The 142480-nt window shown below is 44.2% G+C and overlaps 6 protein-coding genes across 8 annotated transcripts; 5 read left to right on the top strand and 1 right to left on the bottom strand.

Moving 5' to 3' along the window:
• The first annotated feature begins 10464 nt into the window (after positions 1–10464).
• On the top strand, positions 10465–19434 carry TREM1 (triggering receptor expressed on myeloid cells 1). Its single transcript, XM_046005866.1, has 4 exons — positions 10465–10546; positions 13598–13954; positions 15335–15548; positions 19065–19434. The coding sequence occupies exons 1-4, from the start codon at positions 10498–10500 to the stop codon at positions 19168–19170; spliced, it is 726 nt and encodes a 241-aa protein (XP_045861822.1). The 5' UTR covers positions 10465–10497; the 3' UTR covers positions 19171–19434.
• Positions 19435–45056: 25622 nt separating this feature from the next.
• TREML2 (triggering receptor expressed on myeloid cells like 2) lies at positions 45057–53034 on the top strand. Its single transcript, XM_046006818.1, has 5 exons — positions 45057–45232; positions 47405–47725; positions 51009–51426; positions 52475–52581; positions 52899–53034. Exons 1-5 carry the CDS (start codon positions 45172–45174, stop codon positions 52991–52993), a joined length of 1002 nt encoding a protein of 333 aa, XP_045862774.1. The 5' UTR covers positions 45057–45171; the 3' UTR covers positions 52994–53034.
• Positions 53035–53256: 222 nt separating this feature from the next.
• LOC123942715 (trem-like transcript 4 protein) lies at positions 53257–66114 on the top strand. Of its 2 annotated transcripts, XM_046006816.1 has the most exons (7): positions 53257–53363; positions 56505–56865; positions 57029–57361; positions 58816–58891; positions 60207–60325; positions 62152–62261; positions 63380–66114. In XM_046006816.1, exons 2-7 carry the CDS (start codon positions 56808–56810, stop codon positions 63602–63604), a joined length of 921 nt encoding a protein of 306 aa, XP_045862772.1. In that variant the 5' UTR covers positions 53257–53363; positions 56505–56807; the 3' UTR covers positions 63605–66114. The 2 variants fall into 2 exon arrangements, with proteins under 2 accessions (XP_045862772.1, XP_045862773.1); XM_046006817.1 differs by lacking the exon at positions 53257–53363 and having other exon boundaries at positions 56461–56865.
• Positions 66115–74837: 8723 nt separating this feature from the next.
• On the top strand, positions 74838–79448 carry TREM2 (triggering receptor expressed on myeloid cells 2). Of its 2 annotated transcripts, none has more exons than XM_046006001.1 (5): positions 74838–75081; positions 76530–76880; positions 78262–78352; positions 79009–79202; positions 79302–79448. In XM_046006001.1, exons 1-5 carry the CDS (start codon positions 75039–75041, stop codon positions 79316–79318), a joined length of 696 nt encoding a protein of 231 aa, XP_045861957.1. In that variant the 5' UTR covers positions 74838–75038; the 3' UTR covers positions 79319–79448. The 2 variants fall into 2 exon arrangements, with proteins under 2 accessions (XP_045861957.1, XP_045861956.1); XM_046006000.1 differs by having other exon boundaries at positions 79296–79448.
• A 3865-nt stretch (positions 79449–83313) lies between these two features.
• Positions 83314–87875, top strand: TREML1 (triggering receptor expressed on myeloid cells like 1). The gene is made up of 6 exons (XM_046006353.1): positions 83314–83384; positions 83582–83914; positions 85877–85988; positions 86375–86469; positions 86983–87035; positions 87389–87875. Exons 1-6 carry the CDS (start codon positions 83342–83344, stop codon positions 87698–87700), a joined length of 948 nt encoding a protein of 315 aa, XP_045862309.1. The 5' UTR covers positions 83314–83341; the 3' UTR covers positions 87701–87875.
• Positions 87876–97429: 9554 nt separating this feature from the next.
• LOC123941698 (adenylate cyclase type 10-like) lies at positions 97430–139015 on the bottom strand. Its single transcript, XM_046005161.1, has 32 exons — positions 138855–139015; positions 137877–137981; positions 134313–134351; positions 133425–133568; positions 129980–130185; positions 129603–129693; positions 129421–129509; positions 128618–128809; positions 127796–127917; positions 122931–123007; positions 122640–122829; positions 122094–122149; positions 121211–121364; positions 120862–121051; positions 119564–119650; positions 117147–117418; positions 116477–116610; positions 115727–115855; positions 114728–115003; positions 113386–113715; positions 108995–109058; positions 107550–107769; positions 107072–107197; positions 104065–104237; positions 103205–103364; positions 101034–101238; positions 100848–100944; positions 100244–100362; positions 99862–99979; positions 99039–99237; positions 98319–98532; positions 97430–97800 (listed from the first exon to the last, which is right to left on the bottom strand). Exons 1-32 carry the CDS (start codon positions 139009–139011, stop codon positions 97736–97738), a joined length of 4800 nt encoding a protein of 1599 aa, XP_045861117.1. The 5' UTR covers positions 139012–139015; the 3' UTR covers positions 97430–97735.
• Positions 139016–142480: the final 3465 nt, after the last annotated feature.

The raw sequence follows: 142480 nt of genomic DNA, 5'->3' as shown, positions 1-142480 counted from the left end.
AGGCTCCCTGCTGAGCAGAGCCCTGATGTGGGGCTCAATCTCAGGACCGAGATCATGACCCAAGCCGAAGGCAGTGGCTTAACTCACTGAACCACCCAGATGCCCCCTTTTGGTAAAATTTTAAAAACATAATATTTCTATAATAATTCTTTATACAATTGAATTGATTGTTAATAATAATCTAGCCACATTTTATGAAATTCTTATTAAATTTTGGACTAATGCAATACTGGGAAAATGAACATTTCTATCTAAATATTTTTAAGAAAACTGAAGTTCAAAATTAAAATGGATTATGGTACAAAAATAATGCTAGTATATATTAGGGACCAAATCTAAATTAAAGATATAATATATATTATATATATGTAATACACATACTCACAGACATACACACATACATGTGCTTTTGACCAATGGAACAAAGAACTGAGATTTTGGATAAAGCTTCAAACACTTGTTCTTGTCTGTATTCTCCCTTTCTTTTATCATATGAAATTACCCCTAGAGTTATTAGATACTCTCCCTAATCTATTCCTGAAGGTAGAACAGAAGTGCTTCTTTATAGTTTACTGGTACAGCACAAAGATCATACTAAAATGGAAGATACTCTGGACAGATACCATTTGAAATAAATGCCCAGATATTTGGGCTAAGAATTAGAAAGAGTAAGTACAGTCCTCATACAGTTCCCATATGTTCTATACATATGTATATGTATGAAAATATAGAACACACTGCTTTTTCCTAAAACCCAAAATGAAAAGGGAAACAAATCTATGGTGGACATTATCCACAGTAGAGATTTGGTTGAAGAAGAGGAAATATGGTGAATTCTGTGATGACTCTTAAAAGCCTCTTTCCAATGGATATATATTTTTTGCTCATAATTCATTGGGCAAAGCAAATCACACGGCCATAATTGCTTCAAAGAGTACAGGGCACAGCAATCCCACAATGTGCCAGGAAAGAGGAGAGACAGCATTTGTGAATAGTCTTCACATTAACCTTAACTTAACATTAACAACATATGACATGTTTTAAGAATAGGAAAATGTTCCTAAAAGCAAGAAAAAGTTAATGAAAGAGGGAAACCTTATTAATATGCTTTTATATCAAGATTCAATAGAAAATGACAGAGAGTAAAGTTCAAGTTGGTTTGGATACATCTAAACACGCATTTGAAGATTATATATTCTATTTTCTGTCTTGTTTAGTTTGGTCTTTGTCATTAATTTTGGTGACAATGTGCAGTTGTGTTAGGCTTAACAGCCAATAATTTGGGAAGTTTATTTATACGTTTATATTATATTTTAATTGTATTACTAGAATTTCTATTGTTATGGGTAGTCCTTGCAAAGTGAGTCTGCTCAGTGGGGATTCGCACTTATTAACAGGTACAGAAAACCATGCACTGAGCAATTGAAGCTGACCTACTGGAGCTAAATGAAAGATTATAGACACAACTGTCACTTCTTCCCACTTGGCTCACAATCTAGACGTGGAGAGCCAATTTCACTATCCTGCCACAGCAAAATGCTAAAACAGAGTAAGCACTAGTAGGAAAAACCAAGTATAAAATGACACCTGATAGGGCACTAATACTCCTTAATGAAAATGAACAACAATGGGCATCAGAGTTTTTATAACTAAAACAGAATTGGGAATTCTTATAATTCTTAATATAATTATATGTTATTATTATAAGATACTTATAATTATCATAGTTGCACGTAATTATTACATAATTTTTACAGGCATACATGTTTTAGATTATATATTATATAGCAGAACCAGCTTGCCCTGGCTCATGGAAGCTGGTTGCAAGCATCTCTTCCCAATTCCACATTCGGTGACATCATGTTAGGAGCTTGAAATCAATCCTTATGAGAGTGTTTATACCACAGAAATTGGCTTGCTACAAATCAAACCACTTTCCAGAGAGCTGGTTATCAAATATTTACCAAGACATCCTTACCACATATAATATCCTTTATCTTTTTATATTTTGGATACTAGATCTTTATGAGATATATGATTTGCAAGTATTAGCTCCCAATCTGTGGATTGTTCTTTCAGTTTGATGATGGTGTAATTTTGCAGTACAAAAGTTTTTAATTTTGATGAAGGTAGTTTATTTTTTTCTTTGGTTGCTTGTGTTTACATGTCATATCTAAGAAATCACTGCCCAATCCAAGGTCATAAAGATCTATTCCTTTGTTTTCTTCAAGAGTTTTATAACTTTAGCTCTCACATTTGTTCCATTTTGAGTTTTGTATATGGTGTGAAGTAGAGGTTCAAATTTATTCTTTTGAATGTTGAAATAGATTTGTTACAAATCAACTATTGAAAGGCTATCCTTTCCCCCCTTTTTTTCTTTAAGATTTTATTTATTTATTTGACACAGAGAGAGAGAACACAAGCAGGAGGAGTGGGAGAGGGAGAAGCAGGCTTCCCGCTGAGCAAGAAACCCAACACGGGGTTTGATCCCAGGAACCTGGGCAGACTGAAGGCAGAACGTTTAATGACTGAGCCACCCAGGAGCCCCACATCCTTTCTCTTTTGAATTGTCTTGTCACTCTTGTTGAAAATCAGCTGATCATAGATGTCTGGGTTTACTCCTACACCATCAATTTTATTGCATTGATTTAAGTGTACATATTTATGCCCATACTTGCTGTCAGTTTCTGAAGAAAGGAAGTTGGAATTTTGACAGGGATTGCATTTAATCTGTAGATAAATTGGGGGAATATTGTCATTTAAATAATATTAAGTCTTTCAGTATATGAACAAGGATGTTCTTCCATTTACTCAGATTTAAAAAATTTTTTTCAGGGGCGCCTGGGTGGCTCAGCGGGTTAAAGCCTCTGCCTTCAGCTCAGGTCATGATCCCAGGGTCCTGGGATCGAGCCCCACGTCGGGCTCTCTGCTTGGCTGGGAGCCTGCTTCCTCCTCTCTCTCTCTCTGCCTGCCTCTCTGCCTACTTGTGATCTCTATCTGTCAAATAAATAAATCTTTAAAAAAAAAATTTTTTTTCAACAATGTTTTGTATTCAGTGTACAAGTCTTGCCTTTCTTTTGTTAAATTTATTCCCAAGTATTTATACTTTTGGATGTTATTGTAAAGGAATTGCATTCTTAATTTCATTTTCAGATTATTCATTGCTAGTTTGTAGAAATACTGCTGAGTTTTGGATAATGATCTTGTATTCTGCAGCTTTGCTGAAATCATTTATCAGTGCTGTTTTTTTGGAGGGGGGGTTCGTGTGTGTGCTTGTGTGTGTGTGTGTGTGTGTGTGTATTCCTTGGAATTCTCTGTGTAGAAGATAAATCATCTGTGAACAGAAATAGTTTTACTTCATTTTTTCTAATCTGAATGTCTTTTATTTATTTTCTTGCTAAATTGCCCTGACTAGAATCTCTAGTACAATATTAAATAGAATTGGCAAGAGAAGCATCCTTGTTTTATTCTTGACCTTGAGAAGAAATCCTCAGTCTGTCACCATTAAATATGATATTAGTCATGGGTTTTTCATAGGTGCCCTTTTTCAATCTGAGGAAATTTCTTTCTTATCCTAATTTATTGAGGGTTTCTTTTTTTTAATTATGAAAGGGTGCTGGATCTTATCAACTGTTTTTTCTGCATCTATTGAGATGACCATGTGTTTTTTTCTCCTTTATTCTATTAATATGGTATATTACATTAATTGATTTTCACATGTTGAACCAAACTTGCAATCCTGGGATAAATTCTGCTTGGTCATGTTGTATAATTCTTTTTTATATGTTAATGTATTCAGTTTGGTTGTGTTTTGTTGGGCTTTTGTGTCTATATTCATAAGAGATATTTGTCTATAGTTTTCTTGTAATGTCTTTGTCTGGTTTTGGTATCAGGGTAGTACTGGCCTCATAGAACTAGTTGAAAAGTGCCCCCTCCTCTCTATATTTTGGAAGAGTTTTTGAAAGATTGGTGTTAACTTTTCTTTAAGTGGTTAGTAGAATTCACCTGTGAAGTCATCTGGTCCAGAGATTTTCTTTATGGGAAGTTTAAAAATTATTAACCCTTATTTTTTAAAAAGTATTTTCTGGCTCTTCCTCTGAAGTGGCTTGAAGCAGTGTTACCTCAGTAATATCAATACTCATGGGCAACAACTAATGGTCCTCACTTGGTCCCAGAAATTGGTTTCCAGTGCTGTTCTCTTCAAGCCTTCTTGGCTTCTTGGAGGGTGGCTGATTTCCATGTTGGGAAGGGAGAACTTAAGATAAGCCGTGACATCCTTTTGCTGTCAAGGGAGGGCATATATGACATTCTGTGTGGTGGTGAAAGGCACAGAAGCCAGCTTAAAGGCCCCCCAGTGGCCAAACTGTCACTACATGAGGAACAAAAATGAAACAGCAGCCAGTCTATTAAGACAAATCGAGTCTCAAAAAACTATGAGTATCTTACTATATTCAAAAAGGAAAAGAAAATGTTTTTCTTTAAAAATTAGTAAGTGCTACATACAGGTTAATATTTTTTTTGCCCAGATTAAAAAAAAAGTTCACATTTAATTGTATGTATGTTTTCAGAGTGGGTGGAAGTGTTTCCATGTCCAAAGGTTGAAGTGTATTCAAAGTCACTGTTAGCAAGACACATAAAAGATTCCCATCCCATGACTAGAGCAGCCTCATTTATTGGTTTTGAGTGAGCTGGTTATCCAGCTATCATCTTTCTGATTAAACCTTTCTCTTCTCTGAAAGAGAGTTCAGGGAAGATTCCCTGAAGGGAATTCAGGGAAACTCAGTCTGAACTGAGATTCTAAAACCAGACTTCTTTGCCTGCTTGTTCCCTACTGTCCTCCGTCAATGAAGGGACTGGAGGCAGACTGGGGGCCAGTTCCTTTGAGTGTTGCACAGCAATGCATTTCATCAGGGCAAGGGTAGTGGTTTCAGCAGATGTACTTGGTGCCAGTTTAAAGTTTCTCCACCCCCAGTAAAAGCCTCATTGAACCTTCTCAGAGACAGGAGCACCAGATCTCAGAGGTCTGTGTGCTAGATCTGTGGGACCCTCTTTGGAGACAGAAAAGGAGATATTCATAACCTCAGTGTTAAAAAATGTCACACATATGTTCCACTTAAGTTAGAACAGGTACGTGTTTAACCAATCCATATTAAGAAATAAACTGCTACCTTACCCCATCATGACGATTGGGACATACTGACTTGGGCCAGTGACTTTACTGAAGGATACAAAAACCCAAAGAGAATAATATTTGTACAGGATTTCATGATAACACTGAAGATAATGTTTGACAAATAAATACAAAAAGGCTCATGATACCTTAAAAATAAACCTTCCTGTAGCAAACTCAACACCCAAAGAACAAGCAATCCAATCAAGAAATGGGCAGAGGACATGAACAGACATTTCTGCAAAGAAGACATCCAGATGGCCAACAGACACATGAAAAAGTGCTCCACATCACTCAGCTTCAGGGAAATACAAATCAAAACCACAATGAGATACCACCTCACACCAGTCAGAATGGCTAAAATTAACAAGTCAGGAAATGACAGATGCTGGTGAGGATGCAGAGAAAGGGGAACCCTCCTACACTGTTGGTGGGAATGCAAGCTGGTGCAACCACTCTGGAAAACAGCATGGAGGTTCCTCAAAATGTTGAAAATAGAACTACCCTATGACCCAGCAATTGCACTACTGGGTATTTACCCTAAAGATACAAACGTAGTGATCCGAAGGGGCACGTGCACCCGAATGTTTATAGCAGCAATGTCTACAATAGCCAAACTATGGAAAGAACCTAGATGTCCCTCAACAGATGAATGGATAAAGAAGATGTGGTATATGTACACAATGGAATACTACGCAGCCATCCAAAGAAATGAAATCTTGCCATTTGCGACACTGTGGATGGAACTAGAGGGTATCATGCTTAGTGAAATAAGTCAATCGGAGAAAGACAACTATCATATGATCTCCCTGATATGAGGATGTGGAGATGCAACATGGGGGGTTAGGGGGATAGGAGAAGAATAAATGAAACAAGATGGGATTGGGAGGGAGACAAACCATAAGTGACTCTTAATTTCACAAAACAAACTGAGGGTTGCTGGGGGGAGGGGGTTTGGGAGAGGGGGAGTGGGGTTATGGACATTGGGGAGGGTATGTGCTATGGTGAGTGCTGTGAAGTGTGTAAACCTGGCGATTCACAGACCTGTACCCCTGGAGATAAAAATACATTATATGTTTATAAAAAAATAAGAAATAAATAAAAAATTAAAAAAAATTAAACCTTCCTGGTACTCTGGCCACTAAAGGATTAAGTGTGAAAGTAGAACTTCTGACTTAGCCTCAATGAAATGAAAAGAAACCCTACTTCCCAAGACCCACAATGACTTAATGAGAAGCCTTAGGAGATAGTAGCCTGAAAATTAGTTTGAGAATTTAAGATACTGCACAGGTCATCCAACTTCTCAGAAAATTAAGGGATAAGGGAGTAGAGGAATTTACATGCTGTTTACTTTAAGTGCACAAAGCAGACAGGACAGGTGAAAAAAGACTTTATTCTCATTTTATTTAAATTTTTAAATTTTTTAAAATTAAGATTTTTTTGGCAGGGATTTTCTGCATTTATTTATTTATTTATTTTATGGTCAGTTAGCCAGTGTAGTTTTTGATAGCCATCATTAGTTTTTGATGTAGTGTTGTTTAAACACACTCAGGTGCTACCTTGGGTTAGGATGGTAGGAAGGAGGAATCCATTTCTTGTGATAGTCAGGGTTAGTTAGAAATCCTTCTCGGGCTGTTTAATTAAAAGCTTTAAAAAGGAAAACAGAAGAATGAGAAACAACAGGAAAGAAATAGAAAGCAAGTCATAACATGGTAGACCAAGCACTAACATATCAATAATTACCTTAAATTTAAATTGCTGAAATATGCCTATCAAAAGCAGAATGACAGAGTGGACAAAAGAGCGCAATATGGCTAGACACTGTCGATGAGAAACTCCCTTCAAAACCAATGATTAGGTAAATTGAAAGAAAAAGAATGGAAAAAAATATATCATTCCAACATTAAGTATTTTTTAAAAAGATTTATTTATTCGTTTGTGGGGGAAGGGGCAGAGGGAGAGGGAGGATGAGAATCCTCAACCCAACTTCCCACTGAGTGCAGAGCTGGACCAGGGGCTTGATCTTACCACCCTGAGATCACGACCTGAGCTGAAATTAAGATTAGGACGCTCAAATGACTGAGCCACCCAGGCAGACCCAACATTAAATTTTTAAAAAGCAGGAGTGGCTATATTAATAAGGTAGACTTCAGAGGAAAGAAAATATCTATAGACAGACACAATATAATGATAAAAACATCAATCCATCCAGATTTAATGATCCAAAATGTATACACGCAAAATGACAGAACCTCCAAGTACAAGAAGCAAAAATTAATACAGCGAGAAAAAAGTTCTCTCTTAATCTTCCAGGAAATTGACCCTCAAAACTAAGTATGCAAAGACATAAAATATTAGAAAGTGTTGTCTTATTCATTTAAGTCTGGAATTTGTTGTAAGAAAAGGGATTTGTTAAATGAACTGTACTAATCTGATTCATCCTTATAAAAAAACCACTTAGGCTTCTCTCTGAGTCAGAAAATTTCAAAACTTCTCTGTCTACTTTTGCCCCTTGTGGGCCGAAGGAGTAGAACAAATAGTGGGTTTGGCAGATTTCAATCCAAGCACAGTTTGAAGCCTGGATTTATAGAACATAGAAGGAACTTTAGTAAAACCTTAACTATAATCATCTCTGTTGAGTACAATAATATGATTTCAAGGTATCTACTACCATGTATATTTTAGAAATTGCTACATTCCACAGTTTCAGCTTAAAAAGTCAAAGTTTACTTTAGAATTTCTTTTTGGATTTGCAGACATAATCAAACCTCTTAGTTGTTTTCAGACTTGAATAGCGATCAGTGTGGGTGTAAAATTCTGGTCATAATGTTCTTTACACATTATTCTACTGCCTCTTAGCCTTTGTTGCTTAGAGAAAAAATGTGAATCCTACCTATTTCAATTCTTTTGAGGGAATCAAGGTGGCTTTTTTCCTGTTTGTTTATCGGTAGGAATCTTTTTAAAATTAATTAATTAATTAATTTTTCACATTTTTATTTGAATTCCAGTTAGTTAATATACAGTGTAATATTAGTTTCGGGTATAAAATTTTGTGTTTCATCACTTACATACAACACCCAGTGCTCATCACAAGTGCCCTCCTTAATCCCCCCACCCACCTCCCCCCAGCAACCCTCAGTTTGTTCCCTATAGTTAAGAGTCTGTTTTCTGGTTTGCCTCTCTCTCTCTCTCTCTTCCTCTGTGTTCATTTATTTTGTTTCTTAAATTCCACATGTAAGTGAAATTGTATGGTATTTGTCTTTCTTTGACTTGTTTTGCTTAGCATAATATGCTCTAGTTCCATCCACATCACTGCAAATGGCAAGATATCATTTTTTTAATTGCTGAGTAATATTCCATCATCTATCTATCTATCTACATATCATATACATATCACCTCTTAATCTATTCATCAGTCAATCATTTGGTGGGCATTTGGGCTCTTTCCATAATTTGGCTATTGTTGACAATGCTGGTATAAACACCAGGATGCATGTATTTCTTCGAATCAGTATTTTTGTATTCTTTGGGTAAATACCTAGTATGCAATTGTTGGATTGTAGGATAGTTGTATTTTTAACTTATTGAGGTAACTCCATACTGTTTTTCAGAGTGGCTGCACCAGTTTGCAAGAAATATTTTTATTTAAATTAAAAAAATTTCACCTGCTGGTAAATTACTGAACACTACATCTGAAACTAATGATGTACTATATCTTGGCTAATTGAATTTAAAGGAAAAAAATTTTTTCACCTGGGAACTTCCTTGGTCTCGCTTCATAAATATTTTCTTGCCCTTGTTGGGCTTTCAACCTCCAATTACAGATTTCTTTTCCGATCTAGAATGTGTTTTTCTTTTTAAAATTGAGGTATATAATATATAATATAATATAATGTTGACCTACAACATTATATTAGTTTCAGGTGTAAAACATAATAATTCAATATTTGTATTATTGCAAAATTATCACCACAGTATGTCTGGTTAACCTCTGTCACCTACATAGTTACAGAATTTTTGTGTGTGTGATGAGAAATTTTCAGATCTCTTCTCTCAGCAACTTCTAAGCATGCAATATGGTTTTCTTCAGTTGCCATACTTTACTGAACGTATTTTCTTTTTTTTTTTAAAAGATTTTTTATTTATTTATTTGACAGAGAGAGATCACAAGTAGGCAGAGAGGCAGGCAGAGAGAGAGGAGGAAGCAGGCTCCCTGTAGAGCAGAGAGCCCGATGCGGGGCTCGATCCCAGGACCCTGAGATCATGACCTGAGCCGAAGGCAGCGGCTTAATCCACTGAGCCACCCAGGCGCCCCCTGAACATATTTTCTTAAGTATACATTTTTATTCTCATTTATGATTCACTGTTCCATGTTACACTTCAAGAACATCTCTTATTTGTAGATTATTTGCCAGATCTAGGACATTCCTTGTAATGTATTTATGAGCTCTTCAAAATGTCGATATTCATTTTACATTGGGAGCATTTCTGAAGTGAATCTTTTCCATTATTGATTTTTCACATTGTTAGATCTGCCTTGTATTGTTTTTGGTATGGAAACTGCTGACTTTTTCCTTCTTTCATCACTATTCTCTCCTATATCATCCTGTTTCTAAGTCTATTCTTTTTAATAGTGGCCATGTCCTCTCAAATAGTTTGAGGGCTTCCTACACTTCTGTGAGCTCTGAGGCCAGATATGTGACCGAAAGCTGAGGCCAAGTGCAAGGTGTGGGCCATGCCGGTGAAGAGGAGACAGGCCTCAAGTCAGAAAAAGCCAAGGGGATCAGGGTGATGGTGAATAGGGACAGGATGTGGAAAAAACATGTATGTTGGGGACAGTACTGAACACTTTCCTTAGGGACCCCCATTTTGTCTTCACAATAACCCTAAAGGTGAGGCATTATTATCCCAACCCATCCCTCCACGTACCTGGCACTCTTACCTACAGTGAACTAGATGGGAATGGAGAGCTGGCCTCAGGAGAGCAAGGTGGCCCGCTAGTCCCCGGACAACAGTGATACCTTACGTTTGCTCACATAAAACTACTATCCTCACTAAAATTTTGTGAGATTGGCTGAAAAGGTAATTGTCATTATCCCCAGAGACCAGGAAACCGGAATTCAGAGAAGCCTGACACTAAAAACACTGTCTCTGGATTCCTGCGCAGTCCTTGACGTCTGGAGCCAAGACAACCAGTGACGAAAACAGAGCAGCAGCCTCAGCACCTCCCAGGAATGACTTCATATCCTGTTATGCAAGTTTCTGGAGCCTCTAGGTTAGAGTGTCCCAGTTACACCAGCGGCAGTTGGGGTTGGCGCACATGAAGGATGAGGAAGGCCAAGCTCCAGGATCTGCTCTGGATACTCTTCATCTCAGGTAAGGTGAGAAAGAGGCATGAGCAAGTGAGGCCTCTGCCCAGAACCTTGGGGATGCGCCATGAGAAAAGCTTCCCTTCTCTTTGGAAGCCCCAGGGGATGTGGCCACCCAGCATAGAGCCAGCCAGTAGACTTGCTAGACTGGGTTCCTCTATCCAAACTTAACAGCATCAGAAGACTATATAGAGCCTGAGAACAGAAATAAAATGGGTGAATTATGGAAACAGTTTATCTGTGCATTTTGATATAGGCAAAGATAAGTGCAACACTGGGTGGGAAAATGCTGGAGTAAATCTGAACTTGACAAGATCCAAAATAATTTTGCTTGAGTTTGAAGATTTGTTTTCTTATATTTCATCATGGTGCTTTTGATGTGACTGTCTATTAGCCCCCAAAGACATAATTCATTCAACAATATTTCCCAGGGACCTACTGTGGGCCAGGAAATCCGCTATTGTTGAGGAATAGCAGAACAAAAGTGAACGGAAGGGGCTTGGGGCTCACTTTTCTGGAGGCTGTGACTGCTGGCCACCATTGTCTGCTGATGTTGGAAGGTGGTTTTGCCCTCCCTGGCTTGGCAGGTCTGCCCCATCACCACAGCCTCACTTCTCTTGTTGTACAGCTCACACTTTGACTAAAGATGGAAGCATTTGGGGCTTTGGTTGTTCCTCCTCCTAATCCTTATGAATAAATTGGGAAAGTAACAAGTGAAAAGAAGGGTTTGCCTTGGAAAGACATGAAGATTACAGAGAAAGGGAACTTTCCAGGAATGCACTACTTTGAGTAAGGTCACAGATGCTCGCCTTGCAGAGCCTGCAAGCACATAGCACTTTGAGTCTGGCTGGAGCTGGGGTGATATCCCAGAAGGGCATCTAGGAGCTTGGTTCTCATTCATATGTATTGTATTCATGTCTTTCCAAAACAAAACTGGGAGAAGATGGACGGTTGATGCTTGTGTACTTGCGTGTGAGAAAGCCAGTGGTATATATTTCATTGTGTCCTGTGGGGGTGGGTTTGGGTAACCTAAAACTCCCCTCTAGCTCCTGTATTCTAAGGAACAGAATCATTATGTACCATTCAGGTGTGGGCTGGGCCTGCTCTCACCCCAACCAAATAACTGCCTTGGGCAACATGGCTCCAGGGTTTAGAGCTGAGTTTGGGGTCAGACTATCCAGACTTAAATCCTAACTTTACCACTTTCTACTGTGGAACTTTGGGTAAATCACTTAATAACCTCTGGGTTATTTAATAACCTTTCTGTGCCTCAATTTCCCTATCTCTGAAATAGGAATAATGGCAGTGTCCACCTTAGAAGTTACAGAGCTTAAATGATAAATTTAGGAAGATTGCATGTGCTAGTACTTTTAAACACTTAGCAATAAAAGGTATTTGGAATTCCTTTCTTGCAGTGGTGCAAGAAATGGTGCACACATAGCACTTTGGTGCTGAGTGCTCTCTGTCTCCTTTCACAAGAGATAAGCAAGTTTGTGCACAATTTCAGACTCCTCCTGTAACTCCCACTCTCTTTGTCTACTTGGGCTGCTATCACAAAATACCACAGACTGGGTGGCTTATAAGGAATAGGTACTTATTTTTCATAGTTCTGGAGGCTAGAAGTTCAAGATCATGCTGCCAGTTTGGTTGGGTTTTGATGAATGCCCTCTTCCAGGTTGTGGACTATGGACTTCTCACTATGTCCTCCCAGGGTGGATGGGGGTAGGGAGCTCTCTGGATCCCCTTTCATAAGGGCACTAATCCTTTTTGTGGGATCAGTCATGATCTAATCATCTCTCAAGGGCTTCACCTCCTAACACCATCACCTTAGGGTTTCGATTTCAACATATGAATTTTGTGGGGGGGGGGGGGACACACACATTCAGACTGTAGTGTCTACCTTGCCCAGGGAGTTGGCAAGTAATTTATCTATAATCTTTACATTAATGTTACAGAGGGTAGAGAGAGGAGGTGTGCCTCTTCCTCAAAGCCCAGCACAGTGCCTGACACACAGTAGGCTCTCAGCCACTGATTGATGAATGAGTGAGTGAATGAATGAGTGAGCCAAACTTGGCTTAAGACAGCCCCCAGTCTTGGCTTGCCTGTTTCTTGGAAGGGAATTCCTGACCAGAATTCAGAGGACTTTCCAAGAAGCTTGTTTTCCACATTTCCTTAGAAACTGCAGTCTGGTCCCAGAACTGGCCTGGTTTCCTTTACAAAATCCTCAGGAGTCCACAGGTGGGCTGTAGTTATAGCCCAGGGGCTCCATTGAAGGGGTAGCTGTTGGCATTTTACAATGGGCATTTTCAGAGTTACTGCCCAAGGATTAAATTGTGTGCGTGTTTGTGCAGTAGTAGTAATGTGCCATTAACAATGGCAATAGTAGTTGTCGGTAGTGGTAGCCTGACACACAGTTTGACCCAACATTACTGTCCAGCCCATTATTTGGTATTCCATAGAAGAAAGTAACTCAGGTTTGAGTGGATAAACTGTAGACACTGTGAATAAGTTATAGAATGCTTTGTGTCCAGCCAAAAATAAGATCTAGATCTTACTTCCACTCAACTTGTCCCTCCCACTTACAAAGCTCCCTTGGAACAGACCAGAATTGATCTCTTTCCCCTACTTAGATGAAGTTCCCCTAGCTGTTTGAAGGAATCACTGTCTGCTACTATCATGTCTTTACATCCACTCATCACTCTATATGTCCTTGTCTATAATCTTCCCTTCTATCATACCCTTTTCACTCATGGTGTTGGCATGTGTTCCATGTTCTGCCTCCAATCAGGAGATTTTTTTCTTCTCAAGAACATACATTTATGAAAATTTGCACAAAGCATATGAGGTCTAGCTCTTGGAGTAAAAGAAAAATTACTCACAGTTAAAAGATCTGGAATCTAGTGCTGACTTGCAGGGAAGGTTGCATTTTCTCTGAAAGCCTTGAGGATCTTGTCTGAAAAATGAGTGGTATAACAAGAAAAAGAGGTTGTTTCTCTCTTTTTTGCAAAGAGATGAAAACTATTCCTCATGGAGTCTAACTCTGATTCCCTGCTTACAGAACTCCAAGCTGCAAATGAACCACGTGAAGAGAAGTATATCTTAGCTGCGGGAGAGACCCTGAATGTACAATGTCCTTTCTCCATCCAGAAGTACGCCAATAGCCGGAAAGCTTGGCAGAAGCTGAGGGATAGAGGGGAGCCCCTGACACTGGTTTACACAAAGAGTGTTTCAGGGAATCCCAGTCAAGTCCGGATGGGCAGGTACTTTCTAGAAGACATCCCCAATGAGGCCATACTAAATGTCCAAATGACCAATCTTCAAGCAGAAGATTCAGGACTGTATCGGTGTGTGATCTACAACCCTCCCAAGGACCCTGACATCCTGTCCCCCCTCGTCCGCCTGGTTGTGATCAAGGGTGAGTGACTTGGAGGGGGGTAAGAGGATGGGGAAAGCCAGGCCAGCTGGGGTTATGGGTGGCGGTGGTAGCATGAGCAGGGCTGTGGCTCAGGATTTCTAGCAGCCTGGCCTCTCTCCGAAGCTCCTTGTCTCTCATTTGAGGTCCTTGAGAGACATTTGGTCTCAAAGAAGAAGCTACCACTTAGAGTAGCAGAGCTTAATTTGGGGTGCTATTGTTGGAAGTGGGATACTTCCTACAGTATGAAAGATGAGTGGTAGACTTGGACAATTTAGCCTCATTCTTTAGGTCTCCAAATGGAAGTCATTTCTTTGGGAAGCCTCTGTGATCCATTATTTCCTTCCCAGGGTACATTTGATGACCTTCCTCTGCGTTTCCAAAGCAGTGCTTCTCAGACTTTACTGTGGGCAGAAAACTCCTGGAGATCTTACTTCAAAAGCAACCTTTGATACAAGAGGTCTAGGGTGGGACCTAGATTCAGCATTTCTGATCTGCTTGGATGTGATGTTACTGCTGAGGCTGGTCCATGGTTCCCATTTTGGGTAGCAAAGCTCCAGAGCTCACTTTGTGTCCTCTCTCATAGATGATGCTGTCTCACTGGGTAGTAGTGGCCTGCTTATTTATTTGCCTCCCACGCTCATCTGTGAGTACATGAGAAAAGGGCCTGTGCCTTTCTCAGCTCTGTATCCCTAGCAGCTAATGTAATGCCTGGTTCCTCAGTAGATGTTAATTGGAGAAATTAAGGAAGGTTCAAGTTTCTACTAACTGGGGAATCCTAAACCTAAGGATGACAAGGCTCATATGCAATATATTAATAAAAGATAATTTGAAAAGCAGTACACTACAGGTTCAGGTGAGGGCAAGGCAGAGAATGGTACAAGGCAGAGTAATCAGGGAATTATTCTTAAAGAAGGTGGAGACATATGGACTGGTGAAGAATAGCAGGCAAATGCATTTCCAGTGACAGGAATCACTTGAAAATTCTATTCCCCCCACTCCTTACCCCTCTCTGTCCTTACCCATCTTCCTCCTCCCTTCCCTCTCTCTCTCTCCCCTTCTCTGCCTTCCTTCCCTCTTCCCTTTTTCCTTTCTCTGACCTAGGCTGACCTCACATTCATTTTTTAATCTTAGCAAAAGAAAAACTTGCTTCATGAATGGCTATGTTCATTTCCCTCCTCAGTTTCATTTACCCAGCTACCCATCCATCCATCCATCCATCCATCCATCCATCATCTACCCATCCATCCATCTTTCCTTCCATCTAACCATCCTTCCTCCATGCTTTCCTTCTATTCCTTCCAACCATCTATCCACTCATCCACTTCCCAACAAATCATCCATCAACTTATCCATCAATTTATCCATTGTGCTTTCTTGCAGATCCTTTAGACATCACTGTCTCAGACAAGAATCCTACGCAGAACTCGGCTCAGATTTCCACCTTTTCTCCTTCCACCACCAAGGCCCAGAGCACACTCCTTACCAGTCCCAGGACTGTGACCCAACTCCTACCCAAATCAACTGCTGACATTTCCTCTTCTGGCTTTGGAGTCAACATCACAAATGTGACGGATATTACCAGCTATGGTTTCAGGTCTCTGGGCCTCCTGGTTTGATTCCAAGTCCATCTGCTTATGACGTGGGGAGTGATGGATAGGGGAGTGGGCAGGGCAGAAGCAGACTTGAGTCTACTAAGTCTGGTGAAAGTTCCCTGGGGAGGAAAGGGGTGGTGCTAGAGGGGGAGGATGCTGTTGATGAGGCTTCCCATCTCCTTGGTTCACCCTGTTTTCTTGCTTACTAGAGGAGTAAGGAGAGGGAAAAGATGTCTTTGCCGAATTCCACTGGGTCTCAGCCAACCCCACCAGCCTAATGGTGTAGTGGAGTGAAGGACCCTGGATTCTAATGCCAGCCACATGGGTTGGCTGTGTGACTTTGGGTGAGTCGTGAGGGTTCTGTGGCTTGTTTCCTTATCTTTAGGGAGGCTAGAAAATGCAGAGCTGGAAGTGATAATCTAGCCCAACTGCTCTCGGCAACTGTTGTGTGTTAAGATTACCTGGAGTACTTGCTTTTGCTTTGGTTTGTGTTTAATACTGATGCATGTGCCCTCCTGTAGACCAATAGATCAGGATTTCTGGAAATGGGGTTGGTCTCAGCATTGTTGGTGAGATCTTCAGGAGATTTCTTAATGTGCAGGCAAAGCGAAGAACCATTAACTTTGCATGCATACCCTTCTTTACAGTTTATTATTAGGTGTTGATTGATCTCTGAAAGTGTTTATCATTAATATTGAATTGATAGAGAAATATGTATCCATATTGCCATTAATCTAACATGTCTGATCTCCACATTCTCTTTCAGTCTTTATTCATGTTCATACATATTTAATATAGCAGTAATTCTAATTATAAACATTGCTATTATTTTTCTATTTTAAAACTATTCTTTGGGGCGCCTGGGTGGCTCAGTGGGTTGGGCCGCTGCCTTCGGCTCAGGTCATGATCTCAGGGTCCTGGGATCAAGTCCCACATCGGGCTCTCTGCTCAGGGGTGAGCCTGCTTCCCTCTCTCTCTCTCTGCCTGCCTCTCTGTCTACTTGTGATCTCTCTCTGTCAAATAAATAAATAAAATCTTTAAAAAAAAAAAAAACAAAACAAAAAACTATTCTTTGATATTGCTATCTAGACTTCATGATTATAATTCAAACAAATGGATCCTTTTCTAGCAATGAAAAAGCCATGACTTACATCTTAACTTGCTTGTCTTTAGACACTGAGATCATTTTAATTTTTTATAGTATTGATAACTTCGAGATGAACATTTTCATAGATGTCTTTTTTCTTTTAAATTATTCATTCAAAAGAAATTCTCTTAAGAGAATGTGAACATTTATATTGCTTTGTATACATATTGCCAAATGGTCTTCAAAGGTTGCAAACAATTTGTGTTGTGATCCATAATGTAGAAGAGAAGCAGTCGTCACTGCAAGGATCTTTTGCCCACAAGGATTTAGTACTTGGGAAATATTCCTGCTAAGTTGCACATGAATTATCACGTGCTTTCATTTCTCTCCTGCTGTAGTCTAGGAGCTCCATGAGGGTAGAGGCAGAACTTCTCCACCCCACCCACTCCAAATAGTTGTTTTGCTGACCCCAGTGTCTGGTACAGAGTAGGTGCTTATTAAATCTTTGTGGACTAAATAAATGATCTGGTGAGAATCGATATTTTTCTTTTCAAGTTACTTTGATTTTTCCAGGATGTAAATTGAGAGTACCTGCTTTGGCCCACATTGCTACTAGAGGCTGCCCCTGGCTTATTAACTTTATTTATTAACGAATATGAACTATTCTATCAGTCAGAATCCAGCCAGGGAAGCAGAAGTCACTGCGCTGTTTGAAAAAGAAATGTTTTGTATGGGGAGTTATTTGCCTCCACAATGAAAGAAGTGAGCTTCCAATCTGGGGAGGGATAGGATGGGGGGGCACTTCAGAGGAAGCCACCATCACGCTGTGTTAGGGTGGGTTCCCCGGAAGCAGGCAGTAGGAAAAGTCTTGTACAAATGTAGGAAGTGATCCCAGGTAAATCCATCCAGGAAGTGAGACCAGGAGAGAAGGAAGCTTAGCAAGGGTGTCATCACCAAGCTGAGTGACACAGCAGGGAACTTTGGGGCTCAGTCCTGCAGGGGACTTCTGGGGGACCCATGGAACTTGTCTGTATCAGAGGCTAGGGAGCTGGAGTATTTATACTCCCGAATTTCCAGTTCCCTGTAAGGGGCAGCCCAGGGGCACATGAATTCCCAGGCGCTGGGGTGGTGGGGGTGGTCTGGCAGCTTGTGCTCAGCCTCTAGAGGGGTACCTGCTGGCCCTCAAGAGTGGACACACTCCAGCAGCTCAGCTCATGAAAATGTGAAAGGGTTGGGAGGACAGGGGAGACCCGAAAGTCAAGGTAGTCCAGTGGAGCTGGGGCCTTGGGACCGTGGGCTGAACGTGCGCCCCAGAGGGTGCTACTGTAACCACGAATGGCTAGGAGCTGTCAGGGGCTGAACTTGACCAGTCGGCGACAGGACATAGTTCCAGGTGATGGAGGAGATGGAAGACAGGGAGGAAGGTGTCACAAACCAGAGGAAGGGTGGGGGCTTCAGTGTAAAAGGAGCCTCTGGCACTTTCTATCGCCATTCTGTCATTTCTCTCTCTGCAACCTTGCACATTTGCTCTTAAGTTTTGTATGGGCAAATGTGTTGATTTTAAAATTATTGCTTTGCTTTATTCTTTCATATGCTTAATTCTATTTCCTGGAGACATCTCTAGTTTTTTTTTTTTTTTTCCATTTTACTTACATTTTTATTCCATCTTGGGGTGGGGGGCTGTATTTTGTTAAATGGTATAAATTGTACAAAAGATGACTTTTTCTTCATATTACCATCCAGATACCACCAGATTATTTACTAAACAATCCTTGCCTACCTCCTGGGCTGCCAGATTTCCTTAGATGTTAAATTCATACGTAACATTAGGTCAAAATCTGTGCTTCTCTGTGTTTTGCTGCCATCTTTTTTGCCCTGTGTCTTATCATGCAGATTAGTTGTGCTGTAGTCTGTTTCCATATCGCTGAGTCTAGACAGGCCATGTTTCCTCACTCATGGGTATCTCTTTCTTACGGTATCCACTGATGCTTTCTCGGGACTTTTAGAATCATTACGCTAAAATCTGTAAAAATTCATGATAGGATTTGGGCAAGGATTGGATTCTTCTGTTTATAGATGGGGAAACAAGAGGCCAGAGTGGCGAGATGTTTCTCCCAGGAAGTAGGCCATGTTGCGGGGACTAGAAACCAGGCTTCCTGGCTGCCATCCTGGTGAGGAAGAGGAGCCCAGGCAGCCTGCCCTTTCTCTCGGATGCTTCCTCTGCATATGGGCTCCATGCGCTTTACTAAATATATTTCCAGTTAGTAGTTTTAGACAATGGGACACACTAAAGGCACAGGGCTAGTCAATATGGGGACAAGAGCTAGAAGGGCCCAAGCAGATAAGAGAAGAGGCATGAAGGACTTCTGTAAACACTCAGGTGTGAGGCGCACCAGCACTAACAGCAGTTGACATCTCTTCTTTCTCCCAGGGTTCCCACGATCAACATCATCATTCTTGTGCTGTGTGGACTCCTGAGCAAGAGCTTGGTCTTCACTGTCCTTCTTGCTGTCACGCAGAGGTCATTTGGACTCTAGGCCAGTGAAACCATGAGAATGACCTCTGACCTTCAGCCACATCTCTCTGGCAGTTGTTCCAGAGGAGGGGTGTGAGGGGAAAGGCAAGGAGTATCAATGACATGAGTTGAATCTGTAACACAGATTATTTCTAAGGTTCATGTCTCACCTCAGCCCTGCCTGTTCCCCTCACTACACCAATAACCTTGGGTGTGTGTTTTGCTCCCTCCAAAGAGAAGACACAGCTGCGAACATGCCCATTCCAACAGTGGCTTGGGATTTGCCTTAAATAAAGACAGAGTCCAATGCTTTTCACTGTTGCTGTCGTGTGGTGGTTGTGAGGTACAGAGGGCACCACCGCTAATGCTGCCCTTGTACTTGGCCTGGGCCATAACATTTGGCCTGACCTGGATAGAGCTCTTGCTAAAGAGGCATCTTGTTCTCCGCATCCCTCGACCTTCCTCTCCTCTAGAATCAGATGCTTGGGTTTCTCTCTTCATCTGTGGCCATCTCCTACATTCCCAGAGAAGGGGTTTGAAAACCACAGAATGAGAAGACAAGACTGTCTCCTTTTGCTCCTCCCCCTGCTCTCTCTCTCTTTCTAAGATAAATATATAAATCTCAGAGGAAAAAAAATAATCTAACTGGTGAAACCAGGATGCAACACACAGCTGAAGCCACAGCTGAGGTCATAGCAAAAGACAGTCAAGGGGTCTGATCACCAGTTAGAATTCTGCACCCAATTCCCGTGTGTGTGTGTGAGTGTTCACGCACGTGAATGTGCCCGTGTTTTGGGAAGGGGTGGTTTTCCCATACCAACAAGCAATTCTTGGACACCAGGTAGGTGTTCTGTAATTTAACTCAATTCTAATACTATCTACCCAAAGCTGCACCAGATTCCATAGATTGGGGGCTCAGTTCCATAGACTCCCCCTCCCTATCTTTAGATGCCATTGGTGAGCACTTGTGCTTCTGACCCACCTACTCTTGGAGTTCCCAGTGATCCCCTCCTTGGGTTCCATTATTTTGTTAGAGAAACTTGCAGAACTCAGAAACATTTTACTTACCAGATTATTGGCATTTTATAAAAGCATAGTAAAGGATATGACTAGACAGTCATATGAATAAATAAATAAGGTGAGGTCCTGAACAGCAGGGTTTCTGTCCCCATGGAGTTTGGAGCCCAGCACAGTGGCACATGGAAATATTCTGGTTTCCCAGCCTGGAAACACTCTGAACTCCCTCCTTTTTTGTTTTTGTTTTAATGGAAGCTTCATTATATAGGCATGACTGATGAATTCATTGGTCATTGGTGACTGATTCAATCTCCAGCTCCTCTTTCCTCCCCAGAAATCAGGGGGTGAGGTCGAACTTTCCAACACTGTTTTCAAGGTTGGTTCCTCAGGCAACAGCCCCCATCCTTCTGGTATTTCCAAAAGTCGCCTCACAGACATAAACTTAGGTGTGGTGGTAGAAAGAGGCTTGTTAGAAACAACACACTCATGTCACATTTATGGCTCTGAAGTGCTTTTAGGAACTGAGGACAAGAAACTAAATATGACAGAAGAAGGTCTCACTGCTCCTACAGCTCAGGAAATTTTATGGATTTGGGGAGCTGTGATCCACAACTACAGATGGAGTCCAAATATATGTGAGAGATATATTTTAATTATCTGAATGACCAAACACATATTTATTATAATTCACAATATCACACAATGTAGCGATGTTGCCATTGGTGCCACTGCCCTTGGACACTTGAAGCCACCACATCCTTGGCACCATGCTATTCCCGGACTCTCAATGCTTAAATTTCTTAAGTGTCAGTCATCTCCAACTGGCCTTACACCTTGCATCACACCTTTAGGATCCTGAATCCTAGGAGGAATCTTGCATTTTCCCCAGCTTAGGTCAAGGCATATGCCTGGCACTTAGATGCAGGAGAAATATTTGCCTCCATACTCAGTAGTAGAGGAAGTAGAACTCTGCACCCTAGTGAAACCTGTACATTGAGGCATGTCCCCCAGGTGGAGAAGGTATTGGGTGCTGGAGAGCCAAAAGGTGACAAATATATCTGATCTGTCGTAGTTATTCCTAGTACCATCATGTTTGTGGTCTCCATCCTCTGCCTAGGCTGGGAGTTCAGGGAAGTACACACCTTACGTCTAGGATGAGTATCTGAGGAACCACTTTTTACAGGTATCCCCTCTGTAGACCACTTGCCTCAGAATTCCCTGGGCTGCTAGTTAAAATGCAGATTGCTGAGCTTTCCCAGACCTACCAAATCGGAACCTCTGGGGGTGCAACTCAGGCATGTAAATGCTTTCCAACTTCCTGAGTACTTTAACCACGTGCCCATACTTGAGAACCACAGTATGGAGCAAGAGTAAAGAAGGCAAGTCATCAACAAGTTTTAAGGTCTGTCTTGAAGGACAGGACAAATTTGGATGCACAGTGTCATTCCAGATGGAGGAATGGCAGGGGGGTTGCAGGAAGTAGTGGTTAGTGGTCAAGGATGGGAAAGTCCTGGTGACCTGAGGAAATAAGTGGAGCAGAGGTGGGACATCAGATGGGTGGGTCTAAATTTGCTATGGCGGAGAATGGGGAGGTCTCCAGTGTTGACCAATGGGGTTGTGACATAATGGAAGCAGGAAGGAAGATGTCACAAGGGCAGTGATCACTCTTCTCTCTTCTGCATTTTCCTGAGCTGCTCCCTCTTCACACTTCCCTTCTTAATTGCAAAGTAATAGTCAAGCCTCTCAGGGTACATGGAAAACAGTCCTGTGGGGGCAGCATCCTCCAGCATCTGGAAGAACCCTGGGACTCCCAGGACCCAGTGGATCCTGGGACCGGGTTAGGATGGAGGGGACAGGGCTATGGGGGTGGCCATGCTGCTGCTGCTGCTTTTCTGAGCCTCAGGTAAGGAGATGCAGGGGGAGGGATGCGGATGGCTGAAGGGGTACCTGTGAAGAGGGTTTTCTCTCCCTTCTTTAGAAGGGACTGGATGGGATCAGGGTGTGTGCTAGACACAGGAAAGAGACATGAAACTAATGGATACACTTGTCCCAGTAGGAACTGGGTGATGAAACAGAATATGGAGGTTCCTCTAGTGCACTGTGAAGTTGAGAAATTATGTGAAGTCATCCAAACATCCCCTCATCACTATGCTGATTCCTGGAAGATGTAAAGTGTAAGACAAAGTCTCTCCTTTAAAGAATTAGGCACTGAGGTAGAGGAGGCATGAATATAAAGGAAAGGTAAATTTAAAAAGGGGAAAGTCACGGCATGAAGACAAAAATACTGTGGAAGTCCCTCTAGCAATGCCAGAGAGGCCATGTGGAAAAGAGGTGGAAGGTTCAGGAATCAGATAGAACAAGGTTCAAATCCCAAATTCAGATAGGCTACTTCTGCATTTGTCACCTTAGGAAGCCCTCCAACCTCTCTGAGCCTCAGTGTCCAATTTGCAAATAGCACCTACTCTATATTTATTTGTACATGGTACCTACTTCAGAGGGTTGTCCTAAGAGTTAAGTAGCAGACTGATGTAAAATTCTTAGGTTCAGTATTTAGGGCATAGGGAGTGGCTTAATAAAATTTTGGTGGATGATGATGGTGGTGGTGGTGCAAGCAGGTGCAGAGTGATTAGTGGTACTGAGGGTTGAAATGTGAAAGAGATTAGTGCAGGTGGATTGTTCAGGTAGACTCTACTCTGGGACCAGAAGGGACAGATGTGGGTGGAGAGGAGTGGGGAGAGCATTCATCTGGGGGATGGCAGGGGCTAGTATGAAGTACCGTGTATTGGAAAGCAAGGGACCTGTCTGGGGAAGCACGAGTAGAATAGAATGTGGGTTGTAAAACTAATTCGGTTCTTTTTTACTTTTTCTTTTTTTACCATTTTATTAAAATTTTCCCATCTACAAAATACAGAAAGAATAGCCACCATAAACTTATTACCTAGATTTGGACATCCAACCATAATTGATATTTTGCCTTATTTGCTCCATATATATGTACATTGCTGATTTAAGTATACATATTAGTATATATTATATATTTATATATATTTATTTATAAAATTGCTGAATCATTTCAAAATAATTTACAGAAATCCTACAAAACAGGAACCAACAAATGTTGGTGAGGATGTGGAGAAAGGGGAACCCTCTTGCACTGTTGGTGGGAATGCAAGTTGATACAGTCACTGTGGAAAAGAGTGTGAAGTTTCCTCAAGAAGTTAAAAATAGAGCTATCCTATGACCCAGGGATTGCACTACTAGGTATTTACCCCAAGGATACAGATGTAGAGAAAAGAAGGGCCACATGCACCCCCAATGATCATAGCAACAATGTTCACAAGAGTCAAACTGTGGAAGAAGCCGAGATGCCCTTCAACAGAATGGGTAAAGAAGATGTGGTCCATACACACAATGGAATATTACTCAGCCATCAGAAAAGATGAATATCCACCATTTGCATCAACATGGATGGAACTCGGGAATATGTTAAGTGAAGTAAGTGAAACAGAGAAAGACAAGTATCTTATGGTTTCACTCATATGTGGAACATAAGCAATAGCACAGAGGACTACAAGGGACGGGAGGGAAATCTGAAGGGGGGAGAAATCAGAGGGAGAAGAACCATAAGAAACTATGGACCCCTGGGAAATAATCTGGGGGTTTCAGAGGGGAAGAGGTAACAGGCTGATGAGTACTAAGGAGGACAGGTGCTATCATGAGCACTGAGTATTATACCTAACTAATAAATCATTGAACACCGCATTAAAGACTAATTATGTACTATACAGTGGCTAACTGAACATAATAAAAAATAATAATTAAAAAAGAAAGAAATCCCAAATTACTCATAAATGTTTGTTGGAGTTCCTAATACTTTTGATCTATTACCTTGTATCCGCACTGGAGTCTGCAGATGTAGGATGGTGGAAGAAACATTTACTCAGTGAAGCACTTCGACTTCTCATTCCAGGATTCCAAGCTGTAGGTGAAGGGGAGAAACAAAATTGCCTGTTGGGAGGAAAGAACTGAACATCATATTCTACTCCTCCAGCCTGAAGGCCTGGCAGCAGGAAAGGAGCCAGGGCCCCCCGGAGACACTGGTGCACATGAACTCCAGGAGCAAAGACCTAAACTGGGCCCAGGCTGGAAGATACCTCTTGAAGCATTGTCCCAGGGAAGCTGTATGCAAGGCGACAGTGACAGAGCTCTGGCGGAAGGACTTGGGGCTGTACCAGTGGGTAAACAACCTCTTACCTCAGAACCCCCATGTTCTGTCCAAACAGATTCGGTTGGTAGAGTGCAAATGTGAGAAGCAGCGAGACCCAGGACAGGGAAGGGGTTTTGTGGAGGATGACCTCAACCACAGGCTGGGGCCCCATCTGCCGGGAGGGCTGCTTTGAGATGGCGCAGAGTAATGGGAAAAGCTCCAGACCCAAAATCAGTGCACCTGGGTCTTCCACACTCACATTTTGTGAGTTGGAGAAAGCTGATAGCAGCTTCATATTCCTTTTCTCTGGTAATTGGGGAAAACTCTAGGCTAATGTGGCTAAAGAAACTGAGTCTAATACAGATTGCTCCTTGCCAAAGGAAATACAAGTCTCACAGGGGAGACAAAACCTAATCTTCTGGAAAGGGTACCTGCAGTAATGACTGAGTTTGTACTGAACTCAGTCGGACTGATTTTTAGTTAGGTTAAAACAAACGAACAGAGGTTTCTTTCTGGGGTGGCCTTGGCCTCCCCAGAGATAAATGGACGTTCCCTCAGGGTATTGGGGGGAGTTCTTCTTTATTCTTCTTGACTTTATCTTCAGTGATCCAGGTGTAGAAGGGTATGGCAGTTGCTGACCACAGAAAGAAACTTAATATACTGGGGTGGGGGGGATACATGGAGGTGATGGATGTCGTCTACCCAACCCACAGTAGGAAGGAAGGCCTGAAATGAGAATTTAGGAGTATAGAAGATGGGCTGGGGCAGGGTGGGGGAGGGGAGGCGGGCAGGAGGGAGGTTCCCTGCCTCGTGGGCAAGCTCCGTGTCAGGTTGGAGGCAAGAGCAGAAGGACCCTTGTGGCAGGTGAGTGGTTCACTTGACTGTGATGGGCTGGGAGGACATGGGTGCTAAGAGCTAAAAGATTAGACCAGGCTCATTGGACGAGACTCCAGAGGCTGAGGCCAGCTGGATATCACAGAGATATATAAGCATGGAGTCAGGAAACATAGGTTCCAGTGCTTGTTTTGTCAGCTCGGTGACTTTGGGCACTCCCTGTCATCTGTTCCTTGGGGGATTGACTGGATGGTCTTGAATACTCCTTCTACCTTTGATCTTTCATGAGCCTGTGAATGTTTCTCTCTCAAATAGAGTATAGTCCCTGGCAAGGATTTTGGGTGAGGGCTGCCCAGCATGTAGAAGAAGAAAGAGGTTGCTTTCTGGTTCAGAGTAGGTCAGCTGGGTTGTGCAGACAGGCTGGCAAGCTCAGGGTTGCTGAGCCATCTTCAGCAAGCATTTCCTGGGCACCCAGTAGTAGCCTGTGTCAGTCAAGGCTCAGAAGGGCTTTTTATCTCTTTCAGAAAATGGCACTGGCCAAAAGAACCAACCAAGGCCATCTGGATCCAATGTGAGTTGTGTCCAGACAAGGGTTGTTCTGTGAAGGCCAAAGAAAAGAGGGTAAGGGCTTAGCTGAGGCCCTCAGCTCAGGGCCCACCTGTGGACTCCAGGGAGCCAGGCCAACCATACGGAAGAATTTCTTCTGCTCTAGGTGGGCCAAGGGAGTCTAGCAGGCAGAATGACCTTCGCTTTTGTTTCTATCCTGAAGCCCCAGTGCAAGGTTGAGTGTTACTACTGCAAGGCAGCAAAAGTCCCATCCACCAGCCACAGAGGAAAGGAGCTGGGAATATGCAGGCATATCATACCCCTGACAATGAGGCACCACTTAGAAAATGGGATGGAAAGTGGAAATGGAAATTTAGGAAAATGGAATCTGAGTATCAGCAGCCTCTTCCTCAGAGTTGAAAGAATGGGATCAACAGAAGTCCATCCCTACCCAGAACTGTTGGGGAGTGAGAGTCATGGATGGGTGTCGGCGAACACTACCTGGAGGCAAAGAAATGTTGAAGGCACAAGGGGGATGGCATTCCATGCCAGGAGCAAGTGGTGGGAACGCATGCACAGAGTGGGCCAGCTACAGCCGTGGACAGCTGAGCTGAGTGTCGAGGAGAGGGTAAGGATAACGCACGACCATACATTCAGATTGCAGAGACACTAGAAGGCCACGTGGTCATGTGCACTTTGTCCTGTAGGCAATGGGGAGCACGAAGGGTTTTCCTTAGAACCCCTGAGGAGAAGAGTGAAGGTCTTGGGGCAGTCACCCAGCAACTGTGCAGGAGGTTTGGAGAAGGGAGGTGTTAGGGGCAGGAGACCAGATAGATTCCTCTGGGGTGAGTGTCAGGGTTAAGGATCCTGGGAAAAGTAGAGGCCCTGTCTTCAAAGGGTGCAAAGCCCTGCTTGGCTGCTCTCATAGCCAGGAGCAGACTGAGCTTCAGAGCAGAACATCCTGCAGATATCCACCCTTTTGGATTCTGGGGGTGAGGGTCAAACCTAGGATTCCAGTGCTTGCCCTTCCCACAGGCCCGCTGCTGCTGGTGATTGTTCTGACATGTGGATCCATCCTGAACAAGGGCCTTGTGGGTTCTTGGTCTTGCTTATCTCTCTCCAGAAAGCCTGGGGCTCAGGTGAGTGGAGGCCAGGGACAGGCTTGGGTGGAAAGGAATGAGGGGACACAAGGTAGTACCTGCAGATGTGGGTTTAGAGGAACCAGCTCCCAGGGGTTCCCCAGAGCCTGTTCCCGTCTTTCCTCACTTCTGTGTTCAGAAGTCTTTGGAGAGGAGGCCCACCCCTGGGAATGATGTGAAGGGGGCTGGGCTGGCTCCTTGGGACACATGGGAGGGGCAGGATGAGGATTTTTGTTACTGGGAACGCGGTTTTTTCTTCAGAAGAGGGAGGAAGACGCAGACCTGGGCTGGCTTGGATGCGTCATTTTCAAATATCATTCATTTCTTTTCTTTTTCTTTCTTTTTTTTTTTAAAAACATTCTTTTTTTATTTTTTATTTTTAAAGATTTTATTATTTATTTATTTATTTGACAGAGAGAGAGAGACTGCAAGTAGGCAGAGAGGCAGGCAGAGAGAGAGGGGGAAAGCAGGCTCCCCGCTGAGCAGAGAGCCCTATGCGGGGCTCAATCCCAGGACCCTGGGATCATGACCTGAGCCAAAGGCAGAGGCTTTAACCCACTGAGCCACCCCAGCGCCCCAATATCATTCATTTCTGTCACTCTTCAGGTAAGGCAGGCTCCTGAGGTGTCCCCAAGGCACAGCAAACCCAGGGAAGCAGACTCAACCTTCCAGGAGCAGATGGGCATGCCTTCTTCCACTAACAAATACCACATTCCACTCTCTTCAGTGGTAAATAAGAGGTTTCCTGAACTTCTTTGTGAGATCTCTGTCTGACCCACTTCTTATCCAGAGGGAGAAGAGCAGTAACGGGAGGGGGAAGTGTAGAGGGCTGGCTGCAAAAAAAACCCATGGGGAGTCCTCAGGGCCAAGGGAACGGCAGTTGATTTCTGTGCTGGGACTCAATATTGGGACTCACAAAGTGTAGTTCAGATGAACCTTACATTCGTTCTCTTATTGCCATCTAGACTCGCTCTGCTGGGGATCTTGCTGGCCCCCAGGTAAAACGTGCAGGAAGACCCATCACACTTCAGGTCATTTTTTGAAAAACAAACTTTATTTTTGAGAGCAGTTTCAGGTACACAGCAAAACTGAGGAGACAGTATAGAGTTCCCCCGTCCCACCTGTCCCACCACATGCACGGCTTCTCCCACTATGGACAGTTCTTAGCCTGCAGTCAGACACCAGTCTGCTGCGTCTCTCAAGTGCCGAAGACATTTAAGCTCTCCAAGTTGTGACCTTGAACCCCTTTCCCTGGTCTTGAGGTAAGGAGGAGACATGCACTCCCCTCTACCTGCAGGGTCATAATATATCCAAAATGTCTCTAAAAATCTTCTCCTAATCTTCGAAATCCTCACAAATGCATAACCTTGGTGTGGGTGAGGTTTGGATACCTTTTTGCATGGGTTGCATGCTGGTGTCCCCCCTCCCTCTGGAATATGGCATCTATTTTCTTGGGACTTATGTTCGTTGCAGACAGCTAAATCCAATCTGCCTATTTTACGTAGGAAGGGATTTTTCAAAACCAGAATAGTAAGTCACTGGGAATGACTCTCACGGCTACCTTGCAGGGTGGGGATGCTAAGGGAGCCACTGTTCTTGTCACAGTCAGGACCCTGAAGGATCAAAAAACTTCCCAAGTCAGGACGCTCCAAGCCTGGCTTCCAGTTCTAGCCTCATCCCACCTCAGCCACAATTCGCGGCAGCAAAAATGGTTGCCTTTCTTCCAAACTTAAGTCTTGCACATATGCATTTGATTGGTGGGTCTAAATTATATTTGGTACCCCGGCTGTCAGAAAGTGGAGAAATAAGAGAAAGGATTGTGCAGACCTTTCATTGTACAGAAAGGTCCATGGGAAGAAGGGAGGAATGGTCCACAGCCTCTGCCTCCAAAAATCTCAGCCAAAACTGAGGTGAAAACAGTTCAAATTTGAAGTCTTTTTATTTTTTCGTCAGTGAAAGACAATTACAAACATATGTTCTTTGTTGTGTTTTGACAAAAACACCCTTTTTAAATTATAAATTTGTTATAATAAAAGTTCCTGTTTACTAAAAACAGTATATTAGACATTATTATGTGTTACGTATCGCATAAGAAGATACAAACACAGAGAATTCCTATTTTTTCCTATTCCAAAATCTATGGTACTTTTCTCAAACATCTCTGCGTGTTTAAGAAAATGACTCCTATTTCCCAGCACTCTGCTTCAGTCTACTCCTGGGATACACACATGATCATTAATTCCTCAGTGACATTTGGAAAACTCAGGTTCCATGGCAGTCACGCTCGTGAAAATAGTTCCAGGTTAGCATTTGTTTACAGCAAACTTTTCAAAACCTTGTAAAATCAGAACTGATTATGTTTGAAACCAAGGGCAGGTCTTTTGGGATAGGGGCTGATCTTTGAGGACCAGGCTCTGCTGTGGGGCTCGGAGGGAAGCCACCATTTCCTTCCACCTCCTCTGCATGGTTGTGTAGAGAATGTCACCTTTGCAGGACTAGGCTAGTCTATTGAGCAAATCTGAGCAAGTGTCCTTGCCCATCTCCTGCAGCCAGGCTCCCAGACCAGTCCTTCCTCCTTAAATATTCCCATTCCTACACACTGTGTGGTTTCGGGATAAACGAGTTCCTGTCCCAAGCTGGACCGATAACCTCTCATCTAATGTTAGGAAGTAACATCCACCTACAGGATGGGGGAGAAAGCCAATTGCAAACAGAATGCAAACGTGCTTTGTTTTTACTTTTTTTTTTTTTAATTTAAGATCTTTAAGTGCTCACAACTGAGTTGTCCTACTCCTTATCCCTTGGCACAGTCTCCTGTGGGAAGACTTTACCATTCAATTGGTTTTATGGATTTTTATTTTTCTCATCTTCACCCATACATTATGATCCCTTCCCATAGGCATCCTCTTAATATATTTAATGTATACCCTTTCAATCTACTGTCCATATGTTTATTTTTTTAAAGATTTTAAAAATTTATTTGACACAGAGAGAGATCACAAGTAAGCAGAGCAGCAGGCAGAGAGAGTGAGAGGGAAGCAGGCTCCCTGCCGAGCAGAGAGCCCGATATGGGGCTCCATCCCAGGACCCTAAGATCATGACCTGAGCCAAAGGCAGAGGCTTAATCCACTGAACCACCCAGGCACCTCTGTCCATATGTTTATTTTTATCTGTGTAGATCATTGACAACATGTAGAATTGATTTTATGTGCCTTGTTTCATACACATTTCATTTTATTGTATAAAAAATGTGCACTTGAGTGGAAAACTGCATTGTCTCCAGCACATTCTTCCTTGTGTTCTCTGATTCTGGGGGAGGTATTTTACAGTTTTGCAAGTTGCAGGTAAGTGGTAGACATGCAGATCCTGTCCTGTCTTCCTTTCCCTGCTGTGGGGGAAAATAAATCCCAGACTGGTTTGTTTTCCTATGCAATTTGTTTCAACATTCCTTTCCTCCATATAAATGTATGCTTCTTGACCTCCTTTTCTAATGGTCTTAATGTTTGCTTAGCTTATTCACTGAGTATGAATTAAAAAGAATCTTTAAGTTTTCAACTGTATGGAAGTTGCAACTTAAGCTCTTTTTTTGGAAAACTATAACTGTTTATAAATTTCATTTAATCCTTCTATTTTGCTTCTGAGACTGTCTTTGTTGCTCTATGTAAATCTAAATCTTCGATTTGTTTGCTTGCTATGTATGATTCCATGTAAGTGTTGAATTTTACTTTTCCGTTCCCCTTGTGATGGACACCTAACCTGCTTAAACAGCTGACTATAAAAATAAACAAACAAGTAAAATCCAGAAAAATGAAAAGCAGTAAACATCCTCATCATCTTCCTGGAGGACCCATGTAAGATTTTTTTCTAGCTCACATACCCAGGAGGCGTAACGCAAATAAAGCAAGGGTTCAGAAACACATCCATATGGGTATTCACCCGATTATCACACAGGTGTCCCTGGAATTTAGTGGGGAAGCTTGGTCTTCACAACAGATGTTGATGGTCTTTTGGATAGTCACCTAGGGGGAAAAAAGGCTTTTACCCTTCTCTCACACCATACACAAAATGAACTAAAATGGATCATAGACCTAAATATGAAAGGGATAAACAATAAAGCTTCCAGAAGAAAACAGAAAATATGACCTTGGAGTAGGCAAATGTTTCCTCAACAGGACTCAAAAAACAGTAACCACAATAGAGTATACAGTGAGGAGTTGGGCACTAAGTGTAGGACAGTCACACATTTATCCCACATGGTAGTTTCAGAATTTTCTCACAGTCTCACTGATACTGAATCTTATCCAACTTCCTAGTCCCTGCCAGTCTGCCCAGTACAAAGGGGGCAGCTCAGCGTTTCACAGGAGTGTTTCTCTGAGAACAAACAAGATCAAATAGCTATCCGTGGGCTTGTAGGCATTTGGATTTTTATTGAGGTGGATCTCCTGCTTCTGATCATTCTGCTATTGGACATCCTTTCTTCTGCTTGCTGATTCTCAGTAACTCCTTGGTTCCTTTAGGTATTCATCCACGGTCAGTTTTAGACACTGCAAATATCTCCCCTCTGTCTCTCATCTGCTACTTGGCAAGCACCCATGAGGCCAGGCCTCAGTGATTTGTTGCAGAAGACACAAGGAGACATTTTTAGATTCAGACAGTCTGTTACTTACATAGGTAGTAAAAGGATGGTCAGCTGAATGTTCCAGCTTCCTGGGGTCCTCGTACCATACTCAAGACAAGACAGTCCGAGAACTGCAGCCAGCTATGTGATACCCCACAGCTGAGGAGCCTATTGGCGATGGCCACTTTCAGTGGTCTTACAGTTTGTTCTGAGGGGGACATCAGAAAGACTTGTACCTCAACAAAACATGGGGGGTGACGAGTGATGAGAATCTGTCTTCCAGGAGGGGATCAGGTAGAGAGTGGCAGGTGTTCATTGCCGCTGTCTCTCATTCCAGGAAGAGCCAAGTGCATCTGTTTGACTCAGAGTCGCTGCAGTTCAAATCTTCATCGCGTGGCTCCTGTGGCTACAGGCAGGAGGGCCAGTGTCTGCGTGGAGCTCTTCTCCGGTGTTGCTTTTGTCCGTGATAGCCTTTGTTTGAAAAATAAATGTTTGTGCTGTGTGCTGAAACCATTTATAACTACATTCCATTTTGGCCACATCTTACTGCCCATGTCAACATGACTGTGCTCTTCCACAGTTCCTAAGTATTACTTGAATTTTCCAGGTGTTTTTGACCAGGCAAACGGTTTCATTGTTCATTATAGAAACTTCCTAGAAGATCCATCGACTCTCCAATGGAAAGCATCACGAGATAGTCTGTGCCCTAAGAATCTTGGAATCCCTGCCTCAAAATCCTCGCCCTGCTGGTCCTGGACCAGTGTGCAGCAATCCTTCCCCACTTCTGATGCAGCCCCTGCTATGCCAAGACCTGCCTTCAACCAAACTTCTCGATAAACTCGGACCTTGCCTTCCTCTAGGACACTCCCACAGCTCTGCCGAGGCGGTGTCCTCCCTGTTCGCCTCGAGCAATAAACTCAGCTTTCTCTTCTCCGCAAGTTTTGTTGCTGATGTTTGTGGGATGACAGCATTTGGCAAGGTAATTAATTAATCCGTTTTTCCCATTATGTATTAGATTTTGGGATCTTACTTAAGATCCCAATCTGAAGCACAGTCATATTTTGAATATTGTCTTTTAGACAATGCACCAAGATCTTTCTCATATGTGATCTTCAACTGGCTTTATAGTTTCGACGTTCACAGACACCACGCAACAAAGGAATCTGCCCCTTTGGAGGGAGGCTGGATATTGTTGAAGTTGACCTCAGTCACTTCAAGCTGTGCCAATATTCTAGCCACTAACCACACAGGGCTTTTTACATTTAAGTTAACTAAAATTCAATGAAAAATCAAAATTCAGTTCTTCAGTGGCACCTACTACATGTCAGGTGCTCAGTGACCTTACGTGACTGGTGGCTGCTATGCCCGGCAAGAAGATAGGGGACCTCTCCGCCACAGCAGGAAATTCTGCCACATAGCCCACTTTCAAGCTTTCTCTTTCAACAGAACCAGTTGGCCAAGGAAGCTTTCAGTTCCTTGTTATAAATTTAGCTTCTTATTAATACAGATTAAAACTTTTTATAGCACGTGGTACTTTTACAGCTGGGTAGTTTGATTTAGAGTTTCCATTCGATGAAAGCAGACTTTTCTCTTAAAAAAGGAATTATACTTCTGAATTTTTTAATTTTTCATTTTCAAAGAAAGGGCTCATATGAGTTTGGTGCCTAAATCCTTGCATCCATTTCCTCCCAAGTCTCTTCCAATGCTGCCATGGGTCTGTAAGAGCGAGGGCAGCCTATTTGGAGGGATGATGGGGACATACTGCTGGGAGCCGGGGTGGGTCAAGGCTGCTTAGCAGTGGGCAAACTGCTAGGGAGTGTTGGGGGACAGGGTTCAAATGCCTAGGTCAGCTGTGCAATCTCCGTGAGACCTTGAACAAGTCACTTGTCCATTGTTTTGTAGCTCAGCCTCCATGATTAGAAGCTGGAGATGAGCTCTGTGGTCCCTTCCTTGTCAGATCAAGGAGAATGCCTAGAAGATGTTGCAAGATTGAACAAGGCAGGGCTCACGGAAAGAAAAGGCTGTCTGGCCTTCAGGGGGCTCACAGTCTGTCTGGAGAGGCACAAAGAGTGTCCACAGTATGGTAGCTTAGGACACTACACAGGATAAGGTACCACTGTAAGCTGCCATTGCATACAGTTCTCTGTTCCAGCTCCTTGCAAGAGGACCCCCTTATAGCCCAACACCTGTGAGGCTAGTTGGGGAGCAACCCTGAGAGATTCAGCATGGTTTGAGGCATGACCAGCATGGCAGTTAGGACTGGGGCCTTGGGGAGATTAGACACTGGGGGCCAGAGAAAGGGGTGGGCACAGGTTATGGGGTCTTAATGCAGTCTGAGGCCTCTACCAGAGCCTAGAAATACAATTAATGTGGTAGCTGTGCCCTCGTTTTAGTTCTGTGGTGGTCACAGACAGGAAGAGACTGTAGACCCCTCCTCTATTTTGTCCCGTTTGCCCTGGACAGCCTCCTGGTGCCCAATGACAGCTTGGGCTCCAGGACCCCTGCTTATTTTCCTCAGAGACTCCAGCTTTCCACCTCCTCCCCTTTGTTGTCACCTCTCTCCATGGTCCTTCTTCCACAGAAGGACCAGGGCAGGGAGGTCCAAGATCATGAGTGGTCTTAAGCAGGCCAGAGTGTCCGCTTATTTTAGGGAGGTGAGACAATCTTGTTCCATGAAGAGAAGACTGAACACACCTAGGGGAAGCTAGACTATAACCAACTGGGAACACCAGCCATGTGAGTTCGGTGCACACTGGGCTACATACATTGGTTGGTGCGCCTTCCTTAGATATGCTAGTCCCTTACATGGTCTTGTTTGCTGTTCTTTACGCCTAATCAAATTAAGTTCTTAAAAAATACCTGTCTTTCATTTGAGAGTTGTTTGATATTTTCTCTCATGGGGTTGGGAGTTTTGGGAGGAAGACTAGAAATAAAGTGCCATTCTTATCAGATCATGTCAGGTGTACATACAATCCACACGAGTATCGTGGTCACTCTTAAACTTGGTCACGGAGCTGAGGTGGTGCTTGCCAGGTCTGTCCACTCTGAAGTTACTCTTTCCCTCTTTCCACACCATTCTCTTTGGAAGAAGTCACCACAGACAGATCACACTTAAGGGGTGAGGGTTATATGTCCCCCCTTGAGGACAGAGGATGCGTATAAATTATTTGGAGTTCTGTACAGATTTGTCTGTTCTCCCCTACTTACCTACAAATTTACTTCACCATTTACTTATATCAGTATGGAATCACGGATAGTTAATACATTACCACTTTGTTTCTCAGTTTGTTCCAATATTGGATGTCTTTTCCCTCTTTACATTTTACACACACTTTGTTAAAATGAAAGACTTTTTCATCTTTCACCCACTCGAGGATTCTTCCAACCGATGTTGATGGAGCCCCTTTAGGGAATGAGAAGAATGAGAATTGAAGACATGGAGTTAGTGCTGAGCTCTCTTCCCTGCTTCCTGTGTCCAACGGACCCATCCTTCTTGCCTTCCCTTCTGATACTCCCTGCTCAGCACCTCTTCACCATCTTCACAGTTCCTGGAATTGAAACTCACCCCCCCACTCAAAAACCTCCCAGGGTGAAAACACATCAATGACCCACCATGCCTGGGAATACAGACCCTGAGCTGCCCTTGGGACCAGAGGGACTCCACAGCCCCCCAACCACACACAGGTAGTGCATGGAGAGAGAGAATAGAAGAATGGTGGGGTGCTTATGTGGCTCAGTTGGTTGAGCATCCCACTCTTGATTTCTGTTCAGGTCATAATCTCAGGGTTGTAAGATAGAGTCCTGAATCAGGTTCCCCACTAATTGTGGAGCCTGCTTAAGATTCTCTCCCTCCCTCTTCTCCTCCTCCCTAGCCTGCTTCACTTGTGTATGTGCTCTATCTCTATCTCTTAAAAAAAAAATAGAGGAATGGCCTCTTCTTTTACCATAGATCTCTTCTTGGGCATTCTTAGAAGTTTCTGTAGCAATGGTGGAGGAGAGTGAAATGGGGAGAGGCTGGGCAAAAGTGAGAGCCTGAGGCAGGACTAAGGTTTTCAGGCCCAGAAACAGACCCTGAAGGTGGTAGACCCCCATCCAGGCCTCGCTGCTCCTTCCTCCCCACTGCCCACAGAGCCTACCTGTCAGGCTACTCACTTCCCCAATCAAGGGGTTGGCCTTTCTTAATTCTTCAGTTTCAAAATGCTGGGAAGCTGCAGTAGAATCAGGCTCACCTTTTGCTTCCCTCTCCCCAGAGCTCTCCCCTTCTCACCTCCACTGTCAGAAATAGGTTGGGAGTAACATCTTTGGGGAGCCCTATGCTTGATCCTGCCACCTGTCCTGCTGGTGCACCTGGCCTCAGGTGAGATGGGGTGGGTGAATTGGAGGGGTGGGGAAGGGAGGAGGGTGGTTCTGTGACCAGAAGGCTGGCTTTGGGGACTATACTGTGGGTGTGTGCTTCCTTTCCTATTACTCCAGCCCTGGGACAGGGGTAGCTGGAGACAGTTAGGGCCCTGACTTGAGGGCTTGTTATCCAGGTTCCTGGGGAAATAGAGTTGTGCCTGTGGAACTTTATGAGTTGGTGGGATAGGCATTCTCTGTGAAATGCCAGCACCCTCTCAAGGGAGAGCCATATGAGGAAAACCCAGTGTCAGCAGACATCTGTAAATGAGTATGCCAGGTTAGTCACAGCTCCAAGCCCCACATGACAGCTCAGAACTCTCAGCACACAATCTGGGGTGGGCTAGATGCTGGCTTTTTCATCACCATGATGTAGCTGAGGGAGGAGGACTCAGTGCTCCCTAATGGTGTGGAAGTTGCAACTCTTCCAGCAACTTGGTCACTATTCTCAGAATTATCAGCTTGATGGTATCTCCAGGTGAGCTTCCTTCTTGAGGAAATGCTCCCCTTCCTCCCAGGTCTGGGAAGAACTGTCCTTTGCCCCCTACATGTGCTATAATCACCTCAGATCCCACCAGATCTTCTGCTCTGATCCAAGGGGATTGAGGGCCCTGTCTCCAGGGAAAAGCTCTTCCCTCACGCTGATAGTCCCAGCCCCAACTGGTGGAAAGATCTGCCCAAGGCTCACTAGACAGAAACCCAGAGTGTCTCTCTATGTTTTTTTTTCCCTTACACACATACAGCGATAGCACTGTTGTGCAGAACTTAGGCACAGATCCCCCTGTCCTAACAGACCCTGAGGGACTATCTCCAGGTCCCCTATTTTCTCTCACAGCTTTGGGGCCAGACTCCATTCTGTCTTTGGGGCCTGTGGACAGTTGTGGTCTACTTTCTTTATGCTTTAGCCCCAACCACTTCTCCTGTGTGGATACCCACCTGGCTTCTACCAAGTACAGGTAGGTCTGGGGTCTCAGTGAAGTATTCGAAGAGTTACTGGGCAGCTTGGGTTACCTCAGATTTGGGGAAGGGAGCACCAAGGAGGCCTGCTTCTGTGGTTTGAGCTCCTGGATTCTGGAGCCTGGGCTGGTGGGCTACCTTCAGGGCTTGCTAGGCTTGAGACCCTGGGAGAAAAACATGCAGAATCTGACCTAAACATGAAGATAGCCATGGGTGTGCTGGGTGCCCCAGGACGCAAGCCTGTCCGGGAAGACCCTGCATCTGTGTGTCCCAGGTCTGCCCCTTGCTTCCCATTAGCTTAAGGTAAAACTCCTCCCCTTTGGGCCTACTGCCAAACTAGACTTCAGCTGATTATAAAGATCCCAGGCATCAGTTACCCCTGGCCTGAGGGATCCTAAGGAGCTGGTTCTGTCCCCTTTCTACTTCCTTTCAAGGTTCTTAGAGGCAAATCTCATTCTCAATTCTAGTTCCCTAAGCAGTCACTGTCTTCTTTTTGTCCTCCTTAGTTCTGATCACTTCTCTTGAGGGGACCTCTGGCTCTCCCTCTCTCAATGGCTCTGAGCTCAAGTAGGTCAGGTAGGTCACCAGAAGGGAGAGTCCTAGGAAGGGACAGCCAGATAGCTCATGCAGCCTCTGAGTTAGGAAGAGGGGACTTAAGGATTATTTCTATGATGGTTGAAGTATAGGGTATTATAGAGGCATCTCCAAGGCTCAGATTCAAAACTGGGGAGAGAGGAATAAGGAGGAGGATAGAGGTCATTAACTCTAGAGGAACTATATAAAAATCAGTTAGACATGGGATTTCTGGAATGAGACCAAATGGAACCAACATAATGTGGAAGCCAGTGGCTATATTGGGGTGAAAATGGTGGGTGTGAGATCACAAATGGGCAGATGGTGGCTGGAGACATAACAAAAAACAGGTGAGAGGAAACTTTTGATTTCTGCTCTTGACTCTTGCAGTTGTGAGCTTTTAGACCATTATGACCTTTCCTTCATTGCAAAAATAGGCTGCATCAGCCTAGGTCACAGGTGCTGTAGCAGACCATGCAGCCCGGCAAAAGCAATGGGTAACTGAAGAAGATAGGTGGCCAACTGCCTATGGGCATTTGTTCCCTAACCATTTCCTTCTCCCAACCCCGTGGCAGGTGGGTTACAAACTGAAGAGGATCTCCCAAAGTGTTTAAAGGTGAAACCCTGGCCAGAGAATGAGAATGACAGCAATGTGGGCACACAAGAGGGTACTCTTATGCTCTAGGTACCACTTTTAAAGTTCACGAGATAAAGGGATCTAGTCTTCCTTTCTTCCCTTATCACTAGACTGGGAATATGATTACCCTAGGGGTATCTGAATTCAGAAGCCAAAATTATTTGGTGCCTTAAGAGAACTACTACCTTAAAAGAGTAACAACATACCAAACAACAGAAACCATCTGAAGAAGAACTATGGGGACTGAAAGCACAAAAATTATAGGTAAATATTGCCAGTATGGCTAAAAGGTAAGGGTATATTCATAAACTAATGATTCAAAAGCAAGAACCATTAAAACTGTTGAATTAAAATAATACTTGTGAAAAATATTATGGTTGAAATAAAGACCACAATATATGTGATATATCAAGAATAGATATGGTAGGAGCATGAGCTAGAAGAAAAGCTCAGGAATTCTCCCTTTAGAAAGTTCCTGTAAAGCATAGGAGATTAAAAAATCAAAGACAATGGGGTGCCTGGGTGGCTCAGTACGTTAAAGCCTCTGCCTTCGACTCAGGTCATGATCCCAGGGTCCTGGGATCGAGCCCCGCATCAGGCTCTCTGCTCAGCAGGGATCCTGCTTCCTCCTCTCTCTCTGCCTGCCTCTCTGCCTACTTGTGATCTCTGTCTAACAAATAAATAAATAAAATCTTTAAAAAAAAAAAGAGTCAAAGACAAGCGAAGAGACATAGAAAAGTAAATGTACCAACCTATGGTTACAAAAATCCCTGTGAAAGAAAAAAGATGGAAGGGAAGAAATATTTGAAGAAAAAATTAATATAAATCTTAGAATTATAGAAGAAGAAAAGGTCTTGGATCATAAAGTTTCATATATTGTCAAGAAGGGAAAATAGGAAACAAACACACATGCACACACATACAGCCCTAAACCCATCATATGAAGTGTAAGAATATCAAAGACAGAGAGTAAATTCTAAAGACTTTCAGATCACCTATAGAAGACAAGAATTAGGTCTACACTAGAATTCTTAAGAGGAGCACTGGATGCCAGAAGACAGTTGAGTAATATTATTAAGGGATTGAAAAAAAGAACTTTGTACCTAGAATTTTATATCCAGCCAAACTGTCATTCAAATATGTGATCATAATACTTTGGGACTTTGAAAGCCTCAGAAAGTTTGCCACATGCAAAGATCCCCACTGAACATATACCTGGTGGAAATACTCAAAACAAATCCAGAAGATGCTGCAAGAGATGAAGAAATAGTGTGATCAAGCACCTTGGAGAGTATTTTTTCTTAAACAAAAAAACAAAAAGCAACTAGAGCCAAAATGAAGAGAAAGAGAAAACATATCCATGACAACTGAAAAGTAATATTCCAGACAACATTAACACGGAGTGAGGAGAAGAGACCAGAAGGCCATGAAAGGATAGCAAGTACTTGTCTCATGAGACAAAATATGTAGATACTGATAAGTTTAAAGGAGCAACAGGAGTAAATCAATATAAATATGGCTTTTCAGTTAAGTAACTAGAACGTATATTCTTTAGAAAGACAATTATCATATGGTTTCACTCATAGGTGGAACATAAGAAATAGCACAGAGGATCATAGGGGAAGGGAGGAAAACTGAGTGGGAAATCAGAGAGGGAGATGAACCGTGACAGACACTTGACTCTGGGAAACAAACTGAGGGATGAGGAAGGGGAGGTGGGTGGGGGAAGGTGCGTTGGGGGAAGGGGGTTCGTGGTGAGGGAGGAAGAGGACAACTGTCTAGTCAGCCAGATCAACCAAATCAATCCTGGTGATCAGCTGGGTGACATGCTGCAGCCAGATCACCCTCACATTCTAGTTAAATTTTTAAAAAACTTGATAAACTTACTATAAAATTATATGTAAGAATAAAGACACACCAACAGCTATATCAATCATGAAAACATAGAAAAATAGGACTCACCCTACCAAATGTTAAGCTATATTAGTACGAAATACAACTGACATCAGTGGTGCTGGTACAACAAGAACTGACAATGAAACAACGGTGTAGGGTAGACTTTCAGACAGTTCCATATATACACAGGAACATACTTTATCATAAGGAAACACCATGAATCAATGGGGCTAAGGGCCCATTATTTGGTAGACATCCTTGAGAAAACTGACAGAGTATATTAAAAATATCAGAAAACCCCCCAGATACTGGATCCCTGCCTAACATTAAATACAAAGTTGGACTTTATATGTCAGACAGATTCAAGACATATATGTGAAAAATAAAATCATTAAGTTAATAGAAAAAAAACCCTACACATGAATACCTAGGGATGAAGAAAGACTTCTACAAAGTTTCAAAGGTACAAATTGTAATGCAAAAAATATTTAATTTGATTACATCAAAACTGAGAATTCTATTCAATGAATAACACTATAGGAAAACTTATCAAGCAGATGATGGAAAAAAATAGCTGAAAATATCTTAAAGTAATATAGCAATACAATCTATAGTATATAAGGATCCATGCCAATCAAGAAGAAGAAGATCAGAATCCGAGTGGAAATAGGTAGAACATGTGAAAGGCAATTTCCAGTAGAGAGAATCCGGAAGGCAGGCAAACAGTATTCACACTTGTTAGTAATCTAGGAAATGTCTATTAAAACAACCATGAAATGCCACTTTACATCTTTCAACCAGCAAAATGAAGACACAGTAAAGTGCTCAGTGAGAATAGGAACACTGTGAGAGAATATACAGGCATATTATTCCTCCTTCCCTGAGAAACCTTCTGGAATTCAGAGCCTAAAGCATATCAGGGGCTATCCAAGATGTCACAGTTGAGGAAATGAGGCTCAGAGATCCCATGTGGTCGGCCAAAAACCATCACCCAGCCCTTAAGAGCACAGACAGGGCAAAAACCCAGGCTCTCTACTGATGGCTCCTGAGACCCCTCCCTGTGGCCCTCTGTGTGGCCCCCACACCTGGTCTGCCTATCTCTGATTCTGGAGCCTTCTCCCTACCATTTCCCCCATGCTCCCATCACCTCAGCAAATCTGCTCTTCTTTTCTGGCCTCAGTAGCCTCCTGTTGATGGTTCAGCCTGATGTCCCTGTCCTTTCTGACCTGGTAGGATTGTTTCTACTCCCCTGGCTCTATCCCTCCCACCCCACTGAACTCTGATCCCTACCTCTACCTGGAGCCAAGTTTTTAGGGGAAAAAAAGGGGTGCCTGGAAGTAGGCAAAAGGAAGGGAGAGGGACAGAGGGAGAGATCAGTAACAGGGATAGGTAGGAAGAAGGAGCAGGGAAAGAAGGTGAGGAAAAGATTCACCTCAATTTAGAATTTCCTCCTCATCCTCCCTCCTCAGGGTGATAAGGATATTGTAGGGACAGCAGTGATGGAAGTTTCTGATTGTGTCAGACCAGCCCGGGCCCCAGGACTCTTGGGTGCATCCTCTGTGGATCCAAGAGGCCCTATCTCCTGCCCCTTCCCAGCTATTGGAAGATCCCCCCTAACTACTCATGCCACAGTCCTGTGAAGAAAGCCTTCTTGAGAAATCCTCCATCTCCCATTCATCTGATTGAGCCTTCATCCTAGTACTGAGCACTCTGAGATCCACCTCCCCAGCCCCTAACTCCTCCAGGCTGACCATCCACGGAAGGTTTCTCTGCATCTGATCAACAACTCTGCTTCCTGGACCAGCCCCCAGGTAACACCTTCCCTCACCTCAGCCTGCTTCTTCTTTCGCTGGACTCCTGCCCTCTCTCACCATCCCTTCAGCTGGCACCTACCTCACTTCCTCACCTCTCCTCTGTTTCTCACTTCTGCACTACCTGAAAGTCCTATGTATTTTTTCTTGGGCTCAAATGCAAGCCCTTGAACTGAAATATGTAGGGGGAACTAAGCAAGATGGCACACGAGTCTCACTAGCTTTCCTCTCCTCCTAGCTTGAATATGTTAAAAGCTAAATTACTCCAAAATAAATTGTTAAATTGCAAATAAGAAAAGTAGTAATCAGCAGACCAGAAACTAAGGAATTAGTAGAAGTTAAAAAAAAAATCAGATGCAATTAACATGGCAAAAACAGATGCCTTGGCAGCCCAAAATGTGAGCAGAAGACAATTATTCCAAAATGCTTTGTCCGCAAATAAGATGTGACAGCCTGGATCCATTATTCTGTTTGCTCTACACATGAGGAGATTCATAGCCTAAGAGAAAAATCACATTGAACCAACAGGATAATTGCCTGTGAGTGAAAGATAAATGTTTCAGGGAACAGAAGATATTACATCCATAAAACAAGAAAAGCCCAGAGTCATATTCAGAACACTGATCACCTAGTAAGACCAGGGCATTGAGCTCTCAGAATCTACGTCTACCATGAACTATCTTAAGGGAAATGCAGCCAACATACAATGTATTTGCCATAAATACAATGTTAGAGATAGGTTTTTGGTAAATGTCCCTTATTAAAGCCAGGACATTCTCTTCCATAGCTTTTTTTTTTTTTTTTCCTGAGAGTTTTTAATTATGAATTGGTCGTGGTGGTGGTGGGAGTAGTGCAAGTTCTTTTTTCTGCATCTATTTGAGATAATCCCGTAATTGTCCTTTATTCTGGTGATGGGGTGAATTAGGTTGACTGATATTCAAATGTTGAACATAGGTAGCATTCCTGAGATAAACTCTACTTGGTCATATTGTTTTATGTTATTATATACATTGACGGTTTTGATTTGCTTTTGGGGGGCAGCTGGACAGCTCAGTGGGTTAAAACCTCTGCCTTCAGCTCGGGTCATGATCCCAGAGTCTTGGGATTGAGCCCCATATCACGCTCTCTGCTCAGCAGGAAGCCTGCTTTGCCCTCTCTCTCTGCCTGCCTCCCTGCCTACTTGTGATCTCTGCCTGTCAAATGATTTGCTTTTGGTTTGTTAGAAGTGTTTCTGTCTATGTGCGTAAGGCACGCACATCTGTACTTTTCTTTTCCTGTAGTGTCCTTGTCAGGTTTTTTTTTTTTTATGCTGTCATTTTAAATTTTAATAAAATAGATAATTTCCTTGTCAGGTTTTAGTGTCAAGGATATTCTGACCTTACAAGTTAAGTTGGGATATGTCTCCTTTTCTATCTTCAACGGTTTCTGTAACATTGGTGTTATTTCATCTTATGTATTGGGTACAGCTAACTGAAGAAGTTGAAGAAAATTGAATCTGGAGTTTTCTTTGTGGAAAGGGGAATTTTACTCTATGTAAATTAGACCCTAGTTTTTCATGGGAAAATAAATGTAAAGAAAAATAATCTAGTGCTATGTTAAATCATCTTGTTCATAAAAGCCTGATGGATACACATTTTTAGAGCTTTTGATAAATCCTTCCAAATTTCCCTCAAGAAACAATGAATCCAATTTATACTTCCTCTCTCAGTGGAATGAGAGTGCCGGGTTTTATCATCACAGCTATCTCTGTGATTCCAGGAAATAAGTTCCAACAAGAGGTAAATGGAACCCCCCCTCCCCGCTCCCATTCTTGAAGCCACTTAGGGCAGGGATGGAAGAAGGAAAGGAAGACACCATGCACTGGGAAGGCAAAGAGCCTTTGAACGCAGTCATCTGAACACTGGGAAGACATATTAAACAGGAAGGGTGAATGAAGAAAGTGAAACAGGTCTTCTGGGAGCTGAGAGGTCTGAAGTGACATTCCCCTACCCCATATGCTTGGCACCTCACGTGGTGCGTAAGACTGTAGAGACCAACGAATGAATGAATAGAGAGTGAGTTAAGAGACTGAAAGTTTGGAGTCAGCAGAGATCAAGCTTCCTTGGTTTGGTATTTGCGAGTTTAAGCTCAGTTGAAGACTTATTACTTGTGGGTCCTGTCTAAGGAAAAAAAAAGGCGCGTAGGGGGAAACACATAATCGTGTAGGCCCCGTCGTCCCCAGTGAGCAGATGACACAGTTCCTGGAGGTCAGAATTCTATTTTTCTGATTCTTAGAGCTCGTGACTGAGTGAAGGGTGGGGTCTTGGGCCAAATGCTGGGTTATTTCGGCTGCAGCCGGGTGGCTGGCTGGGCGAGATACGGTTGAGTGAGAGGAAGTTGAATGGGCATGCGCATGCGGCGGGGGGCCAGGCCAGGGGCCCGGGGGGGGGGGGGGGGCGTGGCTTCTGGAGAAGCGGGGGGAGGGGAGCCTGCAAGAGGGAGACGGGGGGGGGGGGGAGGGGCGGAGCTGGTGAGTGATTAGACTGGTTGGTAGGAGACTGCGAGACAGGGGTAAAGATAAGGAGACAAGTGAGTAGTCAAAAGGAAAGACAGCGTGTGTGTGTGTGTGTGTGTGTGTGTGTGTGTGTGTCCCACGTGTCACAGCGCAAGCCCAAACTATACCCTGAGCCTTAACAATTTGCATCTTTTTTCCCGTCACTCTAACCGTAGCAGAAATAAGATTGCCTGTGAGCTCGGAAGGGATTCTTTGCTAGTGTGAGCGAGGGGGACTGTTGTGACCAGCCCGGAACTTGGCAAAAGAGGGCACCAGAAGGAGCCCATCATTGAGGGCTGAGTGAAATGAATGAATGGAGTTGACAAGAAAACTCCTTGCGAATGTGTGTTGGTGAAAATCTAGGATCCGAGGTGCCCAGCTCCAGCCCCGAGCCCTACCCCTGGGTCTCTGAGCCCAGGGAATCCCAGGGAGCCTGTAGTTGAGGGTCCAGAAAACTCACTCCAGTCCCCTACACCAATCCCCTGCTTCAAGCTAGGAGGCACACCCACCGGGCAGTTTCCAGGAAAGGATTGGAAGTGTTCAGACCCTGAGAGCCCTTCGTGGGCTGCAGGGGCCCCAGACTGGGTGGAGCAGCCACACCTGCCTGAAGCTTCGGGGAAGAGGGCGTGAACAACAGCCAGCACCGCCCTCAGTATGCTCTGCGGGCCCTGCGGTCTGCCGATCTCTGTGGGTCCCACAACTTCCTCACTTCCCTAAATGGGCAACTGCACTTTGAGAAGGCCAGGTCCTTCCCTGGCAGACCTAAGTGGCACATCCTGCATTGGCCTGGGCCCTTAACCCTGGATTTGAGGTTCCCCGGCCCCCTGCTGGCCTGTGACTGTCCCCAACTGGATGGAGCCATGGCTCCCACCTTCCTGCTGTTGCTGCTGGGGCTGCTGTGGCCCCAGTGCCCTGTCTCAGGTGAGAGGAGCTGGCATAGGAGGGAGGGAATGGCCTTTTTCTGGACTCTCCCTCCCTGCTTTTCCTTGCCCAATAATCTTGTTTGATGCTTTGTGGGGTTGGAGGAGAAGGGAGATGGGGTTGACCTAGTGGCTCCTAACCAGTAAGAAGGTCACATCCCACTATCTGGCCCCAGGCAAAGCTAACACAGGACTCGCAAACTAAGATAAAGCTCTGGACCCTCTCTGGTTGGGCCCCTTCATCTGCCAGGCTTGGTCAGGACCTCTGATCACGGACACTCAATTTCCTCAATTCCAAAAATTCTCCTTCCCTTCTCTAGAAAGCCCTGTTTGGTTCTTACAAGAATCATTGCATCACATGTGTGTGCTGGCTAAGTGCTTTGTGCCAATATGCTCGTCCTCATCCCCCTATCCTGAGGGGAAGCCCTCCTTGAAGGCCTCGCTAACCCCATAGCTACTACTAAATGCCCCTTGTGGGGCCTTCTGCAGTCCTGCCTTTCTTATTGCCATGGTCACCAAGTTACCCTCTCCTGTTCAGTTCTGGCCACCACCTGTGAGAGGGGAGGAAGGTGGGCACAAATGAACACGGACCCTTTACAAGAGTGCCCGACCCCGCACTTTTCCTAGAAAGCCCCCTCTCTCTGCCAGGGCAGAAGTGTGAAGCAGTCCTGGGGTCCTCCAAACCTCCCACCTGCCAGTTAACTGAGTTGGATCATTCTGTTGGTTTGTACAGGACAAAGGAATGTCCAGACAGGGTGCTACCTTAGCACAAGTCTCAGCTGTAGTGCAGCTGGGGTAGAAGCAGGTAGGCATCTCCTGTCATATGTGGGGTCCTTGGCTGCCACAGCTCTGGGCTCCACTGGAGAAGTCCGAAGCAACCTGGATTTGAGAAAGGGAAGCACGTGGAGCACCACCTCCCTTCCAGGCGCAGTCCTGGGGCCCAGTTCCCACAGTCAACCTGAGACAGATAAAGAAGCAGACTTTTGGGGTCTACTCACACAGTTAGTCAGTGGTGGAACCAGGGTTTAAACCTATATTTATTTAGACTCCAAAATGTGTGCTCTCCACTCTGTCCTGCTAAGGAGAAATGTGTGTGTGTGTGTGTGTGTGTGTGTGTGTGTGTGTGTGTGTCGACGGCAGGCTCTGGGGAATGTAAGAGGGGTAAATGCTGGGCTTACGGTGGGCAGTGGAGTGGAGGGAGACCATCATAGCTTTGTCCATCTCCCTGTCCCCTGATTCCCCACCTCCAGCCCTAGTTCTACTTTCTCCCCGCCAGCCGTGGATTGTGAAATGCACGGACCACATCTTATTTCTAGGCGGAGACTGTAACAGGCTATGGATGAACTGTGAATAATTGTATAGTTCTTTGGTTTGTACTCCATTGGGAATTTATTTGCATGTTTGAGCATTTTTAATCTCTAGGTTTTATGCAACTAGAATGTTTTAAAATGAAACCGCACCGAAAATGACCCACAGCACCTCGCTATTTAAAAAATAACTACGATGAAGTTATTTGTGAAATAAAAAACTACTCTTAATTTTTTCAACCATTGGATTTTCTTTTCTATCTAAGCTGTTTGTGCTCTGGAATTTTGTAACTTTGTGACTTCTGTTTATCTCTCACTGAGGACAAGACCTAGGTCTTTCCCACAAGACCCTGAAGATGGGGCTATTACCTTCCCATTGGGCTAGAAAATACCATGAAAAAAGGGGCTGTGTCAGTTGGAGCTCCCTGAGTGTAAGGGCTGAATTTCCTCCATTAGCCTGGGGGTTCCCTGAAGGCTGTGCCTATGTCTCGACCATCAGACTGGGAGTTCCCTGAGGGCTAGTCTTATATCTTCATCCTAGAACTCACCAAGGGCATGGACTGTTGTCTTCCTCCTAGTGTGGGAACTTCCAGAAGGCAGGGCTACTGTCTACTCCAAAAGACTGGGAGCTCCTTGAGGGAGTGGATTGTGTCTCCCACCTCAGACTGGGAGCTAGCTTGAAGCAGGGCCTGTGCATCTCCACTCTCGGATGGGGGAGTTCTTTCGGAGCAGGGCTGTGTTTCTCCCTGGAACTCTGGTTCCATGACAGCAGGGCCGTATCCACCTCCTCTCCCCTCATCCCAACCTTTGAGATGCCTCCTTCCTCCTCTCTCTCCAGACCTTGCTCACCAGCAGTGTTTCCCCAGGTGTCCCTGCCGAGAACGTGTACACTAAAGTCCAGCACTTTGAAGGGGAGACTCTGTCTGTGCAGTGCTCCTACAAGAGCCGCAAAAACCACATGGAGGGCAAGGTATGGTGCAAAATCAGGAGGAAGCGGTGTGAGCCTGGATTCGCCCGGGGCTGGGTACAGGGGACGCGCTACCAGCTGCAGGACGATCCCAAGGCCAAGGTGGTCAAGATCACCATGGCGGCCCTCAGGCGCCAGGACTCCGGCAGGTACTGGTGCATGCGCAACAGCTCGGGAACCCTGTACCCCCTGACGGGTTTCCTGCTGGAAGTGTCTCCAGGTGAGCAGGACTGCCAGGGCACTGGGAGGGTAGGGGTGTCCTCCCTGCCCCGTACTCCACTCACAGCAGATGTAGTGAGAAGAATAATCCATCAATGGGCGTGTTGTGCTACAGGGTTTTCACGGTTCCTTTACTGATATCTTCACGGGCATTGTTGTCCCCCACTTTACCAATGAAGAAAATGAGATCTAAAAATCCTCTGTGGATCTGACCTTGTCCACAGTCACAGAGGTAGCAAGTGGCAGAGGCAAGATTCAAACTTAGGGCTCTCTGTGCTTTGTTTTTATTCCATCATCTGTTCAATATACATTCACCGAGTCCCGAATCTGTGTCAGAGACTAGACACAGTCCTGCCCTATGAGAGATGACAGGCGATTGCTCATCATCAGAAGAATAATTGTAGATAACAATAAATGTTCTTGAGAAAATCAAGCAGTGTGACAAACTGGGAAGTAACTCAGTGGTGGTGGTGGGGAGCTAGTGAAGCATCGGAGACCAGAGAGGACCGCCCTGAGCAGATGACATCAAGCAGAGTCCTGTGTGAGAAGAGCTTTCTAGCCCTGTTGAAATGTGGATGCTTCGTGTTCTAGGCAGGGAATACTGCATGTGCAAAGGCCCTGTGGTGAGAAAGAGATGGGCTTGTATAAGGCAGGGCTGTGTTGCTGCCCCATATTGAGTGTGGGCACAGTGGCAGGAGATGAGGTTGGGAGAGTCAGACAGCAGCCCTAAAGTCTATAATGTCACATTTGGGTTTTATTCTAAGTACAATAGGAAGCTATTAGTGTGTTGTGACTTGTCTTTGAGAGTATAATGGCTGCTGTGTGGAGGGTGGATTGTGGAAGGGTAGGAGATGAGCCGAGAGGCCACTGGGTGTGTTCTGACTGAGAATAAGTGTCTTAAAGTAGGACATGAGGTGGAGAGAAGTGGTTCAAATCTGTGATGTTCAGACTTCCTGCCCACCCTGTAAACTTTGGAGGTAAGACAGGTAAGAAAGGGAGGTAAGAAAGGGAGGAATCAAGAGTGACTCTAAGGTTTTTTTATTCCATCAGCAAGGTGCATGTCGGTACCATTTATTGGGTAGGGTGACTCTGGAGAGATGCTAGTTTGGAGGATAAAAATCAAGAGCTGTCTTTTGTCATGTTAAGTTTAAGACAGCTCCTAGAACCCCAGGTGGGCAAATGGAGCAGCAGTGAGTCCTGGAGCTTAGCTGAGAGGTCAGAGCTGGGAATATACTTGGAAGTATCCCTGTGAAGATAGTTTTTTTTTTATTTGTTTTCTTAAAGATTTTTTTTTTCTCGATACGTTTGAGAGATAGTGAGTATGAGTGGGGGAGGGCAGAGGCAGACGGAGAGGGAGAAGGAGACTCCCTGCCAAGCAGGGAGCCAGAGGGAAGAGGGGCTCTATCCCAAGACCCTGAGATCAGGACCTGAGCCAAAGTCAGATGCTTAACTGACTGAGCCACCCAGGAAGTCCTTTGTGAAGACAGTTTAAAGTCTAGGGGATTTGAGAATTCTATACAGACAGAAAGAGGATTAGTTGTTGCTTAGGGCTGGGGGAAAGGAAGGAGAGGCAGAGGTTAATAGCTAAAGGGTGGGGATTTCTTTTGGAGATGGTACGTATTTCCAAAATTGACTGTGGTGGCAGCTGTATGACTCTGTGAATAGACTAAAGGTCATTGAATTTGGTGCTACAAATGGGTGTGGTATATGGAATGTGAATAATATTACCAAAAAATCTGTTAAAAAATCAAGGGGATGGAGAAGTTCTCCCTTCAGTGTAAAAAAAGAGAGAAGGGTCAAGCCCCGAGGTCCCCCGACATTTATAAGATAGGAAAGAGTGAGGAACCAGCAAGAGAACACGAAAAAAACAGCCAACGGTGATGACTTGAGTTATCGATCCTTCCCCATCCCCTGGCCCACCTGCATCCCCCTCTTCTGTTGTGACTGAGCTAGGGCAACTGCTGTCTCTAAGATGTGGGGCCAAATCTCATTCCCCCTCTCCAGTTCTGCTTTAGACCCAAGGAATAGTTAAAATCAAGTGTATCAAAGTCTTAATCTGCAGGGATACAAACATGAAATGGTTTTGTTTTTCTCTTTGCATATACACCCCCCTCCTTTGTCAAATCCCATGGTCTACCTTTTAAAAAGACCATTTGGGGAGATTCCAACTTAGAAGACCTTTTCAGTTATTAGGGAATAAAAAAATCCTCAGCCCATTTAAAAACTCGAATCTTCTAGCAATATATGCTCTTCTACTCCTTCTTGAAGACTACAGGTTATGACCCAAGCCACCCAGAGTAAGAAGGAGGGTAGTAGTCTACTGTCTAACTCCCTCTCCTTCATCTCGTCAGGTGGGGAAGGTGCCTTCTCCTCTTTGTTGGGTGTTACTTTTTTCTACGCAGCCCTTTGTGATCCTCTGTAAGGTGGGTGTCTAAATCCTGGCTCTCCTAAGACACGTACACGTGAGTTCTCTGAGGGGTCTTCGAGGTCTCTCCACTGCTGAGTAGGATGATGTGGGAGGTCTGGCTCCAGGTCAGCCTCTTCCCTATCGCCACTCTCACCGGTGCTGCTTGTTCTGGGTCCCTTGCCCAGAAAGATGGGTACCTTCCATGGTGGCCATTTAGCCCTCAGGAGTGTGTCTTTGCCATGCACAGTCATGGGATGTGGCAGCCTCTGCCAGCCCTCTCTCTCCCCCACCATCTCTCTCCAATTCTCTTGCTCTCTGCAGAGATAGACTCCACCGCACTGCCACAGATGGGACCTCATGCTTCCTACAACCCCTTGTTCTTCCACCACCCAAATGCCAGCCTTCTAGAAAATGTGAGGTAAAAGGCTGAGTGGATGGATGATGGGAGCAGGTGTCTCTTTTTAAGCTCCTAAGGCGGGCATCTGACCCTGCTGCTGGAGACGTTCTTTGGAATGTGGGCCTTCAGTGCTTCCTTGTCCTCATTTCTGGACCCTGGTCACCAATTATGGAACACCTGGAAAGTCCCTGTTCAACATGCTCGTGAAGAAACCTCTTTGGTGCGCAAGAATAAAGAAGGCCTGGAGGCAACTAGAGAGGTGGAGACAGGGAGGCGAGCTGGCCTGACAGGGAAAGCTAAAGAAACTGGGAGAGCCTCTTCCTTCTTTACTGTGCCTACTTCTTCTCCCTGACAAGCCCACATCTTGTCACACAGCAGAGCAGAATCCTTGGTCCAGGGTCAAGAAGGGGAGACAAAGGTCTGCTCCCATCAGTGAGGCCCCCGACTCAGTCTAACATTCTTCCCTCTCTGGCCCCTTAGCCTCCACGACCAGGAGAAGCACTCCTCTTAGACAGCTGGCCAATATCCTCAAGAGCAGAATTGTTGTCACATCAGGCCCAGCCCCCACCTCAGGCCCTGATGCCCCTTTCACCACCAGCATGACAGTGTTCACACCTGGCCTGCTCACCTTGACCAGTCTCGTGCCTCCGACTGCTTCCGAGTCCATCAGACTGACCTCTATGACTGGCTTCAGCTTCACCAGCCCTGGCCCTTCTACCATGGGGCCCAGGAGGACCGTGGAATCCCAGACAGTGACTGTGTCCCCAAGCGATGCCAGCGCCTCCTCTGCTGCCCCAGCATCCATCTCCACCAGGGCTGGGCATCTGCACACCAGATCACCCACCACAGGAATGTGCCACACCAGCGGGTCTCTCCTCAACAAATTATCCCCTGTCAGGTACCTGTGGGTCCTGGGCTTGGGTGGCTTTTGACCAGATCCAGCAACAGTAATTGGTGCCTGAATAGACCTCAAGGTGCAGATGTGATAGGAGAGCTTTCATTTTCAGACAGTCGGTCTGGACCGCTGCTGAATGGGAGGTGGTGGGAGGCCAGATGCCAGGCTGGAGAGGGGACATAGAGGATGGCAGTGAGAAGTGAGGGTTAGAGATGGGTCAGCATGGGTCTGTGGATGGAGAAGAGAAGGTTGGGGCAGGACAAGGATGTGATGGGGGTAAAAAGTGGGAATGGTGGAAGCTTTAATTTGGGCTCCCCCAGAAGCAGCCTCTGGGACCAGGAGTACTGGAAAGAGCAGGGGGAAGGGAGACGGAGAAGCAGTTGGTAGAGAACCTAATCAAGCTGGCCACCGCTGTGGGCAGCAGAGCACAAGCCTAGAGGAAGATCTGGGGCCCAGGATCAGACTCCCAGCTGAAGGGTAAGGGAGCTGGGGTATTAATACACCAACTCCTACACCAACACTGCTTGTATTGGTCATCAGTGAGGGGCTGCCTGCCATGGGTGGCAAAGAGGACTGTACTGACAGGAGAAGGTCCAAGGGCTGAAAAAAATTTAGATGGAGGTGCTGAGGGCTGGTGCAAGGGGATACAGGCCGTGCAGCTACCATATCTGCTTCAGAGGACAAAGGAGGGAAAGGCCATGAGGAGAGGCTCTCACTATGAGGAGAGCAAGACTCTCAGTTTCTTCTGTCACAAATGGGGGTCTCTTAGAGTCCTGATCTTCAGCGATGAGCAGGTTTGGGGGAACAATGGAGGGAAGGTGCTGAAGTGGAGAGATGCCCTTCTCCACCTGGGACTTCTTCCCCTGACCTCTGAGCTCCTCACTTCCTTCTGCCATGGCTGGATCCCCAAGGAAGGGAGGCAGTCACTCCCACCAGGGCTGTGAGGATTTCTCCTGGTCCCGGCTCTTCTCACGTGGCATCCAGAAAGACATGGGTCAGGGTGGGGGCACCTGGATGCTCACCTCCTTCCTGCTCTGTCCCGTCCCCTCAGGCACCAGGATTCGTATTCCATTGTGCTCCAGGGGTTGCTGATCTTCCTCCCAGTGTCTCTGATGTTGATCGTGATCTGTGGGCTCTGGAAGAAGAGACACAGGGGAAGTGAGTACAACCCACTCTCCCGGCCTCCAGGGGTGTAGATCATGGGGGCTTGACACACTTGCCAAAGTGCCTGACTGCACTCTGTCCCCAAGTGGTATGTCGTCAGCTGCATCCAGCCACAAGGACTGCTTAGCACCCAGGTGAGGGAGGAGGGTGGGGGGAGGGCGGGCAGGCAGGAACAGCAAGCAGACCCTCCGGGACTGACCTGGCAGGAAGCAGAGGGCAGAGCCAGAAGAGGGGATGGACTGGCCCAGGCTCATTGGAGGGGGAGAGAGCAGGAGCCCTGCCCCTCTGCCTCTCTCTCCTTGTCTTCACAGGCTACAGGGTGTGCAACAATCCTGCTAGACCCTGGAGGGACCCACTTGGAAGACTGGAGCCTCCGTGGAAGCCTGCTTGGTCTGAGGCCACTTAACTATAGATTGCGTGAGCTCCTCCTGGAGGGGCCTTTGGAGGCCAGAGGAGGATGAAGACAGGGGCCTGTTTGAACTGGAACCCAGCTGAGGGCTGAGGACTTGCTCAAGGCTGGACTCAGGCCTCTCCAGAACCAGAGGCTGCTCTTCACCCGCTCAGTCCTCTTGGGCTGTTGGGGACCTGCGACAGCCCCCAGAGTGGGGGTACCAGGCAGGAAACCCCAGGGGAAACCACCGAGGGGAATCAGCTCAGAGCCGCAGAGCCCTGGGTCCCCTCTGGGTGGTGGGGAAGACTTGACGGTGCTGTGCACAGAGAGCTCCAGTCCTGTGGGCCTCGGAACCCCTTGCTATGGAGCAGAGGGGAGTGGACAGGTGAACGGCTGCCCTCTCCCCATCTGGAACCCTGTGTTCTCAGCTTTCCTCTGCTCCCCGAAAGCTTCCGCATGTGCTGGGGAAGAAAGAGTCCCAGAGGCAACCAGTGTCGCAAGGGTCCTGCCATGGAGGGGAAGGAACAGTGACCAAGAGCTGGAGGTCCACAGGGTTGTTAGCAGTAGGGGACCCCAGCGCAGTCCAAGGCCCCCACCCCCAGGGTCCTGCGACCTCTGATGGGCCTCTGGATGTGTCCTGCCCTGACCGCAGCTGCTCGTCACTCAAGTCCTGGGAACCAGCAGAGCCCACCCTCCCACTGGTACTACCCATTGGCCAGGTCTCCAGGGAAAGCTGTGGCCAGGCTGCCCAGAGCTGCGTGGTGTCAGGACCAGCCCGTCCCCAGACTGGTGTGTAGAGGCTGCACTCAGGGCCCTCTCCCCCAGTTCCCAACTCCAGGTCTGAGCTTCCACAGGAGACTGAGAGCCCTCCAGAGTCCACTGCAGGGGAGGCCACGGTTCAGACAAAGAGTAGATCATCTGCCTTCCCCTGGGACTCATCGTCCTCTGGGAAGAGAGGAGCTACTTGTGACCCAGCAAGGACAGCTTGGAGCAGAGCACAGCCTGGAGGAACACCTGGGTGGGGTAAGGGTGGGGAGGATGGAGCTGAGGAGCCTCACTGGGGTCCCAATGGCCCTAGGAGTCTAGCCTCGGCTTCACTGGCTCCTGGCTCAGACTGGCCTCTTCCACAGTGAGGACTGGAGAATATGAGCTGGCTTTGTCCCATGGAGCAGGGGCTCCACCAGCCTGAGCACCTGGAATAAGCCCCCAGGGATTGATGTGACATCTTCACTCTCCACCCTGGGACAGGGACCTCCCAGGTGGGGGAGCAAATGTCATAGTCAGGAGAGTGACACAGTTCAGGCCTTGATGGGTAGCTGGGGGACAACTCCATATTGGATGTGGGGAGAGAGAAAGGGGCCGGAGGTAATCCCGGGGGACAGCTGGGAGGAGGCACCTCTTTCTTATGTCCAGGAGAGGGCACTAGAGGAGAGACTCAGATTGAGGAACTAACAAACCTGGTGCCAGGATACACACACACACACACACACACACACACACACACACCCACCCACCCACCCACCCATCCACCCTCCCTACCAGGAGAGGTGGCCACGACCTTGATGTCCAACTAGGAGGGGGTTTAATTTCCCTGCGGAAAATAGCTCTCTAAGAGCCCCCCCTCCATTCGCGATCCTACAACAGCACGCTGAACTCCCTGCCTCATCTGAGAACAGGATGTCCTGTGGGAGAATGGCAGAGGGCTCAGGATTGGGGCCCAGTGAGGCCACCTGTCTGCGTAACCCTGTGTGAGTCACTAACCCTACTGGCTCTCATTTTCCTCTCTTGTGAAAGGGGACACTAATGCCTACCTCTCAAGACTGCCTTTGGGATAAAAAGGAGTCACCTGAACCTCATGCACCTGAGTAAATGCCTCGTGATTGCTGGCCTGCAAGCTCCCCTCCAGCTCCAGTGGTCTTTGTACTGAAGACCTTTGGACCCTATTTCTCTGTTTTGTGCTCAACTGGAAGGGGCGAGGGAGGGCAGAGGGGCACACGGTCAGGCCTCAGGTTGTGGGTGCTGGACCCAGGCAGAGGCATTTGGCTGTGCCCTGATGCTAGTCAGGGAAGCTGTGAGACCTGCCATCCCTCTTTGCCCAGGATGAGGGGCTCCTGGAATGGGGGGAGCCTGCGCGATGTGCCCACCTATGGAGCCTGCTCCCACATGAACCCCACAGTAAGAACACAGGGCATTGAGAAAGGGCTCTAGACCCCCTGCCCCTGCTCTCCACCTCCGATGGGCCATGGGGGGCTCCTTTGGACCTTCAGTGCTCTGGGACACTGTCCTCAAAGCCCCAGTGCCTCAATTCTCCTTCCTGCTAGTCCTCTCCCTGGAGCTGCAGGAGGACCCAGAGCTCGGACAGACAGAGGGCAGGGAAGGGCGGGACACCTGTGGGTATTGAACTGGCCCAAGCTGCCACTGCCTTTAGTGGGTAAGGCAATGAAGCTTCCTGAGCAGTGGGCTGTGACGATGGGACACACCTGTGAAGGGCTTCCTGTCGTGACCAAGGGCAAGGACACATAAAGGAAACCCAGCACTGAGGGGGGTTTCCTCTGCAGAGAATGGCAGGTAGGTCCGTCACCATGGGACACACAGGCCCCACAGGGAGGCCAGCAGGCAAGCCTCAGGGTTACAGTTCTCCCACATGGCTGCATGGTACAGGGTCCGGGATGCTTCTCCTTCAGGCTTACCCCACTGCTGGAAGTAGTGAGAGCCCCCCTGGGGGCTGCTGAACCCGCACAGAGCCAGACCCCTCCTGGAGAGGCCTGCCACCTGCCACCGCCCTCCCTACGGGCCGCTGCAGGGCCTGAAGCCCCGTCATTCCCTTGCCATCCTGGAGAGCCTCCTGTCCTCGGAAGTTCTCACGCCCTGAGGTTCCTGTTGGCCTGTCCTGCTTCCTGTCCTCCTAGTCCCGCTTGTTCCCAGGGGAACTTTAGGCCTGCTGTGCTCATCTCCACCTCAGAGTCTGCACACCACATGCCTGACCTGCCACATTGCATTTTCACGGGGTTTTCTTCTTTCTGGGTTGTAAAGAGCCTGTAATTATAGTAGCTCTTCTAATGGCAATTATTCCTTAAAATGTGCTTGATTACTGTGGTCCTTTGACAAATGCTTATGGAGTGATTATGGCAGGCTGGGAGCTGGGGAACAGGGGTGACCTAGACGAGGAACCCCCCCCAGGTCCCATCCTTCTGCATCTATCTCCCCCACCGACTCCCCTCCCCACTGATTATGTCCCCAGCTTCACTCTCTCCCACCCTTACCAGGGGCATTCCCCGTACCTCCATTTCTGGAAATGACTCTCTCTCTCCTTTCTCCTCTGTCCCTCCCCACAGAGCTCCCCAGCTCCCAGACAGGCCTGGGCACCTCTAAAGGGTCCCCTAACTCTGACACTCACCTTCAGCTGGACCTTTTTACTTGGGGGGAGGACATACTTGGTAACGGGAGGAAGTGGTAGATTAGAGGGGAAAGAAGAAAGGAGAAATAGGTTCTGGTTTCACCAGAGTTTCTTCCTGGACTTTCACAGCTTTCTACACCCTAGCCCCAGTGCAACAAGGAGGAAGAGTCTGGGTAAGAGTCAGCCAACAGAAGCTTCAGAATCCCCTGGAGCCTCAGCTCTGAGACTGGACCCTGCAGCAAGAGGCTCCTGCTTACAGGCCAAGACCTCCCCTCCTTCCAGGCCTCCCGCTGCCCCCTGGAGGATTTGGCCTCCTTTAGCTCTTCCAGGACAAGCGAGAGTGGCTGGGCCAAATCCCCACCCCTACGCCCCAGCTCTGGCTCCCTCTCCTCAGGGCTTCCCTGCTCCCACCCCAGCTCAAGAAGAGGGCCCATGGCCTGGGAGACCACATGTCTGCTGCCGCCTGTCCTGCTGGTGCTCCTGGCCTCAGGTGACAAGGGGCGGGGGCAGAGGGAAGGAAAGGGGCAGGAGGAGGGAGATGGCCAGGTGAGGTGGGCGTGAGAGGGGGCCATGCAGAGGGACGGCTGGGGCACCCACATGCCAGCCCCACCGTGTCTGAGGGGTGGCTCCCTGATGTGAGAGTGTACTTTCAGGCTCATGGGAACAGAAGCCAGAGTTGTTGCATCACCTGGAAGGGGATTCCTTCTCTGTGAAGTGCCTGTACCAGCCCCGGAAAGGCTCAGAAGCCGTGAAATTCTGGTGCAGGAGGGACTTATCACGTACCTGTACCCTGTTAGCCACCTTGCCCCGGCTCCAGGGGATGCTGTGGAAGCCTCGAAACTCCATTGAGGATAACGTCAGAATGGGCCACTTCATCGTCACCATGACCCAGCTCAGGATAGAAGACTCTGGATCTTATTCATGTGGAATCTACGATTCCTCCAGGATATTTTTTCACAGAAACATCCATCTGGTGGTATCTCGGGGTGAGTCCTTTCCCTTCTTTGTGTGGTTCTCAATCGTCTTGAGTCACAAGATGTTAGAGCTAGAAAGGACTCCAAAATAATTGTCTTCAGTGCTCTCACAGCCAAAAACTGGTGCCCCTTGCCCAAAGTCACCTCTGGTTAAGGGCAGATTGGACACCAGAACTCAGATCTGCTGGCTCCCGTGGGTCTTCCTTTCCCATCACATGCATTTCTCTGAACATTTTTGTCGTTATGAACAAGACTCATCCACTGGTTTGTAATGACTGTAAAGCATTCTCTGGTTTGAGCAAGACTGGCTGATTGGGCCATCCCTGGGCATCCCGACTCTTGGCCCTAACCCCAGCTTTCTCTCAGAGGGTAGTGCTTGAGTTGCAGGTGGCTGAGTGGGTTAAGAAATGTGGACAGACAGGAGACAGCCAGCTAGGGAGGCAGACACGGGACTCTGGGGATGAGACAGGGAGGTGTGGTGGCCAAGGGCTCAGAGAGCCTGTGTCCTTCCCCTGGACCTGCTCCTTAGAGTCAAGAGACCTTAAGGCTCAGGTGGGAAGCTGGGCGATAGTCTTGACTGAGGCCCTGGTGTTTTTCCTGAAAACCTCAGACTTATAAAGCCCCCCTGTGTTTCCCTGCGATGGCCAGGGCTTGAATGGCATCTTCCCAGCCCAATGCCAAGCCTGCCAAGCCTGAGCCATCGTCAGGCTCAGGAGGACCCAGAGCAGTACATCCGGTGAGCTTGGCACCCAGAGGACCCTGGTCAGCTGCTTGGTCAATCACCAACCATCCAAGCCATGGCTCACTGTCCACTCCATGTACAGCAGGGGCTGCACCCTGGAAGGGGAATCAAACACTTTGAGACTCTATCCTGTGCTGGAGGAGCCCACAGCATCCCCTGCTGGCTGACACAGAAGTGAAGGGTTAATTTGGTGGGTGGTAGGTGGTGTAATGGAAGCATGTTGGATGGTGGCCCAGTGAAAGGAGGGACCAGGTTCCTGGAGAACGCAGTGGTATGAATTCTCCTAGAGGACTCCCCAGAGGAGGTGATACCACTTGGGCCTTGTGAGTGAGCAGGGATTGATCCAGAAGAGACGAAAGTGGGGGGGAGGTGGGAGGGACGCATTTTTAGTTGAGAGTGCATAACATGGTCAAGAACAATAAAAACAGAAAAGACTGTAGTATATCCAATATACCAGTGACAGTATGATCCTAACCTAAAGCCTCTCTCACTGGAGTACTTGACTGAGAGGGAAATCCCACACAGAGTAACTCCCGCGTAGAGTAACACCTCCATCCGTTTGCAGGGCCTGGTGCAGGGCATGAGGCATGGTGCTTCTCAGAGTCCTCACCGAGCCCAGGGCCCTGTGTGGGCTCCTCCTCTCCAGGGCCAAGGACTAGCAATGGGGCGCCTGGAAAGTGGGGCAATCACATAGGTGTGCTCCCCTCATTGTCATCTCTTACAGCTTCAACCCTGCCTACTGCCAGGAGCACCAGTGGGACCACAGCCTGGACCTCTGCCACCAGCCCTGTCACTGACAGGTACTCCCTCCCTGCCCTCCACTTCCTCCTACCCACTGCCAGCTGTGGCGAATGCCTCCAGCTACCACGTTCCCACTGCTATCTGGCTTTTAGGGGATGAAATGGGAGTCACACCATTTGCACCAGGTTGCTTTGCCTCTTTAAACCTCAGTTTTCTCATCTGCAGAATGGGGCCAATGACATCCTCACGTTACAGGTGCCTGCTTGCCTTTGGCATGATCAACATTTGGTGTGAGGGGTGTCCTGTGCACTGTAGGCTATTCGGCAATATCCCTGACCCCTACCCAATAGATAGCAGCAGCGCCAATCTCCCCCTGGATCACCCAGTTGTGACAACAAAACCCAAGCGTCTCCAGACATTGCCAAGCTTGCCTCGGGGGACACAAGCACCCCCCCCAGTCGGCAACCACCGCTGTACAAAGGGCTGTGAAGATGAGGTGCATTTGGGTCTGGCTCAATGCCAGGCAGGTGACCAGGGCTGCCTCATTTCCCTCTCCCCTCTTTCAGCCCTTCTCTATCCCAAAGCTGCAGGGGTCCCAGGAAAGGGTACACTTGGTAGTTACTACAGTCCATGGCCTGATATCTTCTCTCTTCCTGCCTGATGGTTCCCAGGCCCCAGCCCTCAGGAGTGACCCGACAGCTGTTTTTCTTCCCGCCTCCACCCTCCCCTGCCTTCTGCCCACCCACCATCACTGTGATGGGAACCCAGGGTTCTCACAAACCCTGGTTCCTTGCTTCAAGGCACTGTACCTAGAAGCTGTGTGGTGCTGGTCATGGAGCATAGAGGGGTCCTTGCAGTGGCTGCCACCCAGGCTTAGGGCTTCAACCCTTGACACCCCAGACACCTTCCCTGGGAGTCTGCTGCGGTGTAAGGAAGCCTACTTTAGTGTTCTGTCTTTGACCTAAGACAGGTTTTGTTCAAAGGCATTTATTATGTGGCAGCGCTATTGGTCACAGGGCACCGGCTGAGCCCATCTCATGGGCAGGGGTGAGAAACTGGGACCAAGAATAGTTAAGAGCAGGATGTGGGAGGGGTGAGTTTAGACCCTGCAACAAGGTCCAAGTTAGGGTTCAGCAGCCAGAAAGGGAAAAGGAGGAAAGACATTCCCATTTCACAGAGGAAGAAACAAGCCCAGATGTGGCTGGACAGGGCTGGACGTGGCTGGACGTGCATGGCTTATGGGGCAGAGCCCTAGACCATGGCCAGCTTAGCAGGAGGGTCAGTCATGATCACCCACGTGGGGAGAGGGATGGCTTCTGGGCAGAAGATTGGCTCCCACTTGCCTCACGTGGCTGGTCCTTCGTTATTCCAAAGCCCCCAGGGCAACTGGCAGCTCATTGTTCCCAGCTCTACGTTGGGTGCCCTGCTGGTGCTGGTGCTCATCCTCCTCGTGATTCTGTACTTCAGGAAAGCCCGCAGAAGCGCCGCGAAAGGTAAACCCCAGTTCTGGCTCTGAGCAGACCACTGAGGGCTTAGCCATGATGTCCTCATGCCCTTGAGCCTAAAGACTGGGCTTCTCATGCCCATTTTACCAACAGGGAAACTGAGGCTTGTGTGGTGAGTGGTTAGGATCCCTTTGTTCTCTTGCTTTGTCAGAGCAGCAGGTGGGGTCATTCTCCTCAGAGGCTCAAGGTCAGCCCCTTCCAAGACTTATTCACCCAAAACTGGGTATTCTAGTATGCATTGGGGAGTATATATTTTGCCCTCTTCTTATAGATAAGCCAGCACACAGTGTTGTGTAAATTTTTAAACAAATTTATCTGGAAAACTTTTTTATTGTGTGTTTATATGTGTCTTGAGATTTTATTTATTTATTTGACAGAGAGAGAGAAAGACAGTGAGAGCGAGTACACAAACAGGGGAAGCAGCGGGCAGAGGGAGAAGCAGGCTCCCTGCTGAGCAGGGAGCCTGATGTGGGGCTCAATCCCAGGACCCCGGGATCATGACCTGAGCCAAAAGCAGATGCTTAACTGACTGAGCCACCCAGGCACCACAAGAGTATTTTTTAAAATTGTTACTATTGTTTTTTTTTTTAATTTTATTATTTTTTTAATTTGTTTATTTATAGCATAACAGTGTTCATTGTTTTGGCATCACACCCAGTGCTCCATGCAGTACGTGCCCTCCCTATTACCCACCACCTGGTTCCTCAACCTCCCACCCCCCCCCCGTTACTATTGTTTTAAAATTTTGTCTTCCTAAAAGCATTAAAGGATTTTTTTAAAAAAGATTTCATTTATTTATTTGACAGGCGGCTCACAAGTGGGCAGAGAGGCAGGCAGAGACAGAGAGAGGGGGTAGCAGGCTCCCTGCTGAGCAGAGAGCCCAATGTGGGGCTTGATCCCAGGACCCTGGGATCATGACCTGAGCTGAAGGCAGAGGCTTTAACCCACTGAGCCACCCAGGCACCCCATTAAAGGATTTTTTTAATCTTCCAAGTTGCAAGTTTTTTTTTTTAGCATTAATCACATGTAAAATCACTAGCATTTTGTGCAAGCCTTATCAGATTAGTGCCTTTTGATGATTTCTGCCTTTTTTTGCTGTTGTTTGGTTTGTTCAGCACATATTGCATATTTATTAACCATATAATCCAGTGATGTGTCTGGTGACAACTTTGAAATGTGGAAGTGGACCAGCGCTATGTTGAACTTTAATGATTTTAATTTTTCGAGCTATCAAAATCCCAAAGTAGTAATGGGTTGTAAAATTTTATACATGTATTTTTCAAACTATGTAAAGTAAACTTAGTGGGTCATAATACTATTTTCATAAACTAAAATAGAAAAGCAAAATATCATATTGGAAGGATAAATATTTTTTCATTGGACTTTTATTTTAGGAGAGAGAGTGTGTGTATGAGTGTGTGTGTTTGTATATGTAGGAATAAGATAAAATGTTTCTCATTATGGTCCAAATTTTGGTCCAAAATTTTGAAAGGCATTATAGATAACTTCACCAGCAAATAGATTATACTTAAATGGATGTTTAAATTTGGAACTTTCAGTGACTGGAATTGATTCAGCTTTACCAGCTTTATACAAATTTGCTGCATGCCGCCAGTCTGATTTGCCCCTTGGCACCAAGGTCTGACCCCTGGACACTGTGTGCTGGCCATCAGTGAGCCCTCCGGGGCAGGCTGGGATTTCCAGACCCTGCCCTGGTCCCTCAGCCCAGTGGGGACCTCCAGCGCCCCTGCCTTCCCAGAGGAATGGGACCTGCAGAGAGGTCCCTGCCCCAAACTGGACTCTTTCCTTCACAGGTGAGGACAAATCCCACCACATCTATAACAACATCTCAGTCCAGAAGGAACAGACCACTGGGCATAGGAAGGACCTCTCACCAGGGCAGCGGCGATCTCAGCTTTCCTGGGTAACTTGTTTGTCAGTGTTTGTTGTTGTTGTTTTTGTTTTTTGCTTTTTGTTTGTTGTTGTTGTTTTCCAGCTTCCCAGCTTGTATTTACTTGTAGTTTCTGTTCACTCTGCACCGGGGCTCACTCGTGACTCCTCAAGCTCCTGTTGCCTCATCTACATGCACCCTTGGCCCCATCCTTCCCAATTCAAACCACTTAGAGAGAAAGAGAAGTTGACTCCTCAGCTTTTGACCTTCACCCCACAGGAGTCAACTGTTAATAGGGGGGCCACTCTCATGGCATGGCTGCCACCAGTCCAGTCAGCAAGGGGGATGGGGGTCACATGGTAAAAACACGGCTCCCTAGGTGCTCTCTCATCAGGAACTGGGGACCGGATTGTTGCTGTTGGGTAGGTCTGTCTTGTCTAAAGATCTAAAACTCTTGAAATCACAGAACTGCAGGATTGGGAGGATTTAAAGTCATCTGGTTCAACCCTCTGTAATGCTGGGATCAACTCTACAAATGGCATCCCTACCAATTGCTCCTCTGGCTCAGTGCTCTTCAGACTTAAGTGTGGATAAAAAACTCCTGGAGAACTTGTGCAAACAGAATTTCCCGGACACCACCACCAGAGACTGCCTTCCTAGAGCTTAGGTGGAGCCTGAGATTTTATCAAGCTGCCAGGTGATGCCAGTGCTATTGGTCCACGGGTCACACCCTATGTTGTCTTCCTTAGCCTAGTCTTTTTTTTCCTTTTTAAAGATTTTATTTATTTATTTAACACAGAGAGAGATCACAGGCAGAGAAGCAGGCAGAGAGAGAAGGGGAAGCAGGCTTCTCACTGAGCAGAAAGCCTGATATGGGGCTCAATCCCAGGACCCCGAGATCATGACCTGAGCCGAAGGCAGAGGCTTAACCCACTGAGCCACCCAGGAGCCCCTTCCTTAGCCTATTCTTAAACATCTTTAGTGATGGTGACTTTGCTGCCTTTAGCCATTCCCAGAGGCTCTGCAGGGTCCATACTCTGTTCCACACCTTATTGCTGTCTCTGCCTCCACCCAGCTCTGGGCAGCCCCAGGGCGCGGACCATGCCAAGCTATGATCTGTACATTGAATGTCTGTCTCCTTTGATTCCTAGGGCTCCGATCAACAGAAGGGCTCTGATGAGGACACTGGGGACATCTGCTATGCCTCACTTATCCACCTGAATCAATTCGGCCCTGAGGACTCCATCTATGTCAACACTCAGCCCAAACTGAAACCCATGCCTGATCCCCTTCTGACTGTAGAATATGCCTGCATCCCTGGAACCAGACCCCAGGCCACCAAGTCAGCTGCCCTGGATAAGGAGCTCAAGAGCTAAGGATAGACTTCACTGAGCAGTGAGCACTTAGCAAGTACTTGTGAGGCATAGGGCTGCTCTACCAGTGATTGGAGAGGGGGGTACTTCAGCATGGCAAACAAAGATGGTCCCAAACCAGCAAAAGATCATCGCTTCCTACAAGGGCAATGAGGAGGAAGGAGGAAAGGAAAGTCATTATCATTTAGAGGGGAGAAGCTTTGAGTGTGAAGGCTGTGATGGGTAGGTTCTGGAGCCTATAGAAGGGGTCTCTAGACACCTGCCTGCTCCCCTCCCCAGGGTCTGGGAGGAGGGATACTGGAGTAGAGTCCAGTTAAATAGGATCTGGACACCAGTGCTCCAAGTGACCCAATCTTCTCTACACTCTGTGACCCTCCCTTCCTTCCTGACCAGGGCCTGTGAAATCCTGACATGCTGTGCAAGTTCCTTTTTGGTGACCTCGTGACAGCCCCTGCCCAACTCTCTCTCAGGGCCACTAAGTTCTATCTCTCCATCCCAGCTCCTCCTCTCCTTCCTGACCTTCCGATTTTGATTCTCACAAATGACCCTAACAGGACGGGCAGTGCCTGCTGCTCAGCGGTCTTCCATAACCCTTGGCCTTGCCAGTCAAGGTGGGGCTTGGGAATTTCCTTCCCGGTGGTGGCCCCTGCAGCTCCACCAGAACTGATCTGGGTTCCTCTGCCTTCCACAGAAGCTATCATGTATCCTACTAGCTGCACCTCAAGGACAGCAGGCTGAGGGTTGCCTCCCGTTTTGCCCTAGTGCCCTTGCACAGAGCTGTTATGGGGACAGAGCCCCCTTCTTTATTAGGCACTCCCAAGGAGTGACTCTGAACTGTGGGAACTCCAGGCCATGGGGGGCAGAGGGTGGGGCCCTACCACGTCATGGAAAAGATTGCCTAACTACTGATTCATCACTTCTCAAGGATATCATTTCGAGATCATCGAATCTAACTGCCAGTGAGCCCAACTGCAAAATCCCAGTGAGTCATGCAGTATATGCCTCAATCTCTCCAAGGACAGGGAATTTACCACCTCTTGCTCAAGCAGCTTGTTTGTGAATTTTTCTGTCTTTCAGCTTGGCCTCAATTACAGGGAAAGGTCAGCTTGCCTACAGGATGGGACCTGAGGGTCAGGCTGCTTCATGGCCAGAAAGGGAGAGGGGTTGAAGAGGTGAAGGGGGGGAGCGGTCTGAGGTCTGGCAGGCTGGGTGCAAGGGAAAGGTCTTCTTCAGGGACAAAGGCAAGCTAAGTGCTTGTCACTTGGGACATCCCAGGCTCCCTGTGCCGAGGATGTGGTTCTATCCTCAGTCTGTGGTTGCATGGGGACACTCAGGAACAACCCCAAGTTGAAGGAGGTGGAGAGCAGAATGCTCTGAGCATCACTTTAGCCCTCCAGGTCTCTGCTCTGCCCTTCCAACTCCCTATATCTGACTCCTAGAGTCTGGGCAACTACTGAACCCTGACCTCCCACCCTACCTGGCCTTGCTCTGAGAAGGTTATTGGCACTGACCTGTGGACTTATTTGACCTCTGGCCCTCCCTGGTTCTAGGCTCCTAACAGTGCCTTTTGGTCTGTATTTTAGTCTACACTCCCACTGAGGCAGCCCATATTCACCATGGTCTTTTCAACTCGGGTTTCCTGGCTACAGCACTATGAGCCATCTCAGGCATCAGGTTACCCATGAGCTGTCCAAACCCAAAGGATTTACTCAGACTAGAGTACCAGGAAACTCAGGTTTCTTGGCTACAGCACTATGAGCCATCCCAGGCATCAGGTTCCCCATGAGCTATCCAAACCCAAAGGATTTACTCAGACTAGAGTCCCTGGAGTACTACAATTACACAGTACTTGTAGGGATCTGCTGACTGCCAGCCACTGCTCAGGACTGGGGACACAATGATTAAGGCTAGTAAGCCAACAACTATGTAGTGCTTCTTATAGGCCACATTCCTCTACATACATTAATGGCTCAAACATCCTGATAGGAAGATACTCTCCTATCATTTTAAAGATGGGGGAAATTGAGGTGCAGACAGGTTAACTTTTTCCCAAAGACTTGACTCTTGAAAGGGGTTCAGTAGTTGTTCCCCAAATTATTTCCTCCTGAGAACATAGCTAGATGATTACAGTCCAGCCTTTCTTGCAGTTAGAGGTGGCCAAGTGACTGGGCTCTGGAAGTTACTGTTTGCCCCCTCCAGGCCTGGCCCATAAAACCTTTTATGCAATAATCAGTGTTTTCTCCTTCCTCTCATTTGTCACCCAGATGGCATGGTGAAATAAAAGTTCTTAATGTAAATTCTAATCCTTCCGAAGGGTCAAAAATCTGGGTTGCCTTGTCTTTCCTAACTGCTATTGCCTCTTCTCCTGCCAGATCTTCTTTCTCCTCGGAATCCTTACTGGATTTCTCAAAACAAGTCCCTTTTTTCCACTGAAGTCAAACAGAGAAATACAATTATCATATGGTTTCACTTATTTGTGGAATATAAGGATTAGTATGGAGGACATTAGGAGAAGGAAGGGGAAAATGGGGGGGGGGGTGAAATCAGAGTGGGAGACAAACCATGAGAGACTATGGACTCTGGGAATCAAACTGAGGGTTTTGGGGTGGAGGATGAGTGAGCCTGGTGATGGGTATTAAGGAGGGCACCTATTGCATGGAGCACTGGGTGTTAAATGCAAACAAGGAGTCACGGAACACAATATCAAAAACTAATGACATACTGTATGGTGACTAACATAACATAATAAAAAAAGAGATAATTTTAAAATTTTCCAACAACAAAAAAATTGTTATACCAAAAGAAAAAAAAAGATTAACTTCTTGACCCCTGAGAGTAGGTACTGAAGTTAGAAAAAGACCTAAGTAAAAAACAAACAAACAAACAACACCCCCCCACCCAACCCAAAAAATAAACCAACAAGTCCTTTTTTCCCTCCTACTGTGGTGGTCATATGCATAACAAGTACTCAAGGGGGACTTGGTGAAGGTCCTGTCTTTCAAGGACATCCATTCAAGGACACCCAGGCTGACACCAACAAAAAGTCATCAAAAAAATCTGAAACTTTACTCTGTCCTTGAAGGAAACATATGAGTCCACATTTATCTTGCTGTCAATAGCGGGCATCTACCATCTTACTCACCCACCCCTCACCCCAGAGAGTCTCTCCTTGACCCAGTTCTTCTGGTCTCTTTGTTTGCCCACCCACTGGTGGTCATTAATGTTTTCACTGAAGGAGTCATGTCTCCTCAGCCAAACACTCAGAAGTCAAAAAGCTGGGTCTGAGCTGGGGAGAAGTATGGATACTCCATATCTCTCTGGTCCCTGCTATTTTAGGTCTTGTCTTCTAGGCTGAGATATTTGAGTTTGTGGGGATGGTTTGGTGATGTGGGGTGGGAGAGTGAGTGACAGCAGGTTCTGCTACGTGACTTGGAGCGCAGAAGAAGGGGATTGCAAGCTGAAGCTTACTGAAGGTAGTGAAGTATCTGGATTTGCTTCCCAGTGTTCCACAAACCTTAGTGTTTAATTTAGAGACATTAGTGTCACTTGAAAATAATTCATGCTAATAATATATTTTCTCCAAACATTTTAAAATGAGGAAAAGTAAGTTATGCTTATCACAAGTTACAAGAATTAACTCTTAGACACTCTTTTAATATCTAATAATGGAAGGCTGATTAAAGAAATTATGCTATATTCACACCAAGGAATATTATGTAGATATCTGTCGAAATGGAAAGATGTTCTAGATATATTAAATGAAAAACACAAGCCACGAAATAATATGTTCTAGTATGAGCTCCTTTATGTTTGTGTCTCTATGTGTAGCCATAGCAAAAAGGCTAGATAGACAAACACGAAAATATCAGCAGTGATGCTCTCTGGGGAATGAGTTAGAAGAATGGAAGAAAATTCCATTCAGTAAGATTAGGAGGACTGGCTCTTGAACCACACTGTTCAGATCTAAACCTAACTTTTACCTGTGCTAGCTGTGTGGCCTCGGGCAAGTTATTTAACTTCTCGGATTCCAGTTACCTGGAACAATAATATTGCCTCCTCATACATAATGATGAAACACATGTAAGGTGTTTAGAACAATGCCTAGCACATAGTAAGCCCTCACTAAACGTTCATGTATTTTGAATGGTAGAGCTGTAGATAACTTTTACTTTTTAGAGTGCATTTTTATGTATTTTTCACATAAAAGTTAATTGAATATAGTTTTTTTGAAAGATTTCTAAAATGCTGAACACATTTCATATAGTTATTATAATAGGAAAATCTCCCTTTGAATCTCTGTGCTACATAAGTGAAGCCGGTGATCCTGGGGAGAAACTACCTACAGCTTTGAAGGTGTGACGCTTTAACTGCCTAAGAAGTGTTTACCAAATAACTGTAGACATCAGGATGTATGTCATCTAAGCATTAGTGTGTGTTACTAAGTGTTGTCTTATCTTGCTGTCATTTGGACACTGGGTCTTTAAAAATATCTGGTTTTTCTATACTGTGATTATAAAAATTCTGCTTGGAGTATTTTGGAAAACTGTCAAATTTTGCAGCAACTAATTTGTCTTTAGGACTGTTTTGGTTTCTACTCTAACCCTGGCACAAATGATAACTCCAGAGCTCCTGCAGATGTCTCAAAATTTAGAGGACTTTTTAAAGGGTTTCATGGTCAGATAATGTCAGGAAGGGCTGATCTAGCTGCACATTGGTCTCAGGGTTTATTTCCTCGTTGATCCTGATTGCCCAACATACTCTGGGTATAGAGGGAAGGACTCGTGACCTGCCTCAGGCCAGAGCATGACAGGGAGACAGTGCCACCCTGTGGGGTCCGCTCAGTGCTGGGGGTGGGAATCAGCCCCTCTCTGGAGGAACTATTTTCTTTCTTTGCATTAGACTGTAAGTTTCCAATAATCCTCTTTTGTTTTTAGGGTATTATGCTTCTGGCCATGGCAAGGCCAATCTTCAGTTGGCAGATCTCTGTGGTTCAAGCCTGGGCCCCCATTTCCACCCTGGTGGGCATCCTGACTTCTCAACTCACACTCAGAACAGAAGTTCAAATATGCCTTTCAGGCTGAGATGACCAGGAATGCCCAAACTCTCTCTGATGACTCATTTGAGGGTCTCCCTTCACTCCCTGAACCCAGGGTATTGGATTAAAATCCTGCGAGTACAGATTTACAGTATCAGCATCATTTCCACAACGAGGAACAGAGAGGTAGTGTTTCCTTTATTTATAGCACCTTCCTAGCACCTATGTGGTACCTGGCATACGGTAGGAGCTTGGAAAATAAGTGGGATAAATGAATGTGCCCCTGTGAAGAGGTTCTCCCATGCCCTCTATAAGAGTGAAAGAAATGCCCAGCAGGTGGTAGATAGCTCCCCCACAAGTTCCCTTCTGGGAACAGGTGGGCACACACAAAAAGGTTCAATTGCTGATCATTTTAACAGGGTTCCCACAGAGGAATGGGCATGGATGAGGGGACGACCAAGGGATCGTGATGCATCCAAAGACAGGGAGCAGAAAGGGCAGAAGAGACGATTATGTTACTGGAACCAACAGAAAGCTGGAGCTGTGGAGGAGGGACCACCCATCAGAGGAAAGCAGCCACTGCCCGAGCCATGGTCGACATGGAGAGAGAAGCGGGAAGAAAATATCCCAACTTATTTCTCCTCCTAACCGTCAACCCCCTGCCAGTAGCTCCCTTTGGCTTGACTCAGTAAGTCAGGCGGCCAGAAGCCAGGGCGATAGAATCCAGAGGGACAGCCTTACCAGGGACAGAGCAGGACTGAGCAGGGATAGCATGGAGCATGGGGTGGGGGCAGGAATAGGGGGTGGTCAGGGTATCAAAGGCAGCAGAAAAGCTAGGCCAGGAGGGCTGGGAGGGGCCATTCGTGGCTTCTAGTGATCAGACTCAAATGAGCGGTTGAAGAACACGAATAACAAAGCCGTCCTTACAAAGTAAAAAAGTAAAACATAAAATAAGTTTAAAATAAGCTTGAAAATAAAAGGGATGGGGATAGTGATAGGGAAGCAGAGGCAAGTGAGGGGTTTTCAGGACAGGTGAGACAGCGTCTAGGTAAACATGGAGGGAAAGGTGCATGGGGAGTGTGGGAGTAGCACCTGAGACACTGGAGGAGAGGGGACGGGTGAGACAGCAGTTCCTGGGGGTCATCCAGGGGAGGGAGACAGACAGATGGAAAAATAGGATGCAGGGATGTAGTCGCCTTGAAACTGGAAACTGGAATTCTGGGATAGAGAGAGGCAGGAAAAGAAGGGAAGATTTTAGAAAGAAATATGTGGAAGAAGAAGGAAAATAATAATAGCCTTTTTTTTTTTTTCCAGCACTTAGCGTGCCCTAGCTGTATATACCCAGGTAGGGAAGCCAGCCCGGAGAGTTAAGAACTCGCCCAAGGCCGCGCAGTTAGTAAATACCAGATTTGGCATTAAGCACAGGTCTGTAAGAAGCCAAAACCCGTGTGCTTACTCCTTGCTGAAGTTCCTGTTTCTATCCCACCCAGCCTTCCAATCCCCATGCTTCATCCCCACGTGCAGGCGAGGTCTCCTTCCCAGTTCTGGTCAGACTTTGGACCCGTCCTGATCCAGCCACGAGACAGATGAGGTTCCCTCTGCTTTTGCCTCAGGGAATGACGTGCGCCAGGTGTAGTGAATGGGTCCCTGCCTCCCAGCTCCTGTGCTCTCATCCAGATCTTCCCTTTGGGCCTGCCATCCTGCAGCCCATTAGCCTATCAGCGGCTGCCTGCTGGTGACCTAAAACAATCCCAGCACGTGCACATGCACGAGGACACGCATCCTCAGTTCCTGGGAGTTGTCCTGCCCTGATGAGGGAAGGCGCAGATCCTGGACAGGGATTGAGGTCTTCAACTAAGAAAATCTCAGATGTTAAGAATGGGAGAACGGCCTCAGCAGGAAGTGTCGGAGAGTGATGGATAGTCCAAATACAAAGAAAGGTGGGGAAAGAAGATCAATGTGAGAGGAGTTGGAGGTGAGAGAGGAGGTTGGGGCTTGAGGGCAAGGGTTTGAGTACTGGAGGGTGAAAACAGGTAAATGCAGGACAGGACTGAAGAGGGAACTGGCAGAGAGGAGTCAAATTGACTGCTTATCAGCAAATGATATCTGTGGGCTCTGATGTTTATGGTTGGTTACTCTCGCTAAGGGTGTAGTGAGCAACACCAATTACTCTCTCCAGCCTGCTGGGCAGGGGCTTCCCTGTTTGGGTCAATGGTATACCCTGAAGGAGTTTGAGTTGTTTCAGCTTTCAGTGGCCCATTCCCCTGCCAGCTGTCCCTACTCCAGCTCTCCCCAAGCCCAGCCCAGGTGTTGCTTCTGGCCATGGTCCTGACTGGAATCTGATGCTTCCCCGGCCACTCATGTGGCTTGAGTAAGGCTGAGAGTATAATGGTAGGTCTGAAGGATGATGGGGATACTCATATATGAGTCTTGATTTTATCTCTAGGGAAGAGAGAGGGGGAGTAGAGGGTGTGTTTTAGGAAAGTGATCATTGGAACAGCTGCTAGAGGGATTCACTAGGGAACCTCCAGGTATTCTGAAAGGGATTGTCCAGCAGCTGTGAAGTCTCAGCTGAAGGGAGACATCAGGAGGGTTTCATACGTTCAGCCATGCTTCTGGTCTGGGACTTCCCCAGACTCTGAGAGACCTGACTTCTCTATCGTAGTGACTGGCGAAGATATGGTGGCTGAATAAATGCACGCATCAGTGAATGACAGGGTTTAGATGCAAGGATAAAGGGAAAAAGATCTCTGTGCCTGAATTGGAGGGGGCAAATGTCTTTAAACACAGATTTAGCCCTGGGCGTGGGAGTGGGGTGATGCCAAAATGTTCCTGCGCTCAGATGTGAGGATCGGGAAATTGAACCACAAATTAGCACAAGCTGAAAGATGAGAGCATTTGATATGCATGTGCTGTGAGGACTCCATAAAGATTTCTTGATATCTGCCCTTTGCTGTGAGGTTTACAGGAATGAAAAAAAGAGGCTTTCATCAGGTAGGAAGGAAGTGGGAAGAAAAGGTCAGAATGGCACATAAGTGGGCCAGAAAATTAGATTCATGAGACTTCTGAGTTCTGCTTTTTGTCTAAGATATAGAAAGCTAAACACGTTTAAAATAGAACTCAAATCATACTTAGGTATAGAAATACCTAGACACTTAACAGAATGTGTGCAAGAGCTGTACGCTGAAAACCACAAAGCACATTGGCAAGAGAAACCATAGAAGAAATACATAAGTGAAGGGCAAGACTGTGTCCATGGACTGGAAGACTCAGTATTGCTAAGATGCCTAGTTCCCTTAAAACTGAGCTATAGATTTGATGGAATCCCAATCAAAGGCCTGACAGGCAATTTTTTTCTGGGGGGTAGGTGGGTGGGTGTAATGAATTGACAAGCTGATTCTGAAATTTATGTGTCAAAATAACTAGAACAGCCAATGCCAATTCTTTCTGAAAAAGAACAATGGAGTTGAATTACTCACGTCGTCTGGTTTAGGGCTTGTTATAAAGCTACAGTGAGTAGTCCAGGTGGTGTGGTGCTGGTGTAAAGAGACATTTAGATCAATGGAATAGAAAGGACAGTCAAGAAATAGACCTGTCTATTGATTATTGACAGAGACCAGGACAATTCAACGCAGAAAGGATAGTTCTCTCGGTAAATGATGCTGGTCAGTTGGACATCCAACAAATAAACCATAAATCATATCTCACAGCACAAGTGAAAACTAACTGGAAACGGATCATAGACCAAAATGTACAACCTAATGCCATGAAACTTCTAACGGAAAATATTGGAGAAAATCTTTGTGTTTTGAGGTAGGAAAAATACTCAGCTGAACACAAAATGCACAAATCATAAAGAAAAAACAATACCTCGGACTTCATCAGCATTAAAATCTTTAAAAAAAGATTTAAAAAACACTGTCAAGGGTAAGATAAAACAAGTTACAGGCTGGAAGACAGTATCTTCAGATCACATCTCTGAGAAAAGACTTGTATCCTGAATATATAAAGAATTCTCACAGCTCAATAGTGATGGGTGATACTAATCAATGATAAAAAATAGACAAAGATCGGGCACCTGGGTGGCTCAGTGGGTTAAAGCCTCTGCCTTCGGCTCAGGTCATGGTCTCAGGATCCTGGGATCAAGCCCCACATCGGGCTCTCTGCTCCACGGAGAGCCGGCTTCCCCTCCTCTCTCTCTCTCTGCCTGCCTCTCTGCCCACTTGTGATCTCTGTCTGTCAAATAAATAAATAAAATCTTAAAAAAAATAGACAAAGATGTGGCTTCATACTTCGCCACAAAAAGGTATACTGGTGGCAAGTAAACAATGAAAAGAAGTTCAACATGGTTAGTTATTATGAAAATAGAATTAAAAGCATAATGAGATATTGTCACAAACTTATTAGAATGGCTTTGCCAAACCCTGACAATATCAAGTCTTGACAAGGACGCAAAAATGGTATAACCATTTTGCAACACAGCGTGGCAGCTTTATCAAGTTAGACACACATTTACCACATCACCCAGCACTACCATTCCTAGGATTTTAGCCAAGGGACATGATGCACAAGGCCACACCAAATATATGTACATGAATGTTTATGGTGACCTGTTCCCTAATTGCCCCTAGCTTGAAACCACTCAAATGTTAATCAGCTGGTGAATGGATAGAGTATGTGCGGTTCAGCTATATAATAACATATTCAGCAATAATGAGACATGAATTACTGAGAAGTGTAACTCTGTGTGTGCTGAATACATTTTGATAAATGAAAAAACCAAACTCAGGGCTTCATACCATATGGTTCTGGGAATAGGACATTCTAGAAAGGGCAGGAAGCTGCAGGAACAGAAGGAAGATCAGTGGTTGCCAGGACCTGAGTTGGAGAGGAAGAGATTGGCTAACAGGGGCATGAGGGAGCTTTCTTGGGGGCTGATAGAAGTGTCCTGTATTTTGTTTGTGGCCATTGTTACACAGATATATGAGTTTGTCAAAATTCACAGAAGCAGACAGCCAAGGGAGTGAATTTTTGTGCATATAAATGATATGCCGATAATCCTGACTTTATAAAGAAGACCATAGAAGGGTACCTAGAGAGTGATTTTCAGGTGGCCTCAGACCCTTCTTTTCCTGGGCCATTAGGTCAAGACTGAGCAGTTGGTTTTCTAAGTGAAGGGTCTTATGTTTATCATTAAACCATCTCCAAGCACATTCCCTGTCCATGCAGATACACAGTACATGTATGTAAAGTGAATAAAAACAAATCAGTGAGTGCTTGCAAGGAACCAAAGTAGACTCTGATGATCTGTGGATTCTTGTGGGCTCTTCTAGACTCTCCAGTTACTTCCCCCAGCAGGACTCCACTTCCTGTCCCTGGGAATGCGCCACCTCGCCCACCCCATCCCTGATTCACCACCGAGCCATTTCATGCTTTGGTGCCTTTGTCCATGCAAATCCCTGTGCCTGGATCACCCTTCAAGGGCCCACACCTATAGGGAATTAACACTGCCACCCCCCGGAACTCGAGCAAATGTCACCTCCTGTGTTGTCCCATAGGTGTGGATGGGCACAAAATAATGCCTGTGTGAGCATGTGCACACAGAAGGCATCCAACTGTACAAAGGAGGATAAACTTAAGCAGGAGATCTCAGGTGGAAGAGAAAGTTCTCCTTCAAGTGGAGAGCCCATCTTCCCCTCCCTGCTAACGAGGATAGGAGTACTAGTTAGTATTTGCTGAGTGCTTATTGTGTGTCAGGCTCTATTATAAAGAACTTTGCCTGTGGAAGTCCATGTTACCCTCCCAATAACTCTACACACTATTATTATTCCCATTTTACGGTTTTAAGAACTGAGACACAGAGAGGTTATGGACGGGTGTTTGCACACAAAGGAGCTAGGAAGGAGGGACTTGGAAGTCCGCTGCTGTCATACTACAGGGATGCTGGCCTGGAGGGAAGGACTAACAGGGGCTGGCTGAGGGTCCAGCTGCTTCCCATCCCTCACAAGGCTGAAACTAGAGTGTGGCAGGTGCTGTGGCTGGAGGAGAGTCTGAACACAGTCGTGAGGACTCTGTCTTGGACACTGGCCAGTCCCAGCCATGCGGGGTCACTAGGGCTGATGGGAAGAGTAGGGCAGGCTGGTCTCTCAGAGGTCTGGGATCCCCAGCCTCTGACTGCTGGGAGGCAGTGGCTGGCTCCTCCTCTCCCTTCCTCCCTGACCCAGCAAACCCTCTCTGAATCATAAAGTCAGACCCCAGTCCTGACTCTTTCTCAATCCCCAGGAGGTCAGTTCCTGTGGGCAGCACTTGACGTGCCTGAACCCTCTCCTTTCTGCAATTCAAGGAAAAGACAAGATCTCGCACAAGGTTCCCTGTGTCTGCCCTCTGTCACGGAAGGCTGGCATGGAGTCCCTCCGAGGGCTGCTCATCCTAGTCGCCGTCACAGGTAGGACTCCGGCCCTCTGCTGCCCATGCAGTCTCTTCTTCCCCTCCTTGAGTATATGGCGGGCGAGTGGGTTGAACTATAAAGGCAGTTGAAATCCTCAGCATGTTCTGCACCCCTCTTTTCCCCCCACCCCACATTCTTTATGCTCTCCCTCCCTCCCCAGGATGAGAGCCCACGGTCAGACTCTTTGTGCACGTGGAAGTGTAAGGGGCTGGTGGATTCTGGCCACATGGGAATGGAAGGAATTCTGATGGTGGCATCTCAGGCACGAGCTAGTAGTGGGGGGACATTTTGGGGGGCATGGGTACAGCCCCTAAAATTATGAACCGCTAGCCCCAGAGGAATGGCAGGGTGGGAGGGAAGAAAAGGAGGAGGAAAAAAACTCACAACCAAGCATGTACATCTTCAGGGTGCCTCTTTTGCTGATGTGAAGCTCTTCTTGTCCTCCATCCTGGAAGGGAGGTAAGGGGGCTGAAGATTTCTGTCACTGAGTTGGAGCATTGGCACCCTAGATTCTTGCACACAACTACATCTTTTTAACCGGGGGAAGATGCCTCTTATTCCCCTAGAGCATCAGGCAAACCTGGAGAGAGGAGAGGTTGTCCCAATGGAGCCCTGATCCTGAGGCTTATTAGCTAGGGATGGAGTGGAGGGAAGCTGAGAGGCTTTCTGGAGGCAGGGGGATGGACAGGGTGACAAGTGGAGGGGACACTGTTCTCACCAGGTCTCTCTGCTTCTCAAAAGCAGGCCACCGGCTCCCTAATCTTGTCTTCCAAGTTTCTGTTGCCATATGGTTGAAGATGGGGTAAGGGAGGACCAAGAGAGGGGAAGTTGAGGCAGAGGGCTCAGGGTGATTCCTCTGCAGCTTCTGTCCTGGCAATGAACTGTGCTCTAAGCCTTTCTCCCCTGCCCCAAGAAAGGCCCAAAATAGCAGCCTCATGTCTCCCCCAAAATAGCTCTGAGATGAGTGTCTCCTGAAAGGGGAACAAAGCCACAGAAATAGGGAAGCCTGGAGCAAAGGGTCAGAAGGAGGAGATGCAGAGCCGGTGTCGGCGTGGGCAGCTGCAGAGTAAGCAGGAATGGCCAGGGAGGGGAGGGGGCATCCAGCCCTGCTCTCTTGAGGTGGAGAGGGTAGAGGACAGGCCGTGGTCCCATATAACAGGGAGAAAATGTGTGGAATAGAACTGGAGGGAACTTCAAGACCAATGTCTCTAGAAATAGGCCCAGAGAGGGTCAGTCACTTCTTTAAAAATGCCCAGCAAGTCCAACGGTGGTAAAGCCAGACCTAGGACCTGGGTGTCACCATGGGCTATGCACCCTCTCCCAACTCACATAAGAACCTGAGCTCCTTAAAGGCAGGATTTCTATCTCTTTGTTCATTGCACACAGTGGGCATTCAATAAACATTCGGTAAATGAACAAAGAGTGAAGGAATGTCTCCTCCCCAGAGCTGTCCGGAGCCCACAACACGACAGTGTTCCAGGGTATGGCGGGCCGGTCCCTGCAGGTCTCCTGCCCCTACAACTCCTTGAAGCATTGGGGGAGACGCAAAGCCTGGTGCCGCCAGCTGGAGGCAGGGGGCCCGTGCCAGCGGGTTGTTAGCACCCACCGCTCATGGCTGCTGTCCTTCCTAACGAGGCGGAATGGGAGCACGGCCATCGTGGACGATGCCCTGGGGGGCACACTCACCATCACACTGCGGAATCTTCAAGCTCACGATGCTGGCCTCTACCAGTGCCAGAGTCTCTACGGTGATGAGGCTGACACCCTCAGGAAGGTCCTGGTGGAGGTGCTGGTTGGTGAGTGTGTGGCTGACTGCACCTCTGGCCCATCCTGGGTTGGGACTATGTCTCTGATGTCTGGGAAAGCCCACTGTGTGGGTCTCGCCCTCCCACTCAGGGCCACGGTGATGGTTTTGCAGGTTGCTCACTGCACAAGGGGGCCATACTCCAGCCCTGGCACCTCCTGCCAGGCTGTGCTCCCTGGGGCAGGTCTGCATTGCTGGCAGGATGGTCCTGGCCTCTAAGTTTCACAAGGCACCTAATGAGTTGGTTGTGGTCCTGCCTCCCCAAACAGCTTTATCCTTTTGGCATCCAGTTAGGATGTGAACACCTAAAGCAGTCCTTAAGGAACAGGAGGAAGTTCATTGACTCCCTTACCCAATTACCCAAAGGACCTGCCAACATAAAAAAAGTGCCAACCTGGTGCAGAAAACAGCCTGAGGAAGGGGCTCTTCTTGTGACCCCGGGTGATGTGTTTGCCTCTCTGGACCTCCACGTCCTCATCTTTAAATGGAGATGGTGTTTGTCCTGCTGCCCCTATGGGGCTCCTGAGAGGCACCAATGAGGGGACAGGGTTAAAAGTGCCTGGGAGTGAGTGACAGCCCATGCCCCAGCCTCCTGCTGTTGAGCTACCTGGGGTCCTCATTCTAAGCTTGACTGGCAGCGGGTTCCTCCCCACCCTGAGCTTTGCGCAGGGAAGCCCTCTAGGGAAGCCTCCTGCCTGTGTCTCCAGAACACTGTGTGTCCCAAAGGACAACAAATCCAGGAGTACCAGTCCCCTTCTGACTCTCCCCTTTCCCACCTCCTCCCCGACAACATGGCCCCTTATGGCGGAAATGAACCATTTGTCTAAGGTCTAAGATGGGGAGGAGAGGGGAGATGGCTTGCCCCACACCCAAACCCCATGCCCACCACTCTTTTACGTGGTGGAATGAGGGGGGAGGGGTGAAGGGACACACATTTTCAGCCCTATCAGGGTCTAAGCCTCAGCCAACTCCCAAGGGAGTGGCTGGAAAATAGTATAATCATCATCATCATCACCATCCACAGCTGGTGTGGACAGCTTGACAGTTCACATAGAACTTTCAAATACATCTGTCTACTCACCTGACCTTCCCGAAGACCCTGTGTGATGGGAGGGTGGGAGTTACTGAGCTCTGATGAGGTGCTAAGCACTAGAGAGGATGCTCTCACTCAGTCCTGCAAAACTACCAGAAAGAAGGTGTTTCTATTCAACCTGCTTTACAGGGCAGGAGACTGAGGCTCAGAAAGGCTAATGACCTGATCTGTTCTGAGCCAGCACTCAGGGGGCCTCACTACCACCCAAACAGGTTCTTCCCCCTGCAGCCAGCTGCCTTGAGGAGGAAGGCTAGAAGCTCACAGGCTCTGTCTCCCACAGACCCCCTTGATCCCCTGGACGCTGGAGATCTCTGGATCACTGATGAGTCCAAGAGCTTTGAGGATATTCATGTGGAGCCCAGCATCTCCAGGTACAGAGACAGGTCTCTCCTGGGTCTCTAAGCAGATCTCTGCCCTGCAGAGCCGAGGCATGGGATGAAGGCTGAGGTCCCAGAACTAAGGACAAATTCAAAGACAATTAGAGCATGAGAGGACCTGGAGATGAGTTTTTGTCCGAACACCCCTCCAACCAGCCATTGTGTATTGGTATAGCCATGCCAGTTGTTAAAATAATGAAATTCTTTTTTTATACATACCCGCTGCTCCAAGACTCCTGAATGGTCAGCCCCCCATTCCTCCCCTGGCCGCCCTTGGACATGCCCACAGTTTAGCAACAATAAAAGTTTTAGTACAAAGCTGAGACCCCCAGATACCTTTGGTAGGACCATAATCAGCTCTGATTGGCTGATGCCTGTGTACTGGTGTTGAAATATTGTTACCATAACCACAGAGTATGCGTGTGCACCCTCCCATACTATACCACCAGGTACAGGAAGTGTTCAAATGTGCTTAGCAGGTAGAACCTGGTTATAGGCTCGCCCAAGCCTCATCCCAGGGATGGTGCTGGGTGGGGAGCTATTCTAGGCCTCTGAAAGCTCCCAGTGTCTCCCTGTTCCTTTGCTGGGGGGGGGTAGACTTCAGTGTGCAGGCCACCCCAAGGCCTCCCTCATGTCCTTGTATCTCCAAGGAGTCTCTCTGAAGAGGAGATCCCCTTCCCACCCACTTCCATCCTTCTCCTCTTGGCCTGCATCTTTCTCAGCAAGTTTCTAGCAGCCAGCGCCCTCTGGGCTGCGGCCTCGCGTGGGCAGAAAGTGGTGACACACCCGGGCAGTGAGCTGGACTGCGGCCACGACCCGGGTTACCAGCTCCAGACCCTAACAGGTGAGTACGAAGAGCACAGCGGTGGCTGGGCGTGGACCGGGCAGGGGTGGCGAGGTGAGGCGAGGCAGAGGCGCCGTGTGAGCACTCGGTCGGTTGCAGAGCGGAGAGACACATGAGAGAAGAGGACCCCGCATGGGACGAATCCCAGGAGAGAGGCCTGCTGGAACCCTCCCAGCCTGCACACTGGCTCCTCAGCCATCCAGACTCCTGGTTCTGCTTTGGCAGAAGGCCAGCCTGCCCATCCCCTGCTTCTCCTGGGCCTGGGAACAGAGGGTGTGTTTGTGTGTGTGTGTGGGGGGGAGAACATTTGCCAACTTCTGGACACCGGACATTAAATACTCTCACAAATAAATCCCAGACTTCTTGTTTAATTGGATGTTTAGGGCTCCGTGAAGGTCTCTCTCTTGCTACGGGGCTAGGAGAATGAAATGGCCAAGAAGAGATAAAAGGTTGGTCCTCTCAGGGTCTTGGGTCCTAGGCTACTGCATCCCCCCATTCTCGCAGGCTCCATGCCGCCCATCTTTGTCTTCTTCTTGCTCCCTTCCCTAGATTTAGTTACTGAATCCTGCCTCCTCCTCTGGGATTTCTCTAGCACCCAGACTGTCTCCCCTCTCCTCCACTTGCCTCCTGCCCCTCAGGAGGATGATTCTAGAATTATTGCTGCCCACCCTTGCACCAGTCCTTCTAACTCCCAGCTGACTCATCCACTCGCTGCCCCTGGAACATTGCTTTCCTCGTGTTACTTCCCCTACAGGTGAACAACCAGAGCTTGGCTTAAATGTGCAGCATACCAGAACCGGGAACTACTGGGCTGAGCCCATCAGTACACAGAGGGGAAACTGAGGCTCAAAAGGGAACAGTGTCACATCAAGTCTCCAGCAGAGCCTAGAAATCCAAATTTTGCTTGGTGTTCAAGTTGCCCTTCCCTCTAGCTCAATTTTACTCATTTATTCATTTACTTATTTAGCAGATATTTTCTGTGCCTTATATCATTCTAGATGCCATAGACATGACAGTGAACAAAACAGACAAAGATTCCTGCCCACGCAGAACCACGGATTAGTGGGAGGGGAGGAGAAGGGAGACAGACACAATAAATAAGTCAGCAAGACGGTACGTTACAAGATAAAGTGCTGAGGGGATGTTTGGGGGACTCAGTCGGTTAAGTGTCTGCCTTCAGCTCAGGTCATAATCCCAGGGTCGTAGGATTGAGCCCCGCATTGGGCTCCCTGCTGAGCAAGGAGCCTGCTTCTCCCTCTCCCTCTGCCTCTCCCCCTGCTTGTGCTCTCTCTGACAAATAAGTTAAAAAAAAAAAGATAAAGTGCTGAGGAGCAAATGACTAGGCACACTGGGAGTACGAAAGGGTCAGGGGTGATGTCATTCTAGTGGGCGTCAGAAGGAACAGCTGGAGAAGCCCTGGGAGGAGGTGAGGAAGTGAACCAGGAGGATATCAGGGGCTGAGGACTGGGGCAGAGGGACAGCCAGGGTGGCTGAGGAACCCTATCTCTCCCCCAAACACGAAACACCATAACAGGATTCTGGTTCAGGCTGTGTGTCTCGGGTCTTCGGACTCAGTGGCATGTCAAGCTTCCTCATCATGTCCCAGACCCTCATCTCTTTCCCTGGACCTGAGGCACAGTCTAGCACCCAGGAACAAGCCTGTCCACCTGCCAGCACCAACGCCGACAAGATGGCTGGGGAGGGTCCCCCGTGCGTGGTACTGGAGCTTGCTTGTCGCTCGCCTGCTCTTGAGGGCTTGGCCTCTTCTTTTTCTTCCTCTGCAACATTTTAGCATCCCCCTTGGGGTTTGGATCACCACTGGGGTCCCCTGCCTTGGACTCGCTGGGGTGCACATCGGACTGAAGGGGGTCAGGTAATTTTAAGTTCCAATTTTCAGCTTTGCCTCTTACTCAGGAGGCTGAAACAAGTTCCTTAACCTTTTTTTTTTTTTAAGATTGTATTTATTTATTTGACAGAGAGAGACATAGTGAGAGAGGGAACACAAGCAGGGGGCGTGGGAGAGGGAGAAGCAGACTCCCCACTGAGCAGGGAGCTCCATGTGGGGCTTGATGCCAGGATCCTGGGATCATGACCTGAGCTGAGGGCAGATGCTTAATGACTAAGCCACTCGGACGCCCCATCATTAACCTTTTTGAAACTCACATATTAAAAATCAAAACAAACAAACAAATCAATCCTGTTTTGCTGGGTTTTGTGAGGTTGAAATACCATTAGTGAAAGTCCCAGGCCAGATGTCTGGTGCAGAGCAGATCCCCGATAAACACTGGCTTCCTACCTCTTCTCTAAGGTGTCACAGTCTGACACCTCCCTGCGGCCGGGTCACCTCTGTCCTTCACACCCAGCAGTGGACTGTATCTATTTCAGATACTTGGTTACATATCGAGGATAGGCCTCCTCTTCATGGCCCATTAGTGTAATAACTTTCTCATAAAGAAATCAAAGAGAATGCATGCATATTGGCAGGACAGAGGTAAGCACTTTCATGTCACTAACGAGGCTGACCCACCTGTCCGATTCGCCCAAGATTTGCCAATGTAGCACCAAGTCTGCTGTTCCCAGGAAGACCCAGAACCCGGGGCAGAGGGGACATCGGGTCAGCCTCTCACCACTCCCAGCCTCACACACTGCCTAGCTTTCTCGGGCTCCTGTTTCCAAGCCCCATTGGCAGCTCCCTTGCTCCTGAAGGAAGGAGGGAGTCAGAGGGAGAGGGAAGAAGTAGAGAAAGGAGGAGAAAGGAAGGAGGGAAGGTGGTTTCTTTAATCCTTTTCTAGGTGTGATGTCTAGGTCTGGAGCAGCCTGTCCCTTTCAGCCATCCCCACCTTGCTTTCCCTTGTTTCTCTGGACACCACTGTTTCCCCTGGAGTCCCAGGCCAGGAGGGTTTATCGTCCACATTCAGCACAGGGTCCCCAAACCCCAGTTTTGCACAGGTCGACGTGAATGGGGGCCAGATGTTTCCTGTGCCGGCAGTGGGCTTGTGTCACGGGAGAGGAACCTCCCAGTATGAGGCTTGGAGTTTATAAACGGCATCGGTCCATCTTCCTCTGTTAGGAGAGAGACACCTTTACTCCGGAAGGTAAACAGACCTTCTCGAGGGAGGGGGCCGGGGTGTTTAAGCAAGTCCCTCTGGAGCTGATATACTCTAACTTTCAAGGCATGTTTGCTATTCGATCACACTGGAATAAAGCTTGATCAGTGCCCAGACCATGCAGATATGTGAAAATATCCATGGAGAATGGTCTCCTGACAGACTAGTCCATTCGTGAAACAAAAATAACATGCTATAAGAAATGTCTGGAGAATAAGAAATCTTGTAAATTGAAAATACTAAGGAAATCAACACTTACAAGACAGTAATAGAAGGGATGGAAGAAAAAAGACAAGGGCGTCTTCTTGCAATCAGAACAAAATGGACAAAAAGGTGGAAAACGAGAGAGGAAAGATAGGAAAATGTGATGACTCCATGAGGTTCAATAACCAACTAGTTAAGGAGTTCCAAAAAACAGGGGAAGAGGATGTGGGGCGTCGTTATCAAAGAATGGATGTGGTTTCTCCCCATTGTGGAGAACGGGGGTGCACGCTGCCAGGGTACAGTGAATGAAGGCAGGCCCCATTCAGGGTGCCCGTGGAGTGGGGCCTCCTGCTGTGAGGTCGTGGGTAGGACTGGACAGTCCCCGAGAGCTCAGGCTCGTTACAGACTGTAGAACCAGACTAACACTTTCCCTTCCTTGTTCCCAGCACTGCATCCTCGGATTCTATCTTTGGAAGACCCTGAGGATTCGCTTCCCTCTCTCTCTGTTGCTTTCCAGTTATCACAGTCCTCCCCCCACCTCATTCCTTAGCTGAGACCCAGGAGCCCGGGTTCTGCCTGTCCTTAGGCCTTCTCATCCTGCCTTGCCCACCCCTACTGATCCTCATGGTTAAGTTGCCAAGCACTGAACCAACCAGGCTTTGGAAAGTCACCTTATCCCCACCCATGGAGGGGCCCCCAGCGCCTGCCTCCCACCCCATGGCCACTGAGAGCCCCACGTGACTGTATGAGGCAGATGTTTCCTGCTCCCTGGGGAATGCTGTGTCAGTGGCTAGGCGAGCCCCAGAGCCAACATCTGCCTGACCCGCCATGGGCCCCAACCTGCTACCGCTGCTGCTCCTGGGACTGGCAGGTAAGATTAGAAGGAGCTGCACCCTGGGCCCCCATACTGCACTCCAGGCCCAGGAATAACTGGCATTATTGTGGCAATAGTAACTTTTGTAGGGCCCAGAAGGTGGACCTTTCCATCCCTGTGCCCCTGTGGCAGTGGGTGGACTGGAAAGTTTCCCCAGCTCCTGCCCCGCCTTCCCACATCCTTTCCTTCCCTAGGCCAGGGCTCCATGGGCACCTTCCCAGAGGTGCTGCAGGCCCCCGTGGGGGGCTCCATTCTGGTGCAGTGCCACTACCGGCTCCAGGACATCAAGGCTCGGAAGGTGTGGTGTCGCTTCTTGCCAGAGGGGTGCCAGCCCTTGGTGTCCTCCGCTGTGGATCGCAGAGCCCTGGCTGATGGACGCATGTTTCTTACTGACCTGGGGGGCGGCCTGCTCCAGGTGGAGATGATTACCCTGCGGGAGGAGGATGCGGGCGAGTACGGCTGCGTGGTGGAGGGGGCTGCAGGGCCCCAGACGGTGCACAGAGTCACTCTGGACGTGCTCCCTCCAGGTGAGTTATCCTAGGCTGGCCATTGCCCTTCCCTGCCTCCACCTGCACCACTTGGGGGATGGGGGCCCTTAGCGGGGGAGGAATTGGGAGGAGGTATTTTTGACTGCTCCCCAGGGACCGGAAACCAAACTGGGTGAGCAGTCTGAGATAAAACAGCCAGACAGTGGGTCCCTCCCCCCTCCCATGCTAGCGGGTTTCTCCATTGGAAGGCACATCCTCCTTCCTCACCCATGGCCTTGGCCTCCTCATCCAGCATTTACAACATACTTAATGCTATTTTTTTCCTCTAAGAAATCTTTTAAAGAAAGTATTAATTTGGGCATATCAACCTGGAATTCATTTTTTAAATCTTCCTGTTTATTACTCCTATTATAATGGGTTCGATGGCTTAAAATTGAATCCGTATTTTGTTTAATTTTATGTCTTCACTGAGCATATAGTATGTGCCTCACCTTTAAGCAGGGTGCATTTGGTGCCTGAATTACACTCAACTTATTTTGTTTTAAAGATGAGGAAAATGTCACTAATAGATATCAGTATTGTCAACCCTATTTTGAGTCTAGAAAGTACTTTCTTTCGATAGGCTGCAGTTTTCTCTGACAGGCTACAAATTTCTAATGGCTATGCATTTATTAAAAGACAATTTTAAAGTAGAAGAAGAAATTTTCCTGAAAAGTTGGATATTGTAAGAAAAAAAATGTTCTGGAGGGAAATGGCCAGCTGCCTGCAAAAGTGGAGACTGTTACAACCTTTCTCTTATGGATGATAACCGTCTTTCATTTTTAGATCCTCCTTTCTCATATAATTTGTGCCCAACCCCAAAGTCATGAAATGAAGAAAGGCATTTTTCCTTTTCTTGGTTTCCCCCATTTGCTAATTATTAGTGTAGACTAAGTTGTCATCAGAATTCCTCTCATCTCTGGTCCATGATCGTTATTTCATATTGTAAATATGTTCCTGGTGGTCTTTGTCATCCTCTGTCCTCCTCCTTCCTTGACACGCTAAGGTCTAATAGCTCCAACTTGTAGGATGGGATGGGGCAGGTGCTGGGGCCCCAACAGCTGTAGAGGATGGATGCTCAGGCCAGCCAGCGGAGTGTGGCTTTCAAGAAAGGTGTGGGTGGCTTAGTAGGCATTAGGAGGGCAGGACACATGCAGCAAGATGGGAAACACAGCCTTTCCAGATCCTGGTTTGGCTTGAGGTGGGTGATAGGAACCATGAGCCATTGGGAATAAGACCCCTATCCTGAGGGTCTAGAAGGACTGGCCACGTTCCCAAGACAAATCCTCAGGCCTGGAGAAATTAACCCTGAGTCCCGGAGCCAGAAGTTGAGTGTGTTGTAAGGACAATAGAAGGCTTGTCACAAAACCAAGACTTGGGCTCTGTGCAAGGCTCCCAGCAAGGGTCTTCTGGCTTTGTGTCACATTAGGGTTGATGCTAGAATTCCTTAGATCCCGAGGGCAGAGCTTTGGATGGGGCTTATCCAGCCTGCTGGGGTGTCCCATGGCTGCAGGTACATGGAGAGCTCTAGCGGGCTGTGCTGAGGCCCCTTTAGAGACCAACTGATGAGCACCAGGAGCAAGGTTGCCACTGAGGACAAGAGTGGAGAACCTATTCTGGGGTGGGGTGGGGAGGTGGGAATAGATTACCCAATGGCTGATTCTGCAAAGTCTGAGCAGCCGGATAGGCCAGTGGTCTGGAGGAGCAAGTGAAGAAGGCAGGGGCAAGGGTTGGGATCTGGTGGTGGAGGGGAAAGTGGGTCTGGTCATAAACAGGTAAAGACAGAAAGAGACCATCTCTGATCTCCAGAATTAGGCTCCTAGGTAATATGTCAAGCCCCATTGTGTTTCTTACTTGGGATCTCTCCTTCCTCAGCCCCACTCCACCACTCCCTCAGATCTCAACAGGCCTGTACCCTGCCCTCCATGATTATATGCTCATTAATATTTCCTTCTGACTCAGCTCCTCGACTAAAAGAGAAGGAGACCTATAAGGCTGGGATTCTGGCTGACGGCCCATCCTCAGACATTGTGGGCAGTGCCAGCCCTGTGGAACCCACCCAGGATGAGAAGAGGTACAGATAAGAGCTGTATTCGGTGGCTGGGAAAAGGGTGGTGGTAGGAAGGGGAGTGAAAGATTGTTCAGAGCCCCAGGCTAACTCAAGGGGAAAGCTCATGCTTCCTTCCACCCCTGGGGAACTTCTGATCAGACAGGAAATCAGGCAGACCTGCCTGTGTATCCCAGTTCAGCAATGACCCCTTTATCCTGGTGGTCTCTGGCCAGGATAACCTGATAATGTGTTTCTCTTCTGCCCTGCTTGAGTCTGTCCTCCTCATTCCATCCCCAATTCCTCTTCTTGCAACCATGGCTCACCAAGAAGAGCACCCTTCTCCACTGCTCTGGAGTTCCTGGTGAGCAGCTTCCTGCCACGTTCAGTCCTGAGCTTGCCTATCCCTTTAGGTCCTTCAGCATCCCCTTGATCTCGGGCGCTGTGCTCCTGCTGAGCCTGCTAGTGGCAGCAGTGGTGCTGTTTGCTGTGATGGCCAAGAGGAAAGGTAGGTAGCCATCCACCAGCCGACCCCAGCACAGCCCCACTGGTAGTGTACCAGCTAGTCTTATAGACGATGTCAGACTCTAGGTCTGTGTCCCCTGTAGATGGGCTTGTCTGAGCTTTAGTAAAGCTCACAAGTCCTAGAATTTCCTAGACGAGTGGTGGACAGGAAGGAGGAGATTCAGTGGCAGTGGGAGCTGTCCTGGTGACAGAGAGGAATTGGATAGGGTGGGCAGTGGGATAAACAGGTGACTAGAGGAGGTGAGAGAAGGGTTTTAGGAGAAAGGCTGAGTGTTGAGGGAGGATGAAGGGAGTTGGAAGCAGTCAGTGGGCAGGGAGGCTCCTGGCAGGCTGCAGCAGAAGGCAGTGGGGAGGCAGTGGGGAAAGCTATGCTGGTAGGAATGAGATGAAGGGTCTGGACCAGGGAAGAGGCTTCAGGGACTTCTGAAGGGAGGGAGGGGATGGGCTCTGAGCCAGGATGGGAAGAAGACTATGGTGCCATCCTCTGTCTTTCCAGGAAACAGGCTTGGTGTCCATGGCCAACCTCAGAGCAGCGGAGTTCGGGGCATGGTAAGAGGCCTCTGCAGGCCCCCAGCCAAATTCCTCTTCCATCTGCCCAGTTCACTGAGAGGTCTCAGGATAGGGGGTGGTGGTGGAGAAAGGCTGACACCCAGGGCCCATATCCTCTTCCTAAATGGTGTAACCTTTGTACCAGTTGTCTTCTACCTTCCTGCCTTGGTATTTCACCCTCCCCAATTTGGGAAGAAAGTTAGGCCTTGAAAATCTTTTTGAAGGGAATCCCTCTTACCCACCAACATACTCAGATTTGAGAGACAGATCCAGTCCTGGGCTTCCCCCCACAAAGGGAACTGGGGCAGAAGGAGGCATTTTCTCTCTGTCTCACTTACCTGCTTTTGTTACAGGCCTCCTCCTCTGTGGCCCACCACATCAGTAAGTCTGGACTGGGACTTGATTTGCCATCAGACGTTCCATATGCTAGGCTCGACTCACCACCTTCCTTTGACAATACCACCTATAGTATACCTCTTGATCCCCCATCAGAGAAATCCCCAGCCCCAGCCCAATCCTCATCTCCCCCTCTTCCTCCTAAGGTACTAATGTGCTCCAAACCTGTGACATATGCCACAGTCATCTTTCCTGGAAGGGACAAGGGTGGAGGGTCCTCCTGTGAGCCAGACCAGGACCCACCGAACGGCCAAATGCCACCCAGCTAAGCTGTTCATCCTCCTGCACACTCATGGACAGCATCCCCAGAACTCTGTGCATCCAGCCAGCCAGCCCATGCCCTCAACCCTTAGGATATCAGAGCAGCTAGGGACTTTAGATTCTAACCTAATATCTTGACTTTTCTGACCTGGAAAGTGAGACTTAAATGTGACTGAGGTGTCTTGGGAATCCCCCATGCTGGTTCCTCTGCCATTATAATACTGAGTTAAATAAATTCTGAATAGTAATACATGAGCTCTTGATGTTTGAGGGGGGAGGAAAGGGCCTGAGTTTGACTATTCCTATGGCCTGGGAACTGAAGATTCTTGTCCAGAGTTTGTGCTGCATGATCTCCTGTCTGTTCTGCCAGTAGGGACAAGGTTTCATTCTCTGGTCAGAATACTATGATGGAGTGCTCACTTCGGCAGCACATATACAGAATACTATGATGGAGTTTGATTCAAGGGACACTAAGAAGCCTTCTTCAGAAGTATTTCCTGCCTTTTTCATGGTATCTAAATTATAGATCCATTGGCTTGAGTCTAGAGACCTCTTTTGCCTTGCCTTCTGCTCTGCACCTTGTAAATAGGCGGCATCTTCTGATGTGACAACACATGGGAGGAATGGGATATTATAAATGAAAGGAGACTCAGGACAGATGGGGTGAGAGAGATGGAGCTGAAAAGAAATAGGAGTGATGTTAAGGGAACAAACTGAGGGTTGCTGGAGGGTAGGTGAGTGGGTGGATTGGGTAACTGGATGATGGGCATTAAGGAGGGCACTTGAACTAATTTGGGTGTTAATGCAACCAATGAATCACTAAATTCTATCCTTGAAACTAATAATACACGATATGTTAACTATATTGAATTTAAATAAAAAATAAATAAAACAGGAGTAAGATCAGAAATTGAAGTAAATCCCAAGCCTATCCCTTGGCAGGACCAAGGATTTTCAAGCACCAGGAGATAAAATATATCTGCAAACATGTTTTATTAGAGCTAGTTCTCAACTGGGTGGACATCTGGTAGCACTGTACTCTTTGGCCTGAAATCTGGAGCCTGGAAAGAGCTCAGTGGAGAAATGCATGGCATGGGAAGAAGGGAAATGAATGGTAAAGGTGTGGTCATTGTCAAGTGTAAATGAAAGCTAGTCCAGGCTGGGGGTGGAAGGGCCTTTAAGATGTCTGCCAGGATTTCTTATGAAACCGTTCAATTTGAAACTATAGGTCCATACTGAGATGACAGACAAATGGAGAGAAGGGGGTGCTTAGGAAATTATTTTTCTTACAGTCATGGAGAGCTAGGCCTAAAGTGTTTTTCACCATCTGGAGAGGCTCCGAGTTTGGTCTAGGTATCTGAGAAAGGACAGGCAGAGCATGTACTCTGGGCTCTAGCTGGGTAGGCCTAGTGATGCTATTTTCAGGGAGCTCTGGCAGGATGTTCTCAGCTTCCTCTGATAGAGTCTCAGCCTGTGACATAACACAAATTTACTTCTGTCCCTTGTGGAGGGACAGCCTGTGACATAACACAAATTTACTTCTGTCCCTTGTGGAGGTGGCAGCTGCCCACCAATCAACTAAGCCCTTATTTCCCTGGCTAAGAAAACTGGGGACTTGCCTGCTGGGGAAGAGAGGCAGTGAGGGTAGGGAGAGAACACGAGGGAAGGGCAGGATAAAATTTAAAAAGAACCCGTCTGGGAAAAAGTACTCTGGTCTGAATTTAGTTTGAACTTTTTAGAGCCTGACAGAAGTAAAAGCATATTTAATAACACAAAGGAAAATACTAAGATCAATTGGCTGGTGGAGAAGAGGGAAGGAGGAAAGGGAAATATATTAATTCCATCAATGCTCATGGTAGAAGTCTATGAATACCAAACAGAATCTCTCAGTTATAACTGTAACTTCTGAGATGAAAATATAGATCTTCTAAATTTTTATCATAAGAAACATAGGAAAACAAAGCAAAGAAAATGCAGGTGACATAACAAGGCCATTTCTTCATATCAGAACCTTTGGAATGCAGCTAAAGGAGTTCTCAGAGGAAAAGTCACACCCTCAACAAGAATTAAGCATCTTACTCAAATTCCTAGTTCATTCTAAAGGAGGAAAATTATATAATATATAAATAAAAGAGCTTATTCTTTGAAATGAAATGAAATGAAAGAGAGAGTGTTAGCTAACTTACTCAAATAAGAAATAACAAGGGGAAAATAATCACAGATATAAAGACAATGAAAAAAATGAGAGTATTTTGTGCTCGTGGTGTGCTTGGGGTGGGGACAATGAATATAGAGAAGGCTGAAATAAGCTTTTGGGGTGACTGAAATGTCTTCTATCATGATTGTGGTAGTGGTTATGTGGGTATATATGTTTGTCAAAACCCATCATTAAAATAGGTGCACTTTCTTGTATGTAAATTACATTTTGATAAAGTTGATTTTTAAAAAATACTTGAAAGACCATGGGGGAATAGTTAAAATAATCTTAGAGAGGAAAATGTTCTTTAAATTATTATACAAAACTCAGAAGCCATAAAAGAATTCATTGATACATTAAAACTGACACATTAAAATAAGAAAAGACTGGTATCTTTTTCTCCACTAAAAAGCACAATAAAGATAAAACACAAAATGAGGAAAAGTTCTGCAACTCATACAAAGGCAGAGACCTCATTTCTCTAACTCCTACAAATCAATTAGAAAACATATACTTAGTAGGAGATATACATATAGCTCACAAAATAGGAAATATAAACATAGTAAAGATGTTTAACTTAATCTAAGGGAAATGCAAATTAAAAGTACAATGAGAATGATTTAAAAGAAAATGGTTGAAGAACCCAGAAAATTCTTTTTTCCCCCAATTTTTATTTAAATTCTACTTAGTTAATACATAGTGTAATACTGTTTTCAAGAGTAGAATTTAGTGATTCATCACTTACATATAACACATGGTGCTCATCATAACAAGTACTTAAACATAACAACACCTCAAATTCTCTCTTCCAGGGGTGCCTGGATAGTTTGGTTGGTTAAGCATCTCATTCTTGATTTCAGCTCAGATCATGATTTCAGGGTTCTGAGATCGAGCCCTGCATTGGGTTCTGCTGAGCATGGGACCTGCTTAGGATTCTCTTTCTCCCTCTCTCTCTCTGACCCTACCCTCCTTCTGCTTGCTTTCTTTCCCATAAAAAAATTCTCTGTTTCATAAAAGCAACAAGAAAACTGGCAAAAATAGCCAGAATCAACTTTTTTAGAACTCTGGAAACCAATGGCTTGCATCAACCCAAAGAATCTTTACTTAAGAAAATTGGCTTTCCCTCCCTTGTAGCTCATTTAAAGCACATAAAGCAGTATTCATAAAGTAACATTTACATATCTGTGTTGACAGGCACACGATTTATTAAGATATAACTTTTATGACATTTATAATATGAAAGAGTGGGAAGGGAATGGAGCTATATATGATCAAGGTTTTGTATACTGTTGAAATTAAGCTGGTATAAATAAGAACTGGATTGTTTAAAATTAAAATGTTAATTATAATCCCAATAGCAAGGAAAACCCCCTCACAAATAAATATAGTAAAAGAGATGACAAGGAATTAAAATTAAATTTAAATTGTGTATTTAATATAATGAAAGAGTGGAGAAAGAGAAGGAAGACATCAGACAGGCAGAAAACAAATAATAAGATGGCAGACATAAATTTTATCTTATCAGCAATTACTCTGAATGTAAATAAACATTCAAATTAAAAGGTAGAGATTGGCAGAATGTATTAAAAAAACTCATGATCCAACTACATGCTTCCTATAAGAGACAAACTTTAGAATCAAAAACACAAGTAGGTTCCAAGTAACAGGATGGAAAAACATGTATCACGCAAACTAACTAAAGACAGGTGGGGTGGTTATATGAATTAAGACAAAAGGATATTATATAATGGTAAAAGAGTAAATCCATCAAGAAGATTTAACAATGATAAATATATATGTACCTACCAACAGCATTTCAAAATACATAAAGCAAAACTGGCAGAACTGAAGGGAGAAATAGCCAAAGAGTAATAACTGTAGACTTCAACATCCCACTTTCAGTAATAGGCAGAACAAGGTAGATAGGTGGAAGATCAGCAAGGAAATAGTAGACATGAACAGCAGTGTAAAAACTAACTAGACTTAATAGACATCTGTAGAACACTCCACTAAACAACAGCAAAATGCAATACACATTCATCTCAAGTATACATGTAACATTCTCCAGGGTAGACTACATATCTGACCATAAACAAGTTCTCAATAAATTTAAAAGGACTGAAATCATACAAAGTATGCTTTCTGACTATAAGGGAATGAAATTAGAAATAACGGAAATAAATTTTGGAAACTAAAAAATATGTGGAAATTAAACAACACACTTCTAAATAACAAGAGGGTCAAAGAAGAAACCACAAGAGAAATTATAAATACTTTGAGAGGAATGAATTCAAAAATATAACACAGCAAAACTTAAGGGATTCAGCAAAGTCTGTGCTTAGAGGGAAATCTATAGCTGTAAACATTTTATGTTAAAAGAAATAAAGATCTCAAATCAACAACCTAACTTTCCACCTGAAGAAACTAGAAACAGAAGAGCAGACTAAACCCAAAGCAAGTGGAAGGAAGGAAATAATAGATTGGAGCAGAAATGAATGAAATAGAGAACATAGAAAGGGGAAAAAATCAGCAAAACCAAGCATTGGTTCTTTGAAAAGATCAACAAATTTGACAAATCTTAGCTAAGGTTACTTTCTTTGCCAAAAGAACAAAGAGAAGACTCATATTACTAAATGAGGAAGGAAAGTAGAGGGAGCACTACGAACTTTATGAGATCAGAGGATTATAAGGAAAATTGTGGACAATCATGTTTCATCAAAACAGATAACCTAGATGAAATGGACAAATTGCTAGAAAGACACAAATTACTGAAACGGACTCAAAATTAAATAGAAAATCTCATAGATCTATAACAACTAAAGAGGTTTAATTAATTATCACAAAACTTACCAGACAGAGACACCCAGGCCCAGATGATTTCACTGGTGAATTCTACCAAACATTAAAAGAGTTTTAAAACCAATCCTTCACAAGCCCTTCCAAAAAATAGAAGAGGCAGGCCCTCATTCTATGAGGACAATTTTACCTTGATTCAAAAACCAAAGAGATGACAAGAGAACTACTGATTAACATCTCTTATGAATACAGATGCAAAAATCCTCAACAAAATACTAGCGAAAAGGCCTTAGTAATAAATAGAAAGGATTATATACCAAGACAAAGTGGGATTTATCCCTGGAATGCAAGACTGGTTCTACACATGAAAATCACTAAGACATACCACATTAATAGAAAAAAGGACCAAAATCACATGATCTTTTCAACAGAGGACAGAAAAAGCATTTGGCAAAATCCAATACCTTTTCATGATCCAAATGCTCAACAAGCTAGGAAGAGCTGGGAATTTCCTCAACCTGACAGAGGGCATCTACAAAAATCTCACAGGTATCATCATACCTAAAGGCGTAAAACTAAACGCTTTGTCCCTAAGACTGAGAACAAGACAGAGATGTCCACTATTGCCAGTTTCATTCAATACTACTGGTTCTTGAGAGTGTAATTAGGCAAGAAAAAGAAACAAGAATCATTCAGATTGGAAAGGAAAAAGTAAAACTATTTCTATTTGCAGATGACATGATCTTGAACATACAAAATCCCAAGGGATACACACACACACGCACACACACACACACACACACACACACACGCACAAAAACAACCCCAGAGCTAATAAATGAGTTTAGCAGTTCCAGAATACAAAATCAATATACAAAAATCAGTTCTATTTCAATGAACTAGCAGTGAACAACTCAAAAATGAAATTAAGAAAACAACTCCATGGGGGAGGGGAACCATAAGAGACTATGGACTCTGAAAAACAACCTGAGGGTTTTGAAGGGTCAGGGGTGGGAGGTTGGGGGAACAGGTGGTGGGTAATAGGGAGGGCACGTTTTGCATGGAGCACTGGGTGTTGTGCAAAAACAATGAATACTGTTACGCTGAAAAAATAAATTAAAAGTTAAAAAAAAAAAAGAAAACAACTCCATTACAACAGAATCAAGAATAATAAAATATTAAGGTGCAAATTTAACAAAAAATTTCAAGACCTGTACACTGAAAACTATAAAACATTGAAAGAAATTTAAAAAGACCTAAATATGTCCGATCCATTTTCATGGATCAGAAAACTTAATATTGTTAAGATAGCAATTCTTCCTCAATTTGCTTACAGATTCAACTCAATCCCTGTCAAAATTACAGCTGCCCTTTTTGTAGAAATTGACAAGCTGATCCTAAAAGTCATATAGAAATGCAAAGGTCCCTGAATAGTTAAAACAATCTTGAAAAAGAATAGTAAAATTGGAGGACTCATATTCCTGATTTTAAAAGTTATTATAACACTACAACAATCAAGATGGTGTATACTGGCATAAGGACAGACATATAGAACAACGGGACAGAACTGAGAGTTCAGAAGTAGACCCAAACATCTAACAAAACCATACATCAAAGAATATCATTTAAGTGGGGGAAAAGAATAGTCTTTTTAACAAATAGTGTTGAGACAAGTAGATATCCACATGCAAAGAATGAATCTGGAAACTTACCTCATACTGTATGCAAAAATTAACTCAAAATGAATCAAAGATCTAAAAGAGCTAAAACCATACAAAACCTAGGGGAAAAAACCAGAAGAATAAACCTTTGCGATTTCTAAGATATACCACTTAAAGTGCAAGCAACCAAAAAACAAACCCAGACAAATTGTACTTCATGAAAATATAACACTTTTGTGCTGCAAAATGATACTGTCATGAAAGTAAAAAGACAATTCACAGAATGAGAGTAAATATGTGTAAATCAAATCTGATAAGGGTCTAGTATCAGAATATATTTTTTAAAACTCCACAATAAAAATACATGTAACCCCATAAAAAATGGGCAGAAGATTCCAATAGACATTTCTCCGAGAAGACTGACAAGTGGCCAATAAGCTCATAAAAATGTTCAACATCATTTGTCATAAAGGAAATGCAAATCACCACCACAATGAAATACCATTTCATACTCACTAGAATGTCTATATCAAAAAAAGAAGCAGGGATGCCTGGGTGGCTCAGTTGAGCATTCTCCTGGTTTCAGCTCAGGTCATGATCTCAGGGTCATAAGATCAAGCTCTGCAATGGGCTCCAGGAGCAGTGTGGAGTCTGCCTGAGATTTTCTCTCTCCCTTTGCCTCTGCCCCTCAACCTGCTTATGCACACTGTCTCTCTCTCTCTCTCTCGCTCTCAAAATCTATAAATAAAATCTTTTAAAAAAAGAATAACAAGTGCTGGTGAGGTGAGGATGTGGAAAACTGGTATCTTTACATACTGCAGGTAGGAATGTAAAATGGTACAGCTACTTTGGAAAATAGTTTGACAGTTCCTTAAAAAGTTAAACATGGAGTTTCTGTATAACCCAAATTCCATTCCTAGGCATATACCCAAGAGAACTGAAAATATATGTTCATACAAGAGCTTGCACACAAATGTTTATAGCAGTATTATTCATATAATAGTCAAATAGAGGAAACAACCCATGTATCCATAAGCTGGTGTGAATGGATAAATGACGTGTGGTATATCCATACAATGGAATGTTATCCAACCATAAAAAGGAATGCTACAATGCGGATAAACCTTGAAAAGATTATGCTAGGTGGAAGAAGTCAGACATAAAAGGCATATATTATGATTCCATTTATATGAAATGTCCAGAAAAGGCAGGTCCATAGAGACAGAAAGATGGTTACTAGGGGTTGGGAGAACTGGGTAGGGACTGCTAATGGGCATAGATAGAGTTCCCTTTGGAGTGATAAAAATGTTCTGGAATTAGATAGTGATGATGGTTGCACAATTCTGTGATCTACTAAAAGCCACTTGAATCGTGTATCTTTTTAAATGGTGAATTCTATCTCAATTTTAAAAATTGCCAAAAGGAAAACAAATGGCAAAGAAAGGAAAAAGGAAGGAGCAACACAGTATGAGTAGGTGGTGCCTTTGTGGGAAACACGGGTGCAGTAAATATACACTATTGCTTGCATATGCACAGATGATTTTGCAAGGATGCACAAAGAAGTGGTAACACAGATCAGCTCTGGGGAGGGGAACTGGTGGCTGGAGGACAGGAATGGGAAAGACTTTCACTGTTAGACACTTTTGTTCCTTCTGAATTTTGTGCCACATAAATGTATAATCTATATTCAAACATAAAAATGAAATTGGTAATAATAGCTAATACTTATTGACTGCTTATTTTGTGCCAGGTACTGTTCTAAGTGTTTTATATTTATGTTATCTGCATGATGATGTTCTTTTGTTTTGTTTTTATCCTCATTTATAGAAAAGGAAACTGAAGCATAAAAAAGATGAATTATATGCTAGAATTAACACAGCTAGTAAGTAGCAGAGTTAGAATTTGAACCCAGGCTGTCTGGCTCCAGAGTCCTTATTCTTTACCACTAGTCTGTATTGCCTCTCAGAAATTAAAGGAGTGGGGGAGGAAAAGAGAGAGAGTGGGTGAGAAGGACAAAGGAAGAAGGAGGTAAGAGACAGAGGAGTGGAAGGGGGAGTAGGATGGGAATAGAGGGAGTGAAGGGAGGGTAACAAGAGGACAGTGGGGAAAGGGACAGTAGGGGAGATGGGGGCAGGGAATATACAGACCAGACAGCATGATTAAAATGCCAAGTACAGGGCTCCTTTTCCCAAACACCTCCCTGCCTGTCCTTAAAGTTCTGATCATGGTCATTTGAATAGAATATTGAAGACTGGGTATGGGATAGCTTACCATAGGCTAGGTCCTATGAAAGCTTCTATAGCCTAGTACAAAACTCTGGAATCAAATTTGAGTTAGAATCCCAGCTCCACCATTTTGTGGCTGTGTTCCCTGGAATAAGATCTTTCTAAGCTTCAGTTTCTTCATCTATAATACGGAGATAATAAAAGTACTTGCTTCACAGAGTTGATTGAAGAATTTAAAGAATGTATTTCAAGCACTTAGGCTGGCACAGAATAAGTGAACAATAAATGGTAGCTCTCATAACATTATTTAACAGACTCCATGAACCCTAGATGATTAAGTTGTAAAGTATAAGAAATTAGTGGGAAGATCAGGCTCTGTGTAAGAAAGTCCATCAAACAGATAAAAGTACAAAGGTGGCAGCTCTAGAAAGGGAGAATAAAAAGAGAGCTAGAGTCATATACACCTTGGCAGTTTCACGTGGGAATCCCCAAGTCATAAAGTGCAAAAGAGAAATGGAATCCCACAGCCCTATGCACCTCTCAAAAGATTCCTTGACTTCTTAGGAGCCCATTACTACATCCTTGCCAAGAGATCATCAAAGCGCTCATAATGCTGGCTTTCCATAAGTAAACACAGCCTCTGTATTAGGGCTGTGTTTTCCATCTGCTAATGGATGTTGACTTATGTAAGAAGCAATCAGTTCATCTCAAAGCCTCCCAGGCCTCCAGTCAACTGCTGGTTCTAATTTCTGCCTCAGTTGTGCCAATAACTGTTAAGAGTTAAGAAAGATATCTAAGTTTCATGCTTCAGAAATATAAGCTTTTATTTTTTATTTTTAAAAAATATTTGTATTTATATTTATTATCGTATTTATATAAAATATATTTATATGACATGACAGACATATTTTTATTCTCCAAAGCCACTCTGTTATTTATAATGATCAAGAATAGTAAATTCTTTGTAGTTAATGTCATTTAATATAATTTGAATAACAACTTTTGGACATAGGCTTTTATTTTGACAAAGCTATAGATAGTGATGACCATAAAAGGCTAGTATATTGAATATGTACACAATACAGTATCTTAAAAAGGAGAACTTGGGTCATTTCGTTGTGTCATATACAGCAAGAGAACCATGGTCCCTTCAGATAGTTTTTTTTAACATACACATTCTTGAATATCTTCATCCTTATTCTCCTTGACATCAGCCACTCTGTCAAATCCTGAAAGCAGGAGAAGAAACAATATCACAAACCCCAAAGAATGTCCTCAGCAATTATGAACCTAACTTATGGCCCTAGAAAAGGAGGAGATTTGCTAGGCCCTGAGGTAAGGAACTGTATTCTTTCCTCTACTCTTGCCCACATTTTACCATTTACCTTCATAGACATTACATTGTGGATGCTAAGGCCTTCTTTCTCCCTTAGTGACCATCCAGATACTCCATGGAAACAATCTGTTTGTTTAAGCTGGGACCAAGGAGGAACTTTCTGTGCCCACGGGTCACAGATGTTGGAACAAAGGGCTGAGAGAAGGGGTCATACTGTTTAATGATAAAAGGCCCCTGCCTGCCTGGGCTGGGTCCAGAGCTAGTAAGAGGATGATAATTATCTGTGGAGCAAGGACTAAGTCCTTATAGCTCTGTGTCTCTCCTTTCTTTGGAGCAGCCTTTGACTGTCTGTAAAAATCCAAACCTGTTTGCAACATCTCTCAGACAAGGGTTCCAGGAATGAATGCTTACTCTGCATTCCTAAATTTCTTCCAAAGGAGTTGTTTTCCTCCAGAAATTCTCCCTCTATCCAAATCCTGGTCAAGCAGGTGTCAAAAGGTCTGGCAATATTAGTCGAGGACATGGATTCTCTCTGTCCATATCTTATTACGGAGGCTTTAAGCTCAGAGACCCACTGGTGATAGACTGGGCAGGTCACACATCGAGAGAAGAACTCCTTGCAGTACTGAAAGGAGAGGGAAGTCCATGAGCTCAAGGATGAATACTTTCTTCTTCCCCTCCACTCTACCAGGACTTACGACAGTGCCCACTCAGCATACTCACTCAGGGCTCAGGGGACAGGGAGGAGTGACTCATGGCAAAGCAGGCCCAGAGAGTTGGTTTTGAGCTACAGGGGAACTGGAATGCCTTAGACGCAGAAGGCAGGGCTGTAGGGATAGGTGTCAAACTCAGCCAGAGGGCATCCACCAAGAAGGATTAAGTGTTAACATTTTAACAGTATTGAGTGGTAGCTGTGCAAAAGAAAGTCAGGGAGTCTGGTCCTGGCCCATGCAAGAATACCTGGGAGGGTACATGAGGTAAGTGGAAAGACTTTCTAGGTTGAGGAAAAAGGTTTGAGTTGGGAAAAGAGAGACAGAGGCAGCAAGGAGAAGAGTAAGGGAGAGATGCAGGTGTCAGAGAGATCAAACTAGAACTTAAGTGTCAGGTGAAGGACAGGAAAGAAGCAGGTACCTTGAGGGTTTGGCTGCGCGTCTCTGTGGGAGTATGAATGAAGACACCCTCTGGCATTTTTTGTAACATTAGCACATGGCACTCCAGGAATCGGACAAAGCCATGTGAACCAAATAGTGAGGCATTGGTTCTTTTTACCAACCGGCGAGCTTTGGAGATGTGGTACTCAACCAGATTCCACTGCGAGTCCTGGGCAAACCTGGAGGGAAGAATCTCAGCTCCATCCCCTGCTGACCGACTGTGGCTCTCTCATAGAGCCATCACAGCTTTAAGGCTCTAAGACCTCCTGGACAGTCAGAACTGTGATACTGGCCAGTGGCCAATGCTACTAACTCACATGAAGGAGACTTAAATGGAGACCATGGGTTATCCAGCACTTCTCTGTAACCTTAAACTTAACCCTCAACCTATGTCCAAACCTGCTCAGGGACAAAAAGAACCCTTCTAATAAGATGGGAGGGATGGGGGGCACCTGGGGGACTCAGTGGGTTACGCCTCTGCCTTTGGCTCAGGTCATGATCTTAGGGTCTTGGGATCGAGCCCCGCATCGGGCTCTCTGCTCAGCAGGGAGCCTGCTTGCTCCTCTCTCTCTGCCTGCCTCTCTGCCTACTTGTGACCTCTGTCTGTCAAATAAATAAATAAAAATCTTAAAAAAAGAAAAAGATGGGAGGGATGGGAGGTAAAGGTCTTTAGAAAGGCATAGAGGCAGAATAGCCCTGCTGGGAGGGTTTATAAAAGACAGTAGCTTAAATGACCCCATGGTATCCTTAAGTTTCTATTTCTGCCCTTTCCCACCAAGTAAGACTCTGGTACCCCACATTACCACATGGCCAGAGATGAGTGGACCCCCAGCATGACATTACTCTGAGAGTTCAGAATGCAGTTGTGCTCACAGTGTTGAATGAAATGCAGACACTCGCCAAAGGGCCGGCATAGCAATCCTATGGACAGAAAAGGTAACCAGGCTAGGATCAGTTGTCAGTATAGGAACTGGTATAGAAGGTGTGTGGTAATGGGGAACAGACAACATCTGAAAGACAGACACCCTGAGTCACAATGTGGTTCGTAGACTTTAAGAAACCAGGGGCTAGGATCATGGACCATGACCAAGGGACAGGCTCATGCCTACATGTGTTCCAAACACAGGGCCCTAATCTGAGATCTGAATCCTTCAGGAGTATAGCAGAGCCCTGCACAAGATTTACCTTTTCCATAGAGCAGTAGATCTAAGCAAGCAGAATAGAAGCAGGCCAGGCCAAGGACATCATGACTCTGGGAAATGAGTGCCCACTGACTCTCCAGCACACGGACACATAGATCAAATCTGCCAAGAGACAGAGCCACAGGGACCAGCTAGGAAGTGGGGAGGATGGTAGAGGAGAGGAGGGCATCTTATATCTCCAAAGTAGCCTAACATCTCCTAGACATCTTCTTGCCTTATCTCTATTTATACAGATATTGTCTGTGCCTGAAATCAGAGCTGCCTCTAAGCAAAGGAAGTAGGAAAATGCCTGAGCCAGATTCTAGGTTATTTCTTGAACTACTGCAATTACCTACTCCCTGTGGAGAAATAAAGGAGAAGAGGGAGGAAAAGGGGGAGGCAGAGGAGAGGGAAGGAGGAGGAGGAATATGCATTTCCACTCCTAAACCCCACACTTAAAGATGATGCTTCCTGGAATGACTAGAGAAGAGACAGCCCTGGCTATAAGAAATGGAACAGCATCTCTCTCTCCATTTCAAACTTCCTTGGGAGACCATACCCTCCCCTCTTAGACAACAAATGCAAATGGCAGAAAATGATCTTAATACTTCTTCTTTAGAAATGCAGATCTGAAGAGAACTGAGAGAACCAGATTCTCCAGAGCTGGTTTCTTGAGGTGTCTGCATATCTCATGAGCTTGAAAACCTAAGGAGGTCAAAGAGCATTGTATGAGGCCTAGTGGTGAACTTGGCTTCTCTAAAAGCCCTAGGCCCACCAGCTCCAAGCCCCATTACCCAGCTTGATGGAGAAGTCAAGATGGCCAAGGCAGAGCTTGGTGTAGGCCAAGGCCTGCATGAGCTGGGCTGTGGCCAACAATCCCTCCCTGGAGAACCAACATAGGCTGCTTTTCTGAATGGCCATCTTCTCACACTGTAGCCACTTGTCTCTGTCACCCATATTCTGGGAGAACTGGGACAGGGCGACATAGGTAGAGACAACCTGTGGGGCAACAAACATGGGGCAAAATATTCTGACTGTACATTTACCTTATACTTCCATCTTGTCCCTTTTTTTGCTAAGAGCTCACTATGGTACCTTGCTGCCTACCTGATCAGGGACTACTGGCATCCCTATCACTCTCCCTGACTCCTGCTATGAAAATACACTCCTTGTTGCTCCCACACTTCTAATTTGATGATTCCTATTGCCTGATCTTTAAACAAACCACTTTCTCTACCTGCCCCTCTTTTTGTTCTCTGATCCCAGACTTCCCCTTCAAGACACTGGACAAACCATACTTCAATGTTTTCTCTAATGAAGGCTTCTGATACTTGTTCCTTAGAACTCTTCAAAACTGCTGCCTAGATGTCTATTATAAGTATGTGCACATTTGACATCATTGATGACATTCTTCTTGAAACACTGTCTTCACTAGGTTTTGAGGACATCATATTCTTTTGGCAACTGCTCAGTTTCTTTTGTTGATTTCTCCTTATGACCCTGACCTCTTAACAATGGAGCTGTTAACTCAGTCCCTGGACCTTTTCCCATTCCCTCGGAGATCTCACCTAGTTTCATGGCTTTATACACCGATGATCCCTGTATTTCTATTTTCAGTCCAGACCCCTCCCATGCACCCCACATTCATATGTTCAACTGCCTACTTAACATCTCCATCTAGATGTCTAATAGACACCTCAAATTAAACATGTCTAAAACCTGGCTTCAGTATTCCCCCAAATCTGTTCCTTGTGCAGACTGCCCCATCCCACTTAAGAGCATCTCTCTTCTTCTAGAAGTCCAGATTGCAAATCTTGGGATTATCCTTGACTCCTTTCTCTCTCCCATCCCAGAAATGATCCATTTGGTGAATCCTGTTGGTTCTCTCTTGACTGAAGACCACTCCTCCTGCTTCCTCTGCCACCACAACAATCCAAGCCAACTATCTCTTGCCTGTATTGCTGGGATAGTCTCCTAACTCCCTGCTTCCTCTCTTGCCTCCTTCAGTTGATTCTCAATACAGCAGACAGAATGACCCTATTAAAATATAAATAGACTCTGTCACTTCTCTTCTCAGAACCTGCCACTTACTTTGCATCTTCTGTAGTGTAAAAGTCTAAGCCCATATAGTAGTAGCCCACAAGGCTACACCATCTGCCATCCACCCTCCCCTGGCTCTCTGACTCACCTCCTGGTTCTGTCTCTTCCCCTCCTCACTGTTCCTCAAACACGGACAGCATGCCTCGCGCACCACTGTGCCTTCTGCCGGTGCACTCTTCTCCCTGATAGCCATATGGCTTACTTTCTCACCTCCTTCAGATATTTGTCCAGATGTCACCTGCTTATTGAGGCTTTCCCTACCATCTTGTTTTTAACTGCACCCCATCGTCCAGCTCCCAGAACCCCATGGCTCCTTGCCTCCATTTAATTTTTCTCCACTGCATTTATTATCAACTAACATTCCATATATTTCACTGATTTATTGTGTGTTTCCCTGGAACCAAGATCAGTGCCTGGCACATAATGCATATTCATCAAATATTTATTGAATAGATGGATAAAAAAGATAAGACAGACAGACAGACACTAAAGTTAGGAAGATATTTCCCTTCCTTATTTTTTCCTAAGTCAGAAGTTCAAATCCTTCTTTAGATCATGGATTCCTTTGAGAATCCAATGAAAGCTGTGATCTGTTCCCTACCTCCCTACACTCCTCAAGTGTTCTTTTGAACATACACACCAAAGCTGACATTCAGTTCAGGGAACACACAGACAGCCATGCCTGGAAACCCATCTAAAACCCATCTACAAGAACTCATCTGCAATATGAGAATGCTGCTCAAACATACAATCAGTATGTCCTATAGAGTCTGGTTATTGTGGAGCCATGCTAAACTCAGAATCTCTCTCCCTAGCATTTTAAGTTTCTGAGTGAGGTCCGGAGGTAAAGCAAGGACTTGCTTACCTGGGCTTCATTTGCAAATTCCTCAGCAGAATTCTTCTGCATGAGAGTGGCGAGGCAGGCAAACCTGCGGCTGCTGGCTGTGGTGTCCAAGTTATAGAGCTGCCAGAGCAAGGAGAGGCAGCGGACCCGCTGCTGCAGGACTGCCAGCTTCTTCTTATTGCTGTGAAGCACAGAGCACTTGGTATGTCCTTAGTCCACACGAGTGCCCGCTGTCCCTCCCCACAAAAATCCAAATCTATCCATCAGGGGCCATCTACAGACTTTCAAGCTCAGACATGTTCCTGGGATCCCCATAAGACTTCTTAAGCCATCTCTCTCTCTTTTTTTTTAAGTCAACCCAACATGGGACTTGAACTCATGTCCCTGAGATGGAGTCCTGTGCTCTTACTGACTGAATCAGCCAGGTGCCCCAAAACATCCCTCTTGATTGAAGAAATTCAAAGAAGTGTTTTTAAAAGGTTCATTCTTTGAATTGCTATTTTGAATATATTTCCTACAAGTTATAGCTCAATAACTGGGTAGCAATTAACTATTTTGTATGCATATCAGAAATAATATTGTTATATATATGTATATATACGTATACATGTATATACACATACATATATGTATCTTGATTTGAAAGAGATAGGGTAATATGTATCTTTATTTGAAAAACACAGAGTAACACTATGCTCAAAAACAAAAGAAGTCTTCACTCTGCTACATTTCACTGGCTCAGAGAGTAAGGTAGAAGAACTGGAAGCGTTATATAGGCTTGAAAGAGGAGTCTTAGGTCAATAGAGGCAACACTCCAGGCCCCATTCTAGTTTAGTTCTCTGGTCCTAAAGGGACTGGGATGACTTGGCTAGGCTCCTCACTTCTCACTAGGGTTGTTTGGAGATTGGCTTAGTGAACAGGAATGCCAATATTTTTCTAGGAATGTCTGGAAAAAGACACCAAACCAGGTCCAAGGGAAACTCCTTTTCAGCAGTCGAAGGGCTTGCCTGGCCAATTTTTTGGCCAATGTGATCTGTCCCATGTTGAAACAGACCTAGAGATGGGAAAATGAGAAACAGTAAATGTAAATGTGGGAAGAGTACTAGGATGAGGCTCTGGTCATTTGGCATTAGTACTTGGGCCACTGAGGTGCTAGAGTGAGAGAACTGCAGCAGGGCTTGGCCACACTAATGAGCACCAGTAGGGCCACAGGAGGTAAAGGAGTGAGAAAATAGGATTGTGGAGAAAGCACCCTCTTTTCTCATCTCCCTCGTGTTTGTCAGTGAGAAGGCTGTGGTTTGGAAAGTGATGCTACTGGACTGAGATGGGACTGTCATGCAGCAGAGACTCAGATGTTTCAGATGCCACTGAAAGGATCTGAAATGTCACCAAATCCCTTATCTGTCAGGTCGTGCTGCCACAGTGCATGTGGGGGTAGAAGCTGAAGAACTACCTTGAGGTTATCATATTCTTCACGTTTTAAGACTAAATCCACCAAGAAAGTGATAGTCTGTGGTGATTCCAGAACAATCTTGGGAAGATTGCACAACAACTTCTTATAAAGGGAAAGAAATAATTATTTAACCTCTGGATTGCTCAAAGACCTCAGATTGAAACACAGATAATATAATACTATGGAAAACTCTAATATTCTCTTTGGCATTCAAACATTCAAAGGCATTATACACATTAGGTTTACTCTCCTAGCCAGATTATCTTAAAGTTTACATTGAAATTAGTTTTTATTTTAATTTTTTTAAATTCTAAAGCTTGGCTCTCTAACAAAACATCCCTGATAGTTTTATGGAGTAATTATGTATAAATTGATAATTATCCCAACACATTTTGTTCTGTTGATTTAATAGTAGTGAGGCTGGGAAAAGTTGCTGAGCTGTCCTGAGTTATTCTTATGCAATAAATAAATTTACTCCAATATGTCTTTTGTAAATAGAGTGTCTCATGGCATGCTTTCCCCAGAGCTTCTACTTGTTATATAAATCTCATTCCCTAAGGAAATTGCTTTGATACAGAATAATCTATGAGGCATCTATTTTTTTTTAAAGCAAGATGTAGAATGGAATATAGAGAGCTCCTATTTGTATATAACAAAGGAAAGGGGAGACCATATACATTAATGTATGCCAAACCTCTCTGGTAGAATACATAAAGATTTATAACATCAGGGAGGGGACATAGTAGCTGAATGATGGGATTGAGTGTAGGGAGATGTTCATATGTATGTTCTTCCCCCCGCCCCAATTTTACTGAGATGTATTTGACACAAAGCATTGTATAAGTTTAAGATGTATGACACGATGATTTTTTATTGAGATATTATAACTGACATATATAACGTGTTAATTTTAGGTGTCCAACATAAAATTTTTATGAGAACTTTTAAGATCTATTCTTTTAGCAACTTTCAAATATATAATACAGCATTGTTCAGTATAGTCACTATGCTGTAGATTATATCCCTAGGACTTATTTATCTTATAACTGGAAGTTTGTACCTTTTGGTCACTTTCACCTTTATGTCCACTCCCCAGCTGTTCTGAATTAGTTTACATGTACTCCACTGAACAAAGGACATGAATAAGCAATTCACAGAAAAATGACTGGTAAACATACAAAAATAATGTACCTTATTAAGAAATACACATTTCAGTATAATATAACTTTCATCTATAGATTAGAAAGTTTAAAACAGACTGATAATATCTGATGTAAGGATGTGAAGAAATGGGAAAAATTCAAATTGATACACAGATGGTTCCTGACTTACAATGGTTTGACTTAACAATGTTTTAACTTTCACATTCAGTAGAAACTGTATTCTGAATTTTGCTCTTTTCCTAGGGTAGCAATATATGTATGGTATGATACTCTCTCATGATGCTGGGCTGCAGCAGTGAGTGCCCTCCCTGTCAGCCATGCAATCATAAGGGGAAACGACTAATAGACTTATAATCATTCTGTCCCCATAGAATTCCATTTTTCACTTTCAGTAGTACCCAATATGTACCCAATAAGTTACATGACATATTCAACACTTTATTCTAAAATAGGCTTTGCGTTAGATAATTTTGCCCAATTACAGGCTAATATAAGTATTCTCACTGAGTATGTTTAAGGTAAGCCAGGCTAAACTATGATGTTTGGTAGGTTAGGTGTATTAAACGCACTTTCAATTTGTGATAGGTATACTAGGTTTGACTGAATGACATTTTCATCTTATTATGGGTTTATTAAGATGTAACCCCATCCTAAGTCGAGGAAGATGTGTAATTTTGATGGACATTTTGGCAATATATTTATTAAATGTAAAATCATTCTTCTACCTTAGAATTTCTACCTCTGGAAATTTCTGTTACAGACACATTTTTACAAGGGAAGAAAGATATTTACAAGAATATTCACTGTAGCAATGCTTAAAATAATCTCAAATTAGAGACAACCTAAATGCATGTGAAGAAGGGACTGATCAAACTTTGATATAAGCATACAATGGAGTATTTGGCAGCTGTAACTGATTGGATGTAGACTAATATTCAAAAATGTTCCATTTATACTGTTAAGAATAAAGGTCAGCTACAGAAGAATGAGAATATAGAATATGATTCTATTTTAAAAACAACAGAAAATAATAATGATATGCCTGTGTGTGTGGATCTGGTAGAATTTGCACAATATTAACTATGCTGGGGGTAGCACGGAGCTCTTTTCATTTTCTCCATATTGTGTACTGCAATCTTTTGAATTTGTAAAACCTTTTCTCGCATTATCACATTTACAACTGCATACAAAGAAACAAGATTTTTAAAAGAAATAATAAGGCAACTCTCAAGGAGAAATAACTCAAACTTCAGGGCCCTGCCCTGACTTTACCTCTGACCGAAGACAGCAGAAAGTGGCCTCCTCAAACTGACAGATCTTCACCTTGTGCTTTTTCAAAAATGAGAATGCTGAGGGCTGGCCCAGAAGACTGCTTGCCTTCCTCAAATAAAAGAAGGCCTCCGAACAAGACAAGGGATGGAGGAAAAGGATTAGTATTCGGACGACCCTAGTGGTACGATGAGGTTGAAGGATGCGGTAAGGTTATGATGAGGTCAAGATTGGGATTGGAATTGGGGTGAGCTCACAGTGAGAAATGGGGAGGTGGATGGCATGTGCAAGTCAGGGGCAGGGCGGGCAGTAGTTTGTGCTCTCGGACTAGCACATTCCCACTTGGTGTTTCCTCCTAAACCTCTTCCAGCACCTTTCTCTATTTTGCTCCATTTTTCACCCAAACTGACTGACAGAAATCCCCACCAAATTCCCCAAGTGAAAGGGCTCAGCTCAGGGGCTGGGAGCAGAGCCAGCTCACCATGTAATTCTCTGACAGGTCCAAGGAGGCGGCGGCAGCCTCCAGCAGGTAATAAAATGCACATGTGGTTTCTCCGATGACCAGGCAGTGCCGGGTGAGGGGTGAAAGCACGAACTGCAGGATTTCCTCACAGTGACAGGGCTTTCTGGTCAACATGTCTTTGTCGGGACTGCTCTGAGCCAGCTTCCTGTTCACCTGATCCAGGAACTCTTCCTCTGTTCTTTGTGCAGAGAAGATGAGTGGAGAGTGGTCACAAAGCAACCACTCTTCTTGGGCATTCCCAGGTCTCCAAGCCACTGTTTCTGGGAAGCTTTCCTTTGTGACTCATCGGTTCTGTGTTTAGCCTTCTCCTCCATCACTCCATAAGTTTTTGAAAGTCAGGGACCTGATCTCTACTGTCAAAACCCTATTAAGGATTTTTTAAAAACCCAAAGCCAATCTAAGTACCTCACAGATTAAATGGGGGAAACAACTACACCTGAAGAGTAAACAAACAACATGTGAGATACAAACATGAACATGATACAAGGCAATAAGTAATAAATACATTTCTCAATTGGCATATCTGAACTTTGTCATAACACATTTGAACCTGATTTTATACAGCACCGTCTCATCCTATAACAACGCTGTCTTTCAGGTAGGCAAAAACTATGTTTCTTTTACCATTGAGGAAATTAAGGCTTAGAAAGCTTAAGTGACTTTTAAATGACCTCACAGCTACTGAATAGAACCAAACCTAGAGCTCACTTCTTTGACTACTAGTCCAGTGCACTTCCCACAAACACCATGAGTTCAAAAGAGGTTAGATCTCTCTGAGACAGAATGACTGAAAAAGATGGAAACTGAGGAGGGCTTTGAAGAATGGGGAATACTCTGATAAGTATAAGGATGTGGAGGCCACTTAGTATTTCAAAAAGGGGGAATTGTGTGAGTACAGATATACAGGTGAGTGTGAGGATGATTTATGTAGAGTACAGATTTTTCTTTGAAAACCATAAGAAATCAGGTTGGATAAGCAGGACAGGAAACCCTAGAGGGGCTGGTAAACTCAAGGCAGGGACATTTAAAAACAATAGATAGGCATTAGAAAGCCAGGAGGCACATGATTGGGAAATGTAAATTCCTTTTAATATCATCTGGGGACAAACATAATTGAGAAGGCAAACTTATAGCAGAGAAAAATCTGCTATGTGTACAATTCATTTGAGAGCTCTTAAATGAAGCTTTTTCTAAACACTAAGAAACTATTTCCTAACAAAGAATCAAAAATTCCCTTCCAATTCTCTGTTAACTTGAACTCTGGACTGAGTACAAATGTCACTACTCCAGGGTGGTCAGAGGCTTTCCTGGTCTGCAGGTGAGGTGAGTGGCCCAGTTTAATGGTCACCTCTGTCTCATTTCCTGTCCCCTCCCCAAAACTTCCTTTCACCATCTCCCTTTACCTGCAGTGTTCACTTGTGAAGACCTCCTGACTTCTGAATGGTTTTGTCTGGAACTGAAAACTATCTGTAGGGAGAAAAAGATTATCTTTCATTATCTATCTTTGTATTAACTGAGAACATTTCCAATTCCTGACTACCTCTCCTCCGAAGCTTAGTTCATGACCTAACTGCTTCTCCCATTGTTAAAATGGTAAGTTTAGGTTTAATATTAGCCTATACACAAAACAGAATGGTAGATTACAAATTCCTTAATGCCAACTATTTATGATTCAAATAGTAACTCCTCTGAAACTACCCAAACCAGCCCCTAATTTTATTTGCTAGAGAAATGAATAAAAAATATGTCCACCCAGTTTGATGGCTACTTCTAATAGAAGAAATCCCTGAATATATCTGGATTGAATTTATGACAAGATGAGAGTAGACCACAAAGTTAGACCTGTGAGGAAAATCATGAGGGCACCAGATGCCATAGTCCATGAGAGTCACTGTGGCCAGCAGGGGGTTTCAGTTTTACCTAACTGGCCTTAAACAGCCCTTATCCCTCAGCTCTGACTCTTCCTCTGCAGTTATCTTCTCACAGATCAAAAAGCAAACACTGGGAATGATGGGGAGATGTTACCATTAGGGCTCAGAAGCACAGGTCATGGGATTGAAAGGGGGTCCCAGAGAACTGTTATAGGGAGGACTTGTGTTAAATAGAAGGACCAGCTCTCTGAATCCTGAACCATGTCAAATAAGGTGGGGTAAAGTGAGACAAAGGTAACTAAAGAACCTGGAGTTTGGCAGCACTACTGCAACGCAGTTTCCAGGGGCACCCTCACATCATAGCGTGTGTGACTAGTGTCCTCCAGATTTGTGCAGTACCTGTTGTGCATGGCCATGCACAGAGGCCCTGAATCTGGGAAGTATCCTCAGGGTTTGGTTGTGCCAGGAAGGTCTTGAGACTCTCTCATATAGATTGATGAGGCTGTGTAATCTCAAGCTGACACTGACCTCTCAAAAGGAAAAAGTCATATAGGAAATATGAATGATAGGGTAATTTTTTCACAGTCCTAGACCAGGACATTCACTGTTACTTTCCTCTTTCTCCTTGGAAAGTACAATAGTGCAAATGCCCAAAGAGTTCATCAGCCAATGACTAATTTTTCCAAGTCACTGGTCTACCTTCACAGAGTCATCAGAATGTTACAGCTAGAGCAGACATTAATGAATTAACTTCTTGATTCTAGTCCATTACCACCAAAAATTCACCATCTCTCCCTTATCCTTCTCCTCTGCCAACACCACCACCAACTACTATCAAAGCAGAAAAAGAGTTTTGGTTGGGTCTTGACAGCTGTCTTCAAATATTGAAGAAAGAAAGGGCTGCTCTGATTTGCATTTCCCTGATGATCAGTGATACTAAGCATCTTTTCATGTGTCTGTTGGCCATCTGCCTGTCTTCTTTGGAATGTCTATTTTTGTCTTCTGCCCATTTTTTTAATTGGATTTTTCATTTTTTGGATACTGAGTTTTATAAGATCTTCATATATTTTGGGTACTAACCTTTTATCAGATATGTCATTTGCAAATATCTTCTCCAATTCTGTACATTGCCTTTTAGTTTTATTGTTTCCTTTGCAATGCTAAAGCTTTTTATTTTCATGTAGTCCCAATAGTTTATTTTCCCTTGCCTCAGGACACATATCTTGAGAGAAGTTGCTATGGCTGATGTCAAAAAGGTCATTCCTGTGCTCTCTTCTAGGATGTTTACGGTTTTAGCTCTCACATTTAGATCTTTAGTCCATTTTGAATTTATTTTTGTATGGTGTAAGAAAGTGTTCCAGTTTCATACTTTTGCATGTTGCTGTCTAGTTTTCCCAACAGGGTTTACTGTAGAGATTGTCTTTTTCCCAATGGATATTCTTTCCTGCTTTGTCCAAGATTAATTGACCATATAAGTAATAGGTTCATTTCTGGGTTTTCTATTCTGTTCCATTGATCTATGTGTCTATTTTTGTGCCACTCCCACACTGTCTTTTAAAAAATTATTTATTTTTTTAAAAATTTATTTTCCACCCAGTCTGATGGCTACTTCTAATAGAAGAAATCCCTGAATATATCTGGATTGAATTTATGACAAGATGAGAGTGGACCACAAAGTTAGACCTGTGAGGAAAATCATAAGGGCACCAGATGCCATAGTCCACGAGAGTCACTGTGGCCAGCAGGGGGTTTCAGCTTTACCTAGCTGAATTGTGTTCCAGAATTCACTGCTCCATGCAATACATGCCCTCTATAATACCCACCACCAGGCTCACCCAATCTCCCACCATCCACCCCTCCAAAACCCTGATTGTTTTTCAGAGTCCACAGGAGAGGCTGTGGACTCTGAGGCACCATACTGTCTTGATCATTATAGCTTTATAATATAACTTGAAGTCCAGAATTGTGATGTCTCCAGCTTTGTTTTTCTTTTTCAAGGTTGCTTTGGCTATTCAGGGTCTTTTGTCATTCCATACAAATTTTAGGCTTATCTGTTTTAGCTCTGTGAAAAATGCTGTTGGTATTTGGATAGGGACGGCATTAAAGGTATAGATTGCTTTGGCTAGTATAAACATTTTAATAATATTTGTTCTTCCAATCCATAAGCATGGAATGTCTATTTCTTTGTGTTGTTTTCACTTATCAGGGAAACACAAATCAAAACTACAATGAGAGATCACCCCATACCTGTCAGAATGACTAAAATCAACAACATAAGAAACAATAGGTCTTGGTGAGGTTGTAGAGAAAGGGGAATCATCTATAGGTGGGAATGCAAACTGGTGCAGCCACTATGGAAAACAGTATGGAGGTTCTTCAAAAAGTAAAAAAATAGAACTACCCTATGATCTAGCAATCATTTATCCAAAGAGTAAAGCATTTATCCAAAGAGTACAAAAACACTTATTCAAAGGGATACATGCACCCTGATGTTTATAGCAGCACTATCTACAATAGCCAAAGTATGGAAGCAGCCCAAATGTTTATCAACTGATGAATGGACAAAGAAGATGTGGTATCTATGTGTTGTTTTTCTGTCTGTCTGTCTGTCTATCTATCTATCTATCTATGGAATATTACTTGGCCATAAAACAGAATGAAATCTTGCCATTTGTCATGACATGGATAGAGTCAGAGAGTATAATGCTAAGTAAAATAGTCAATCAGAGAAAGATATAAACCATATGATTTCACTCATATATGGAATTTAAGAAACGAAACAAATGAGCAAAGGGAAAAAAAAAAACAGAGGCAAACCAACAAATAGCCTCTTAACTACAGAGAACAAACTGATGGTTACTAGAGGGAAGGGGTTGGGGGATGGGCTAAATAGGTGATGGGCAATAAAGAGGGTACTTATGATGAGCACTGGGTGATGTATGGAAGTGCTGAATCACTATGTTGTACACCTGAAACTAATATTACACTGTATGTAAACTAACTGGAATTTTAAAAAAAAGGACACAACTCTGGAAAGCTGGTGAAGTTGCAAGAAGGTAGACTTTACCTTGATGAAAGAAGCTTTGTTACAGCTGTTGACAATGAAATGGGATGTCCAACAACTGGACAAACAAACTCGACAAACTCATTTGGGATGTGGTAGAAAGGCAACCAGCTTTGGTGAGCACCCATCCATTAATGCAAACTTCTTCAAGCAACCAACTCATATTTATTCCTGAATTCTCACTTCTGGCATTATCTCCTTCAAGGGAGAACTTCTCTTACTCATTTCTCAGGCTAAGCCAATGGCCCCTTCTCTAGGTACCCCAATGCCTGGGTAGGCTATTTTCATTGCCTTTACCATGTCGTACTGGAATTTTCTATTTGCATGTCTGTATCAACCCCCAAAACTGATAATTTCAGGGACCCATGCTTACTCATTTTTTATTCTTAATACCTAGTTGCAGCATCTGATACACACATATGTGTGTATCATATACGTGTACAGAGTTTAATAATAATAAAAATAATAGTAATAATAATAATAATAAGAAGAAGAAGAAGAAGAAGAGTAGCTAAAATGTACTGAGCACTAACCACGTGCCTGACACTATCCAGAGCATACTATATATTTTAACTCATTCAATTCTCACAGGAACACTATGAAATTGGTATTGTTATTTCCCTCAATTAATTGAGGTTAGGTAACTTGCCCAAGATGGCCAACCAAAACAAGCACAATTTCTGAAGTTCCTTCTAGCTCTGAGATTACATTTTTCTTCTTTCTGGTGATTCAGGGATAAATGGCTTCTTCTGCCTATTTTTCTCCCTCAATCTGATTCCACCTTTTGGATAAAGAACTCCAAGTACATGAATACAGAGAAGTGCTGCCCACATGTCCTCTTTCTGCTCCCTGGATTTACCTTGGGGAGAAGGCAGCTGCAACTTGTCTGTGATCACTTGTGTTAGTACTGAGCCAGTATCTTTGTAACTACAGAACCGGGAGGTCCCACTGTAGCTCTTGGCAGAATAGACAGCAAAACGGTGGAAGGGGACAAAGTCCCCCCCCTGACAGCTCCCACAGCGGCAGGCCAAATCTTGGAGAAAGCATGCACATTCAAGGTGCAGGGCTATCTGCTGTGCCTTGGGCCACAGCTCCCAAGCAGCTTCTCTTAACAGTGGCACTCCAAATGCTAGCACCCCTGTTTGAGATAGGGATAATTCCTCTTGCAGACTGAGAGGAGAGTCAGCATCTGAAATATAGGAAAATCTATGTGAGAATCTCCCTTAAAGGCTTTTTATGCTATCAATAGCAAACTCCCAATCACATGCTGCTAGTTTATAAGAATATTTTGTTTATATTTCCTCTGTATAAAGTGTATTACACCAATCTGAGAATGATATTTACCATATCTTGTACAAAGTACCACAGAGAAGAAATGGTCAGTGGTACAGAAGTACACTGAGTAGATTTCTTAGATGCTTGTCCTAAATTGAGCTTTTTGACTACAAATTACTATAAACATCAACTAATCAGAAACGCTCTGTTCAGGGGTGCCTGGGTGGCTCAGTCAGTTAAACATCTGCGTTTGGCTCACGCCATGATTTCAGGGTCCTGGAATCGGGTCCTGCAGAGAGGGAGTGTGCTTCTCCTTCTGCCTCTGCCTCCTTCCCCCTGCTCATGTTCTCTCTGTCTCTCTCTCTCAAATAAATAAATAAAATCTTAAAAAAAAAAAGAAAGAAAGAAATGCTCTGTTCAAATGTAAGGCCCCAATATATTTCAAAGTCAAAGGGAAATTATTTGTGGAATATATGTGCTTTGGTAGTCTATGCCACAATTTTAATATGTGGAGCTATTTAATGTATATCTTTCTCTGCTCATGTCTGTTTCAATTCCAGATGTGTTTATCCTTATAAAGTTCAAAATTAGGAACAGTTTATTCCTTTCTTATTATTTATATCTAGAAACCAATAAAAGATAATGAGAATATTTTCTGAACCAAAACTCAAGATACAGATACTTAACACATGGGGTTAATAAGGAGCTAAAATTCTCAGAATTAAGACAATTCTGAAAAATACAGGTTATTCATTCACTATAATCATGGCTCCTTTGTGATTAAAATAATCACTTTCCCCATTTCTTACCCATAGTTTCAGGGAATTGAGGCCCATGATAAAGGATACTGATGTTCTTTTTGAATACAGCTATCCCCAGCCAAGGCTCCCTGTTCAGGTAAGAACAAGGAAGCAGCTCTTCCTCACCTGGCTTTTTCTTCTCCTCCTCTTTGGTTTGTTCAATAATTTTGATAGAGGGAGGCACTAATATTGACTCGGCAGGAAGCTCTTGACTCCTGTTGAACCAGCGGAGCACATGCATATCCACAAGAGCCCTCAGCACCTGAAGTAGCTTGCTTCTATTCCAGGCAGGCAGAAGGTGCTGCAGCAGATCTATGTGGAAGGAGTGACCAATGACTGCAGCACACTTAACCAGTAACTGCTCCTCTAGGCTCAACTGATCCAACTGGTTTACTGCTATTTCTGGGCGGGGAGGGAGAAGTGAACAAGCTTTCTATAAACATAGAATACATTATGTTGATAATCTGTTCACTTAAAAAAAAAAATAAAAGCCTTGCATTTGGTCCTCTCCTTCTCCACTCACCCTAACCTCTCAAGAGAGCCTTTTCTCCAAGTCCTCATTTGTCCTCATTCCCCATTCATTGTTCAACCAACAGCAACCACGAGGTTTTCACCACATCACTGAAACTATTCTCCTCATGGTCACCATTTCTAAAAATTCTAAAAACTCAATTCTGATGGTTTCTCCGTTCTTTGTCGCATCAATCATTATAAGCTTATTTCACCCTCTTTCTATTCGACTCCTGCTATGTGTATAACATTGTCTACTAGCACCACAGATAGGTTTTCTTAAATCTCAGCCACATTACCTTCCTTCCTTACTGCCTCCTCTAGCACGGAAATATGCAAAAAGGGAAACACAGGACCCAATTTTTATCAAATAACTAGAAAACTCTTCAATCATTAGTCAGCCCCAGAGAATAAGGGGCTCACTTAAGTAAAACATTACTCAAGTAGCATTACAAATCTCTTAAAGACTCTTTGGGCAGCGCCAGAACTTATTTGTAGAAGGCAATTTATTTTTTAGAAGAAAATGGAGCTAACATGATAATGAGAGACCTATATTCAATCACCTAGTGCAATGACATCTGTAATTGGTTCACTTGAGGTTTTCAAGGGACTTGCCTTTTAATAATGGTGGAAGAAGCACTGTATCCAAGTTCACATTATCCTTGACTGTGCAGATATAAAGTTCTTGGTGTTCTTCACAGCCAGCAGGAAGAATACCATACATTGTGGATTTCATGGCATTGACTGTAGGGAAAGAAGACTATGACTGAGAAAACACCATGCTCTGTGACTGTAGTTTTAAAGGCACAGTATTACAAATAGTCAAGAAACTAACAGGATGAAGATGGAGCATATGTTTAAAGTGGCTTCTCCACCTTCCTGTCTGCCAGTTTTCTCTTAGAAACTAACAATATTTTCTCTACGATGCAGTATCCAGTATTTACACTCTTCCTGTTTACTTTCCAGCAGCTCCCTCTTCTATTATGTCACAGTCCCTCACAACCCTAGGATGCCTTTCCAGATTTACATGTACCTCTGCCCCTTCCTCCTCCCACTCTCCTCCCTTCTCCCACTCCGTCTAAATCATCATGTCATCCTTCTCATCAGTAATTAATGTGCAATACTCTATTGAACTCATAGGTTTATAAATCCTCTTTTCCTATCCCTACCTCCTGGGATACTCAAAAAGGAACTATAATAGATCGACTGGCTCGATTAAGGTCTCTGAAGCAGGGCAGGAAGTCTTACTCTTGCTTATAATGTTAGTAGGGGAAGGGCACATGCCTCATAAGGGTCAGGTGATGCCATAAAAAAGGATGAACCCCAGAAGCAGGACGATGGTAGAACCTTGGAAGCTAAGCTTACCTGAGAGGGTCTCCCATTTGCTCTTCTCCTCCTCCTTTTGGAGGTCATGAAAGAGCAATATATCTTTGGAGAGAAGGTCCTGGCATAAGACCTCACAGTAGAGGGGGTTTCCAAAGCACCTGTGGAGAAGGTAGCTGTAGAAAGGTAAGTAGGGGATTGCTGACTAAGATGGCCACTTGAAGAGAGCCAAGTACAGGGATATTTCATACTGAGGAGTATGTCTTCTTTTGTTAAAGTCAGCTTTTGATGATATACACTAATGGAGGCAAGCAGCAACACAGAAATGTAAAAATAAATTTTTTTCTAATTAGTTTGAAATGTATTTTAGTAGTAACTTCTCTTTTTTAACTATTTTGTTTTGATTGATATTAAAAAGAACTAATGTCCCCTTACAGAGAGCCCTAGAAAGTGGCCTGACCACATATAATTGACACCAGAAGCAAGCCATCCAAGTCCTAACTGTCCTGTGAAAACCTGGATGATGGCCTAGAGAGGTAGCCCTTTAGTGGTTTACTAGGAGACTGCCTATCCTTAAATCCGATCTTGCGCCTTATCATGGTTACTAAGGCCATTCTTTCCAACATGGGTAAGTGAGACCTGTGTCTTCTCACTTATATTATGGCACTGGCTCTGCCCTTAATGAAGTGCCCAGCTAATCCTAGCCACTCACATCTGCAACTCTTGGGGGATGCTCACCACCCCCAGTTCCCAACATGCCATTCTCAACAGCGAGGTTGTTGTCAACTTCAAAATGGGCACAAGGACAGCCTGAGAGCTCTTCAGGAAGTGTTGGGCACAGCCACACAGGGTGAAGATAGGGGTCAATGTCATCACCATGACGATGGGCACAGTGGAGAGTAATGTTTCCAAAAACTCCCAGGAAGCTGCATCCATATATTGGGCTTCATCAATGAGGAAAATCAGTGGTGTTTCCCTCACTGCCTGAAAATAATAGCAAAGAAACAGTGACAATCTTTGATTAGAAATGAAGTAACCTGATTTGAACAGAGGATTTCTTTCTTTTTTTTTTTTTTAAGATTTTATTTATTTATTTGAGAGAGAGAGACAGAGAGAACATGAGCAGGGGGAAGGAGGCAGAGGCAGAAGGAGAAGCACACTCCCTCTCTGCAGGACCCGATTCCAGGACCCTGAAATCATGGCGTGAGCCAAACGCAGACGTTTAGCCGACTGAGCCACCCAGGCACCCCTGAACAGAGCATTTCTGATTAGTTGATGTTTATAGTAATTTGTAGTCAAAAAGCTCAATTTAGGACAAGCATCTAAGAAATCTATTCAGTGTACTTCTGTACCACTGACCATTACATTTTCAAATGTACCATGAATTTCACAACAGCAATTTAAAAACAATATCAACACAGTCTGGGATTTATGAGTAAAGTGTATCCTAGGTCCAGGTAATATTTTATTTCATAAATATAAAATATAGCCAAGTGTACCTAATTTCTAAAGAAATGTACTTCCTTTGGACAAGAAAATAATCTAACTGAAAAATAAAATGAACATCAAAATATTCTCCAAATCAAACTTGAAGCTTTCAAACATTTCATTTGGCCAGCTTCAGACTGTGGGAATTCATAATACTTTATATCAGTAACTTTCAAACCAGGTTGCACATCAGAATTACCAGAGTACTTCCTAAAACTACCAATTACCAGGACCCACTCATGTAAACTTAAAAAAAAAATACTCATTTTTATCTACATTCCTCACTCCCCTGCTGCAGCAGGTACCCTTTCTAAGGTTACTGTAATGCTTTTGTTTGTATTGTGTTCTTATAAAGTGTTCATCCTTGTTTAGTTAAGTAAATTTTCTATGTAAATGCTACTGTGTAGATCTCATTGTTTCTCTTTTATTCAGGATTATTTTTAAGACCATTCAGTACTGCAATGTTTTCATCTATTCCCTTACTTCTAAACTTCTGCATTATCCTGCACAGCGTTCATCTATGAGTTCATGCCGATGCCTCCCTCACCTCCACAAACACTGCAGTAAATAGATTACCCAAGACATAGGTCCAGGAGTGGAATTGCTAGGTCTAGAAGACGCAGTTTATTAAAATTTGACTAGTCTTCTAGATTGCTTTCCAGAATGACTACATCAGTTTCTGCTCATAGATATTTTTGACTCTGTAATCTGGGTTAAGGCTTGAGTGTATTTGTAATAAATAAGAGGTAAAACAGCTATCTGCTTGCATTCAGAAACCACTGTTTTAAATTAAGTTACTAAAATTTCATTAAGAACAAAAGGTCAAATAGAGCTACCCTATGACCCAGCAATTGCACTACTAGGTATTTACCCCAAAGATACAGATATAGTGAAAAGAAGGGCACATGCACCCCAATGTTTGTAACGGCAATGTCCACAATAACTGAACTGTGCAAGTGTGCAAGGAGCCAAGATGCCCTTCAACCGATAAATGGATAAAGAAGATGTGGTCCATAGATACAATGGAATAATATTCAGCCATCAGAAAGGATGAATACCCACCATCATTTGCATTGACATGGATGGAACTGGAGGGGATTATGCTGAGTGAAGTAAGTCAAGCAGGGAAAGGCAATGATCATATGGTTTCACTCATATGTGGAACATAAGCAATAGCAGAGGACTACAGGGAAAAGGAGGGAAATCTGAAGGGGGAGAAATCAGAGAGGGAGATGAACCATGAGATACTATGGACCTGGGAAACAGTCTGAGGGTCTCAGAAAGGAGAGGGTGGGAGGAGGGGATATAAGGTGATGGGTATTAAGGAGGGTACGTATTGTGATGTGCAGTTGATATTATACATAACTAATGAATCATTGAACACTACATCAAAGACTAATGATGTACTATACAGTGGCTAACTGAACATAAAAAAAAAAAAGAAGAAGAACCAAGGATCAGGGAGGAGCAAAGAATTTTTCTTGTATTCTGTGTAATGGGATTGATTCAAGGTTAAAGATAGATACAAGCAATGAAGATGTCACAAATAGGCCTAAGTCAAGGTGTACTATGGATAGATTACAATAACCACAAACCACCTCCACATATTAAGAGTTAATGGTATGTAGCAAAAGTACCCACCTCCTGAAGCACTTGAAAAAGACATGCCTTAACCTTCTTTTGTCTGGTCAGGTCATCCATGTGCGAAACTCCGAAGGACAAGGGAAACTAACCAGGAAAATTATTCATATATTAGCATTCATAGTGACAATCTAAAAAAAATACACAGGTTCTCCAAAGGGAACAGAAAATGATTCTATTTTGAGTGAGAATGGGTTTCTTCTATAGGACTGGGCATAGGGTCACAAATGCCAATCCAACAACAATTAGAGTTCAGTGAGTGAGACAGAAAGTCAACTGGAGGTGAGAGAGAGAGAGAAAGAGAGAGAGAGAGAGAGAGAGAGAGAGAAGTCCTTTTCATACCTAGACTCTGGCAAACCCTTAAAGGGTCATGACTAAGAGGTAAAGTGACAGGTTGGACTTAGCAATGTCACTTTGGACAGCTCCAGTACCCCACTTATTCCAAGTATACCAGAATGAATGAGTGCATGAAATTGTCACAAAGAATCGCAACAGGCATCTCCTAACATTGTGCCAGACCATGGCATGTAAGTTACCCCGGACTCGAGAGTCAAAGTGAGGTTATTCCTACAGCACTTTGGCAAGAGCCAGAGCCTCAGGCAGGGTCTGTCTTAAAACAGGGCTATGCTGAGGGATTGGAGATTTTCTTCTTATCTATTTTCCATTAGATACAATGCCCTGCAGGCTTGGTAGACTAGGAGAAATGATGGAGGAAGAATAAATGGAATTGTGGATTAGGGAATTCTTAGTCTGCTCACTCTTGGGTACCACATAAACCCTAGACCACTGGAAACTTTTGAGATTCAGTTGTTGGTCCAAGTGACAAACTAATGGCTAGGGTTAAAGAATAAAACATTTCAACTGACTTGAGAACACATGGATAAAATTGCTGGGGACACTCAACTGGTCAGTGTTAGCTTGACAGATTAAGCACTCACATTTATACTATGATCTCTTATATACTACCACCTTCAAAATGTATGCACTGATCACATTAAGTACTATAATCTTCATTTCACAGGTGAAAAAAAAAATGTAGGCTCAGACAAAGTGATTTGTGCCATGACATTCCATGAGCAAGTGTTGGAGTCAGTCCTAGAACTACTCTCCTCAACAAAGAGAAAGCCTGGGTTTTGGTGTCAAAGGGATTTCAAATCTCAACCTTGTCATTGTTAACTGTGCGTTCTTAGGCTATACATACATGGCCTAAGGGCATTAGATTAGAAAACAGTCCTGGGTTCAACTATCCACCAAAAAAACATTAGTAATCCAATTCAGAAAGCCACCGCCTTCATTACCTTCACAAAGAAGAGGTCATTAAAAAGGCAGTGAAGAGGTTCCTCTACCATCCCACGGAGCTGTTTGTGTAGGCACTCTTGCCGGTAATAGGCTGGACACGTATCAATGTCAAAGAAGATGGCCATGAGGGTCTGGATGGCATAGAAGCACTGCTTGAAATCTGCTTCCTTCAGCTTCAATGGTAACACCCTGGTGAATGTAATATGGTCACTGGGAGTCCCTTGATCTACAGAGAGGTTACTCACATCACCAGCCCAAGGATGCTGAATCTAATGATAAGAGTCTCACAAGCAAGGGAAGGGAGCCTCAAGAGAAGTAGACGATGAGCCAGAAAGCAGGAGTCTTTACCTGTGCCCCTCCTTTTGGGCCAGGAAGTTTATTTCAGCCAACAGCTGACTTTTTCCATAGCCTTTTCCACCTTCATACAAAACTGCTTGTCCCTTCTTCTGGTGCAAACATTCCTGCTGTGCCATTTGGAAGGCTTCTAGTTCTTTCTCCCGGTCTGTAGAGAGACAGGGAGCACCTAATACTCCTGCACATTTTAGTAGACACTCCATTTATTTTGCAAAGGTAACTCTCAGAATGGTTTTTTCCCTACAGTCCTAGGCAGAATCCCAGTCTTTGATGAGGCTTCACATCCCTTTGCATAAAATCAACTCTGGACTATATAGAAATGTGTGCTGGACTTGGGGGTTTGCCCCAGAGCCCAAGTAATGACCTTAAGAATAATTAGGGACCACATAGACATGGAACCTACTATATCATCTTAGCTTTTCATATCAATTTCCATTATAACAATTTAGTCTTCAAAGTCGGTCACTGCTACATAAAGATAATAGACTAATAGATATAAATTAAGATAAATATAGAGAATATAGTGTGTGAAGTAATAGTCTTGGTCCTCTCTTAGCAGTCTCGTGATAAAAAATTTTCCTCTAGAGATGACCCACAAGAAGCTAAGCAGACCTCAAAAGTTGAACTCTGACTTATAAAGATTCTTACTAAGTGTTAGTACTTCTCAGGCAAAGTAAGAAGACTCTACCTAAAGTGTAAACATTCAACATGGAAAAGAAATAGCAAGGCCTCTTCAAAATTAACATAAATTCAGTAAGAAGGCTGCTCTTTATTTTTTAATATAATGCTTAGAAGCACTTAGTCTTGCATTTAAAAAAAATCACACTTAACCATCTATAGCCAAAAAAATATATATGATTTAAGGTAGAAAACTCACCTAACAAAGGGTGATTTTTATTTCTATCTCTGGCCAAATGTCTCTTCCCAAACATTCTGGGAAAAAAGACAAAGGGAAACGTGTCTAGTAACAGATTGGGATAGATAGAATGTGTATCTCTAAATAGCTAGAAGACAACTTGTCTCATCAGCAAGTACTTTCAGATAATTGAAAAGGTCCAGAGTTCTATATAAAAGAGTTTTAAAAAATTAAAAATCTTTGGGATCAGGAAGGGGAGAATACTGATTGTTCTAGGTCCAGAGAAGTAAATTAATTGTGAGGTAAATAAAGAAAAAAAGAACACCCAGATTCGTGACCTACTGGATTCTCTTCCTGTTGGATAGCAAGAAGTTTACTGAGGAACTAGCTAAGAGTTAAACAGAAAAGCTAAAGATCTCAGACACTAAATCCTCTTCTTATGTCTCTTATTCCTGCAGGCCCAGGACTAGAAGCATCTTTCTTTCTAGTTTCATACACTCAAACATTGATGATTCCTATATCCTGATTCTGTAAAAGAGATGGGAATAGACTATTAATGACACTCACATACATCTTCTATGGCCAAGGTATTCATACATCTTCCCTGGGTTGGAGATATTTTTCATCATTTTCTCTGGGAGTTTCTTGAAGTTGTAAGCAGGTAGCATGGATCTTAGATATGTTACCTCATCACAGGACACCAAACCTGGATAAGCAGTTATCATCCTGGCCACAAGGCTCACCTTTGGGCCAATAACTGTGTCAGAGAGACAGAGAGAGGATGGAGAATTTTTGAACCATTTCCTCCAACTTTCACCCCTTAAGTCACAGAGCTAACAATCCAATATCCTATTCTACCTGTATATTCATGTCTTGCTACTGCCCCAATCACGCCACAGAATACTGGTCCATTGGTGATACTGATGGAAACAAGCCTGGGGATCAGAAAAGCAACAGTGGGTAAATACTGTCAGAAGCCTCCAAGTCAGCCACTAGAGCTGTCACTCCTTAGATCTAGACATCTAGTTTTAGAGCTCAGAATAGACAAGGGCAGAGACTGCTGTCTGTCTACATCACATGATGTGTATAAAGTTAAAAAGGAACAAAATAGTCCCCGTATTCATGGAGTAAAAATTACCTTATATCTGTTGGTTTATGTATGTTTTTTTGAAGTACTTTCAAATTGATTACTTCATCTGATCTTTTGAGGGATAATTAACAACAAATATGTGAGATATGTAGGGCAAGTATTTTAATCCCGTTTGACAAACAAAATAAAAAAAAAAAAACACCTCACAACTGAAGGAGCTAATTAACTTTCCCAGAGTTACACAGCAGAAATCAACAGAACAGTCGGAATAAGAATCCAGGTCTCCTGACTCCTAGCCCAGTGTTATTTCCACTATACCATGCTGCCTCAGATAAAACCCCAAAAAGAAAAGTAGATCAACAGTTATCAATACAAGGTTAGCTGATCAAATAATGCTAGAATGTCAGAGTACAGGAATAATCAGAGGGTCAGGCTGTTGATGGAAGACTTCCTACAGCAAATTAGTCTTTGGAATACATTTTAAAAATGAGTAATTTTTTTTCTTTTTTCAAAGATTTTATTTATTTACTTGACACAGAGAGAGAGGTCACAAGTAGGCAGAGAGGCAGGCAGAGAGAGGAGGAAGCAGGCTCCCTGCTGAGCAGAGAGCCCGATGCGGGGCTCGATCCCAGGACCTGAAATCATGACCTGAGCCGAAGGCAGAGGCTTAACACACTGAGCCACCCAGGCGCCCCCAAAATGAGTAATTTTTAAAAAATTCATTCATTCGTGTACAGGTTCAGTCACTTAACAAACACTGAGACGTATGTACAGTACCAAGTCCTGGGCTAGGTGTTTAAAATATCTTGCTCTGAAAAAAAAAAATAGATCTTGCTCTGGAGAAGTTCAGTCTCAGGTAGTGGGAAGGTGGTGTAGAAATTGAGGGAGGTGAAGATACATATTTATAAGTCAGCAAGACAAATTCAATGTATTAGAAATCAGTACAGCCAGGGCGCCTGGGTGGCTCAGTGGGTTAAGCCACTGCCTTCAGCTCAGGTCATGATCTCAGGGTCCTGGGATCGAGTCCCACATCGGGCTCTCTGCTCAGTGGAGAGACTGCTTCCCTTCCTCTTTCTCTGCCTGCCTCTCTTGTGATTTCTCTCTGTCAAATAAATAAATAAAATCTTTAAAAAAAAGAAAAAAGAAAAAAGAAATCAGTACAGCCAATTAACAGAGCAAACAGAATGGACATACTAACTCATACTAGTCAGAAAAAGCACTCAGAAAGGAGAGGCTGTATGATTGGACTGTGCAGGATGAAGGACTGCGAAAGCAGGGCAACAGCTTCTGTCCAGTGGGAAAAGACAGAGACTCTGAAAAGCCTGCTGTATTTGTGCAAAACTAAAGTGGTTCAAGATGGCTACAGCACTGATGGTGTGTGCAGTAGGGTCAAGTGAAGGGAGATGTGGTCCTACCTAGGCCAGGAATGGGAAAGCATTAGAAGTCGGAATTATTTAAAAAGGGGACATTCACCATTTCAGGTGAAGCAAAGGCTCAAAGGTGGTGAGTTCTTACATAACGGGGAATAATTAGATTTACTTGATGTTAAAATTTACTTGATGTGAAAATTTCGTGTGACAGGTATGATATGTGGATGGAGAAAGAGGGTACAATGAGGCACAAATTACTTTCAAGTTAAATCTACAAATAAACCATTTTTAGTTATTTACAGAGAGCATGAAAAGTGGCAACAATGCTAACACTATTGTTTCTATGCCATCAAAACTCTCCTGCCTTCCGCTAAGGCCAGGATTGAGGACTTTTTCTTGGGCGCATTGCTCAGAGTGAGTAAGAGAAAACCAAGACCTGAACCAGGCAGTCGGTTTTGCTGCCACACCAAGAATAAGACTAAACATCTTCAGATGTTTCACCATGCTTCCTTCGTCTAAAATGCCCTCTCTCGCTTTCCCCAAATGCTGAACTTTCTTTCTTAACCTAGTTCAAATGCTGTCTTTATAGTCAAGACTCCTCTATGACCCCTGGAAGAATGGCTCTGTCTTCCCATAGCAATTTGCTGCAGCTCCTGTAGCATTTTATTCCTACACTTACATTTCATGGTATTAAAATTAGTTGTTTACTTAGTGGAGGGGGCAGTATTTTATTTCTCTTTATATTCATCACACCTAGCATGTGCCTGGCTCGTGAATGCTTGCCGAGTGGGTGCATTCACACATGTGATAAACTCAGCCACTAACAAGGCTATGAGAATGAACAAATCATACTATTCTCATTTGGTTGTTTCTTTCTTTCTACTGGACTTTAGAATTCCCCTTGCTCTTCCTGGTAGTCTGTGTCCCCTCTTTTTTTTTTTTTTTTTTTTTTTAAGATATTCTTCACTGATGAAAAAACTATATTCTTTAACATATGTAAATATACAGAAAGTGTTTCTGGTGCCAAAGAATTATAATGATGAGATTCTGAGACTACATTCCCTGAGTCTCAAAAATATTCTGGAGAAACAGTCACCAACCAGAAAATCCTGATTAATCCTAAGACTCAGAAAATCATCTTTTTCTGTAAATGAACTGAAAACTGAAAGTATTTCCTAGATTAGAAAGAAGAATTTAGAAAATGATCCAAGGTGAATCGGGTCACTGGGAAAGGAGACCCGGAATGTGGTTTTGGGTCTGGGCAAGGCTGACATCATGCAGAGGCCTGAGTTGTAGTCCTAGCTACTGACGTCACACAGCAACTCTGAGGTTACATCTCTGCACTTGGATTATGGGTGAAGAAGGCAAACTTTAGCACCTGCTTAGTACAGCATTTCCCAAAATATGCTCCTTGGAACAGTCATTCTTCTGGATGTTTTTAGGTCTTTCTGGAGAAAAGTGTTCAGTGATCAAGTAAATTTAGGAAATGTTGATGAAACAAGTTTATTATAAGACTACTCAGAAACTTTTGATATTAATATATATTGTGAACCTCCAAGATGGAAATATAGTTTGCATCACTTCCCAAACACGTTTGGCCATGAGAATCTTCTTTTCATGATTTATTAAGGAGCGAATGTTCTACCAACTACACTTTGGGAAATTACTGAATTAGTAATTATTCTCAAGGAAAAAAACACTACCTGGAAACTAGCTTTCAGGCTCTGACATTGTCAAGCTATGCAGTGTACCAACATAATCTCTGGATCTTAGTTTCTAGATCTTAGTTCAGAAGGTCAAATTAAAAAAAAGGAGATCAGATTAGATGAACTCCAAGATTCTATCTAGCTCTTAAAATCTACTATATTCTAAAATAAAAAAGACCAAAAGCACAAAACTATGATCTGAGAAATGAATATCTCATTCAGGAGTAAAGGGTAAGACTCTCGAAGGCCACACATCCATGTAAAATTCAAGAGCAGAAGAGACCAGCACTGGAAGAGATGGCCCAGCACACCTATATTAGAGAGAGAGAAATGAGAAGTGGGCTGTAGGAGTACCTGCAGATCCCACTAGGGGTGCCAATACATATGTGCCTTGGGCTAAGAGTTTGATTATCTATGAAGCATCTGAAACATCTTTCCTATCTGTAAAGTAAAAAGTTGGACCAGATCATTTCTAAGTTCCTTTTCAGTACTAATATTCTATAAGAATATTAGATAATATAAGATATATAATATAGGAATATTATAGATATTAAAATGCCTCTACAATAGTATCACATTAGTAATATAGGTTTTCCCTTTTGGAGAGTATTTGCATTTTACAAGAGGGAGCTGTTAGGGAATGAAAATGATACAGGATTTGAGGACAGAAGGTCTGGGTTTCATTATCAGCTCTGCTGTATGCTAGAAACTCCTCTTCTGTGGCCTTAGTTCCTCACATGGAAAAAAGGGATAAAAACAGTCACACTTGTAGCTTATACAAAATATCCTATCTAAGTTGAAGTGCTACGTAATTTTTATTCATTTTGGATAAGTATGGCAAACAAATCTCTGACTTGATGTTAATGTTAAAAATAACTTTTCAAATTTATTTATGTATATACCTTCCTCAGGGCTTTCTAGTGGGAAAAAAAGTCATCTGAAAAATTTTAGCCCACATTGTTACAGTGTGACTAGTGAGAACATGGAATTTTCTATACCTTTATTAGCACAAGGCTTTTGTAGAAGGTGGGAGGGTGGAGTAGATATGGAGGAGGGAGATCAGTGAGAATTCCAGAAAAAATCAAGGGATAGGAAACACTAAGACTGAAAGGCAAGGAGAGTATTAACCAGTGGTGGTCCCTTCCTATCTTGGTAATTGCCTTACAACTTCTCTCCTCACATCTTCCCTCCCTGTAGATAGGCAGCCTGTGTTCTACATTCCCACGACATAGAGATATATTATTTGTATTATATTAATTTATACATTTGCTTGTTCCTTTCGGTGTTCTTAAATCTTGTTATGGGTATTTGGTTCCTCCCTCTTCCACTCCATTAGGTAGAAATTTATCTTCATTTTCCCTGAGTATTGCTACTACCTAATTCCGTACCTAATGACTCCTTAATAGAGCTTATTTTCTGACTTCCCTTAGCATGTTCCCTGCCCTGTAAGCAGATTCTGGACACTCTTAACCCCAGCTACTTGTTACTGCCTCCTACCCTGCCTGAAGAGCCCCCTGGGGCCTGAGAAGCTCCTCTCTGCCCCACCTTCCTTCTCACTTGGTCTCAGCAAGATTCTCCCAGCAGAAGCTGAAGATGCTGAAGGAGCTCTCCAGGGCATGTGCACACTCATCTGGCTTCTTATCCCCTGGAAGGCCAAAAACACAGAGGAACATGCAGCCCTGGGACAGATGACAAAGAAGGAAAAGAGAAGTTTACCTGGGGAAGGAATATGCTTGCCTCAACTGGACCAACTCCCCTGAATGAAGCCAGAGCATTTCCCCACTGGTTTTCTGTTAGGAATGTTGAGTAGGATTCATGAAATGGACACTGGGTCACATCAACATGGAGATTTAAAAAAAGAAGAAGAAATAATGAAATTTTGATTTAACTAACTCTTCAAAGAACTGAAATTTAAAATACAAGAAAAACTGATGTCAAGAACTTGTCAAAAATTCCATTTCTAGTATATAACTGGAGCTATCTACTCACATTTTTATTCACCTATAATGTCATGTATTATGATACTGCTCTTTTTCAAGTTTCTCAATGATCAGAAATATCTGATTATACTCACTTGACTAAAAGAACCAGAAAAATATGCTTTTGCTCTGACAAGGATTTTTCAACAAGAATTAAAAAAAAAAAAAAAAAAAAAGGGCATGGAGAGTAATCTTTAGTTACCCTGAAAATTAAATTAACCAGAACATCCCATTCCTTAACTATTACTAGTTGAACTTTTGATGTCCTATAGCTTGTCACAAAATAAACAGCAGGGAATTTGCCTTATACATGTGATATGTGTTATGTGTTATGTGGGGAACAAGACTATTATCCCTCACTCACCTTTACTGCTGATGCGTCAAGTTTTCTTGTACTTACTTTCTCAAACATAAAGATCTGGCTTAGCTGGCCACCCCCTTTTTCTATGACTGTGGAGATATACAGGGCAGCCTCCTGGATAAGATGACATAAATGCAACATCCATGCTGTCTTGTTGAACTCTAGGCTGACCAAAACCATAGTCACAGTACGGAATTCGGATATGTACTCCATAGGTTGCCCTTCATCAATCTACAAAGACACAGTGAGTTATCTTGCCTGTATCTTCAACTCTCAGTATCATGTTTAAGCATCTGAATTCTATATTCCATGATGAATATGAGAAAATAACTTACAAATGTCAGATATAAAACTTAAAATTCAGGTTTGAGAAGTATAGATGTACAAACCAGAACACCTGGAATTAAAACTGTTTGACTTTAAACCTAATTCACTGATGAAATTTGTCACACTTTGATGTTTTCTCTTTATGAGTTAGTTTGATATGCCCATTCTATTAGTCACTGTATCACTCACTAAGGGATTCATATAGATTCATATATACACAATTGATCAACACATATTTACCAAGCATATACTCTCTACCCTGTTTACAATGTACCAGTTTCTTGAAGGACAAACTGAAAAACAGATATGCCTCCCAGTTGCTAGAACTGAGAAATCTGAAATTATGACATGTCATCACAGAATTGGTACAGATGGGGAAACCTGCTGGCATTACAACGGAGAGCAGGAGATGAAGATGAACTGGATTAATAGGAAAAGATCACATATAAATGTACACCTGTCAACATAAACACACACACACACTCTACATGATGACTCAAGAACTAGGACATAACCTTCTTCAAAAGGTTTTTCATTATGTGCTTCCGCAGGGTTTGTTCAAGCGCAGAGTCTGGATCCAACTCCAGGGCAGTTCTTAGAGTATCTGAGAAAAGGAAAACAAACAAATTATCTCCAGCCATATGCAAAATTTATCTTTGAAATTTTGGGCTTGAGAAGAAAGGACCAAGTAACTTACCAGCACTTGTCCGGTAATGTGGCAGGTAATCAAGGCACTTGTCAAAATGCTCATCAAAATCAAATGGGTCAATGATCCGCATATCTCTTAACTACAGAAAGGAAACTGCTCAATTGTACGCCCACCCACCAACTGCATTACTGTTGGTCCCTTAACAGAGGGGCTGAGGATGCCATTTCCCTTGTTGATCATGTATCTTTCTAGCCTCATTGTTCGGCCTCATCTAACTTCCTGGGAGGATATCCCCCACCTCCCTCCAAAATAGAGTTCCAATGGCTGTTGGTTTGGTCAAGCCGTATGCAACCACCACCAGAGCACTGCACTGTGTAGTAGGAAGGCCTTTTCAGTACGTGCAGTGGATGGGACCAGCCTCCTACCTTCACAGCTTCATCCTCCCTCATGATTTCCACTTCAAACATGTACTGCTCACAGAGCTTCCAGCAGTTCCAGGACAAGACAATCTCATTTGCCTGAGCCAAACGCTGCGCTACCTGGACATCATCCACATCCTGCCCAATCACCAAGAGGTACTGTCGCTGCTCATCTCCAACAATAACCTGGGAAATCCGACCTGCAGATAGACCTAGCCAGAAAAAAAGGAGACAAATGGTGAATAGTCAAACTCAGCTGGAAAACTACGCTAACGGTGGGGTCTGGAATCCTCATGTTGCTCTATGTATCAGGCCAATCTTTTTATTGCAAAAATATTAGGTGAGCTTACCTTCAAAAATATTACTTTGCCCTGGATTTCCTTCTATCATAAGCATACCCAGAGACATTCAAACAAACTTGGGTTATATGGAAGAAGCAGCAAGAGATCCTAGGCCTCTAAGATTTCTCTCTTTAAAACTGTTCTTCTAATAAACAACTAGGTTGTGATGGTAGAGACCTAATGGTTATGCTAAGAAACTACTGCCACAGTGACTATACCACCTCCTCAGCGTTTAATGAAGGCTAAGTGATTTTACCAGATGAAATACCAATCAGCATTTTATTAGACTTGGGCCTTGCCATATACTTTGATTCTATCTCCTGTTTTTCTTATCCTGAGGCATTTCTTACTGCTAATATTGCTAAAAAACTGGTTTGCTTGCCAGGGAAAAAAGGACTATATCCGAGTTAAGCCTGCCCTTAGTTAAGTTACCCAATCCAAGCTAAAAACAAAGGGAAAATACTTTTTAAAGAATTGCAGAGACACATACTTTTGGCCAAGATGGATTAACAGATAGTATATTTACCATAATTCCCAGAACAATGAAGAAACTAGAAAAAACACACAAAGTAACAGTTTTCAAGATATTGGACATTAGGTAACAAAGGATAATGATACATGAGAGATGGGAAACAAATAAGATGAACCCTTTGGTAGCCTAGTTTACTGCATGGGAAGTGTTTCCAGGACTTCTCAGGGAAGGGAAGCCCAGGTATAGCCCAGAGGACACCTCAAGTTGAGGAAACAGAGCTAAGATCTGAGGAGGCCAAGCTGGCTAGAGTTTGCAGGGCATTGTGAGTACTGGAGAGAAGTGTAGAGAGAGCGAATTCCAGAGAATTGTCCCAGATCCCCTACAAGTCTTTAGCTGAGTACTGAGAGCTAATAAGTACATCAATGTCAGCAAATTACCTGAAACCAGGGAAAGAACCACCTGAAAAGTTTAGAAGGAACAATCCCCAATATCACACAGGGCTGGCAATAGTTCCTATTCCCACTAGCCAGAGTGTCAAACTTAATAATTCACAGGACATTAGTACTCAGAAGGGGTTTGCCTCCAGAATGGGGGCAAAACCAGCCCTAGATAAACACTGCTGTGGTCCCAGCAAAGTTTAAAAGCAAAACCTGAAAAAAATCAAGCTAACCACACCTCAGAAGTATGCACAAGAATATTTATAGAAGTATAAAAGAAATCCAGCATCCAACAAGGTTAAATTCACAGTGTCTGGCACCCACCCCAAAATAACCAGGCATGAAAAGAAGAAGGAAAATATGATCCACAATGAAGAGAAAAATCAATCAATCAAGCCCAACCCAGAATAACACAAATAACACAGAATTAGTAAATAAGAAAAGATTAAAAGTTATAACTATATTCAAGAACCTAGAAAATGACTAAGTAGAGATTACCAAAAAAAAAAAAAAAAAAGGTCTCTGTATGGTTGAAACCACAGCAATAGAAACTATCCAAAATGAAACACGAGGAAAAAAGAAATAATATCAATGACTTGTAGGACAATTTCAAGCAGCCTAATATGTGTATAACTGGACAGAGGAGGTGGAAGAGAGAAAAAAATTACTTGGAAAAATAATGGCAGAACATTTTCTAAATTTGATAAAACCCCAAACCCTATAGATTCAGAATTCAATGAGCTGCAAGCACAAGTGAAGAAAACTATGCCAAGGGACATATTTTTTGTCTTTATATACAAGGTAGCATGCCACAGTGCTTTGCATCTTGCTTTTTCTCAACTATATTTTGAAGCTGTATCAGAATACCTTTTTAAAGTTGCAGAAAATCTCATTGAGTAGACATATTGTTTATTTAAAGTCTCCTTTAGTTTTATTAAAAAACCATATTGCAATAAAAAATCATGTACCTATAACATTGCACACATACTCAGGTATACCTATAGGATAAATATTTAGAAGTGGGATTGCTAGCTTGATGAATAAATGCATTTGGAATCTCAACACAGATTACCAAAATTATTCTTCATAGAAGTTGTACTGCCATTGACTCCCACTAGCAGTGTTTATGAGAGTGTTGATTCCTCATTGACTCATCAATAGTGTGCTCAGGATTTGAATTTTTGGTATCTATAGGTGAGAAATAATCTCAATGTACTTTCAAGTGCCATTTTTCTTATTATGAAATTGAATATTTTTCACATGTTAAAAGAGATGTATTTGTCTTTGTACTATTTATTCATGTCCTTTCCCATCTTTCCCATCTCTTAAAATGTTGTTGGAGAGGATGTGGAGAAAGGGGAACCCTCTTACACTGTTGGTGGGAATGCAAGTTAGTGCAGCCACTTTGGAGAACAGTGTGGAGATTCCTCAAGAAATTAAGAATAGAGCTTCCCTATGACCCTGCAATTGCACTGCTGGGTATTTACCCCAAAGATACAGATGTAGTGAAAAGAAGGGCCATCTGTACCCCAATGTTTATTGCAGCAATGGCTACGGTCGTCAAACTGTGGAAAGAACCAAGATGCCCTTCAACGGATGAATGGATAAGGAAGATGTGGTCCATTTACACAATGGAGTATTATGCCTCCATCAGAAAGGATGAATACCCAACTTTTGTAGCAACATGGACGGGACTGGAAGAGATTATGCTGAGCGAAATAAGTCAAGCAGAGAGAGTCAAGTATCATATGGTCTCACTTATTTGTGGAGCATAACAAATAACATGGAGGACATGGGGAGATGGAGAGGAGAGGGAGTTGAGGGAAACTGGAAGGGGAGATGAACCATGAGAGACTATGGACTCTGAAAAACAACCAGAGGGTTTTGAAGGGGCGGGGGGGTGGGAGGTTGAGGAACCAGGTGGTGGGTAATAGGGAGGGCACGTAGTGCATGGAGCAGTGGGTGTGATGCCAAAACAATGAACACTGTTATGCTGTAAATAAACAAACAAACAAACAAAAGTAGAAAAAAAAATGTTAGTCTTTTGTTGATTTCTACGTGTTCTATTTCTAATATTTACCCTTTGTGTATATGATATAAGTTGCAGATTTTTTCTTCAGGTTGTCATTTATATTTTGAATTTTTATAGGTTTTTTTTTTTGTTTTTTTTTTTAAATCTTCACTCTTTTAGTAGCTACTACCTATCTTTAGCTGTAGGTCCTGGCCTTCTCTGGTATGGTAGATCCCAAATTTCTCCTGTATCTCCAGACTGCATTTTGCCACCAGAGTAATGATGTCACTGAGTTGATTCTGTTTCACTGTCCAGAGTGCCAGCAGCACATTCCCTGCAGATACACAAGACAGGATGACAAGGTTCAAATATCTGGATTCTCCTGATCCAGGAAAAGCCCCCAATAATGCAGAAAATATCATGCAAAGTGTCAGGCAAAGTTCTTTGGCCCTATACATTATGCTTGGTTAAAATACTGCCTTAGAGCCTCAAAACCACTCGTCGTATCAAAAACAAGACAAGGCAGAAGCTGAAACGTTCCTATAGTTTAAAAATACTTTTGATAATCTTCCCTCCACCAGTATACTAACAGAATGGGAAGGGCACTAACTAAGAAGTTCATAAAATGTAGATTCATGTTCAAATTTAATTTCAAGGGTGGCTTAATTAAGTTTAAGTTTAAAAAAAGAGGTCAACTCTGGCATACAGCTATCAATGATCCTGAGAGTTCTCCAAATAGGAGATTTTGCCTCCTCCCTATCTTACACATAGCTTTTGCTCTAAGGACCAAGTTTCTCATTAGTTTTCTCATGCAACTAAGTGCTTTATTGGCACTTATTTGTCTGTCTTTCAATTAAGCAAAATGTAAAGCATCTTTGAACTTAATATGGGCAAGATTTTTCTATTAGACTGAGAGAATCTTTGAGCCAGTGACTGTGCCTTCTTCATTTTGTTTCCCCAGGGCCGAGTACATATTAAATAATAAAACAATGCTGAATAAACAAATATGCCAAATTCCACCTAAATGAAGTCTTCCTCACTTGTGGTCCTTTAAATATTCAGAAAAACTGAAAAATACCTGTGATATTTAGGATATCTCCTCCAAAACACAGAACATCTGAAATCAAGTAAGAGAGAGAGGAAAATGCATCAAAATCAGATATACTAGATCATAGCAAAATTATATATGATTAGAAGAATGGCCTATTGAGTTTTCCTCATATCTTATCTGGTCTATTTTTTCTCTCCAAGGGACCCTTTCCTTTCCCTTAGCTTCTCCCCAAATCTGTCTGTATCTATATCCATCTTCTTGAAAATGAAAGAAATACTGCTGTTCTCTTCAAAGTCACGCCCCCTGGACTCTGGATCCTAGCCCCTTCTACTCTTTCAGGAACTCCACTCCCTCCCTTATCTCCTCTCCACTGGATCATTTCCATTAATATCTTTAAAAATGAAAACAAATCACAAGAAAGTTTACTCACCTATTCTTGATTCTACCTTTTCTTCCTATTAGCTCCATTTTTCTGCTTCATCTCCAGCAAAAAATTTCTCAAAAGTGTTGGCCATATACAATTTGCTCCTTGTATCCTATTCACTCTTAAACTTTTTCTCTACTATTCTCTTCTCCACTTTTTCCCATCTAACTTCCAATTCCACCACTTCAGTAAAATTTATCAAGATCATCAACGGCATTCACCTTGCTAAATTCATTATTTTCTCACAGCACTGAACTTTATACCTTTCATTTTCAACTCAGCCAGCCCCAGCCCTCTTCTCTTAGAGATACTACTTCTACTTTGGCTTCAGGAACACCACAATATCCTACCTGGCTGTTTTATAGACTCTTTTGTAAGTTTTTTCTCTCTAATCATAATCTGTCCTGGAGTCCCGTAAGCCTCAGTCTAAGGCTCTTTCTCTTTATTTACACTCTCCTCATGTGGACTCAATCAGTTCCTAACTCTAACACCTTTATGCCATCAACTCACTTTTTGTCTCTAACAAAGATCTATTCTCTGAGCTCCAGGTTCCATCATAGCTACTGACTTCATTTCTCCATTTGAATGACTTATTGACATCTCAACTCAATATATTTAAAACAGAACCCTTGATTTTCTTTCTCAAAGTCTAGTCTTGTCCATCTCGGTAAGTGACATCACCATCATTCAATTACGAAAGCCAAAAAAACCTTCAGAGTCACTTTCCTCACTACTTCCCACTGATACCAATATACCACCAAATCTTGTCTGTTGAGCCTGCAAAACACATTTCAAATCAATTTGTCTCCTTATGGCTCCACTGCCTTCTCGCCAGACTAGGGGTTTCCACCTTGCCTGCAACCTTGGCTTCAACATTGGAATAGCCTGTGAAACTTTAAAAAATCCTTATTTCTGGGCTTACCCAAAGGTATTCTGATTTAATTGGTCTGGGGTAAAGCCTAGACACCAGGGTTTTTAAAAGCTCCCCGAGTGGTTATTTAATATGCTGCCAAGGTTGAGAACCACTACCCTAGACCAAATCAGCATCATCTCTCCACAGCTGCTACAACTTCCTCCTCCATTCTTACCACTTGCCCTTTATCAGCTCCCTATAATCCAGTCTCCATGAGGCAGTTAAAACGAGCTTTAAAAGTGTAAATTGGGGGGCACCTGGGTGGCTCAGTGGGTTAAAGCCTCTGCCTTCAGCTCAGGTCATGATCCCAGGACCCTGGGATCGAGCCCCACGTGGGGCTCTCTGCTCAACAGGGAGCCTGCTTCCTCCTTTTTCTGCCTGCCTCTCTGCCTACTTGTGACCTCTCTCTGTCAAATAAATAAATAAAATCTTTTAAAAAAGTGTAAATTGGATCACATTACCCCCTTGCCAGAACCTTTTAACTGTTTCCCTTTATACAAAAATATATAATCCAAATTCCTTGTGGCCTACAGAGTTCAATGATCTCCACTCTCACCTCAAGGCACTCTTCTCCCTGCTAGTTTTGTGTTAGCCACAATGGTCTTCTTAGTTCCTAGAACACCACAAGCTTCCTCCCATTTTAGAAGCTTCGCACTTGGCATCCTTCTGCCTGAAATACTTTACTCCTCACTCTTTACAAGGTGTTCCTCTCATCCTTTGTGTTTCAGTTTCAGAGGAGCCTCCTATAACCACCTTATCTAACAGAGAAGATCTCTCACTCTACAATTCTTTTTTACCACTGCACCCTATTTATTTCCTTTGTGAAATGTATAATCTGTAATTATCTTGTTGTCTCTCCCACAAACATGGAAACAAACTTCAAGAGGGCAAGTATTATGTTTTATTTTCCCCTGTACTTCTATTACCCAGTAATTCCTGGTGTTATAATTTCCATCTCTCCCTTTCATCTAAACTTGATGAGAAAAATCCAAAGGCCTTTCACAAGTGTTCCTCAGGGGTAAGAGGTGAGTCAAATAAACAAGTTCCTAAAGGAGATTCCACAAAGTAAGAATTCTGGTGAATCTCAGAATTATGCACATGACTGTATGGATACTGTCAATAAAAGAAGGGAATGTTACATAAGTACCAAAAGTTTCAGGACCAAAATAATTGCTGGGGGTAGGTCTAACTAGACTAAAAGTTCTCCAAGAGGAGGTTTTTGCACACCCTGCGCCTTTTACAGTGCATTATCAGAGAACAGCACTCAAGGGCGCCCAGATGGCTCAGTTGGTTAAGCATCTGCCTTCAGCTCAGATCGGATCCCAGGCTCTCTGCTCAGCTGGGAATCTGCTTCTCCCTCTGCTTCTCTTCTTTCTCTCAAATGAATAAATAAAATCTTAAAAAAAAAAAGAATAATACTCAAAACCTTTACTGCACATATAAGGAGCTATTTATTTTTTCTTCCCCAGATTAGGCTAATTTTCACGAGTTTAATATATGGCAGAAAATGAAGAAAACACTCATTCCTACTTCACAGGATCAAAATGCAGTAAGAAATGAGAAGGTGTTTTGTAAATATATTGGATATAAACACATGTGGCACATTACATTATTGTTAGAAGAGGCAACCTGAGGAATACTTTGTTTTTTGTTCCCAAGATTTTATTTATTTATTTATTTGACAGAGAGAGAGATCACAAGTAGGCAGAGAGGCAGGCAGAGAGAGAGAAGGAAACAGGCTCCCCGCAGAGCAGAGAGCCTGATGCGGGGCTCGATCCCAGGACCCTGAGATCATGACCTGAGCCGAAGGCAGCGGCTTAATCCACTGAGCCACCCAGGCGCCCCAGGAATACTTTGTTTTGAACTAAGATATAAACATTCAAAGTAAAAAATAAAATTAGTTTCCCCCCTTTCTGAACATTGAGTCAACAGGATGTGAAACTAGGTAAAATGGGAGATACAGGCAAAAATCGAGCTTGTTAGTTGCAAGAAAGAAGAAATAAAATAAAAGCCTGCTTCTCCCTCTCCTCCCCGCTCAAGCTCTCTTTTGCTATTTCTGTCTCTCTCTGTCAAATAAACAAAAATCTTAAAAACAAAACAAAACATGAAGCAGGAATAAATGAATGAATGAACGATGAGTAATACTAAATGAATAACCCTTTGGTATGTTTTCAAGTAGCCCAGACCCCCTCCTGTTACAAACCCTCAGGAGCCCAGCACCACACCTCCTGATTTCCCTACAATAGTCACTCACGCTCCACGATGTCACTAATGTAATAACTGAAGATGTGGGCCAGTTTGTCCATGTCATGTTCGGACTTGCAGGTCAGGCTGACCCTATCCATTAACGCTGTAAACCCTAGCCGACAAAACAAAAATTACGTTAGCTGCAAATCCTGAACTTTTAGGCTCTATTCCCTGCACGCATCAGGCCAGTGTAAAGAAGCAGATCTCCTCAAGTTGAGTAATTGCATGACTCCTTAACAAGTGTTCATATTCGGGACCCGGCTGGTTGCTGCCGCCTCTGAGAATCAAGAGAGCCACACCCCCTTCGTTTCCAGGAGCTGCAAATGAAGATTCACCCACAAGCACCCCTTTTCATCTCTAGCCTGTTACCCCGGCTCTGCCATGCCCTCTTTAAGCTCTCTGGTCAAGGAGAAATGGGATTTCTCCCCCACGTGAGGGGCGGAGCGACCAATGACGAGGGGGAATGGATTAAAGCTTTATGGACAACTCAGATGGTTGAGCTCGAGGTCAGCCACCTTCAGATCACTCATATTCACATCCATGACACAAACGCCACAGTATTTGTTAAGTGAGCGACTCTCGAAGTAGCTGCTGGATCTCTAATTCCTAGAGCCCTGGCGGGCACACACTTAGGGAAGTTCCAAAGAAGGAATTAACTGAGCGGAAGAAAGACTGGCTGAAGCGGTACGCGTACTGGGAGAAAACTTGGGTTCAAAGCCTGCCGAGTGGTCCCGCAAAAGTCCTTGCCCGTTTCTGAGTCTCCTTTCATGGCTGAAGTGAACTCTAGGGCTATACCAGACCATTCCAGAAGGAGTCCTCCCGCTCTGAAACTGACCCTCCAGGTTTCTCGAGGAGGCGGCGGCGAGCAGTTAAGCCGCGCCTTTGCTTGCCCCAGGGCCAGGCCCATAACCGCCGACGCCTCTCGGAGCCGGGCCCCAACAGCCGCCCCTCGGGGAAGGCGGGAGAGCGACGCGCCTCCCCTCACCCGTCACGTGGACGCCAAGGAGGACGCCCTGGGCCGTGGCGAGCTCGGGTTCCGATCCCCGGGGCTTCCTGAACACCAGAAGGTCGGGAAGCAGCGCCGCCAACCGTGCCTCGACCGGCCAGAGAGGCGGCGCCGCCACCCGCTCGCCGGTCGCCATGGCGGCGGCGGGGTTGCCCGCCAAGCTTCCGGAAACGGGGGTCCTCCGAAAAGCAGCCAATCCGCAACGACGGCCTTGGCGGGTCCCTTGCACCAACCAATCAGTGCGGGCCTTCTTGGGGGGCGGTGCCAATCTGGCCGCCCCGTCCCGCCCCCTGCGCCCTACTCTAGACCTCTACGAGGTAAAGAAGCCCGGGACTTGGAGAGGGGCAGCGCGTTCCAGACATGTTTAAGTTGACGCTTAAAAATCTTGAACCGTGAGCATGCTTCTGCAGTAAGACAGATTCTCAGTGTCAATAGAGGGGTCTTCTATCATCAGAGTGGAATGCTGGCTCACCTTTGAATTTCTAAGGGCAGTGTTCCATTAGCATCTGACTAAAGCAACCTCAGTATGATCTTTAAATTTCACGCCCTTAGGTTAAGGCTATGTAATAGTCACTGCCTTAACTGTCAGAGAATTTGTTTCTCTTATCTGCCAGGACAGGTCTATAGGGTGTCTCCTGAGAGTGCGCCTGGGGTTACTTTGCTTTAGATCCAGCTCCTGGTTCCCTGTATGGTAAAGGCCTATCTGAGGTTGCCCATCAGTCGCTCAGATTCTTGGGAGAATTCACATTAGTAACAGGATGAGTATGTTGTGACTTTTTTTTTTTAAAGATTTTATTTATTTATTTGACAGACAGAGATTACAAGTAGGCAGAGAGGCAGGCAGAAAGAGAGAGGAGGAAGCAGGCTCCCTGTTGAGCAGAGAGCCCGATGCGGGGCTCGATCCCAGGACCCTGGGATCATGACCCAAGCCGAAGGCAGCGGCTTAATCCACTGAGCCACCCAGGCGCCCCGTATGTTGTGACTTTTAACAATCAGGAAAGCATCCGTGTTTTTTTCTGCAGAAATTAAAAAAAAAAAAACCTAAAAATTACAGCTTCACTATTTACAAGACCCAATCAGTGCTGTTTCCGTGATAACTGATGTGAAAATGTTGGGGTTTGGGAGCAAACAGCCAAGAAAGAATTCTTCAAGCATCTTCCGTGCAAAAGGCTTTATTAAAGCACAGGGACAGGACCCTGGGTAGTGAGCAGTGGCTGATTATATCCTTGCAAGTTGGGAGGGTGTTAGGGATAGTGTAAAGAATTTGGAAGCAAAGTTTCCAGGATCTTGAGGGGCCATTTATTACCCTCTACTAAAATCTTGGTCATGAAACCCTTCAGATGTTTTATCAGTGGGCCATATGCTTGGAGGATGATTGCCAACATATGTTGAGGAGTAGAGATAAAGCAAGCTTCCAGACGAATTTTTTTTTTCCTTCTTATGTTAAAGGAAATCCTGGAGGACAGGCTAATGTCAAGCTAAGGTTGCCTTTTGCTCTTAGGAACGTATTAACATGTAGGCAGCTGAAGTTCCTAGAGGAAGGTCACTCTGCCTTTCTCAAGTACTGGTCAACGGATTGTAAGTTGTGAGGAAATTTAATTTTTTTTCTGTATTTCTTTTACCTGTTCTTCCCATCAACAACTGAGACTTATTTTGCTTGTGTAATTACTTCATCAAATTTTGGTTAACACTTCCAGTAGTAAGACGAAATATATAATCAGTGCACGTGTGCAGAGAATACTTCCTTTAGTAGGAGGGAGGGCCAAAAGGGAAGAAAAGAAAAGAAAGGGGAGACATACAAATAAGAGGCCTGGACACTGCAAATTTGTCTATGGAGCTCCCACATCTGTCTACAAGATCACAATTTCGACATTATAAACACAACCTAGGACCTAAGAAATGTGAAAATTCAAAAATCCCTTTTTAGTATTTTTACAAATTTATTTTAAAAAATAACAATTGCAATGACATCAATGATTGATCATCTGCATTCCCCCTACTGCTGGGAGAAAAACCTATATTGTTGAGTCCCAAAGTAAAATCAAGACATTATTATCAGGCACCCAACAGCCAGAAAAAGCTCTGTTGGTCCAGTGGTATAGACACTGACATATGTTCAATGTACCAGTGCAATTAAAATATATACATTTACAATTATCTTGCCAAAAAGAGCACTCAAGAAGTGAAGTAACTATGCATTAAACGAATTATTCACTCATCCGTTCACTCTCTGCATCTATGACATCATCACTACTGTCACAAATAAAAGAACTAGTAACAAAGAAAAAAAATCCAAACCTCAAACCCCCCACTTCGTGGGTTATATGATGTGTTAAAATGGCCACAATAAAAGGGCCATGAGCTATCTGAAATGCAGTGACAAAATGACAACTGAAGCATTTCTTTCAACAAAACACAACTCAAACTTGCGGAAAAAAAATTCTGCAACAGTATGAGGTTGATACTACTATGTACAAACTTACAAACACAAATAAATAGCATTTTAGAACTGCTGTTGGCTTAGATCTGAGGACTTTCTGATCTCTGTATCTTAAAGACTCCTAAACAAATGAAGGGTACAAAAGCCTTATTGTTTTTAGTGAACTATCATCTGAAAATCTTGGGGCTTACTGAATAAAATCAACATCTGAAACTTAAGTCAAGAGCCAGAAGATTCTAGTGAGCCTATCAAAGGATTTGGTCTTTCCTGCCATCTGAAAGCCGGACAGATGACTACAGACACCAGGGACTAGAGAGAGATTTTACTTCCTGCTTTCTTTGCATAGCTCTGTTCCTCTTTTTCCATCATTCCAATTATTTCCCTTCGTGATGTTTTCTTCAGAGGGCTTATTTTCCCTCTTAATACAATTAGAGTAATAAAATCAAAGATAGTGTCAATTCTTACTCTTGATATTTAAATCAAAACCAAATGATCTTTAAAAGGTTTTCCTTATTTCTAGAGAAAGCAGCAACTCTTCTCAAATATCATCATAGTTTTCCCGATTCAACATCTAGAAATAAAATTAGAAATGGAATAGAAAATTTCTGAGGCACAGTCCTTCCGGGAGCTATAGCCCAATTCTTGACCCTGCCAGCATCACCACTACCAGTTGGCAGCTTATCCCCAGAATGTGGATGCAATGTAAAAACCTTTCTGCTATACAAGGCCAGTGTAGAAAAGGGGAAACATGGAAACTGGCACCAAAGAATCAGCTGCCAGAGGAAGAAAGAGAATGTTTACTCTCTGGGTCCAGCACAAAACAAAGTGCTGCAAGAGTGAAGCCAACATTCATCTTAAACTCGACAAGGTAAGCTGGAATATATCCAGGAGAGTGTGATTGAACAATGCTTTCCAGACAGAAACTGTCAAAGAGCAGTTCTCAGACTTCTCCCTTTCCATGCTTGTTAAAAGGTTATAGTATATATAAATGTGAATTACTCTTTTCGCCTTAATGATCCATCCCTGGCATCCATCCACTGGAGAATCATGCTATATGGCAACACATAGGTATATATACTACTTTCTCTTCTGTTGGACTACAACATGTGTGAACCCTTTTCTTTCCCAAATGCTGTCACAAAGCCTATGATTGAACACCTCTAGG

This window comes from Meles meles, chromosome 5, assembly GCF_922984935.1.
Source record: "Meles meles chromosome 5, mMelMel3.1 paternal haplotype, whole genome shotgun sequence".
NCBI classification, from domain to species: Eukaryota; Metazoa; Chordata; class Mammalia; order Carnivora; family Mustelidae; genus Meles; species Meles meles.
This window is presented reverse-complemented; position numbering and strand designations above follow the sequence as displayed.

Bases quoted from the DNA above. Each gene is read 5' to 3' on its own strand.
- LOC123942715 (XM_046006816.1), top strand. From the start codon at position 56,808: ATGGCCTGGGAGACCACATGTCTGCTGCCGCCTGTCCTGCTGGTGCTC. The intron at 57,362-58,815 runs GTGAGTCCTTTC...CATCTCTTACAG, and splicing joins CCATCTGGTGGTATCTCGGG to CTTCAACCCTGCCTACTGCC. The intron at 58,892-60,206 runs GTACTCCCTCCC...GTTATTCCAAAG, and splicing joins ACCAGCCCTGTCACTGACAG to CCCCCAGGGCAACTGGCAGC.
- TREML2 (XM_046006818.1), top strand. From the start codon at position 45,172: ATGGCTCCCACCTTCCTGCTGTTGCTGCTGGGGCTGCTGTGGCCCCAG. The intron at 51,427-52,474 runs GTACCTGTGGGT...CCGTCCCCTCAG, and splicing joins AACAAATTATCCCCTGTCAG to GCACCAGGATTCGTATTCCA. The intron at 52,582-52,898 runs GTGAGTACAACC...TTGTCTTCACAG, and splicing joins GAAGAAGAGACACAGGGGAA to GCTACAGGGTGTGCAACAAT.
- TREM2 (XM_046006000.1), top strand. From the start codon at position 75,039: ATGGAGTCCCTCCGAGGGCTGCTCATCCTAGTCGCCGTCACAG. The intron at 75,082-76,529 runs GTAGGACTCCGG...TCTCCTCCCCAG, and splicing joins CATCCTAGTCGCCGTCACAG to AGCTGTCCGGAGCCCACAAC. The intron at 78,353-79,008 runs GTACAGAGACAG...TGTATCTCCAAG, and splicing joins GTGGAGCCCAGCATCTCCAG to GAGTCTCTCTGAAGAGGAGA.
- LOC123941698 (XM_046005161.1), bottom strand. From the start codon at position 139,011: ATGGCGACCGGCGAGCGGGTGGCGGCGCCGCCTCTCTGGCCGGTCGAG. The intron at 122,830-122,930 runs GTAGAATAGGAT...TCTCTGACACAG, and splicing joins AGCAAGACATGAATATACAG to TTATTGGCCCAAAGGTGAGC. The intron at 115,856-116,476 runs GTAAGCTTAGCT...CTTTCCCTACAG, and splicing joins CAAATGGGAGACCCTCTCAG to TCAATGCCATGAAATCCACA.
- TREML1 (XM_046006353.1), top strand. From the start codon at position 83,342: ATGGGCCCCAACCTGCTACCGCTGCTGCTCCTGGGACTGGCAG. The intron at 85,989-86,374 runs GTACAGATAAGA...CTATCCCTTTAG, and splicing joins CCCACCCAGGATGAGAAGAG to GTCCTTCAGCATCCCCTTGA. The intron at 86,470-86,982 runs GTAGGTAGCCAT...CTGTCTTTCCAG, and splicing joins TGTGATGGCCAAGAGGAAAG to GAAACAGGCTTGGTGTCCAT.
- TREM1 (XM_046005866.1), top strand. From the start codon at position 10,498: ATGAGGAAGGCCAAGCTCCAGGATCTGCTCTGGATACTCTTCATCTCA. The intron at 13,955-15,334 runs GTGAGTGACTTG...GCTTTCTTGCAG, and splicing joins CCGCCTGGTTGTGATCAAGG to ATCCTTTAGACATCACTGTC. The intron at 15,549-19,064 runs GTCTCTGGGCCT...TCTTTCTCCCAG, and splicing joins ATTACCAGCTATGGTTTCAG to GGTTCCCACGATCAACATCA.